General features: G+C 39.9%; 2 protein-coding genes across 3 annotated transcripts; both read left to right on the top strand.

Annotated features, from left to right (window-relative positions):
* The first annotated feature begins 15,624 nt into the window (after positions 1-15,624).
* On the top strand, positions 15,625-84,872 carry TIPRL (TOR signaling pathway regulator). 2 transcript variants are annotated; one of them, XM_052637755.1, is made up of 7 exons: positions 15,625-15,809; positions 24,363-24,542; positions 25,350-25,449; positions 37,150-37,281; positions 80,148-80,243; positions 83,647-83,709; positions 84,649-84,872. In XM_052637755.1, exons 1-7 carry the CDS (start codon positions 15,706-15,708, stop codon positions 84,790-84,792), a joined length of 819 nt encoding a protein of 272 aa, XP_052493715.1. In that variant the 5' UTR covers positions 15,625-15,705; the 3' UTR covers positions 84,793-84,872. The 2 variants fall into 2 exon arrangements, with proteins under 2 accessions (XP_052493715.1, XP_052493716.1); XM_052637756.1 differs by lacking the exons at positions 80,148-80,243; positions 83,647-83,709; positions 84,649-84,872 and adding exons at positions 37,620-37,636; positions 79,480-79,558.
* Positions 84,873-114,577: 29,705 nt separating this feature from the next.
* On the top strand, positions 114,578-121,567 carry LOC128044776 (H/ACA ribonucleoprotein complex subunit 2-like). The gene is given in 3 exon segments (XM_052637196.1): positions 114,578-114,618; positions 120,853-120,890; positions 120,893-121,567. Coding segments are annotated over 3 exon segments (504 nt in total). The 3' UTR covers positions 121,318-121,567.
* The last annotated feature ends 3,689 nt before the right edge of the window (positions 121,568-125,256 follow it).

The raw sequence follows: 125,256 nt of genomic DNA, 5'->3' as shown, positions 1-125,256 counted from the left end.
AGGTGGTTTGATATTCCCATCTCTTTAAGAATTTTCCACAGTTTGTTGTGATCCACACAGTGAAAGGCTTTAGGGTAGTCAATGAAGCAGAAGTTGATGTTTTTCTGAAATTTCCTTGTTTTTTTCTATGATCCAATGAATGTTGGCAATTTGATCTCTGGTTCCTCTTCCTTTTCTAAATCCAGCTTATACACTGAAATTTCTTGGTTCATATACTGTTGAATCCTAGCATGGAAGATTTTGAGCATTACCTTGCTAGCATGTGACATGGAACAACAGACTGGTTCCAGATAGGAAAAGGAGTACGTCAAGGCTGTATATTGTCACCCTGCTTATTTAACTTCTATGCAGAGTACGTCATGAGAAACTCTGGGCTGGAAGAAGCACAAGCTGGAATCAAGATTGCCTGGAGAAATATCAATAACCTCAGATATGCAGATGACACCACCCTTATGGCAGAAAGTGAAGAGGAACTAAAAAGCCTCTTGATGAAAGTGAAAGAGGAGAGTGAAAAAGTTGGCTTAAAGCTCAACATTCAGAAAACGAAGATCATGGCATCTGGTCCTATCAATTCATGGGAAATAGATGGGGAAACAGTGGAAATAGTGGCTGACTTTATTTCTCTGGGCTCCAAAATCACTGCAGATGGTGATTGCAGCCAGGAAATTAAAAGATGCTTACTCCTTGGAAGAAAAGTTATGACCAACCTAGATAGCGTCTTCAAAAGCAGAGACATTACTTTGCCGACTAAGGTCCGTCTACTCAAGGCTATGGTTTTTCCTGTGGTCATGTATGGATTTGAGAGTTGGACTGTGAAGAAGTCTGAGCACCGAAGAATTGATGCTTTTGAACTGTGGTGTTGGAGAAGACTCTTGAGAATCCCTTGGACTGCAAGGAGATCCAACCAGTCCATGCTGAAGGAGATCAACCCTGGGATTTCTTTGGAAGGAATGATGCTAAAGCTGAAACTCCAGTACTTTGGCCACCTCATGCGAAGAGTTGACTCATTGGAAAAGACTCTGATGCTGGGAGGGATAGGGGGCATGAGGAGAAGGGGATGACAGAGGATGAGATGGCTGGATGGTATCACGGACTCGATGGACGTGAGTCTGAGTGAACTCCGGGAGATGGTGATGGACAGGGAGGCCTGGCGTGCTGCGATTCATGGGGTCGCAAAGAGTCGGACATGACTGAGCGACTGAACTGAACTGAACTGAACTGAAATGAGTGCAACTGTGCAGTGGTTTGAATATTCTTTGGCATTGCCTTCCTTTGGGATTGGAATGAAAACTGACCTTCTCCAGTCCTGTGGCCACTGCTAAGTTTCCCAAATTTGCTGACATACTGAGTGCAGCATAGAATCATCTTTTAGAATTTGAAATAGCTCAGCTGGAATTCCATCACATCGACTAGCTTTCTTTTCAGTGATGCTCTAAGGCCCACTTGACTTCGCACTCCAGGATGTCTGGCTGTAGGTGTAAGACCTCCTCAGACAACCGTTTTGCCTCTTTGCATTTCTTTTTCTTGGGGATGGTTTTGATCACCACCTCCCATACAACGTTACGAATCTCGTCCATAGTTCTTCAGGCTGTCTTTTCTATCAGATCTAATCCCTTGAATCTATTTGTCACTTCCACTGTATAATCATAAGGGATTTGATCTAAGATACAATTAGAATAATATCAACTGAGCTGGAAAAACTTTCACAATGTACAGCATTAAAAAAATAAAACAACATGTAAAAATACATATTTCACAGAAGTATAAGAGTATAAAGGGGCTTCCTTGGTAGCTCAGCTGGTAAAGAATCTGCCTGCAATGCAGGAGTCCTCGGTTCAATTCCTGGGTTGGAGAGATCCCCTATAGAAGGGATAGGCTACCCACTTCAGTATCCTTGGGCTTCTCTGGTGGCTTAGACGGTAAATAATCCGCCGGCAATGTGGGAGACCTGGGTTTGATCCCTGGGTTGGGAAGATTCCCTGGAGGAGGGCATGGCAACCCACTCCAGTATTCTTGCCTGGAGAATCCCCATGGACAGAGGAGCCTGGTGGGCTGCAGTTCATGGGGTCACAAAGAGTCGGACACAACCGAGCGACTAAGCACAGCACAGCACAGAAGAGTATAAAACTATGTATTGTAAGATGTCTATAGAATAATCAATGGCCAGTCCCCCAATCCAGGAGGACACAAAAGAGCCAGACATGACAACTAAACAAGACAGTTCCCCAACACTTGCATTATGATGTGATGGTATGACGATGGGGAAATGTATCGGCAATACACTCTAAACTGCAATAGTTTTTGTTTGTGGAGAGAGGTGAGCATAGGAAGAAGCTAAGGGTATTGTAAGAGAAAGAAATAACAAGATTATATTATTTAAAAATAACAAAATATAACAAGAAATATTTTATGCTTATATATACTAAATAAAATAAAGTTGATGTATTTATATATAATATATAAAGTATATAGAATATATTAATACAATGAGACTGGAGCAGTATAACGGCAATTGAAAATGTAGACTATAAAATTCTATTTATGATATTATGGCAAATATGTAAAAATTAAGTATGCAAATGCAAAGTTCTAGAAGGTGATTAACATGAAATTTGATTTGATTTTTTTGTGAGACTGAGAATAAGTTTCTTCTCAGATTAGTTATTTAATAGAGTCTGTAATTATGCATGTTTTCTTTTTTTAAAGAGGAAGGAAGAAAAAAACCCTCTGCTCTGGACTCTGGAGGGGAATGATTGCTTCCCTTTTATGGTGTGGTGAAGAGAACTTAGGTTTTCCAGCTAGACGTTCTTGAAGTTGAGTTTTGATTCTACCACTTAGGAGCCTTGTGATCTTAAGTAAGATATTTGATTTCTCTAAGCTCTGGCTTCTTCAACAATGAGATGGGAATAATAATTGTACCCACCTCCTTCACAGAGGCCTTGGTATACTCCATGCCATGCAGCAAATGTTAAAAATGTTAGCTATTTGTGATAGATCAATTTATTGAGACATTACTTTGCATTTCCTTTTTCTTTTGACTACTATGGATTTGTTCAAAAGAAAAAGCTATCTGTGCTGAGCTCTCAGCATTTTCCTTTCTCTGTTTGAAAAGGGCAGCCAAGGTTTTGAGCTGCTAGTTTCAAGGGAGATTTGCAGCATTTGGTGGGAGAGGGTAGGTGGAGACAGGCATTGGGATCCAGGGAAAGGATACTGAAAATTGGGGCTTCCCTGATGGTTCAGTGGTAAAGAATATGCCTGCAATGCAGGAGACCCAGATTCAATCCCTGGGTTGGGAATACCCCCTGGAGAAAGGAATGGCTACCCACTCCAGTATTCTTGCCTGGAGAACACTATGGACTGAGGAGCTTGGTGGGCTAGACTCCACAGGGTCACAAAGGGTGTCAGTATCAGTTAGGGGCAGAAACCCCCCACCCCCATCCTGCCCCCTGCCCCACTTCATCTTGCCTCTTCTGAAGCCCGAGGAGGAAGCCAATTCTTAAAGGGATAGAACACCTGGGAGGCCGAATACAGACAGCAGAGATTCTGGAAACCTGCAGACTGGGGCTGTGGGCATATCAGGGTGAGCATGTGGGACAAGATCTGAGGCCTCCTCAAGCATTTTCTCCTTTCTAAAGTCTAGAACCTTACATCTCTGTATTATCCTATGGATAGTAGTGAATGGGACTGGGGTGAGGAGTCCTTTCCTTTTTGGTAACGGTCTGAGTTGAATTTAATTTGATTTAAAGAAAATACATAGGCTATATCAAATACCTGTCATATTTTTATTCTGTACTTGCCTATCCTTGACACTGAAGAAAAAGCCTGGAGTCAGTGACAGAGACATCAGGGGTGTAATAGATGGGGGATCTTACATGTCTGAAGCAAGGTTCTGGAGTGATGTCTTATGTTGTGTGGCAGATGGAAGGTGGAACATGGTGGCAGTCTTCACTTCCTGGCAGGATTAGGGTGAATTGGTGTCAGGTTGGCTTATTGACTTGGAGAAGGCAATGGCAACCCACTCCAGTATTCTTGCCTGGAGAATCCCATGGATGGAGGAGCCTGGTGGGCTGTAGTCCATGGCGTCACAATGAGTTGGACATGACTGAGCGACTTCACTTTCACTGGCTTATTGATTACCAGGAAAACTAGCTGAGGGGCATGCCTCTCTTTGATAAGCTATCATGGTAGAGATGTTCTGATCTAAAGATTAGAACAGTCACTAGCTAGGGCCAGGGGCAAGTATGTAGGAACATCATTCAGGTGAGTAGCATGTAGGTGAAGTAGTTGCTGGTCGAGCAAGGGATGAACAGAAAGCAAAAGAATCGTCATTTTGGGTGACCGGATCATACAGGCATGGACCTGAACAAAGTGGTCATCAAATATTCTGAGAAGATGCTTCCACCAGGGACCTAGTCTTTACCTGATTTGTCATCTGAACTGGCTTTGGATTCTTAGACTTGTAGAAGAAAAAAGAGCTAAAATCATTGGAAATTTCTAGAACTCTAGATTAGGGGTCAAGTAATAGTCCTCTGTAACTTTCCACATTTGCTTCACAGTCAAAAATATGGAGCTGTATGCTTGATCATTTTAACCATTATAATAACTGATATTTGCATAGGAATGAATGGTCTATGAACGGCCATAATATTCATGAACAAGCTAAGGGAAGTTATATACTATCATTCTTACTGTTAATGCTATTACATTACAGAAAAAAAGATTCAAAAACATGATTTAAAGCTGTCAAACAGCAAGGACACAGCAGATCCAGAAAACTAACAGGTCTATAGATTCTAAATCCTGTGTTCTTTACATTATACCACACAGTTTTTAACATAACTTTCTCAGAACTCCACCTCATTTGGCCCAAATATTTTATTATTGTTAAAAAGCAAAAAGGCTTACTTCTTGACAAATGTAGTTCATAGTCAAAAGTTAAACTAGTTTATAGCCTAGCTTAAGTAAACACCCTTGGTTTCAAACACCCTGCCATCTATTTAGGGGGCAACCACTGGAATTTCCAGAAGTTCTCATACCAGATGTGCTTTTCAGGAAAAAAAGAGAAAGACAGTTCTAAGCAGGGAAGTTAATAGGAAAGAGACTGGGAGACTTAATGTGATATTGTAATCAAGTTGATTTGTTAATTGAGCTTTTGTTAGAAAACATTTATTAAACTGAGTTATGGTTATGCAGAAATCAATTAGCTCCAGCTCTATTAGTAAAAACTAATCATTTCTTTGTTGATGTAATAAGAGAGCCCAGTATAATCTGGATGTCTTTATTTGCTCTGCAGTTTAAGTTAGCTAATGTAGTTCTCTGAAACCCTCTGAGCACTTGCGACGGCTGGCCTTTATCTCTCCTTTACTAATGAATTCATTTTATTTCTATGTCATGCCATGATGAGAACAGGCAAAATTTCTTTTTCAAAAAAATATTTGGATGCAATTGCTTCTGCTCTTCTCTCAGCTCTTCAGATCTCATAGGTCTTCTACATCCTCTCTCATTATCCCTAACTCTGATGAAATATTATCCCTAGTATGTCCTTCCCTCCTTTTTGAGCTCCCCAAAGTCTGGATGCTCTCATTCTATTCCTTCTTTTCTGCAGAACAGAACTTGGCATCCCTTATATATATATCTTATATGAATATTTTCACGTGACTAGTTGTGGACAGGAGAACTCCAGGGAATGTTGAAAGTAACACTGTTTCAATTGAGCTCTTTGGAACAGAGATTCACCTGAGTTTTTTCAAGCTCCAAGGAACCTGATGTAATGATACACATGAGACCAAGGAAAGAGCACTTGCAGCTCAGGAACTAAGTACTTCCTTTGTTTTTCCATGACTTAGTCTCTGCCTTGAGTAATGGAGACCCTCTTTCTCCCTCTATGCCAGATACTTGGATGTAATTCCCTGCTGGCAAAATACTTTTTGGCGTATGTGGTTCTGCCTTCCTCTCTTACTGCTAAGGAACTCGAGTCCTGCTCTCGGTCCTCAGATCGTGCCTGGATCTTCTGCCTGAACTGCACCTTCCTTCTCTTTGTGGTATGAGGTCCCCCGCCCCCCACCCCTACCCTTTCGGCCCCTGAACAAGAGTATCTCTGCTTGCTTATGTCGGACTTCTGAGGGGGCCTATTTGTCCTCCTCTGCTTTCTCACACCAACTCTCTCTGGAATTCATCCCAATCCTTGTGTTGACTCTGTAGGTCCATTTAATCCCATCTGCCCTTCCTACCGCTTACCAAGCCCTGGATTATCTGTCTATTTCCTTGAGTGGTCTGTTGAAATGACTGTCTCAGACAGGCTCTGAGGACATAAATATGAGTAAGACAGTGGTCCCTGCCCTTGAAGAGGTCACTCTTGAGGACTTTTGACAATATCTTCAACTTAGTGGATAGATTAATGGGAATTTGGGAGTTTGGAACTGGGAAAAAGAGAACTAGGAAAGCAACAGATGGACTTAAGGAAGTATAAAGGAGAGTTTGTGACATCAAGGTCACAAAAGTTGTGTAAAAACAGCCCTATATATCTATGGTTTATTTCAGTGTAGTTCATTTGGAAGGTAGAATTATACCACTAAGATACAAAAGCAATTATTTTATTGTTCATCCTTCTGATTGTGACTCACAGGATATTGGACAGAATAGAACATTTTTCACTCTATTATCTTATTTATTTAGATCCAGCCTAGTTCTCCCATATGTGTTACAGATTCTCTTTATGTGCACATAGGTGATTTACCATAGAGATTCTGGAAGAAAAATTCAGTTCTAAGCTGGCTTTTCCTGACACTTTGAAGGTTCCTGGGTCCCATTCCTCTTATCAGAGTTTGCTCTGGGAAAGCAAAACCAATTTTAAAAGGCCTTCCAAATTATTTTGTCTTACTAGAAATATGGTTTCAATGTTGAGATCTTAGAATAATTGGGTTGTCAGAAATATTTTAAAAAATGTTATAAAATTACTTTTCATAATGAGATTAAACTTTCATTAATTGCTTATTGATAGCACAGTCAAAACAAGCAACAAAAATATCCAATTGGTTTTTGAATAAGAATAAAGTATGTTGGTTACTAATTTTTAGAGAAGTGGAAATTGAAATTATGAGGGGAGGACTTCCCTGGGGATCCAGTGGTTAAGAATCCACCCTGCAATGTAGGAGATGTGGCTTTGATCCCTGGTCAGGAAACTAAAATCCCACATGCCACAGAGCAACTAAACCTGCGCTGCAACTACTGAGCATGTGTGCTCCAGAGCTCTGCACCACAGCTAGAGTGTGCTGCAGTGAAGGATGCCCCATGCTGCAACTAAGACCCAATGCAGCCAAATACATTGATTTAAAAAACTATAATGAGGTACTACCTCAGACTGGTCAGAATGAACATCATAAAAAGTCTACAAATAACAGATGCTGAGGAGGCTGTGTAGAAAAGGGAATGCTTCTACCCTGTTGGGAATGTAAACCGGTACAGCCACAATTGAAAAGAATATGGAGGTTCCTTAAAAAACTAAAAATAGAGTTGCCATATGATCCAGCAATTCCACTCTTGGGCATAAGTGTGGAGAAAACTATAATTCGAAAAGATACATGCACCTGTGTGTCCACAGTAACACTAGTCACAATAGCCAAGACATGGAAGCAACTAAATGTCCATTGACAGAGGAATGGATAAAAAAGACGTGGTAAAAATGTACAATGAATACTGCTGCTGCTACTGCTGCTATGTCACTTCAGTCGTGTCCGACTCTGTGCGACCCCGTAGACGGCAGCCCACCAGGCTCCCCCATCCCTGGAATTCTCTAGGCAAGAATACTGGAGTGGTACTCAATCATAAAAAGAATGAAATAATGCCATTTGCAAGAACACAGATGGACCTAGAGATTAGCATACTAAGTGAAGTAAGTCAGAAAGAGAAAGACAGATGCCATTTGCTATCACTTCTATGTGGACTTTGTGGGGGAAGGCGAGGGTGGGATGATTTGAAGGAATAGCACTGAAACATGTATATTACCATATATGAAACAGATCACCAGTCCAGGTTTGATGCATGAAACTGCGCCCTCAAAGCCAGTGCACTGGGACAACCTGGAGGGATGGGATGGGGAGGGAAGGGGGAGGGGGTTCAGGATCGGGGACACTTGTACAACCATGGCTGACTCATGTCAGTGTATGGCAAAACCACCACAATATTGTAAAGTAATTAGCCTCCTGCTCATTTGTTCAGTAGGGTGACTAAAACCTGAACTCAGCCATGACTGAGGATGACAGAACTAGAGATAGAGATTTTTTGTGGTTTAATGTGGAAGTAAACCAAAGGTAAAGAGTGATAAGAATGTTGGAGTGAGTTTCTCACATCACCTGCTCACCCACCTCCTAATTATGTCCCCTGAGAAGACTAGCAGACGTGTTTTCTACCAAGAGCTGCAATGATGAAGAGAATCCCCATCCTTGGAAAGTGCTCTGATGGTTGACCTCTGTACTTAGAGATGGATGTGGAAGATGTTTCATTGAAATAGACTCCCTGATTTCTATAGGGGTGTAGGGATGTCCAAGATAGGAAAAGCCAAATAGGTGCACTTAATTGACAGAGGCAATGTGAATATGATAAGTACAATAGGCAATGAAGACATCACCTCTTTTGTATCCGTCATTGCCTATTGTACTTATCAAGTCATCAGAATGAACTGGTCCACAGATCTTGGGCAGGGACAGATGATGATGGGTCCCTAGGTCAGGTGGTCCACTGGAGAAGGGAATGGCAAACCACTTCAGCATTCTTGCCTTGAGAACCCCATGAACAGTATGAAAAGGCAAAAACATATGATACTGAAAGATGAAGCTCTCAGGTTGGTAGGTGTCCAATAAGCTACTCAAGAAGAGCAGAGAAGTAGCTCCACAAGAAATAAAGAGGCTGAGCTACAGAAAGAGCAAAGAGGCTGAGTCAGAGTTGAAGCAACTCCCAGTTGTTTCTGGTGGTGGAAGTAAAGTCCGATGCTGTAAAAAGTAATACTGCACAGGAAATTGGAAGTTAGGTCCATGAGTCAAGGTATCTTGGAAATGGTCAAACAGGGGATGGCAAGAGTGGACATTGACATTTTAGGAATTAGTGAACTAAAATGGAGAGAAATGGGCAAATTTAATTCAGATGACCATCATATCTACTACTATGGGCAAGAATCCCTTAGAAGAAATGGAGTAACCCTCAGAGTCAATGAAAGAGTCTGAAATGCAGTACTTGGGTGCATTCTCAAAAAAGAGAATGATCTCTGTTCATTTCTAAGGCAAACCATTCAATATCACAGTAATCCAAGTCAATGCCCCAGCCAGTAAGGCCAAAGAAACTGAAGTTGAATGTTTCTATGAAGATCTACAAGATCTTCTAGAATTAACACCAAAAAAGATGTTCTTTTCATCATAGGAGATTAGGGTGCAAAAGTAGGAAGTCAAGAGATACCTGGAGTAACAGGCAAGATTTACATTCAGTACAAAATGAAGCAGGACAAAGGCTAATAGAGGTTTGCCAAGAGAATGCACTGGTCATAGCAAACACCCAACAACACAAGAGAAGACTCTACACATGGACATCACCACGTGGTCAATACTGAAAGCAGATTGACTATATCCTTTGTAGTTGAAGATGGAAAAGTGCTATACAGTCAGCAAAAACAAGACCTGGAGCTGACTGTGGCTCAGATCATGAACACCTTATTGCAATTTTAGACTTAAATTGAAGAAAGTAGGGAAAACCACAAGGCCATTCATATATAACCTAAACCAAATCTCTTATACAGTGGAAGAGACAAGTAGATTCAAGGGATTAGATCTGACAGAGTACTTGAAGAACTATGGACACTGTATAGGAGGCAGTGATCAAAACCATCCCCAAGAAGAAGAAAGGCAATATGGTTATCAGAGGAGGCCTTACAAACAGCTAAAAAAGAAGACAGATAAAAGGTAAAGAAGAGGAAAGATATACCCATCTAAATGCAGAGTTCCAGAGAATAGCAAGGAGAGATAAGAGAGCCTTTTTAAGTGAACAATGCAAATAAATAGAAGAAAATAACAGAATAGGAAAGACTAGAGATCTTCTTAAGAAAATCAGAGATACCAAGGGAACATTTTAAGCAAAGGGGGGCACAATAAAGGACAGAAACAGTATGGACCTCATAGAAGCAGAAGATATTAAGAAGAGGTGGCAAGAATACACAGAACTGTACAAAAAAGATATTAATGACCTGAATAGCCATGATGGTGTGATCACTCACCTAGAGCCACATATCCAGGAGTGTGAAGTCAAGTGGGCTTTAGGAACCATCACTATGAACAAAGCTAGTGGAGGTGATGGAATTCCAGCTGAGCTATTTCAAAACCTAAAAGATGATGCTGTTAAAGTGCTGCACTCAATATGCCAGCAAATTTGGAAAACTCAGCAGTGGCCACAGGACTGGAAAAGGTCAATTTTCACTCCAATCACAAAGATGGGCAATGCCAAAGAATATTCAAACTACTGCACAATTGCACTCATCTCACACACTAGTGAAGTAATGCTCAAAATTCTCCAAGCCAGGCTTCAACAGTACTTGAACTGTGAACTTCCAGATGTTCAAGCTGGATTTAGAAAAGGCACTGGAGTCAAAGGAACTGGAGTCAAATTGCCAACATCACCTGGATCATTGAAAAAGCAAGAGAGTTCCAGAAAAACATCTATTTCTGCTTTATTGACTACACCAAAGCCTTTGATAGTGTGGATCATAACAAACTTTGGAAAAATTTTTCAAGAGATGGGAATACCAGACCACCTTACCTGCCTCCTGAGAAATCTGTATGCAGCAACAGTTAGAACTGGACATGGAACAACAGACTAGTTCCAAATCAGGAAAGGAGTACATCAAAGCTGCATATTGTCACCCTGCTTACTTAACTTATATGCAGAGTACATCACGCGAAATGCTGGGCTGGATTAAGCACAAGCTGGAATTAAGATCGCCAGGAGAAATATCAATAACCTCAGATTTGGAGATGACACCACCCTTATGGAAGAAAGCAAGGGAGAACTAAAGAGCCTCTTGATGAAAGTGAAAGAGGAGGGTAAAAATGTTGGCTTAAAATGCAACATTTAGAAAACTAAGATGGCACCAAGTCTCATCACTTCATGGCAAATAGATGGGGAAACATTGGAGACAGTGACAGACTTTATTATTTTGGGCTCCAAAATTGCTGCAGATGGTGACTGCAGTCATGAAATTAAGACGCTTGCTCCTTGGAAGAAAAGTATGACCAACCTAGACAGCATGTTAAAAAGCAGAGACATTACTTTGTCAACAAAGGGCCTTCTAGTCAAAGCTATGGTTTGTCCAGTAGTTAAGTATGAATGTGAGAGTTGGACTATAAAGAAAGCTGAGTGCCGAAAAATAGATGCTGTTGAACTGTGGTGCTGGAGAAGAATCTTGAGAGTCCTTTGGAGTGCAAGGAGATCAAATCGGTCAATCCTAAAGGAAATCAGTCCTGAATATTCATTGGAAGGACTGATGCGGAAGCTGAAACTCCAATACTTTGGCCACCTGAAGTGAAGAAGTGACTCAGGGTCTCTCAAAAGACCCTGATGCTGGGAAAGTTTGAAGGTGGGAGGAGAAGGGGATGACAGAGGATGAGATGGTTGGATGGCATCACCAACTCGAAGGATAGGAGTTTGAGTAAGCTCTGGGAGTTGGTGATAGACAGGGAGGCCTGGTATGCTGCAGTCCTTGGGGTTGCCAAGAGTCAGACATGACTGAGTGACTGAACTGACTGATAAACATTGCCTTAGCATGTGTCACAGAGAACAAAGTTCCTTGAGGCTGGGGAATGCCATAGCTTACTCATATTTTTCATTGTAATATCTTTCTCCCAGTACTGTGCTTCAGATCCAAGAAATATAAATATTCACTGAATAAATAAGCAGATAGGTGAATGAATGGAAAGGTAGACAATATAAGTAAATGGATGAATGAAAGACAGGAAAGCTGTTTTGAAATAAGAGCAGTCATGAGGAAGAGAGAATATGCTTGTTCCATGGTGATCCATAGGGCAAGACCAACTTCAAATAATATAAGTAACAAGGAAGTAGATTTTACTTCAAACAAATGACTCAGTGGTTAAGAAGCCACCTGCAACGCAGGAGACATGAGCTTGATTGATTTTTGGGTAGGGAAGATCCCTTGGAGAAAGAAATGGCAATCTACCCCAATATTCTTGCCTGGGAAATCCCATGGACAGAGGAGCCTGGCAGGCTACAGTCCATGGAGTCACAAAAGAGATGGATACCACTTAGCTACTGAACAACAGCAACAAACTCTAAACAATAGAGCTTCATAAATGGTACAGGCTATTTAGAGACAGTGAGCCTCTGCTTAACAAAGCTTTTTGTTTTTGTTTTTTAAAGACATATACATTAATTTGATAAGCTTGCCAAGAGAGAACATGATGTAGCTTACAATTTATCTATGTGGTGGAGAATTTACTTGCCTCCCTGGACTCTTCCCAGTTTCCTTTTACTCCAGTCACACTGGCCTTCTTGCTCTTAAAATGTGACAAGTCCATTGCCTCCTCTAGACCTGATGCTTGGAATGCTCTGTCAGATTTTCTCATGGATCTTCTTTATTACTAGCAGGTCTATGCTTGAATGTTACGTCCATTGATAGGGTTCTTCTGATCATTTCATCTACACAGTCTTCCGACCTCCCGAACACACACAAACACAAACACACACATACATGCACATTTTCCACTTAATTCACTCAACATTCTGCACAGAATTTATCCATATCTGAAATTATAAATTTTTTATTTACTTATTACCTGTCTTTTCTTTTTCCATTAGAGCTCCAAGATGAAAGAGATGTTGCCTTTTTTAATCCACTGCTGTGTCCTTGTACCTAAAACTTTCTGGCATCATAATAGGTGCCCCAGAACGTTTGTGGAATGAGTTAATTTCTATAATAACCAGTTGATTGTTCTCAGAACTGAATCTTGACAAACTTGTAGACGATTTGATTTGGTGACTCTAACATACTTCGTTAATTTGGTTGAAAACATCCACCCTCCCCATCATCTCCATCAAGTCCCAGGAATTATTCCATCCTAAGAACCAGCTTTATAAAGTAGACAGTGATTGCATGATGGCTCTGAATCTCTTTGGTTTTGGGCCTAGCCATTTGGCATGTGGGATTTTAGTTCCTCAACCAGGGATCAAATCCATGCACACTGTATTGGGAGAATGGAGTGTTAACCACTGGACCACCAGGGAAGTCTTGCATGATGGTTCTTAAATAGACACTGAAAAATACCCTGTTAATGCCTAAATATCTCTTTTTCTAACGTGTGAGTGCTTGATGTTGTACTTTTAAAGATTCATTTTCTTATATCCTCAAAGAATTTTAGAGTCCCCTAACACATTTCTGAATTGGAGGCCATCAAGATAATTGGTTTAGTTTTTAGATTTTAGATTTAAATTAACATACCCTTCTAATAAGAAGTTTTCATCATGTCTTTTCTAGGAAAATTTTGGAAGGGAACAAATGTTTTAGGACAACAGGTGGAAAAGCATGGACTCAGCTCTGGATATGGTGGCCTGGCACTTCTCTATCAAGGCTACCTCAAAGTCAGGTCACAGAAAATGATATAAAAATCATTTATACTAAGATGTAAATGACCAATTAAGCCAATCAATGGCCTGTTGCCATATTGAAAAGCAATTAAAATTTTAGATAAAATGTGACAGATGGATAACATTTTGAGGGGCAAAGAGTCTTTCCTTGAAATACTGAAATCATATCTTAGAATTCCATTGTCAATCTCTGTTGTAAGTAAGGGGGTGAGTGCTCTTTTGTAATAAAATAAACCCTTGGCAAATAGCAGGTGCTCAAATTTTGACATTTGGGTTAATGAATTAACCGTGGTAACTGAAGTGAGAGAAGTTGACAAATCAACATGTTGGCTCAAAGCAAGAAGTGATTAAACCCAGCTCCAGGGTTCAGGAAAATCCTTTCGAAGGAGATGTATCATTCCAAGGATGATCATTCCAATCTAGTGAAAAGCACAGATGTTGCAGCTGCTGGGAGGAGAGCAAGATGGATTCCATCTTGAAGACTGTCAGCCATCTTAAGGCAGGATGTGAATCCTGGGCTTGAATCCTGTTTACCATCATTGAAGAAAAAACAGGAAACCCCTTCCTCACCGACAGCAAACAAAGATTGGAAGGAATGATCAGGTTGTCTCAGTTAGATTAATGATAGTGCCTGCCCCTGCATCTTGTAAGTGTTAATTCTTCCACACCTGCATGTTGTAAAACTAATTACTAACATGTTTCCAGTCATGCGGGGGGGGGGGGGGGAGGGGAGGGGGAGGGGGGAGGGGGGGGTCGGTATAAAACCAAGTCCTTCAAAATCATTTGGGTTCTTGTTGTGAACCGATTCCCCTTGGACATGCTGGTGTAATAAACTGTACTCCATTGTTTTGAGTGTCCTCTGAGGTGTGTTTGTGACTTTGGCTTCTACAGTACAGGGACTGGGGAATCTATAATTTTAGAAAAGTTCCAAGTTGACTCTGAGGTGGGACAGGTTTGAGTATGACAGTTTCAAGCATATAGAACAGTAAGAGTAAGGTCGCAGTAGTAGGGAGGAGTGCAGGTGAGTAGACCTGAGAGGAGTTGCTGGAAATGAAGCCGGAAAGAAAAATTTGGGAGATCCTCTAACATAAAAGTGTATCATTTTGAGGCAGCTGAAACCAAATCATTAGTTAAGTCGTTTGCCAAGGATTGGGCTTCCCTGGCGGCTCAGGGGTAAAGAATCCACCTGCAAAGCAGCAGACGAGGGTTCAATCCCTGGGTCAGGAAGATCCCCTGAAGGAAATGGCAACCCACTCCAGTATTCTTGCCTGGGAAATCTCATGGACAGAGGAGCCAGGCAGGCTACATACACTCCATAGGGTCCTAAAAGAGTGGGACTTAGCGACTAAACAATTGCCAAGCATGCAAAGAACAGCATTGCAACGGTGGCTGTGGCACCAGATCTCCAGTGTTATTTCCACTATAACAGAGGCTTAGGTAATAGCTAGACCAGGACAGTCTTGAAATGTCTGAAGGATGAAATTTTTGAAAGACGTCTAAGTCAATAGTAGGTAGAGGTCCACTTGTCTTACCACACTTGATGCTGAACCTCCTAAACTCTAAGTGATTTTAAAACTTTGTCCTCAACGGAAAAATACTGGGCATTTCCGCTACACCAATTCAGTAACACGCAAGGTAGTTCACTGCTTTGCGAGGTCTACCAGAATCACGTCGGATTCTCCAAACTGGGCTTCCCCTGAACGGGCCAAGATGATGTCATCCAATGATGTGCGCGCCCCTAACCACTTCCCCTGCTGCCGAAGCCTCGCCCCTCAGCATTTTCCCCCAACCTTTTTCAGGTGCGTCGTGACGTAAGACGTGGGTCACATAACCTCGGCAACTGGTCCCGGAAGCAAAAAGTCGAGGGAAGGAGAAGGAGGCGGGAAGGAGGGCCTGCGTCCGTGTCGCCGGCTGGGGGCGGGGTGGGGCGGAGCCGGGCATGGTAACCGCTCGGAAGTCTAGGCTGCTGGGTTGGAGGGAGGAGGAGGGACCGGTATCTGCCGCCGCTGCCGCTGCCGCCGGTGCTCCAACCTGTTCCGTGTGGCCCACGCTGGCCTTGCCGCGGCCATGATGATCCACGGCTTCCAGAGCAGCCACCAGGACTTCTCCTTCGGGCCGTGGAAGCTAACGGCGTCCAAGACCCACATCATGAAGTCGGCGGATGTGGAGAAGTGAGGCTCTAGGGCTGGGATCAGGGTGCGGGCCTTGGAGCTCGGCCTGGGCGGGAGGCAGAGCGAGGCCCGCGAAGCCCCAGCCCTCCTCTAGGGCGGAGGCTCGTGTCCCTCCGGACGGGACCTTTGCATTGACAACACCAGGAAATATTCCTGTCACCACTTCCTGTCCTTCGGTTCGGGTTCGCCAGGCTCTGGGTTCGTGAAACAGTCACCCCGCCGGGGTTTGAGTAGAGCATGACTGTTCTGGTGGACTGCCCCCTCCCGGAGGTCTCTACCTGCCAAAGCCGGTTCCACCTTTAGACTATTTCTGGGTGGCTGTGACCTGTTTTCTTGAGGGTTAATAACGGGGATGGTATATATACTTGGTTTTTAATATGTCAGGTGCCATGCCAGGCGCTTGAGATATAGAAGATGAAAGCCTCTTCCTCGAGGAATTCACAGTCTTGTGAGAGAGACAGACAGTTGTACAGTGTGAATGATAGAGGTATACCTGCAGGGTTATTTGGGATTTTTTTTTTTTTTCCTGATGGGGAGGAACAAGGCATCCGGGAAATTGAGATGCCTGAAATGGATCTTAATAAAGTCGGTGGGATGGGGTGGGGCTGGGCTCGTGTGTAGCGCCGCAGGGCCAGTGAAAGTGACAACTGTGATGCGTTTTGTGATGTCCGAGCTGAATCTTGACAAGGTTTGGGGAGGTCCAGGGGGACGTGGAAAGCCAGGGGAGTCAGAGAGAGTGGGAGGCATGAAGAACAGTTCCTGTGTGATTAGGGCATGAGCTATCAGAAGGGAAGAACTGCAGTGAGAAGCCAGTGGCAGATAGAGTCCTGAGCAGCGAAGATACCACTGACAGAACTTTTATGCCAGGTTAAGGAGTTTTGTTTGATTTCATCTGACTACCACCAGGTGTTATTTTTTGCTAAGGGACGACATTATCAGATGTACACTTTGAAGGATCTGAACATGATGTGGCGGTTGGATTGGAGGGCTGCAGGACCGGGTAAAGAGACCAGTTAGAAGGGTGGAGAGGAGAGGAGAGGTTTTAGAGATTAAGTGATTTGATGGTCACTTGATAGGAGGAGTAAGGGTAAAAGGAAGAATCTATACCCTTGGCAAGATTTCTGGCTTGGGTTATGCATGGAAAGTTTTGCCATTGGATATGGTGAGAAATACAGGAGGAAGAGCAGTTGGGGGCAGGTGTTGGATGGAGGATGAGTTTAGTTTGTTGAAATATGAATTGAGTGTAGTTTATAAAGTGGAGATGTCTTAGGCACTTATCTTGGAGCTTAAAAAAGATGACTTATTTATGGTTTTAGGTTTGGGAATCATCAATTGGTACCTGGAGGCTTGAGAGTGAATTAAGATTGTCTAGAAATCATCCAGAAGAAAAGGAAAAGGTCATGAGGTGAAAATCTAGGGAGCAATGACAGATTTAGGCAGAGGAGAGTGACCAGAAGAGAGTTTGAAAGGATGTTTAGTATCATAATTAGTGATACTTCTTGCAGAGTCACTAAGAAAAATTTTGTTTCATCCCACCCCAGGTTGAGTTATTCTCTGAGTTTTCCTCTGTGTATAACTTTCTGCTACATATTGCACCATATATATAATTGTGCTGTATATTAGGCTGGTGCAAACCTAATTGTGATTTCGGATTGTGAATTTTAAATCATTGTAACTAGGCTCAAGCACATCTTTATTAATCAGAATAGGAACCATTACAATCATCACATTTTTACCTATGAGAAATGTTTGTTTATTTCTGTAGTTTAAAAATCTGTGCTTTGGGATTCAGCGATGAACTTTTGGTAGCATTTTCTGCCTCCTGCTGGTTGTGGAAGCATTTTCCCTGCAAAAAGTTGAGATGCTTGGAGAAGTGGTAGTCAGTTGGTGAGAGGTTAGGTGAATATGGTGGATGAGGCAAAACTTGGTAGCCCAATTCATTCAACTTTTGAAGCATTGGTTGTGCAACCTGCAGTCAGGTGTTGTGGAGAAGAATTGGGTCTTTCGTGTTGACCAGTGCTGGCTGCACCCTTTGCACTTTTCAGTGCACCTCATCAATTTGCTGAGCATACATCTCAGATGTAATGGTTTCCCCCGGATTTAGAAAGCTGCAGTGGATTGGACTGGCAGCAGACCACCAAACAGTGACTGTAACCTTTTTTTTCTGATGCAAGTTTGGCTTTGGGAAGTGCTCTGGACAATCACTGAGCTGATTGTTGCTGGTTGTTGTGTATTAATATTTAAGTGAATTAGGAAACTTTTGAATTAATAATGGCTCAGACGGTAAAGAATCTGCCTGCAGTAAGAGACCTGGGTTCGATCTCTGGGTTGGGAAGATCCCCTGGAGAAGGAAATGGTAACCCACTCCAGTATTTTTGCCTGGAGAATTCTATGGACAGAGGAACCTGGTGGGTTACAGTCCATGAGGTCATAAAGAGTTGGACACAACGGAGCAACTAACGCTTTCACTTTTCTTTGAATTAGTGAAATTCCCTTTAATGAATTAAGGCATGTTAATCCTGTAAAGGCTTCCTGTCTTCTTGGCCTTATAAATTTGTTGTTGTTCAGTTGCTCAGTCGAATTGGACTCTTTGTGACCCCCATGGACTGCAGCACACCAGGCTTCCCTGTCCTTCACTAACTCCCAGAGTTTGCTCAAACTTGTCTCCATTGAGTTGGTGATGCCATCCAACCATCTTGTTCTATGTCGTCCTCTTCTCCTCCTGCCTTCAATCTTTCCCAGCATCAGGGTCTTTTCCAAAGAGTAGGCTCTTTGCATCAGGTGGCCAAAGTATTGGAGCTTCAGCTTCAGCATCAGTCCTTCCAGTGAATATTCAGGATTGATTTCCTTTAGGATTGACTGGTAAATCAATCTCCTTGCAGTCCAAGGGTCTCTCAAGAGTCTTCTCCAGCACCATAGCTCAAAAGCATTAATTCTTTGGCGCTCAGCCTTCTTTATGGTCCAGCTCTCACATCCAGACATGACTACTGGAAAAACCATAGCTTTGACTAGACAGACATTTGTCGGCAAAGTGATGTCTCTGCTTTTTAATATGCTGTCTAGACTTGTTATAGCTTTTCTTCGAAGGAGCAAGTGTCTTTTAATTCCCGGCTTCAGTCATCATTTGCAGTGATTTTGGAGTCCAGGAAAATAAAGTCTGTCATTATTTCCATTGTTTCCCCATCTATTTGCCATGAAGTGATGGGATTGGGTGCCATTATCCTAGTTTTTTGAATGCTGAGTTTTAAGCAGCTTTTTCACTCTCCTTTTTCACCTTCATCAAGAGGCTCTTTAGTTCCTCTTTGCTTTCTGCCATCAGGGTGGTGTCATCTGCCTATATGAGGTTATTGATATTTCTCCTGGCAATCTTGATTCAGGCATGAGCTTCATCCAGCATTTTGCATGATGTACTCTACATACAAATTTAGAAGCAGGGGCTTCCCTGGTGGCTCAGCTGGTAAAGAATCCACCTGCGATGTGGGAGACCCTGGTTCGATCCCTCTGTTGGGAACTCCAGTATTCTGACCTGGAAAATTCCATGGACTGTATAGTCTGTGGGGTTGCAAAAAGTCAGACACAACTGAGCGACTTTCACTAGCACTAACTAGCACTAAGCAGGGTGACAATATACAGCCTTGACGTACTCCTTTCCCTATTTTGAACCAGTCTGTTGTTCCATGTTGGGTTCTAACTGCTGCTTCTTGACCTGCATACAGGTTTCTCAGGAGGCAGGTAGGGTGGTCTGGTATTCCCAGCTCTTCAAGAGTTTTCCAGTTTGTTGTGATCCACACAGTCAAAGGCTTTAGCGTAGACAATGAAGCAGATGTTTTTCTGGAATTCCCTTGCTTTCTCTATGATCCAGTGGATGTTGGCAATTTGATCTCTGGTTCCTCTGCCTTTTCTAAATCCAACTTGTACATCTGGAAGTTCTTGGTTCATGTACTATTGAAGCCTAGCTTGGAGGACTTTGAGCATTTGCTAGCGTGTGAAATGAGTACAGTTGTATGGCAGTGTGAGCATTCCTTGGCATTGCCCTTCTTTGGGATTGGAATGAAAACTGACCTTTTCCAGTCCTGTGGCCACTGCTGACTTTTCTTTGACCTTATAAATAGGCATGCTGCGGCTGCTGCTGCTGCTAAGTCACTTCAGTCGTGTCTGACTCTGTGTGACCCCATAGATGGCAGCCCACTAGGCTCTGCCGTCCCTGGGATTACCTGTTTGTTACAAAGAGTAAAAGTTGTCATTAAAAATGGGGTAAGATAAGATATTCTGTTTGGCCTGTGTTCAAGATATTCTGAATTTAGGACGTTTGAAGAAATGTAAGTTATTGGCAGGTATTCTTTTGACATGTATATAACTGGAGTATTTCAGAGGACTACCAGATTTTTTGATATGTTGGGAAAATCCACAGAATCACATCTTATATCAGGTTATATTTCATATGTACTTTGCAGTGGTTGCCGCTTATTTATATCTAATCTTTTTATGAAATGTTTATTCTGATTATAATCCATCCTATTTAGTCTTTTAAGTATTTAATATTCTTTTTTAAAAAATTTTGTTTTATTGTGGTAAAAACACTTAATATGAATTCTACCCTCCTGACAAATTCATAAATGTAGAATGCATTACTATTGGCTGTAGGGACAGTGTTGTACAGCAGATCTCTAGAAGTTATTCATCTTGCTTGCCTGAAATTTACACCTATTGATTAGCAACCTGTTTCTCCCTTCCTCCAGCCCTAGGCAACTACCATTTCACTCTTTGATTCTGTGAATAAGTGGACTCACGTAGTGTCTGTCTTTCTAGGACTGGTTTGTTTTACTTAGCATAATGTTCTTAGGTTCATACATGCTGTCACAGATTGCAGAATTTCCTGCTTTTAAAAGGCTGCATAATATTCCATTGTATATATAAACCATATTTTCTTTTCTCTTTTTTTTAAAAATAATACTTTCGCTGTCTGTCATGTCTATGGCATTTGCATGGGCTATTGATCTCTCTAGTATTTGTTATTTTCTATTTCCTAATAACAAAATAATAAATTTTACTTAAATTTATGATGAAAATTAATGGTATCAGGTATCACCCTAAAGATGTGCAACTTAAAATGTTAGATCACTGATATGTGCTTATATACATAAACACAGAGATCTGATGAATATACAGTGTGCCTGATTTTTTTTCTTACTGTTGTAGCATAAGCATTTTTCAACATTATTATATTCTCCTTTTAAATATTTTTAATGATTCCATAATGTTTTATCATTTGGATAGACAGTTGTTTGTGTGCTCAGTTGCTCAGTCATGTCTGTCTTGTGACTCCCTGGACTGTAGCCTGCCAGGCTCCTCTGTTCAAGGAATTTTCCAGGCAAGAATATTGGAGTGGGTTACCATTTCTACCTCAGTGGAATCTTCCTGACCCAGGGATCGAACCCGTTTCTCTTACATCTCCTGCATTGGCAGGTAGATTCTTTACCACTGCACCATCTGGGAAGCCCAGACAACAGTTTACATAACTGCTTATTTCCTTATCATTAGATTATTTCTTTACTATTATAAGTGAGATGATTATGTGTATTAATGTATGTAGTTTTTTTCTTCCCTGCACTGGGGATTATTTCTTTATTACAGATTTCCCCAAGCTGATGTTTTGAGTCAAAGAATATAAATTTGATTAAATTTTGGTACTTTTTTCTTAATTTTTGCCCCAGGGTGGAATGTAAATTGACATAGTTCTTCTGAAAATCTAAGCGAGCAAGTGCTGGTTTCCCTCAGTGGGTGTATTTGCTTTTTTCATTATCACCTTTTAAAGCTTGCAACAAGTTGAGAATTTTCCTGGCAAAGGTGTTTTCCTATAAGAAACAGCAGCTTTAATTTTTTAGTTTTTAAAAATTTTTTAGTGTTTTTTTCTTTGCTTCATAGCCAAAATTAATATAATTGTTATGTGAGAACAGAAAATTCACCAGAGATAGGAAGCTTATGGAAACATGGGCCTGTGGTACATTAACTTCTCTTCTGGGCAGTCATGGTAAAATTAGAACCCATCTTCATTCTTAAAAGTGGTGAGGCTTTGATGATCCAGGAATGAAGTAGATGTTTCTACTATCAATATTTTTTACATTTAAAGTTTAAATAATTTGTTTATGCATGTTTTTTACAATACTTGATTGGTATGTCTAGTTGGGAATAGATTTAAAGCAACTGGAAAGAGGATAATTGTGGTCTTGGGATATGCATAGATCTTTTGTTAGCTTTATGTAAAAATACATTCTGTAATATATTGTTTCACCTTACCTAACCTGTATAGCTATATAGCTTTCAAAAATCTGGAAGTCTTGGGAAAAAAAAAAGAAAACCTAATCTGCTGAAGTAGCTGTCATAGACCACTTGCACTAAAATCCTGTGTTTTGTTCAGGATCCATTAGAACTTCATTCAAAGCATTTTTAAACTTTGGACTCTATTGCATACTTTATAACTGTATTAGAAATGTAAGGGAGGAGAAAAGATCCCTACAGTCTCTTTGCCCTAATAAATGAATTATTACTATTTTTCCTGTTCTCTTTTTTCTCATTATGCAGTTTAAAGATGTGTGATTGTTTGCTTTTTCCAGCCTTTGATAGGTTAAAACAATATAAAAAGGGATGAGGGTGTTTCAGGGGAGATACCTACATTTCTAGAGCAGCTAGAGGTATAAACCCTCAGTTGAACTTGAGGACCTTGTCTTAACAACTTTGTTAAATATGATGATCTTTGATCAGTAGGAAAAGGTGAAATAACATTTTAAAGGTTTTATTTGTGAACAAAGTATATAATAGTTTTTGAAAATTTTCTGAAAGCAAGAAAATTGAAAAATTGATATAAAAGCTAATTAGAAAATTGCTTCCATGGAGCCTCTGTGTTAGTTATGCTTTCAGGTTGCAAGGAAAAGAGAATCTCTGCCCCACCTCTCAGCCCCCTTCCCATCCCTGTCCACCTTGGTTGCCTTGAGTGCTGAGAATTTAATAGTACATGAAGAAATAATTAAACACAGGATTTAGCTCAGAAAATGAACAGTTCTTATGACCAAAACAACTATAGATGTCTCTAATCTCCTTATTATCCTTATTTTTTAGTTTCTCCTTTGCTCTGTCTGCTTCTCTGGCTGTTACTTAAAATGTTCACTCTCCCCTAACTACCTCATGGTTCTGTGTCATGCCGTATCTCTTGGTTTGTGCTTTATTTAACTGTCATCCAAACTTATGAAAATAGGGATCAGAATAAATTTAATTGGCCATTATTCAATTCAGCATGACTGTATTGGGCAGAGTTCTCAGGCTAAAATTCAGGGATTCCTGCCAGCCCGTAGATAATTGCCCTTGTTTGAGAAGCTGAACTTTCATCCCTAAACTGCAAGTCCTGTTTGTAACTGAGGTGATAGGGTTGTAAGGCATGGTAACCTACACATAAGGGGCTTCCCTGGTGGCTCAATGGTAAAGGATCCACCTACCAATGCAAGAGACACAGGTTCAATCCCTGGGTCAGAAAGATCCCCTGGAGAAGGAAATGGCAACCCACTTCAGTATTCTTGTCTGGGAAATGCCAGAGACAGAGGACTCTGGTAGGCAAAAGAGTTGGACATAACAACTAAACAACAACAACAAAAAACCTATCCATAGAGTTACTTTTTTCAGAAGTAACTAGTAGCCACTTAAAAATCTTTAAAACAGGGGTTACAAACTCAGCTTTCTAAAGAGTCAAGGGGACTGGTGAACCAGCAAGCTCATACCCCACGTAAAGAGAGAAGCCTCTGCTCTGTTCCAGCCAGTTGGTGTCATGTGGAAATACAGGTGCAGTATTGGCCAAATCTTCCTTTTTATTTTCCAAAGAGAAACCAAAAGTCCAGATTTCTCAAAAATCTCTCAATTTTTATTGGCAACTCAATAATTTTGCCAGTTATTTCAAATATTAAAAAAGTATTCTGTGTAGGCTAGTCGTAACATATCTGTGAGTTAATAATTTGTGATCTTGGCCTCATAGTAGGTCTAATATAACTTTTCTTGTGTAATAAGACTAGCCAGTTGAGGTCCAAATTTTTATAAAGCAGGCCAGTATAATGGAAAGAGGCCTAGTTTTACCACTTACTACCTCTGTGATTACAGTTAGCTGCTTAAGTTCTCTGAGCCTTTCTTAGCTTGCAGGGTAGTTTTGAGGCTCAGATTCAATTCTCTCAGACTTGTCTTTGATCATCCTACCTTAAATGGTACCCCTGCATTGCTTTGCTTCAATTTTCTTGTATCACCTATTACTAGCTGACATTATATTATGTATTTTTTGTATGTTTGTTTATTACTTATCTTATTATTTAGCCCACTACCTAGTACAGGGCCAAAAAGGTATATACAAAGACAATGGATGATGAAAGCATTTCTAGACTTCACAACTATATCATCTTATTGAATCATATATTATTTAACTCACTTAGGAGTAGAAGGTATTCTATCGAGATCAAAAGGAAACAAAAGTGCCAACAGTGATATAAAATAATCCTTCTGACTTTTGATTATGCATAGGTTAGCTGATGAATTGCATATGCCATCTCTCCCTGAAATGATGTTTGGAGACAATGTTTTAAGAATCCAGCATGGCTCTGGCTTTGGAATTGAGTTCAATGCTACAGATGCATTAAGATGTGTGAACAACTACCAAGGAATGCTTAAAGTAGCCTGTGCTGAAGAGTGGCAGGAAAGCAGGTGAGAACCTGGGCAGCTATGGGTTGAAATAGAAAAGAGTTGAAAAAGTATTCAGTTGTGATATTTTATTAGAATGAAGGACTAGTATTATTATTAAATTTGATAGTTGAATCATTCTGCTGCTGCTGCTGCTGCTAAGTCGTGTCAGTCATGTCCGACTCTGTGCGACCCCAGAGACCAGAGTTCATTTTTCTCATTGATAAAAGAGATTAATTACTACCCCCTTTTTAGTACTTCTTGAGTTAAATTGAATGATAGTTGAGGTGAGCTATGGAAGGTTTAGTTTTTTGAGCTTTCAGTGTTCTTTAGTGAAGACACATTACACTGTGTACTTCCCGTTTTTGAAGAAAAATGTTTGCTTATGATTTGCATTGAAAATCTAAGGAGCATTGAAATCAAGAAAAATGAAAAATGTATTTTATTTCATAATCAAATCGAGAGTTATTTATTTTTTTCCTGTTATGTATTAGGTTCTTTGAAAAGAGTATAAACCTTTAAACCATGTCCTTAGGCAGTGTACGGATTAATTGGGGAGACTACGTTATCAATTCATGACAGGTTAAATAACAATACATGTACAGAAAAGCTAAGAAAGATCTTATATTAGTGAATTTTGACAACTATATTTGTTTATTAATAGGATATTTTATATTATGTATAGAATGTAATTTGGTGTGATGCATGAATACTACAGTCCATGGGGTCACAAAAGAGTTGGACACGACTTAGCAGCTGGACAACAAAATGAATACAGATGTTCTATATTCTACCTCACTGAATCTGATCCTTCTCATTTTGGTATTTGAGGACGGAGGGTGAACACTCTAAAGAGGTTATTAAACCATATGATTGGACCTATACAACGGATTATAAGGGAACATTACTTGGAGAATCACTTAAGTTAAAGGTAAATCTTATTTTTTGCTTTTATGAATCATTGATTGCTTTGGATAGTCTCAATGTTAAAGCTTTCTAGTAATGGGTTATTTTATGCTGCTACTTTCATCCTACTTACTTTGTATTGTGGGAGGCTTTAGAACCTAATGTGAGGGAATTTTGCTCATTGATTATCAGCACAAAATAAAAGAAGGCCATAGTGGAACAATTTTTATTAAAAATATGGTTGTAGTAGCTGGCGAATTGCCTTAATGTTATTATGTAATATCAAGAAGCATTAAAATGTATTGTCCTTGGTGTACTGTATTAGGTGATTTAGACAAACCCTGCTAGCTAGTAGCTTGCAGTTTTACAGATAAACGGATATGTGGGCAGGTAGGAATTTTGGTCAGACAACTGGGATTATTTTCCTGTCTGTACTATGTGTGAATCAGGTATGACTTTAGGCAAGTTATTTAGTCTGTCTGATTCTATGTTACTAGTAAATTGGATAAAACAGAAATATCTACCTTATAGCAGAATTTTGATGTAAAATTATCTGTGGGAGTTTTCAGTGAATTCTAAAACTCTGTATTGATGTTAAGCTGCATCTGTATAAGACCTGCTTAACAAGAAATTCACTTCATGGTAAATGACACTAGGAATGTGGAACCGGCAGGCCTCGTATTGGGAGCTTAGCTACATAGAGTCATGGATACAGCAGAGTACAGACAAATAATCTCTCCACTACAGTCTATTGGGGGAGGAAGGTTATTCTAGTCTGTTAATACTTCATAGATTAATATTCCCTCTTTTCATTTCTGATTGAAAAACTTTTCACAATGTGTAGACCATTTGCTATTTCATTGCAGAAAGTGAGGAAATGAGAATTTGTTTTACCTTATGCAATAATAATGATGACTTTCTTTGTGGGAGACAAGGAGTGTGAGAGCAGTAGGAGGTGAAAGGCATATACTCAGTACTCTTCATTGGCACTTCAGCCTGTCATCTGATTTGTTCTAAGGTGTTGCTGACAAATGTCAGTATGATCAACCACTCATTAGTGGTAAGGAGCTGAGGCTTTGGCAGACCTTAGTTCAAATCTCAGCACCAGTACTTAATAGCTTGGAAAAGCAATTTAATCTTTGCTAAGCCTTTGGGCTTCCCTGATAGCTCAGTTGGTAAAGAATCTGCCTGCAATGCAGGAGACCCGAGTTCAGTTTTTGAGTCAGGAAGATCCGCTGGAGAAGGGATGGGCTACCCACTCCAGTATTCTTGGGCTTCCCTTGTGGCTTTCAGCTGGTAAAGAATCTGCCTGCAATGTGGGAGACCTGGGCTCCCTCCCTGGGTTGGGAATATCCAGTATTCTGGCATGGAGAATTCCATGGACTGTATAGTTCTTGAGATCACAAAGAGTCGGACACGACTGAGTGCCTTTCACTTTCACTTTCAAGCCTTGGGTAAACTAAGGATAATATCAGTTGTGATGTAGTAAAGAATATATGTATTAAGTGTTTATAGCACAGTGTCTGTTAACACAATAAGATCTTAATAGCAGCTGCTATTATTATAGTAACATATTTCAAATGTCAAGTAAATATTATTGAAATACCAAAAATAAAAGTAGATATATTGTCTAAATAGTATTTACCTCTTGCTTTATGATCTAAATAGAGTTGATGAATGTGTTCCTTTGTTGCCTTAAAAAATAGTGACTGTTTTCCAGGTAAAATTGTTAGGTCTTTGTTGTTTAATTCTCAAAATAAACTTGTTAGATAGGCATTATTATCCTCATTTTGTAGATGAAAAAATGGGTTTAAGATCTTCAAGTATGTATCTCTTAGTAAGGTAACACTGATGCTAGAACTTATTGTTAAGCACATTTGTTATATGTGGAAGATCACTTTCATAGGAACATATTTTACATTTAACTTTGTTTTAATACCTAAGGATTTTTTGACCTATAATATATATATTTTTTGACCTGTAATATTATTTGAGATTTTTAATTAATTAATCCTTCAGCTGTTCCTCAGAACACTTATTCAGAAGCCCTAGTATATATAGGAAGTGTATGCCAGTGTAGGAGAAGGTATTTTATATGTACAGTAAGAGTATCAGAGAATGAGGCATTAGAATGAAGCCTTTCCTTTGCCCTTAAATTTTTGCTTTTTAGTTGCTGGTGGCTTCTGGTGTGTGTGTATATTTAATGTTTTCTCACTCTTCAGATTGTTTAACCCATTACCCTGAGTTGTATCATGGTGTAAGAGGAGAGAGAGCCAGTCACGCAGTAATACTGACCTTGCTGTATTCATACCCAGCCTTGTCATTTGTTGTCTGGGCTACAATGGGCGCTTCTCTCAGATTATGGTATGAGAATATTATGAGAAAACAGGTCAAATGCATAATGTGTACCTGGCCCATAGTAACCTATCAACATTTGGCCATTTTTTTTTTCTTTCCTATAAAATAAATGGGCTTCCTTGATAGCTCAGTTGGTAAAGAATCTGCCTGCAATGCAGGAGACCCCAGTTTGATTCCTGAGTCAGGAAGATCTGCTGGAGAAGGGATGGGCTACCCACTCCAGTATTCTTCGGGTTCCCTTGTGGCTCAGCTGGTAAAGAATCTGCCTGCAATGCGGGAGACCTGGGTTTGATCCCTAGGTTGGAAAGATCCCCTGGAGAAGGGAAAGGCTACCCACTCCTGTATTCTGGCCTGGAGAAATCCATGAACTACATAGTCATGGGGTTGCAAGGAGTTGGACATGACTGAGCAACTTTCACTTATTAAATAAATAAATTGGATATACAGGAAGATAGAAGTACAAGGCTGCCTCTTCTATTGATACTGTGTTTTAGGAATAAAACATGCTTAGTGTGCATGCATTTTAAAAAGTTTTTTTTTTTTTTTAAAGCACATTGGAACATTTGCCCAGTTATTTTAGTATGATTCAGTATCTTAAATTTTCTTTTTCTTTTTTCCTTTCGATAAAAATACATATAACATAAAACTACTATCTTAGTTATTTTCAAACATATTAATTAGTGTTAAAGTATATTTATGCTGTTGTGCCACCAATCTCCAGAACTTCTTCCTCTTTAAAAACAGAAAATCTATACCTATTAAACATCAACTTCTCCATTTCTTCCTTCTTCAGCACCTGGCAACTGCCATTCTCCTTTCTGTTTTTTGTGAATTTGACTGCTTTAGATACCTCATGTAAGTGGAACCATACATTGCCTTTTTATGACTGGCTTATGTTGCTTAGCACAATGTCCTCAAGGTTTATCCTTGTTGTGGCATGTGTCAGACTTCCCATCCTTTTTAGGGCTGGGTAATATTCCATTGCATGTATATACATTTTGTTCTTCCATTCACTTGCCAGTGAGCATTTGGGTTGCTTTTACCTCTTGGCTATGGTGAATAGTGCTGCTATGAACATAGGTATGCAAATATCTCTTCAGAATTCTGCTTTCGTTTGTTTGAGTGTATACCCAGAAGTGGAATTGCTGGATCACATGGTAATAATTCTATTTTTAATTTTTTGAGGAACCTCTGTACTGTTTTCCATAGTAGCTGTACCATTTCACATTCCACCAGCAGTGTGTGCCTTTGACTGTGTGGATCACAATAAACTGTGGAAAATTCTGAAAGAGATGGGAATACCAGACCACCTAACCTGCCTCTTGAGAAATCTGTATGCAGGTCAGGAAGCAACAGTTAGAACTGGACATGGAACAACAGACTGGTTCCAAATAGGAAAAGGAGTACATCAAGGCTGTATATTGTCACCCTGCTGATTTAACTTATATGCAGAGTACATCATGAGAAACGCTGGACTGGAAGAAACACAAGCTGGAATCAAGATTGCCGGGAGAAATATCAATAACCTCAGATATGCAGATGACACCACCCTTATGGCAGAAAGTGAAGAGGAGCTAAAAAGCCTCTTGATGAAAGTGAAAGAGGAGAGCGAAAAAGTTGGCTTAAAGCTCAACATTCAGAAAACGAAGATTTTGGCATCTGGTCCCATCACTTCATGGGAAATAGATGGGGAAACAGTAGAAACAGTGTCAGACTTTATTTTTGGGGGCTCCAAAATCACTGCAGATGGTGACTGCAACCATGAAATTAAAAGACGCTTACTCCTTGGAAGAAAAGTTATGACCAACCTAGATAGTATATTCAAAAGCAGAGACATTACTTTGTCGACTAAGGTCCATCTAGTCAAGGCTATGGTTTTTCCTGTGGTCATGTATGGATGTGAGTGTTGGACTGTGAAGAAGTCTGAGCACCGAAGAATTGATGCTTTTGAACTGTGGTGTTGCAGAAGACTCTTGCGAGTCCCTTGGACTGCAAGGAGATCCAACCAATCCCTTCTGAAGGAGATCAACCCTGGGATTTCTTTGGAAGGAATGATGCTAAAGCTGAAGCTCCAGTACTTTGGACACCGCATGAGAAGAGTTGACTCATTGGAAAAGACTCTGATGCTGGGAGGGATTGGGGGCAGGAGGAGAAGGGGACGACCGAGGATGAGATGGCTGGGTGGCATCACGGACTCGATGGACGTGAGTCTGAGTGAACTCCGGGAGTTGGTGATGGACAGGGAGGCCTGGCGTGCTGCGATTCATGGGGTCGCAAAGAGTCGGACACGACTGAGCGACTGAACTGAACTGAACTGAACTGAGCAGTGTGTGAGAGGTTTTGATTTTCATTTCCCTAATGACTTGTGATGCTGAGCATCTTTTCATATGCTTGTTGGCCATTTGTATATAATCTTTAATATTTTGAGCTTTAAAAGTAAATTAAGTGGGAGAGGCGGGGGTAATGTGTTGACACAAACATTGGAAATGAGTGGAGTTTGTAAGATAAAAGGCAAGAAGAACACATATGAATACTGTATGCTTTTTGATAGTTGTTTACCACAGAAGCGTAAGTTAACAATTCTGATACTGTTTTAGTTTTGCAAGATGAAAAAGTTTTAGAGATCTGTCTGACAACAGTGTGAATATAATTAGCTATTGAACTGTACACTTATAAATGGTTTACATGGTAGATTTCTTGTTACTCATTTTTTCTTGCCAGCAATTAAAAAAAAGTTAGACACAATTATCATGTAACCCAGCAATTCCACTCCTAGGTATACACTCAAGAGAGAAAACTATATATCCACATGAAAACCTGTATGCAAATATTCATAGTTGCATTACTCATAATAGCTAAAATGTGAAAACTACCCAGATGTTCATCATTGGATAAGCAAAACTGGTATATCTAGACAGTGAAATATTATTTAGTCTTGAAAAGAAACAAAACAGTGATGCATACCTTGGAAATGTTATGCCAAGTGAAAGAAGCCAGATACAAAGTTACATGTATATGATTCCAGAAGGATTTGCAAAACAAATCTATAGAAAAAAACTAGATTAGTGGCTTCCAGGAAATGCAGGAAGTGGGGAATGGAGAGAGACTGCTAGTGGGTATGACAGTTTCTTTTTTGGGGTGATGATGTGTTCTGGAATTAGGTAATAGTGATGTCTACACAGTCTTGTGAACATACTAAAAACCAGTGAATTATAGTGTGGGAGTTGTATCTATTTTTCTTTTAAAAGAAAGAAATCACCGTAAAACATAGCAATTTCATGGTGTTTCCTAATGGGATGTACATATCCACACACACTATTTTCAGTAATTTTTGAAAAGGGAATTTAACACTGGGTTATTAACATTTGCTATTAATTAACTTTATATGATAAATATAAAAGTATTTGTATCAAGTAATTTCCCTATTATAAACCTTCATCTGATGTGAGAGAGTGAGAGACGTTCACTTGAAGGATGTGACCAAGACTTACTTTTCTTGCAAGGTATCAAGAATATTTTTAGCTTGAATATTTGTACATTTTTTAAGCCTTTTAAAAATTGTGAAATAACTTAGAAAAGTTCATGAAATATGAAAATACAGTTTAATGTAACCACAGAGTAAAAGAAATAGAACATTGTCATCACCTCCCCCCCACCCCCAGCAGGATTTGCCTAATCATAATCCTGTTTAAAAAGTTTTTCCTAGTATCTTTTTTTTTTAATTTTTAATTTTACTTTATTTTACTTTACAATACTGTATTAGTTTTGCCATACATTGATATGAATCCACCATGGGTGTACATGCCTTCCCAAACATGAACCCCCCCTCCCACCTCCCTCCTCATAACATCTCTCTGGGTCATCCCCGTGCACCAGCCCCAAGCATGCTGTATCCTGCATCGGACATAGCCTGGCGATTCGTTTCTTACATGATAGTATACATGTTTCAATGCCATTCTCCCAAATCATCCCACTCTCTCCCTCTCCCTCTGGGTCCAAAAGTCTGCTCTACACATCTGTGTCTCTCTTGCTGTCTTGCATACAGGGTCATCATTGCCATCTTTCTAAATTCCACAGTATCTTTTGATATGTTCAACCTTAATTTTATTTCCTTGAAATAAAACTAGTGTGCATTGCTTATAGCTTGGGCCTCGTTATCTTCAGCATTTAGAGTTCCTAGTGTCTATGGGGTCGCACAGAGTCGGACATGACTGAAGCGACTTAGCAGCAGCAGCAGCAGCAGCAGCAGCAGCAGCAGCAGCAGCAGTGTCTTTTATTGTCTTATTTCTGTTGGTTCTGATTTGTGGTGTCTAGACTCCTAATATACCTTATTTTCTTTGAATCCTAGGATGATGATATCTTCCTCCACAGAGTATTTTTATTTATTTCTCATAGGCATTCATAGTCAAGGTCTGCAGTCTGTTTATGTAAAGGATCAGATAGTAAATATTACAGGCTGTGAGGACCATAGAGTTATGTTGCAGTTACTCAGCTGTGCTGTGGCAGATGAAAGCAGCCATGGACAATATGCAAACAAGTAGGCACAGCTGTGTTTCAAAAATTTTAATTATGGACATGGAAATTTGAATTTCATATAGTTTTTTATTCATGAAATATTAAAAAAAATTTTCCCCACAGTCATTTGAAAAAATGTGAAAATGATTCTTAGCTTGCATTCATACAAAACTAGGTGGCAAACCGCATTGGCCTGGAAGTCTTAGTTTGCTAAGCTCTTATATGGGATCAGAGCTTGAGGTTTCAGTTCAGTTCAGTTGCTGAGTTGTGTCCGACTCGTTGCGACCCTATGGACTGCAACACACCAGCCCTCCCTGTCCTTCGCCAACTACTGGAGCTTGCTCAAACTCATGTCCTTTGAGTCAGTGATGCCATCCAGCCATCTCATCCTCTGTTGTCCCTTTCTCCTCCTACCCCCAATCCCTCCCAGCATCAAGGTCTTTTCCAATGAGTCAACTCTTTGCATCAGGTGGCCAAAGTATTGGAGTTTCAGCTTTAGCATCTGTCCTTTCAATGAAAACACAGGACTGATCTCCTTTAGAATGGACTGGTTGGATCTCCTTGCAGTCCAAGGGACTCTCAAGAGTCTTCTCCAACACGACAGTTCAAAAGCATCAGTTTTTTGGTGCTCAGCTTCCTTTATAGCCCAACTCTCACATCCGTACATGACTACTGGAAAAACCATACCTTTGAGTATATGGACCTTTGTTGGCAAAGTGATGTCTCTGCTTTTTAATGTTCTGTCTAGGTTGGTCATAGCTTTTCTTTCAAGGAGTAAGCATCTTTTAATTTCATGGCTGCAATCACCATCTGAAGTGATTTTGGAGCTCCCCAAAATAAAGTCTCTCATCTCCCCACTGTTTCCCTATCTACTTGCCACGAAGTGATAGGGCTGGATGCTGTGACCTTAGTTTTCTGAATGTTGTTTTAAGCAACATTTCACTCTCTTCTTTCACTTTCATCAAGAGGCTCTTTAGTTCTTCACTTTCTGCTGTAAGGGTGGTGTCATCTGCATATCTGAGGTTATTGATATTTCTCCCAGCAACCTTGATCCAGCTTTTGCTTCATTTAACCTGGCATTTCACATGATGTACTCTGCATATAAGTTAAATAAGCAGGGTGACAATATACAGCCTTGATGTACTCCTTTCCTGATTTGGAACCAGTTTGTTTTCCATGTCCAGTTCAAACTGTTGCTTCTTGACCTGCATACAGATTTCTCAGGAGGCAGGTAAGGTGGTTTGGTATTCCCATCGCTTTAAGAATTTTCCACAGTTCGTTGTGATCCACACAGTCAAAGGTTTTGGTTTAGTCAATAAAGCAGAAGTAGATGTTCTTCTGGAATTCTCTTGCTTTTTCTATGATCCAGTGGATATTGCCCATTTGATTTCTGATTCCTCTGCCTTTTCTAAATCAGCTTGAACATCTGGAAGTTCATGGTTCATGTACTGTGAAAGCCTGGCTTGGAAAATTTTGAGCATTACTTTGCTAACATGTGAGATCAGTGCAACTGTGCTATAGTTTGAACATTCTTTGTCATTGCCTTTCTTTCGGATTGGAATGAAAACTGACCTTTTCCAGTCCTGTGGCCACTGCTGAGTTTTCCAAATTTGCTGGCATATTGAGTGCAGCACCTTAACAGCATCATCTTTTAGGATTTGAAATAGCTCAACTGGAATTCCATCACCTCTGCTAGCTTTGTTAGTAGTGATGCTTCCTAAGGCCCACTTGACTTCACATTCCAGGATGTCTGGCTCTAGGTGAGTGATCACACCATCCTGGCTATTTGGGTCATGAAGATCTTTTTTGTATAGTTCTTCAGTGTATTCTGAAGAAGGAAATGGCAACCCATTCCAGTATTCTTGCCTGGAAAATCTCATGGCTGGAGGAGCCTGGTAGGCTACAGTCCATAGATTCACAAAGAGTCGGACACGACTGAGTGACTTCACTTCACTTCACTTCACTTCAGTGTATTATTGCCACCTTTTCTTAGTATCTTCAGTTTCTGTTGGGTCCGTGCCGTTTCTTTTATTGTGCCCATCTTTGCATGAAATGTTCCCTTGGTGTCTCTAATTTTCTTGAAGAGATCTTTAGTCTTTCCCATTCTCTTGTTTTCCTCTGTTTCTTTGCATTGATCATTGAGGAAGGCTTTCTTATCTCTCCTTGCTATTCTTTGGAATTCTGCATTCAAATGGGTATATCTTTCCTTTTCTCCTTTGCCTGTAGCTTAGTGGGCCTGTAATAGAAGACGTTGTGGATCCACTGTAGCGCTTTGAGATGTCTTTGCAAAATTGGGAACAGGGCAAGGAATTCTCCAAGGCCTCTGCACCTGGTGAATACTGAACAGTGTCACTTTTCTGGGCTCCAGTCCTCTTCCAGATCTCAGTCCAGTCCTTCTTCACTTCATTGGCTGTATAATGCTTTTAAGAAGTTTTTTTTTTTTTTTTTTTTTATCCAGCTTTTTAAATTGCCTTTAGCTTACTTGGGCTTCCCTGACAGCTTAGTTGGTAAAGGATCTGCCTGCAACGCAGGAGACCCCAGTTTGATTCCTGGGTCAGGAAGATCTGCTGGAGAAGGGATAGGCTACCCACTCCAGTATTCTTGGGCTTCCCTTGTGGCTCAGCTGGTAAAGAATCCGCCTGCAATGTGGGAGACGTGGGTTTGATCCCTAGGTTGGGAAGATCTCCTGGAGAAGGGAAAGGCTACCCACTCCAGTATTCTGGCCTGGAGAATTCCGTGGACTGTATAGTTGATAGGCTCACAAAGAGTCCGACACAAGTGAGCAACTTTCACTTTTACCTTTCACTTTCTGCAAGAAAGTTTGTCTAGATGATTTATTTTGACAATGCCAGAAGCCAGAAATGTTCAGTATCTCTTAAGTTTAGCTGTTTTACCTTTTCAGATGCTTGAATTCAGAGAGGAGATAAGTGGAGCTGAGGAAGAAAAAAGGCTGAGATATATAAAGTTTTAAACATATTTGTCTTTGTGAATGAAGAAGGTAGTATGAAGAAGATAGTATATAGCTAAGCTAAATACTAAGAAGATAGTATATAGCTAAGTTAAATACTCTTACCTGGTGGCTCAGACAGTAAAGCATCTGTCTACAGTGTGGGAGACCCGGGTTCAATCCCTGGGTTGGGAAGATCTCCTGGAGAAGGAAATGGCAATCCACTCCAGTACTATTGCCTGGAAAATCCCATGGATAGAGGAGCCTGGTAGGCTACAGTCCGTGGGGTTGCAAAGAGTTGGACACGACTGAGTGACTTCACTTTCACTTTGACTTTCAAGCTAAATATAATGAATTTCCCTAATCCATGTGTTATCTAATTATTTTTTGTCTTTCTTTTTCAAACATTTTATGAGAACTTACTTGGCAAAATGGATGGATTCATGTTCACCAATCACTTACTGAAGGCATATTTGAAATATTAGTGAAACGGCCATTTACTAATGAGATGTAATGGTTAATTTTTGGAAATCAGATGTATCTATAAGGAGGATCTTTCAAATGTGTTCCTTTGAACTAAAACTAAATAAAAAGTAAGGAATTAAAAGTTGTATTTATTTAATACTAACTAAAGTTTTATGCTCTTAGGCAGTCCTGGGGCACCGAGCTTTGTCTTAAATAGATCACAAACATGCAGGTGATGCAAGGCACTGGTCATATGCTGCCCTAAATCCCTATCCCTACCCCTCACCTTCCTTTCGCTCCCTTTAATTTCACCTCCATGTATGATCTCATGTCTGCTGGATGTTGAAACAAAATTGTAGAGAGCTAAAATATCATCTGTAAGTAAATATGGAAGAACTATGGACCTTTTTTTCACCTCTTGGGAATCAAACTGCCAGATTCTTTCATAGCACCCTTTCCTCCTCTGCATTACTTAATAGGGAGCTAAAACCATTTTCCCACAAAGTCTATGTAATCACTTAGCCATCCATTATCATATTTTTCTAATTCTTATCCAGTTTTCTGAAACTATAAATTTCTTAATTCTATCCTTGAGTGAAAAGAAAAAAAAGACCTATTCACAGCTTCTAAATAAAGTACAATAATAGCTACCATATACTGAATACTTATAGTTTGACAGGCATTGCTTTGTTGTGTTTATTCATGATACAACTTTTTTAAAGAGTTGGAAAGCTGAACATTTTATAGTAAAAATGATCATATTTGAATAGTATCACAAAACACACTTTCATGTTACTGTTAAGAGATACTTGGATTTAGTGAATTACTGATGTGACCCATCTTGAGATTGTTGGTGCTTTTGTTGGGTTATATATGTTTGTGTCTGGTAGCTGTAAAATAATACTTAAAAAAAAATAGCCAGTATCCTCTAAAGCTCTTTGGAATGCTAGGAGTTTTCCTTAAAATTTCTCTAAAGTTCTTATTTATCTCAATATTTAAAACACTTTTGTTTGTAGACTTGGAGATAGATCTAAACTATGTAACATCATTCTGATAGGAAAGATTTTTTTTAAGTTCCAAAAAATGTCTTGTAAGTAGACTTTTATAGCACCAAACTGCTTTGAACTTCTATGATAGTAGTGGTTTATACATCACATTGACTAATTTTCAGATAGTTAATTTTCTCATAGTCACAATAGAGCAGTTGATTTTACTGTGTTCTATTTCATGATTTGAATGAGATGATGAATTTTGACTGTATTTGTTATGAAGCTATAATATTGGACATTTTCTGTTCTTTGGGGACAAGGTATATATCTCATTTTGTGTGTCTACCTATAACATCAAAATTTAGAACCATGCTCTGGCTATGCAGAAAATATTGGTAGGAAAACTGTTTAAATTTTTTTTACGAGCCCATTCTTAAATTTTTTCTTTCAGGTTGTACCTACAACAGATCATATAGATACAGAGAAACTGAAAGCCAGAGAACAGATTAAGTTTTTCGAAGAAGTTCTCCTATTTGAGGATGAACTTCATGATCATGGAGTTTCAAGCCTGAGTGTGAAAATTGTGAGTACTGTGAATTTGTTTAAAATTAACTTCTTTCATTTTTGCTATTGGTTAGAAATATGACTCACTTCAAAACACAGTCTTAACATGATGTCATATAGAGTTTCACTTGAATCTAGGATACATCTTATTAACATCCATTATAAAATTCACAAAATAGCATATTGCTAAGACTTTAGCAAAGCATTTTTTTTTTTGTAGGCCCATCTGGTTACTTTGTGGTTTGTTTATTGTTTAATTTGAATGGAAATTAAAGCTTAATTTCCTTTTGTTACTGAAGTTTCTTTTCTATCATCTGTTTGTTTTTGGCTGTGCTGCGTTTCCGTCGCTCCACGCAGGCTTTTCTGTGGCTGTGGTGAGTGAGGGCTCCTCTCTGCTGTGGCGCACGGTGGCTTCTCTTGCTGCAGAGTGCAGGCCCCAGGCGTACGGGCTTCAGTGGTCACAGCTTGTGGGCTCTAGAGTGCAGGCTTAGTAGTTGTGGCACAAGGGCTTTTTTAAAAAACAAAACTAATGTATTTATTTTAATTGGAGGATAATTACTTTACAGCATTTTGATGATTTTTGCCATACATCAGCATGAGTCGGCCGCATGTGTCCCCCCCCACCCCCATACTGAATCCTGCTTCCACTTCCCTCCCCACCCTATCCCTCTAGGTTGTCCCAGGGCACTGGTTTTGGGTGCCCTGCTTCATGCATCAAACTTGCATTGTTTATCTGTTTTATATATGGCACTATATATGTTTTAATGCTATTCTCTCAAATCATCCTACCCACTCCTTTTCTCACTGAGGCCAAAAGTCGGTTCTTTACGTCTCTGTTTCCTTTGCTGCCCTGCATGTAGGATCGTTGGTACCATCTTTCTAAATTCCATATATATGCGTTAATATACAGTATTTGTCTTTCTCCTTCTGACTTACTTCACTCTATATAATAGGCTCTAGGTTCATCCACCTCATTAGAACTGACTCAAATGTGTTCCTTTTTATAGCTGAGTAATATTCCATTGTGTCTATGTACTACAACTTCCTTATCCATTCATCTGCTGATGGATGTCTAGGTTGTTTCCATGTCCTAGCTATTGTAAATAGTGCTGCAGTGAACACTGGGGTACATGTGTCTCTTTCACTTCTGGTTTCCTTGGGGTATATGCCCAGCAGTGGGGTTGCTGGGTCGTATGGCAGTTTCATTCTCAGTTTTTTAAGGAATCTCCACACTGTTCTCCATAGTGGATGTACCAGTTTGCATTCCCACCAACAGTGTAAGAGGATTCCCTTTTCTCTACACCCTCTCCAGCATTTATTGTTTGTAGACTTTTTGATGATGGCCAGAACATAAAATTAACTGGACCAAAAAAAATGCTGAGTGCCAAAGAAGTAACATTTTTGAACTGTGGTGCTGGAGAAGACTCTTGAGAGTTCTTGGATAGCAGGGAGATTAAGCCAGTCAATCCTAAAGGAAATCAACCCTGAATATTCATTGGAAAGGCTGATGCTGAAGCTCCAATACTTTGGCCACCTGATGCAAATAGCTGATTCATTGGAAAGGACCCTAATGCTGGAAAAGATTGAGGGCAAGAGGAGAAGGAGGTGACAGAGGATAAGATGGTTGGATGGCATCACTGACTCAGTGGACATGAGTTTGAGCAAATTCAGGGAAATAGTGAAGGATAGAAGAGCCTGTCATGCTGCAGTCAATGGGATCACAAAGAGTTGGATATGACTTAGTGACTGAAAAACAGCAATAATAATTCTGACTGGTGTGAGATGATACCTTATTGTGGTTTTGATTTGCATTTCTTTAATAATGAGTGATGTTGAGCATGAGTGATGTTTATTAGCTATCTGTCTGTCTTCTTTGGAGAAATGTCTATTTAGGTCTTTTGCCCACTTTTTGATTGAGTCGTTTGTTTTTCTGGTATTGAGCTGCATGAGCTGTTTGTATATTTTGGAGATTAATTCTTTGTCAGTTGTTTCATTTGCTATTGTTTTCTCCCATTATGAGGGCTATCTTTTCACCTTGCTTATAGTTTTCTTTGTTATGCAAAAGCTTTTATGTTAGGTCCCATTTGTTAATTTTTGTTATTATTTTCATTACTCTGGGAGGTGGGTCAAGAGGATCTTGCTGTGATTTATGTTGGAGAGTGTTCTATGTCTTCCTCTAAGAGTTTTATAGTCTCTGGTCCACATTTAGGTCTTTAATCCATTTCAAGTATGCTTTTGTGTGTGGTGTTAGAAAGTGTTCTACTTTTATTTTTTCACATGTAGTTGACCAGTTTTCCCAGCACCTTTGTTGAAGAGACTGTCTTTTCTCCATTGTATATTTTTTCATTTTTTATCAAAGATTAGGTGTCCATAGATGCATGGATTTATCTCCAACCTTTCTATTTTGATTTATATTTCTGTCTTTGTGTCAGTACTGTACTGTCTTGATGACTGTAGCTTTGTAGTATAGTCTGAAGTCAGAAAGGTTGATTTCCATTCTTTCTCAAGATTGCTCTGGCCATTTGAGGCCTTTGGGCACATGGGCTTTAGTTTCTCCATGGCATGTGAAATCTTCTCAGACTAGGGATCAACCCCATGTCCTCTGCATTGACAGGTGGATTCCTATCCACTGTACCAGCAGGGAAGTCATATATCTTAAATTTCACATTTCTGAATTAAAATGACTTTGAAAGGATTTGCAGACATTCAGTGGATGTCATTTTAAGAAGTCACCTATGTGTCAGAATTTCAGTGCACCATTAAGTTACAGTTTAGTCTCTCTTTCTCTCTTTTTTGTATTCTCTTCTATCAGTAGAGGACAGACTACTTCCATTAACAGTGTTATTGGTGGAATGTGCTTAAAAAGAAAACAGACTCTTAGCAGTTATTCATATCGGTTTACTATTAGGTTGTAATTGGATTTCTAACACTTTCCAGAGACACTTCAACTGAAGCTTGTCTTATCTTTAAGACCCAGATAAATTGTCACCTCCTCTGAAAAGCCTTCCATAGCTCCCTTCAGTTCAGTTCAGTCGCTCAGTCGTGTCCGACTCTTTGCGACCCCATGAATTGCAGCACGCCAGGCCTCCCTGTCCATCACCAACTCCCGGAGTTCACTCAGACTCGCGTCCATTGAGTCCTTGATGCCATCCAGCCATCTCATCCTCTGTCGTCCCCTTCTCCTCCTGCCCCCAGTCCCTCCCAGCATCAAAGTCTTTTCCAATGAGTCAACTCTTTGCATGAGGTGGCCAAAGTACTGGAGTTTCAGCTTTAGCATCATTCTTTCCAAAGAAATCCCAGGGCTGATCTCCTTCAGAATGGACTGGTTGGATCTCCTTGCAGTCCAAGGGACTCTCAAGAGTCTTCTCCAACACCGCAGTTCAAAAGCGTCAGTTCTTTAGTGCTCAGCCTTCTTCACAGTCCAACTCTCACATCCATACATGACTACTGGAAAAACCATAGTCTTGACTAGACAGACTTTAGTTGGCAAAGTAGTGTCTCTGCTTTTGAATATGCTATCTAGGTTCCCTTAGGCAGAGTCAAATATTCTATCACCATACTTCATTTTTTTATTTTAAATTATTTATTTATTTATTTTTACTTTACAATCTTGTATTGATTTTGCCATACATTGACATGAATCCACCATGGGTGTACATGTGTTCCCCATCCTGAACCCTACTCCCACCTCCTTCCTCATCTCATCCCTCTGGGTCATCCCAGTGCACCAGCCCTGAGCACCCTGTATCATGCATCGAACCTGGACTGGCGATTGGTTTCACATATGATAATTTATGTTTCAGTGCCATTCTCCCATATCATCCCACCCTCACCCTCTCCCACACAGTCCAAAAGACTGCTCTATACATCTGTGTCTTTTTTGCTGTCTCACATACGGGGTTATCGTTACCATCTTTCTAAACTTCATATATATGTGTCAGTATACTGTATTGGTGTTTTTCTTTCTGGCTTACTCCACTCTGTATAATATGCTCCAGTTTCATACACCTTATTAGAACTGATTCAAATGTATTCTTTTTAATGGCTGAGTAATATTCCCTTGTGTATATGTACCACAGCTTTCTTATCCATTCATCTGCCGATGGACATCTAGCTTCCATGTCCTGGTTATTATAAACAGTGCTGCAATGAACATTGGGGTACATGTGTCTCTTTCAGTTCTGGTGTCCTCAGTGTGTATGCCCAGCAGTGGGATTGCTGGATTGTATGGCAGTTCTGTTTCCAGTTTTTTAAGGAATCTCCACACTATTCTCCATAGTGGCTGTACTAGTTTGCATTCCCACCAAAAGTGTAAGAAGGTTCGTTTTTCTCCACACCCTCTCCAGCATTTATTGCTTATAGACTTTTGGATAGCAGCCATTCTGACCGGCATGAAGTGGTACCACATTGTGGTTTCGATTTGTATTTCTCTGATAATGAGTGATGTTGAGCATCTTTTCATGTGTTTGTTAGCCATCTGTATGTCTTCTTTGGAGAAATGTCTGTTTAGTTCTTTGGCCCATTTTTTGATTGGGTCATTTATTTTTCTGGAATTGAGCTGCAGGAGTTGCTTGTATACTTTTGAGATTAATTGTTTGTCCGTTGCTTTGTTTGCTATTATTTTCTCCCATTCTGAAGGCTGTCTTGTCACCTTGTTTATAGTGTCCCTTGTTGTGCAGAAGCTTTTAATTTTAATTAAGTCCCTTTTGTTTATTTTTGCTTTTATCTCCAATATTCTGGGAGGTGAGTCATAGAGGATCCTGCTGTGATTTATGTCAGAGAGTGTTTTGCCTATGTTTTCCTCTAGGAGTTTTATAGTTTCTGGTCTTATGTTTAAACCTTTAATCCATTTTGAGTTTATTTTTGTGTATGATGTTAGAAAGTGTTCTAGTTTCATTCCTTTACAAGTGGTTGACCAGTTTTCCCAGCATCACTTGTTAAAGAGATTATCTTTTCTCCATTGTATATTCTTGCCACCTTTGTCAAAGATAAGGTGTCCATAGGTGCATGGATTTATCTCTGGGCTTTCTATTTTGTTCCATTGATCTATATTTCTGTCTTTGTGCCAGTACCGTACTGTCTTGATGACTGTGGCTTTGTAGTATAGCCTGAAGTCAGGAAGGTTGATTCCTCCAGTTCCATTCTTCTTTCTCAAGATTGCTTTGGCTATTCGAGGTTTTTTGTATTTCCATACAAATTGTGAAATTATTTGTTCTAGTTCTGTGAAAAATACCATTGGTAGCTTGATAGGGATTGCATTGAATCTATAGATTGCTTTGGGTAGTATACTCATTTTCACTATATCGATTCTTTCGATCCATGAACACAGTATATTTCTCCATCTATCAGTGTCCTCTTTGATTTCTTTCACAAATGTTTTATAGTTTTTTATATATAGGTAGATATATTCCTAAGTATTTTCTTCTTTTTGTTGCAATGGTGAATGGAATTGTTTCCTTAATTTCTCTTTCTGTTTTCTCATTGTTAGTGTATAGGAATGCAAGGGATTTCTGTTTGTTGATTTATGTCCTGCAACTTTACTGTATTCATTGATTAGCTTTAGTAATTTTCTGGTGGCGTGTTTAAGGTGTTGTATGTAGAGGATCATGTCATTTGCAAACAGTAAGAGTTTTACTTCTTCTTTTCCAATCTGGATTCCTTTTATTTCTTTTAATGCTCTGATTACTGTGGCCCAAACTTCCAGAACTATGTTGAATAGTAGTGGTGAGAGTGGGAACCCTTGTCTTGTTCCTGACTTTAGGGGAAGTGCATTCAATTTTTCACCACAGAGGATAATGTTTGCTGTGGGTTTGTCATATATAGCTTTTATTATGTTGAGGTATGTTCCTTCTGTTCCTGCTTTCTGGAGGGTTTTTATCATCAATGGATGTTGAATTTTGTCAAAGGCCTTCTCTGCATCTATTGAGATAATCATGTAGTTTTTATTTTTCAATTTGTTAATGTGGTGTATTTCATTGATTGATTTGCAGATATTGAAGAATCCTTGCATCTCTGGGATAAAGCCCACTTGGTCATGATCTATGATCTTTTTAATATGTTGTTGGATTCTGTTTGCTAGAATTTTGTTGAGGATTTTTGTATCTATGTTCACCAGTGATATTGGCCTGTAGCTTTCTTTTTTTTTTTGTGGCATCTTTGTCTGGTTTTGGTATTAGGGTGAGGGTGGCCTCATAGAATGAGTTTGGAAGTTTACCTTCCTCTGCAATTTTCTGAAAGAGTTTGAGTAGGATAGGTGTTAGCTCTTCTCTAAATTTTTGGCAGAATTCAGCTGTGAAGTCGTCTGGTCCTTGACTTTTATTTGCTGGAAGATTTCTGATTATAGGTTTGATTTCTGTGCTTGTGATGGTTTGTTAAGATTTTCTATTTCTTCCTGGTTCTGTTTTGAAAAGTTGTACTTTTCTAAGAATTTGTCCCATTTCTTCCACATTGTCCATTTTATTGGCATATAATTGGTGTTAATAGTCTCTTATGATCCTTCTTATTTCTGTGTTGTCTGTTGTGATCTCTCCATTTTCATTTCTAATTTTGTTGATTTGATTTTTCTACCTTTGTTTCTTGATGAGTCTAGCTAAGGGTTTGCCAGTTTTATTTATCTTCTCAAAGAACCAGCTTTTGGCTTTGTTGATTTTTGCTGTGGTCTCTTTGGTTCCTTTTGCATTTCTTGCTACCCTAATTTTTAAGATTTCTTTCCTTCTGCTAACCCTGGGGTTCTTCATTTCTTCCTTTTCCAGTTGCTTTAGGTGTAGAGTTAGGGTGTTTATTTTACTTTTTTCTTATTTCTTGAGGTAAGCCTGTATTGCTGTGAACCTTCCCCTTAGCACTGCTTTTACAGTGTCCCATAGGTTTTGGGTTGTTGTGTCTTCATTTCCTTTCATTTCTATGCATATTTTGATTTCTTTTTTGATTTCTTCTGTGATTTGTTGGTTATTCAGCAGTGTGTTGTTCAGCCTCCATATGTTGGAATTTTTAATAGTTTTTCTTCTGTAATTGAGATCTAATCTTACTGCATTGTGGTCAGAAAAGATGCTTGGAATGATTTCAATTTTTTTGAATTTACCAAGGCTAGATTTATGGCCCAGGATGTGATCTATCCTGAAGAAGGTTTCATGTGCGCTTGAGAAAAAGGTGAAATTCATTGTTTTGGGGTGAAATGTCCTATAGATATCAGTTAGGTCTAACTGGTCTATTGTATCATTTAAAGTTTGTGTTTCCTTGTTAATTTTCTGTTTAGTTGATCTATCCATAGGTGTCAGTGGGATATTAAAGTCTCCCACTTTTATTGTGTTATTGTTAATTTCCCCTTTCATACTTGTTAGCATTAGTCTTACATATTGCAGTGCTCCTATGTTGGGTGCATATATATTTATAATTGTTCTATCTTCTTGGATTGACCATTTGATCATTATGTAGTATCCATCTTTGTGTCTTTTCACAGCCTTTGTTTTATCTGATATGAGTATTGCTACTCCTGCTTTCTTTTGGTCTCTATTTGTGTGGAATATCTTTTTCCAGCCCTTCACTTTCAGTCTGTATGTGTCCCTTGTTTCAAGGTGGGTCTCTTGTAGACAACATATATAGGGGTCTTGTTTTTGTATCCATTCAGCCAGTCTTTGTCTTTTGTCTTTTGGTTGGGGCATTCAACCCATTTACATTTAAGATAATTATTGATAAGTATGATCCCCTTGCCATTTACTTTATTGTTTTTGGTTCGAGTTATACATTGTTTCTGTGTTTCCTGTCTAGAGAAGATCCTTTAGCATTTGTTGGGGAGCTGGTTTGGTGGTGCTGAATTCTCTCAGCTTTTGCTTGTTTGTAAAGCTTTTGATTTCTCCTTCATATCTGAATGAGATTCTTGCTGGTTACAGTAATCTGGGCTGTAGGTTATTTTCTTTCATCACTTTAAGTATGTCCTGCCATTCCCTCCTGGCCTGAAGAGTTTCTATTGAAACATCAGCTGTTATCCTTATGGGAATCCCCTTATGTGTTATTTGTTGTTTTTCCTTTGCTGCTTTTAATATTTGTTCTTTGTGTTTGACCTGTGTTAATTTGATTAATATGTGTCTTAGGGTGTTTTGCCTTGGGTTTATCTTGTTTGGGACTCTCTGGGTTTCTTGGACTTGGGTGATTATTTCCTTCCCCATTTTAGGGAAGTTTTCAACTATTACCTCCTCAAGTATTTTCTCATGGTCTTTCTTTTTGTCATCTTCTTCTGGGACTCCTATGATTAGAATGTTGGAGCGTTTAGCATTGTCCCAGAGGTCTCTGAGGTTGTCCTTATTTCTTTAAAATCTTTTTTCTTCTCTGTTTAATTTATTTCTGCCATTCTATCTTCTACCTCACTTATACTATCTTCTGCCTCTGTTATTCTACTGTTGGTTCCCTCCAGAGTGTTTTTTATCTCATTTATTGCATTATTCATTATATATTGACTCTTTTATTTCTTCTAGTGAATCAGTGAAGTTGCTCAGTCGTGTCTGACTCTTTGCCATCCCATGGACTGTAGCCTACCAGGCTCCTTCATCCATGGAATTTTCCAGACAAGAGTATTGGAGTGGGTTTCCATTTTCTTCTCCAGGGAATCTTCTTGACCCAGGGATTGAATCCAGGTCTCCTGCATTGCAGGCAGATGCCTTACTGTCTGAGCCACCAGGGAAGCCCTAGGTCCCTGTTAAACCTTTCTTGCATCTTCTCAGTCCTTTTCTCCAGGCTATTTATGTGTAACTCCAATTTGTTTTCAAGACTTTTGATCGTTTTCACTATCATTATTTGGAATTCTTGATCAGGTAGATTCCCTATCTCTTCCTCTTTTGTTTAGTTTGGTGGGCATTTATCCTGTTCCTTTACCTGCTGGGTATTCCTCTCTCTCTTCATCTTGTTTATATTGCTGTGTTTGGGGTGGCCTTTCTGTATTCTGGCAGTTTGTGGTTCCTTTTTGTTGTGGAGTTTCCTTGCTGTGGGTCAGGTTGGATGGGTGGCTTGTGAAGGTTTCCTGGTTAAGGAAGCTTGTGTCAGTGTTCTGGTGGTTGGAGCTGGATTTCTTCTCTCTGGAGTTCAGTGAAGTGTCCAGTAATGAGTTACGAGATGTCAATGGGTTTGGTGTGACTTTGGGCAGCCTGTGTATCAAAGCTCAGGGCTATGTTCCTGTATTGCTGGAGAATTTGCATGGTATGTCTTGTTCTGGAGCTTGTTGGCCCTTGGGTGGTGCTTGGTTTCAGTGTAGGTATGGAGACGTTTGATGAGCTCCTATCAATTAATGTTCCTGGGATTCAAGAGTTCTCTGGTGTTCTCAGGATTTGGACTTAAGCCTCCTGCCTCTGGTTTTCAGTCTTATTCTTACAGTAGCCTCAAGACTTCTCCCTCTATATGGCACTGATGGTAAAACATATAGGTTAATGATGAAAAGTTTCTCCACAGTAAGGGATACCTGGAGAGGTTCACAGAGGTACATGGGGAAGAGAAGAGGGAGGAGGGAGATAGAGATGACCAGGAGGAGAAGAGGGGGAATCAAAAGGGGCGAGAACAAGCTCAGCAGCAATCACTTACCTGTGTGCTCTCTGCAGTCTGGATCCCTCAGAGATGTTCATTGTGTTACACAGAGAAGAGAAGAGGGAGGAAGGAGACAGAGGTGACCAGAGAGATAAAGGGGGAATCAAAAGGAGAGAGACAGATCCAGCCAGTAATCAGTTCCCTAACTGTTCTCCACAGCCCAGAACATACAAAGAGATTCACAGGTAGAGAAGAGAAGGGGAAGGGAGGAGATAGAGGCGACCTGGTGGAGAAAAAGGAGAGTCAAAAGGCGGAGAGAGCCATCAGGCCAGTGATCTCGCTCCCAAGTAAAAATGGGTACTGAAGATTGGGTTCTTAAAGGTACAAAATTTATAACAAATATCAAAAAGCAAAAATTAAATATCTAGAGTAGAGGTTAGATTCTCAAAAATACAATATTAAAAAAAACACAACAAAGTCACAAAAATTATAAAATATATATATATGAAGTTTGCTTTAAAAATAGGGTCTTTTTTTTTTTTGCAAGGTAATAGGTTATAAAAATGAAAACTAAAGGAGTAATAAGGGACTTAAAATAAAAATTTTCTCTTTTTTTTAAGTAAAAAAATGGTAATAGTAAAAATATATTTAGGACTTTCTCTGGAGCTGTTGTGGACAGTGTGGGGTCAGTTCATTTTCAGATAGTTCCTTATCTGGCTTATACTTCGTAAGATCTATAGGCCCCTTCCTATGTAGTTAGTGCTAACTACAGGGTTTTAATCTATTGCACTGGTCACTTCCAAAGCCGTTCCCTCTGTTTATTTTAGCTTCTTCTGTTTGCTGGTCTCTTCAGTGTCTAATTTCCACCCTGACACAAGTGTGGGGGGGGGTGGTCACTTTTTTTAGGCTCACTTGTTCAGTCGTGCTGTGGGGAGGGAGGAACACTGCAAACAAATATCACTGGGGTGTGTGGGGAGTGCTTGCAGTATCTTGTTTGCACTGGGTTTGCGCCGGCTCACGGCATGTGTGCTTTCCCAGTCTGCACTGTTCAGGCTCTAGGTTGCTCTGCTGGGGAACTGTCTGAGGCAGGCCCAGGGTTGCATGCAGTCCCCAGGTCTAAGCCGCTCAGGTTCAGGTTCTCGGGTACTCCACAAAGGTGCAGACTTGGTTGGGCCTGCATTTTGTGCCCATCCCAGGTCTCAGCAGCTCAGGTGACCAGGTGCTTGGTGAGTGCAGTCACCCCCAGTTGAAGGCTGCGACTTATCGCCTCCTCTGTCCCTGCCGCTTGGTTTTCTGGGTGTACAACGGGCGCGCCTTCTCAGGTGTGCCGTGTGTCTCTTCTGGGGAGCTGATCTCTGGCTGCTATCCTCCTGGTGGATGTCGATCATCCAGAATCCCAAGAAGTCTTGGTTAGCAATGAAGTCTGCTTGCAGTTTGGTAGGTGATACCTCTCAGGGGCTGCGATTGCCCCCTTCCAGCTCTGGCTGCCCTCGCCTGCCTGTCTCTGGTGGGGGAAGGGCTGGTCCAGAGCTGGCTAGCTCTGCTCAGTCTTCTGTTCTGTGAGTGGGCCTGGCGGTGTCTTCAGTTCAGTTCAGTAACTCAGTAGTGTCCAACTCTGCAACCCCATGAATCGCAGCATGCCAGGTCTCTCTGTCCATCATCAACTTCCAGAGTACACTCAAACTCTTGTCCATCGAGTTGGTAATGCCATCCAGCCATCTCATCCTCTGTCGTCCCCTTCTCCTCCTGCCCCCAATCCCTCCCAGCATCAGAGTCTTTTCCAATGAATCAACTCTTTGCATGAGGTGGCCAAAGTATTGGAGTTTCAGCTACAGCGTCAGTCCTTCCAATGAACACCCAAATAATCTCCTTCAGAATGGACTGGTTGGATCTCCTTGCAGTCCAAGGGACTCTCAAGAGTCTTCTCCAGCACCACAGTTCAAAAGCATCATTCTTTGGTGCTTAGCTTTCTTCACAGTCCAACTCTCACATCCATACATGACCACAGGAAAAACCATAGCCTTGACTAGATGGACCTTTGTTGGCAAAGTAATGTCTCTGATTTTGAATATGTGATCTAGGTTGGTCATAACTTTCCTTCCAAGAAGTAAGCGTCTTTTAATTTCATGGCTGCAGTCACCATCTGCAGTGATAAGCAGGGTGACAATATACAGCCCTGATGTACTCCCTTTCCTATTTGGAACCAGTCTGTTGTTCCATGTCCAGTTCTAACTTGCTTCCTGACCTGCATATAGGTTTCTCAAGAGGCAGGTCAGTTCAGTTCAGTCGCTCAGTCGTGTCTGACTCTTTGTGACCCCATGAATCGCAGCACGCCAGGCCTCCCTGTCCATCACCATCTCCCGGAGTTCACTCAGACTCACGTCCATCGAGTCCGTGATGCCATCCAGCCATCTCATCCTCGGTCATCCCCTTCTTCTCCTGCCCCCAATCCCTCCCAGCATCAGAGTCTTTTCCAATGAGTCAACTCTTCTCATGAGGCGTCCAAAGTACTGGAGCTTCAGCTTTAGCATCATTCCTTCCAAAGAAATCCCAGGGCTGATCTCCTTCAGAATGGACTGGTTGGATCTCCTTGCAGTCCAAGGGACTCTCAAGAGTCTTCTGCAACACCACAGTTCAAAAGCATCAATTCGGCGCTCAGCCTTCTTCACAGTCCGACTCTCACATCCATACATGACCACAGGAAAAACCATAGCCTTGACTAGATGGACCTTAGTCAGCAAAGTAATGTCTCTGCTTTTGAATATACTATCTAGGTTGGTCATAACTTTTCTTCCAAGGAGTAAGCGTCTTTTAATTTCATGGCTGCAGTCACCATCTGCAGTGATTTTGGAGCCCAAAAAAATAAAGTCTGACGCTGTTTCCACTGTTTCCCCATCTATTTCCCATGAAATGATGGGACCGGATGCCATGATCTTCGTTTTCTGAGTGTTGAGCTTGAAGCCAACTTTTTTGCTCTCCTCTTTCACTTTCATCAAAAGGCTTTTTAGTTCCTCTTCACTTTCTGCCATAAGGGTGGTGTCATCTGCATATCTGAGGTTATTGATATTTCTCCCGGCAGTCTTGATTCCAGCTTGTGCTTCTTCCAGTCCAGCATTTCTCATGATGTACTCTGCATATAAGTTAAATCAGCAGGGTGACAATATACAGCCTTGACGTACTCCTTTTCCTATTTGGAACCAGTCTGTTGTTCCATGTCCAGTTCTAACTGTTGCTTCCTGACCTGCATACAGATTTCTCAAGAGGCAGGTCAGGTGGTCTGATATTCCCATCCTTTTCAGAATTTTCCACATTTTATTGTGATCCACACAGGCAAAGGCTTTGGCATAGTCAATAAAGCAGAAATAGATGTTTTTCTGGAACTCTCTTGCTTTTTCCATGATCCAGCAGATGTTGGCAATTTGATCTCTGGTTCCTCTGCCTTTTCTAAAACCAGCTTGAACATCAGGGAGTTCATGGTTCATGTGTTGCTGAAGCCTGGCTTGGAGAATTTTGAGCATTACTTTACTAGCATGTGAGATGAGTGCAATTGTGTGGTAATTCAAGCATTCTTTGGCATTGCCTTTCTTTGGAAGTGGAATGAAAACTGACCTTTTCCAGTCCTGTGGCCACTGCTGAGTTTTCCAGATTTGCTGGCATATTGAGTGCAGCACTTTCACAGCATCATCTTTCAGGATTTGAAACAGCTCAACTGGAATTCCATCACCTCCACTAGTTTTGTTCATAGTGATGCTTTCTAAGGCCCACTTGACTTCACATTCCAGGATGTCTGGCTCTAGATTAGTGATCACATCATCATGATTATCTGGGTCATGAAGATGTTTTTTGTACAGTTCTTCCATGTATTCTTGCCACCTCTTCTTAATATCTTCTGCTTCTGTTAGGTCCCTACCATTTCTGTCCTTTATTGAGCCCATCTTTGCATGAAATGTTCCCTTGGTATCTCTGATTTTCTTCAAGAGATCTCTAGTCTTTCCCATTCTGTTGTTTTCCTCTATTTCTTTGCATTGATTGCTGAACGAGGCTTTCTTATCTCTTCTTGCTATTCTTTGAACGTGTGCATTCAGATGCTTATATCTTTCCTTTTCTCCTTTGCTTTTCGCCTCTCTTCTTTTCACAGCTATTTGTAAGCCCTCCCCAGACAGCCACTTACCTTTTTTACATTTCTTTTCCATGGGGATGGTCTTGATCCCTGTCTCCTGTACAGTGTCTCGAACCTCATTCCTTAGTTCATCAGGCACTCTATCTATCAGATCTAGTCCCTTAAATCTATTTCTCACTTCCACTGTATAATCATAAGGGATTTGATTTAGGTTATACCTGAATGGTCTAGTGGTTTTCCCTATTTTCTTCAATTTGAGTCTGAATTTGGTAATAAGGAGTTCATGATCTGAGCCACAGTCAGTTCTGGTCTTGTTTTTGTTGACTGTATAGAGCTTCTCCATCTTTGGCGAGACAGGTCAGGTGGTCTGGTATTCCCATCCCTTTCAGAATTTTCCACAGTGTATTGTGATCCACACAGTCAAAGGCTTTGCCATAGTCAATAAAGCAGAAGTAGATTTTTTCCTGGAACTGCTTTTTAGTGATCCAGCGGATGTTGGCAATTTGATCTCTGGTTCCTCTGCCTTTTCTGAAACTAGCTCATACATCTGGAAGTTCATGGTTCACGTGTTGCTGAAGCCTGCCTTGGACAATTTTGAGGATTACTTTACTAGCATGTGAGATGAGTGCAATTGTGCGGTAGTTCGAGCATTCTTTGGCATTGCCTTTCTTTGGGATTGGAATGAAAACTGACCTTTTCCAGTCCTGTGGCCAGTTCTGAGTTTTCCAAATTTGCTGGCATATTGAGTGCAGCACTTTAACAGCATCATCTTTCAGGATTTGAAATAGCTCAACTGGAATTTCATCACCTCCACTAGCTTTGTTAGTAGTGATGCTTCCTAAGGCCCAGTTGACTTCACATTCCAGGATGTCTGGCTCTAGGTGAGTGATCGATCACACCTTCATAATTATCTGGGTGGTGAAGATCTTTTTTGTACATTTCCTTGTATTCTTGCCACCTCTTCTGATATCTTCTGCTTCTGTTTGGTCCATACCAGTTCTGTCCTTTATTGAGCCCATCTTTGTATGAATGTTCCCTTGGTATCTCTCATTTTCTTGAAGAGATCTCTAGTCTTACCCATTCTGTTGTTTTCCTCTATTTCTTTGCACTGATCACTGAGGAGGCTTTGTTATCTCTCCTTGTTATTCTTTGGAACTCTGCATTCAAATGGGAACAACTTTCCTTTTCTCCTTTGTGTTTCACTTCTCTTCTTTCACCGCTATTTGTAAGCCCCCCTCAGGCAGCCATCTTGCTTTTTTCCTTTTTTTTCTTGGGGATGATCTTGATCCCTGTCTCCTGTACAATGTCATGAACCTCCATTTATAGTTCATCAGGCACTCTGTCTATGAGATCTAGTCCCTTATATCTATTTCTCACTTCCACTGTATAATTGTAGGGGATTTGATTTAGGTCATACCTGAATGATCTAGTGGTTTTCCCCACTTTCTTCAGTTTAAGTCTGAATTTGGGAATAAGGAGTTCATGATCTCAGCCACAGTCAGCTCCCGGTCTTGATTTTGCTGACTGTGTAGAGCTTCTTCTCCATCTTAGGCTGTAAAGAATACAATCAATCTGATTTCAGTGTCGACCATCTGGTGATGTCCATGTGTAGAGTCTTCTCTTGTCTTGTTGGTAAAGGGTGTTTGCTATGACTAGTGCATTCTCTTGGCCAAACTCTGTTAGCCTCTGCCCTGCTTCATTCTGTACTCCAAGGCCAAATTTGCCTGTTGCTCCAGGTGTTTCTTGACTTCCTACTTTTGCATTCCAGTCCCCTGTAATGAAAAGGACATCTTTTTAAGGTGTTAGTTCTAGAAGGTCTTGAAGGTCTTCATAGAACCGTTCAACTTCAGCTTCTTCAGCATTAGTGGTTGGGGCATAGACTTGGATTACTGTGATATTCAATGGTTTGTCAAGGAAGTGAACAGAGATCGTTCTGTTGTTTTTGAGATTGCATCTAAGTACCAGTTTATTAAGGGTATGTTAAAGAATACAAATAAAGAGATACATAGGGTGAAGTCTGGGAGGATCCTAAGCCTGAATCCATGATCCTCTTTGAATCCCATGCTATTGGGATTTTATGGAGACTTGTTCTCATAGGCATAATCAATTATTAATTCCGTTTTCAGCCTCTCTCTCCTTCTCTGGAGAATGAAGGGGTTCTGAAAACTCCAAGCTTACAATCATGGCTTGGCCTTTTTCGGACCAGCTTCCATCGAGGAGCCTTTCCAGAGTCACCTCACTAGAACAAAAGTATTTGCTTGTACTTCTCTTATCAGTTGGGAATTTACAGGGGTTTCGAAGTCCTGTTTTGGGAACCAGGGGTAGAGACTAATGTATGATTCTGTATTATCTCACAGATAGCACGCTAGATAATTATCAGTATTACCTCATTTAATCCTCATGAAAATTCTATGCAGTGAATACTTATCCTTGTTTTTGCAGATGTTAAGTCACTTGCCCTACGTAAGTCATACAATGGTTGAGTTTGTCTCTCTGACTTTGTTCATAATCTTCTAGAATCTAGATCATCAGTATAAGGACTAGCTTTAGGAAAGAGAGATGCTTCTTCCCTAGTGATCAGAGAAAAGGGGAACAGCATTAGATAAGTCTGCCTCCATGCCAGTGATTCCTAAACCTGGAATTTAATCAGAATGCCTAGTTATGTTGGAAATTTAGTTGTTTTTTAAACTGTAGGACAAAGGATATTTCTTGTTTGACAGCACATCGAGCACTTGCCACATGTCTGTTGACGGAAAGCTGGACAGACAGATGCAGAAACGGAGGGGACAGGCCAGGAAAGGCTCTTCAGAGGAAATGGCCCTTGATCTGAGCTTGAGGTGTGTAAGTTTCTCCAGCTAGACTAGAGAGGCATCTAGCAGTTGAACACAGTGACACTGATGTATTTTCTGAGTTAATATCTTCAGGCTGTCATGTTCAGGCTAATATCAGAAAATTATGATGATCATTTCCAAAGTCCTTGCTAGGTTCTTTCCACTTAGAGCTCACTTAAGAAGGTTGTTTAATTGGCCTTTTTCCATAGAGTTTTTCCTGACTTAAAATCTACATTTTCCCCAATAAAATGTGAAATAAAATGTGAACCATCAAAGATTATTTTCAGTTTCTCAAAGTTTTCCAAAGAGCTTCTAAAAAAAAAAAAGCATATATATTTTAAGGACTATCTTAGGTCTTTTCTTATTGCTAGACATTTGATTGGGGGTGTGGAACATATAGATATCTCACTTTCAAAATGTTCTTAACATCATTGGTAATAGAGTTCATTGCTTTTCTTTAGTGTTTTAACCTTGGCTGAAAAACTACTAAATAGTTATTGTTTTAGAATCACAAATCTAGTTGGTTATGTTTGTTTTTTAGTTTCAATAATAACTATAAAACATTCTGAAAAGAAATGTGGAAGATACTTATATAAACAAAGTAACATACTTTAGAATCTTGATGTTGTTGGATTGAGCGTTTTAGGTTGCTTTTAGTTTATTAAACCGTTTCAGGTTTTAAAGTGTTTTCACTTAAATTTTCAGTTCTAAACGTGGACAATTTTTATTTAAAAAGAAATCATAATTTCTTTGTGGTGCATTTCCCCAGTGGCAAAGAGTAGATTTAGAGCTCTGTGCACCATGAGTCCTGGAATGTTTGGATTTATTTCATTGAGTTTATTATGAGTTTTGATAGCTTTGTGTGGCTGGCATTACCTATACATAATTAGATGTTGCAGAAATTAATCTTCTTTTGTGTTTCTAAATTAGTTTCTCTCAGCAGTGTTTGTTTTTAGTTTAGAATTTTGTGTCTTAACCTACTGTTCTTGTTAGGGCTTTCAGCTTGTGGGACTGGGCTGTCACAGAGATCTTTTTTGTCAAGAGAAGTTCTTTTTTTGTGCTGTTAGTTTTTAGCTTTCAAAGAAAATTAGTTTCCTATCTGCCAAAGAGCTGACTCATTGGAAAAGATCCTGATGCTGGGAAAGATTGAAGGCAAAAGGAGAGGGGGCAGCAGACGATGAGGTGATTAGATAGCATCATCAACTCAGTGGACATAAATTTAAGCAAGCCCTCGGAGATAGTGGAGGTCAGAGGAGCCTGGTGTGCCTGAGGACCCCATGGGTCGCAAAGAGTTGGATACAACTTAGTGACTGAGCAGCAACAACAACAATCTGCCAAATACTGGCAGTGCTGTCATGTTATGTACGCATGTCATGTTGGCTTTTACAGCTAATGGTTAATTCCATTCTGAGTCAGGAGTGAACATTGTCTACCTTCTGCTTCCCTGTTTTGTTTTTGTTTGTTTTTTTTTTTGGCTGCACCATGCAGCATGTAGGATCTTAGTTCCCTGCACTGTATGTGTGTGCACTGTCATGTTCCATTCTTTACAACTCCATGGACTATAGCCTGCCAGGCTGCTCTGTCCATGGAAATTTCCAGGCAAGAATGCTCGAGTGGGTTGCCATTTCCTTCTCCAAGGGGTATTCCCCACCCAGGAATTGATCCTGTGTCTCTTGCATCTCCTGCATTGGCAGGTCGATTCTTTACCACTGAGCCATTTGTTAGTTCCATCACCAGGGATCAAACCCACACCCCCTGCATCCCTGCACTGGAAGTGTGGAGTCTTCACCACTGGACTGCTAGGGAAGCCCATCCTTCCATGTTTTATTTAGAGTCCAAGTATAATGGGCAGAGACATAGCTTTCACCTTTGTGTACAAAGAATTCTACGGTGCCTGTGCAGAGGTAACTTTTGTTGGACATGTCGTCCCATAGAATTGTTATATTTTACAGACACAGGGACCAAGAGACTGTTTCTTTACATCCCTTGTTTTTGTAGGTGAAAGAGAAGACTTTGGGTGGTTTGGTAACTGGGTGGTTCTCAACCTTATCAGACCCATTGCTTCATTTTTTTTTTTAAACCAAGTACTTTAACCTTTTACTATCCTGAAAGAAATTCATAGATAATATAAGCTACCTTCTTTCTAAGAAATCAACATTATGCCCCATTTATAAGATAAAAAGGAAACTTTGAAATTGATTTAGAATAAAATGATGAGTATTTCTCTTTGTAAGTGCACAGTATAACTGCATAAGTAGTCAGATACTTACATTGCATATGAGTCACTGTGAATATGGCAGCTGCAAGTGTAGACTGACAGATATGCCAAATGTCAGTCAGTGACTCAGATAACTCCCATCAGTGATGTAATTTTTCAAAATGGTGAACAACTCTTAGTGAAGTGTCAGATCCAAGTATAATATTCTCTTGATTTACAAGGTAATTGTCTGCCTTGGAAATTGAGTGATTTTATGTTTAAAAAATATAAAATGGAATAAGGTTCAAAGGTCAGATAATTAATTATAAGTTGATTTTTTTTCACCTACATGAATGCCAGGTGAGATATTTGGCAGTTTTGTGGGAAGCAGAATTGGACTTTGTTGTAAAGGATTGACCTGGGCACTATCAAACATTAATGTGTCTGGTCTTTAACTGCTAAATGTTAGTATTGGCTGCTCATTTTTGTGATAGTGAAAAATACCCTCAAATTTTCAGATGTCCCTTTGGAGAGAACTACTGTCTTAAAATATACAGTTGAATTGTAGAATTGGAGATAGAACTTGAATCCCTTAGATTCTCCATGGTACCATGCTGAAGTGATACTTCAACTTGCTTCATGTGTTGTGCCTGGATGATTGTTAATAATTTTGAAATTTAAAAAATGTTGCAAATGAGTCCAGCTGCACTCTGCCAGGTAATGATATGCTTCTCAACCAATTGAAATATCACATTATCATAGGTCAGGGTCTTTCTTCAGCTCTTCATTCCTGTAAGCCTTGCTTTTTAAAGTCTGTTGTTAATCTGCAGAATACAGTTTGACTCAGAGCTTTTTCTCCACCAAATAGCTTCTGGCCTGCATTTCATTCAGTCAGTAGTTAACAACTTTTTTAGGCAGTAGAGACATTGTGATGAATGAAGCAGTTATTCCCACTGTCTTAGAACCTACAGTCAAGTGGAGAAGAGATAGACTTTAAGCAAGTAAGCACATAAATGAATATAGTTAAAGATCTGCTCATTTATGATGGAGAACTATGAGAAACAATAACAAGAAAAATCTCTGTGATTATGGGACAGTGGGAGAGGCATTGACATTTATTCTGAGATTTGAAGGATAAGTAAGTGTTTACTAGGAGAACAACTCCAGCACAGGGAACAGGATGTTGAAAGGTCCTAGGGCAGGAGAGCTTGGCCTGCCACTGGTGACTCTCCAGGCAGTAAAGCTACTTTTGTTTCTTGGGTTATCTTGTTTCTTTCATTAGCATTACCCTGTGCTTATCTGGAACTATTTCATGCTTCAGTACTTTTGTTTTTATTGTACATGCTATTTCCTTTTTCTAGAATTCTCCTTCCCACTCCAGCTTTTCATTTCATGATCAGCTCTTCTCTGACTTTCTCCAGCAGACTTATCTACTTCTTTATTTGAGCACTTATTGAACGTTGTATGTGCCTCTGTTACAGCAGCTACCACATCATTTTGTCTGTTTTTCTCTTTGATAAACTTCTTAAGAATTGAGATTGTACCTCATTTATATACCTCCAAGGCCTACTAACTCCGGGAGATGGTGATGGACAGGGAGGCCTGGCGTGCTGCAGTTCATGGGGTTGCAAAGAGTCGGACACGACTGAGCAACTGAACTGAACTGAAGGCCTACTATAATAAGAACATGACACTTAGTAGACAATAGAATTTGTTTAGTAAATGGTCAAATATATTTACTCTTTTAAAAATAATCCTTTATTATAAAACTTCCATATTCAAAAGTAGATGCAGTTCTCTTTTTTATTTAAAAAAATTTTATTGGAAGTTTAGTTGATGTACAGTATGCTGCTGCTAAGTCACTTCAGTCATGTCGGACTCTGGGCGACCCCATAGACGGCAGCCCACCAGGCTCCCCCGTCCCTGGGATACAGGTATACAATATAATGATTCACAGTTTTTAAAGAGTATGCATCATTTATAGTCATTATAAAATATTTTTTATAATCCCCATGTTATATGACATATCCTTGTTGCTTACTTTATACCTAATAGTTTGCATCTCTTGATACCTTAGCCCTGTGTTGCCCCTTCTCCATTGCTTCTCCGCACTGCTAACCAGTTGTTTGTTCTCTGTGCCAGCGAGTCTGCTTCCTGTTTGTTATATTCACTACTTTGTTGTGTTTTTAAAATTCCACGTGTAAGTGATATCATGTAGTATTTGCGTTTTCTCTGTCTGATACATTTCACTTAGCATAATGCCCTGCAAGTCTATCCTTGTTACTTCAAATGGCAAAATTTCATTCTTTTTTATGGCTGAGTAGCATTCCATCATATCCATATCTTCTTTATCCACTCATCTTAGGACACTTTAGATTGTATCCATATTCTTGGCAATTTTAAATAATGCTGCTATGAACATTGGAGTGCACGTATCTTTTCAAATTAGTGTTTGTTTTTTTTAGGTATATACCCAGGAGTAGAATTTTTTGGTCATATGGTAGTTCTATTTTTAATTTTTTGAGAAATCTCCATACTCTTTTTAACAATAGCTGTACCAGTTTACATTCCCAGCAACAGTGCATGAGGGTTCTCTTTTCTCCACATCCTTGCCAGCATTTGTTATTTGTGTTCTTTTTTAATGATAGTTACTCTGACAGATTTGAAGTGGTATCTCACTGTGGTTTTGATTTGCATTTCTTTGATGATTAGACAAAATTCTATAATGAATCAGTATATATTTGTCATGTACCAATTCTTGTCAGTCTTTAAAAATTTTTAAAATTTTTTATTGCAGTAACATGGATTTACAGCATTATACAAGATTAGTTATTTTGTAGAAATATTACATTTCTACTTCTGCATACCCTACAATGTGCTCACCACCAAAAATTTACTTTTCATTTGTCACCATATGGTTGACCTCCTTTAACCATTTTGCCCTCTCCCCCACCATTACCCCTCTAATAACTACTACTCTGTTCTCTGTATCTGTGTGTTTCTTTGTTTGGTTTATTCACTTATTTTGTGTTGTGTTTTTATTAGTTTTTTATATTATACATATAAGTGAAATCCTACAGTTTTTGTCTTTTTCCATCTGACTTATTTTGTTTAGGCTTCCCTGGTAGCTCAGATGGTAAAGAATCTGCCTGCAAAACAGGAGACATGGGTTTGATCCCTGGTTCGGGAAGATCCCCTGGAGAAGGGAATGGCAATCCACTCCAGTATTCTTGCCTAGAGAATTCCATGGACAGAGAACCCTGACTGGCTACACTCTATGGGGTCACAAAGAGTAGGACAGGACTGAGCAGCTAACACTTTCACTTTTTTTACTTAGCATAATGCTCAGCAGTAAGGAATTTACCTGCCAATGCAGGAGATACATGTTTGATCCCTGGGTCAAGAAGATCTCCTCAAGAAGAAAATGGAAACTTATTACAGTATTCTTGCTTGTGAAATCCCGTGGACAGAGGAGTCTGGCGGGCAATAGTCTATAGGGTCGCAAAGAGTCCGACAAAACTTAGTAACTGAACAACAACAGCAACATGACTATTGATAGATAAGGGTTTAGTCTTGCCCTGTTTATTTTATGTTCTGGTGATTTCCTATGATATTTTTCTTAGTTTCCTCTTTCCTTGTTCTGTATCTCTGTTGTGTGTGGTTACCCTAAAGTTTGTATGAAATAAAGATAATAGTGCTTTTCCTACTGATAACATCTTACCTTCTTTAATCTGTGGAAGTTTTGTCCTTTTCCTCTTCCCTTTTTATGTTTTTGTCTCTAATTATCTACCTTTTTAAAAAAATTATTTATTTTACTTGGAGGCTAATTACTTTACAATATTGTGGTGGTTTTTGCCATACATTCACGTGAATCAGCCATGGGTGTACATGTGTCCCCCATCCTGAACCCCCTGGCCACTTCCCTCCGCATCCCATCCCTCAGGGTCATCCCAGTGTACTAGCCCTGAGCATCCTGTCTCATGCATCGAAACTGGACTGGCGATGTATTTCACATATGATAATATTCATGTTTCAGTGCTATTCTCTCAAATCATCCCATCCTCACCCTCTCCCACAGAGTCCAAAAGTCTGTTCTTTACATCTGTGTCTCTTTTGCTGTCTCACATATAGGGTCATTGTTACCATTTTTAAAATTCCATATATATGTGTTAATATATTGTATTGGTGTTTTCCTTTCTGACTTAGTTCGCTCTATATAATAGGCTCCTGTTTCATCCACCTCATTAGAACTGATTCAAATGCATTCTTTTTAACAGCTGAGTAATATTCCATTGTGTATATGTACCACAACTTTCTTATCCATTCATCTGCCAGTGGATATCTAGGTTGCTTCAATTTTCTGGCTATTGTAAACAGTACTGCAATGAACATTGGGGTACATGTGTCTCTTTCAGTTCTGGTTTCCTTGGTGTGTATGCCCAGCAGTGGGATTGCTAGGCTGTATGGCAGTTCTATTTCCAGTTTTTAAAGGAATCTCCACACTGTTCTCCATAGTGGCTGTACTAGTTTGCATTCTCACCAATAGTGTAAGAGGGTTCCTTTTTCTCCATACCCTCTCCAGCATTTATTGTTTGTACACTTTTGGATAGCAGCCATTCTGATTGGTGTGAGATGGTACCTCACTGTGGTTTTGATTTGCATTTCTCTGATAATGAGTGATGTTCAGCATCTTTCATGTGTGTGTTAGCCATCTGTATGTCTTCTTTGGAGAAATGTCTGTTTAGTTCTTTGGCCCATTTTTTGTTTAGGTCACTTATTTTTCTGGAATTGAGCTGCAGGTGTTGCTTGGTATATTTTTCAGATTAATTCTTTGTCAGTTACACATTTGCTATTAATTTCTCCCATTCTGAAGGCTTTCTTTTCACCTTGCTTATAGTTTCCTTTGTTGTGCAAAACTTTTTAAGTTTAATTCGGTCCCATTTGTTTATTTTTGCTTTCATTTTCATTACTCTGGGAGGTGGGTTATAGAGGATCCTGCTGTGATTTATGTCAGAGAGTGTTTTGCCTATGTTTTCCTCTAGGAGTTTTATAGTTTCTGGCCTTACGTTTAGATCTTTAATCCATTTTGAGTTTATTTTTGTGTATGGTGTTAGAAAGTGTTCTAGTTTCATTCTTTTGCAAGTGGTTGACCAGTTTTCCCAGCACCACTTGTTAAAGAGATTGTCTTTTCTCCATTGTATATTCTTGCCTCCTTTGTCAAAGATAAGTTGTCCGTATGTGTGTGGATTTATCTCTGGTCTTTTCTTTTTTAAAAATATAAACTTATTTATTTTAACTGGAGGCTAATTACTTTACAGTATTGTCTTGGTTTTGACATACATCAACATGCATCCACCACGGGTGTACACATGTTCCCCATCCTGACCCCACCTCCCACCTCCCTCCCCATACCATCCCTCTGGGTCATCCCAGTGCACCAGCCCTGAACATTCTGTATCATGCATCGAACCTGGACTGGCGATTCGTTTCACATATGGTATTATACATGTTTCAATGCCATTCGGCCATATCATCCCACCCTTGCCCTCTCCCACAGAGTCCAAAAGACTGTTCTATACATCTGCGTCTCTTTTGCTGTCTCACATACAGGGTTATTGTTACCATCTTTCTAAATTCCACGTATATGCGTTAGTATACTGTATTGGTGTTTTTCTTTCTGGCTTACTTCACTCTGTATAATAGGCTCCAGTTTCATCCACCTCACTAGAACTGATTCAAATGTATTCTTTTTAATGGCTGAGTAGTACTCCATTGTGTATATGTACAACAGCTTTCTTAACCATTCGTCTGCCAATGGACATCTAGGTTGCTTCCATGTCCTGGTTATTATAAACAGTGCTGCAATGAACATTGGGGTATATGTGTCTCTTTCAATTCTGGTTTCCTCAGTGTGTGTGCCCAGCAGTGGGATGCTGGGTTGTATGGCAGTTCTGTTTCCAGGTTTTAAGGAATCTCCACACTATTCTCCATAGTGGCTGTACTAGTTTGCATTCCCACCAACAGTGTAAGAGGGTTCCCTTTTCTCTACACCCTCTCCAGCATTTATTGTTTGTAGACTTTTGGATCGCAGCCATTCTGACAGGTGTGAAATGGTACGTCATTGTGGTTTTGATCTGCATTTCTCTGATCATGAGTGATGTTGAGCATCTTTTCATGTGTTTGTTAGCCATCTGTATGTCTTCTTTGGAGAAATGTCTATTTAGTTCTTTGGCCCATTTTTTGATTGGGTCATTTATTTTTCTGGAATTGAGCTGCAGGAGTTGCTTGTATACTTTTGAGATTAATTGTTTGTCCGTTGCTTCATTTGCTATTATTTTCTCCCATTCTGAAGGCTGTCTTTTCACCTTGCTTGTAGTTTCCTTTGTTGTGCAGAAGCTTTTAATTTTAATTAGGTCCCATTAGTTTATTTTTACTTTCATCTCCAATATTCTGGGAGGTGATTCATAGAGGATCCTGCTGTGATTTATGTCAGAGAGTGTTTTGCCTATGTTCTCCTCTAGGAGTTTTATAGTTTCTGGTCTTATGTTTAGATCTTTAATCCATTTTGAGTTTATTTTTGTGTATAGAAAGTGATCTAGTTTCATTCTTTTACAAGTGGTTGACCAGTTTTCCCAGCACCACTTGTTAAAGAGATTGTCTTTAATCCATTGTATATTCTTGCCTCCTTTGTCAAAGAGAAGGTGTCCATAGGTGCGTGGATTTATCTCTGGGCTTTCTATTGATCTATATTTCTGTCTTTCTGCCAGTACCATACTGTCTTGATGACTGTGGCTTTGTAGTATAGCCTGAAGTCAGGAAGGTTGATTCCTCCAGTTCCATTCTTCTTTCTCAAGATTGCTTTGGCTATTCGAGGTTTTTTGTATTTCCATACAAATTGTGAAATTATTTGTTCTAGTTCTGTGAAAAATACCATTGGTAGCTTGATAGGGATTGCATTGAATCTATAGATTGCTTTGGGTAGTGTACTCATTTTCACTATATTGATTCTTGTGATCCATGAACATGGTATATTTCTCCTTCTATTAATGTCCTCTTTGATTTCTTTCCCAGTGTTTTATAGTTTTCTATATATAGGTCTTTTGTTTCTTTAGGTAGATATATTCCTAAGTATTTTCTTCTTTTTGTTGCAATGGTGAATGGAATTGTTTCCTTAATTTCTCTGTTTTCTCATTTTTAGTGTATAGGAATGCAAAGGTTTCTGTGTGTTAATTTTATGTCCTGCAACTTTACTATATTCATTGATTAGTCTAGTAATTTTCTGGTGGAGTGTTTAAGGTGTTGTATGTAGAGGATCATGTCATTTGCAAACAGTAAGAGTTTTACTTCTTCTTTTCCAATCTGGATTCCTTTTATTTCTTTTTTTTTTTTGATTGCTGTGGCCAAAACTTCCAAAACTATGTTGAATAGTAGTGATGAGAGTGGGCACCCTTGTCTTGTTCCTGACTTTAGGGGAAATGCTTTCAGTTTTTCACCATAGAGGATAATGTTTGCTGTGGGTTTGTCATATATGGCTTTCATTATGTTGAAGTATGTTCCTTCTATTCCTGCTTTCTGGAGGGTTGTTATCATAAATGGATGTTGAATTTTGTCAAAGGCTTTCTCTGCATCTATTAAGATAATCATATGGTTTTTATCTTTCAATTTGTTAATGTGGTGTATCACATTGATTGACTTGTGAATATTGAAGAATCCTTGCATCCTTGGGATAATGCCCACTTGGTCATAATGTATGATCTTTTTAATATGTTGTTGAAGTCTGTTTGCTAGAATTTTGTTAAGGATTTTTGCATCTATGTTCACCAGTGATATTGGCCTGTAGTTTTCTTTTTTTGTGGCATCTTTGTCAGGTTTTGGGATTAGGGTGATGGTGGCTTCAGAGAATGAGTTTGGAAGTTTACCTTCCTCTGCAATTTTCTGAAAGAGTTTGAGTAGGATAGGTGTTAGCTCTTCTCTAAATTTTTGGTAGAATTCAGCTGTGAAGTCATCTGATCCTGGGCTTGGGTTTGCTGGAAGATTTCTAATTACTGTTTTGATTTCTCTGCTTGTGATGGTCTGTTAAGATTTTCTATTTCTTCCTGGTTCAGTTTTGGAAAGTTACACTCTTCTAAGAATTTGTCCATTTCTTCCAAGTTGTCCATTTTATTGGCAGTCTCTTATGATCCTCTGTGTTTCTGTTGTGATTTCTCCATTTTCATTTCTAATTTTGTTCCTTTGATTCTTCTCTCTTTTTTTCCTGATAAGTCTGGCTAATGGTTTGTCTATCTTATTTATCTTCTCAAAGATCCAGCTTTTAGCCCTGTTGATTTTTTCTGTGGTCTCCTTTGTTTCTTTTTCATTTATTTATACCCTAATTTTTATGATTTTTTTCCTTCTACTAACCCTGGGGTTCTTCATTTCTTCTTTTTCTAGTTGCTTTAGGTGTAGAGTTAGGTTATTTATATGATTTTTCTCCTATTTCTTTTGGTAGGCTTATATTGCTATGAGCCTCCCCCTTGGCACTGCTTTTACTGAATCCCATAGGTTTTGGGTTGTGTTTTCAGTTTCATTTGTTTTTATGCATATTTTGATTTCTTTTTTTATTTCTTCTGTGATTTGTTGGTTATTCAGAAGTGTGTTTTTTAGCCTCCATATGTTTGTATTTTTAATAGCTTTTTCCCTGTAGTTGACATCTAATCTTTCTGCATTGTGAGGAAAAAAACTATTAAAAAAAATAATTATCCACTCTAAGTTTTTAACTTTGTTACTAAATTGAGATAACTATAGTTATTTTCCTGCTTTTTTTTTTTACTTTTTCTAGCCTTTATATTAGAATAAAATATTTAAAAACCTATTCTGATAAAGAATTTCAATGTTATGATTCTATCTGTTTATCACCTTGCTCAAAGTTTTGTGTATTTTTGCCATTTTGTTTGTAGTGAAAGAGCTCCTTTTAACAACTCTTATAAGACAAGTCTGATATTGATGACCTCCCTCATCATTTGTTTGTCTGAGGAAGTATTTCTTCTTCATATCTAAATGATAACTTTGCAGGATAGAGTATTTTTGGGTGGCAGTTTTTATCTTTCAGTATTTTGAGAACGTCCTTTTGCCCACTCCTGGCTTTTGGGGTTTCAGCTTGAAGAGCTACTAACAACCTGATGGGGGATCCTTTGTAGTTACTGTCCTTTCTTTCCATGGTATCTTTAAAAGTTTTTCTCTGTCATTGACTTTTGACAGTTTTAATATTGTATCTTGGGGAAGGTCTTTTGTGTTGAAGTGATTAGGTGTTTTCTGAGCTTCATGGGCTTGTATGGCAGTTCCTTCTCCAGGTTTGAAAAGTTCTCTGCTGTCATTTCTTTAAATAATCTCTGTTCCCTTCTGCCTGTTTTTTTCTTTTATGATTCCCATCACGCTAATGTTGCCCTTCCCCCAAAAGTTGCATAGCTCTTGTAGAATATTCTTATTTTTTAAGTGTCTTATTTTTCTTTGCTCTTCTACTTGTGTTATTTCTAGCTATCTGCCATCGAGCTCACTAATTCTCTTTCGCATATGCTCTGCTCTATTTCCAGTGTCTTCTAATGCATTCTTCATCTTGTTTATTGAGTGCTTCTGCTCTGGAATTTTTTTTTTTTTTAAGTTTCAGTTTCTTTGGTAAAGTATTCCTTCTCATTTTTAAAAATTTCTGAGCGCATTAAATTGTCTTTCTGAGTTTTCTTTTTTTTAAGTTTTCTTTTATTTTTATTTGGAGGATAATTACTTTACAGTATAGTGATGGTTTCTGCTATCCATCAAGATGTATGCCACAGGGATACACATATCCCCTTCCCTCTTAAACCTCCTTCCTACCTACCCCTCCATCCCATCTTTATAGATTGTCACAGAGCACCAACTTTGGATTCTCTGCATCATACAGCAAATTTCCACTGGCTGTCTATTTTACATAATATATATGTTTCAGAACTACCCAGTCAAGTCTTTTCACCCTCTCCCTCCCTCCTACCCTCTCCCTAATGGTTACATTTCCTTTGCTGCCCTGCAGATAGAATCATCAGTACTGTCTTTCTAGATTCCATATAGATACATTAATACTGATATTTGTCTTTTTCTTTCTGAGTTAACTTCACTCAGTATAATAAGCTCTGGATTCATCCACCTCATTAGAACTGACTCAAATGTGTTCCTTTTATGGCTGAGTAATATGCTATTGTGTATATATACCACAGCTTCTTTATCCAGTCATCTGTTGATGGACATCTAAAGTGCTTCCATGTCCTGGCTATTGTAAATTGTGCTGCGTTGAACATTGGGGTATATGTGTCTTTTTAAATTATGGTTTTCTCAGGGTATATGTCTAGTAGTGGGATTGTTGGGTCATATGGTAGTTTTATTCCTAGTTTTTAAAAATTAAATTTATTTATTTTTAATGAAGGATAATTGCTTTACAGTTTTGTGTTTGTTTCTGCCAAACATCAACATGAATCAGCCATAGGTATACCTAAATCCCCTCCCTCTTGAACCTCTTTTCCACCTCCTTCCCCATTACATCCCTCTAGGTTGTTATAAGCTTCACTTTGAGTTCCCTGAGTCATACAGAAAATCCCCTTTTGCTATCTATTTTATATATGGTAATGTATGTTTCCATGTTACTCTTTCCATACATCCACCCTCTCCTTCCTCCTCACTCCCCATGTTTATAAGTCTCTTCTCTATGTCTGTGTCTCCGTTGCTGCCCTGCAAATAATTTCCTCAGTACCATCTTTCTGTGTAGTGACTGACTTCCCTGGTGGCTCAGATGGTAAAAGTGTCTGCCTGCAATGCAGGAGACCTGGGTTCAATCCCTGGGTCACGAAGATCCCCTGGAAAGAAAGATCCATCTTTCTATAGATTCCATATATATGTGTTAGTATGCAATATTTGTGTTTCTCTTTCTGACTTACTTCACTCTGTATGTATAATAGGCTCTAGGTTCATTGACCTCATTAGAACTGATTCAGATGGATTCCTTTTTATGACTTGGTAATATTTGATTGTATATATATACCACAACTTCTTTATCCATTCATCTGTCAATGAACATCTAGGTTTCTTCCATATCCTAGCTATTGTAAATTGTGCACTGCAATGAACTTTAGGGCGCATGTGTCTTTATCAATTCCAGTTTCCTCAGGGAATATTCCTAGTAGTGGGATTCCTGGTTCATATGGCGGTTTTCGTCCTAGTTTTTAAAGAAATCTCCATGCTGTCTTCCATAGTGACATATTAGTTTACATTCCCACCAATAATGCAAGAGGGTTCCCTTTTCTCCATATCCTCTCCAGTATTTATTATTGGTAGATTTTTTGATGATGACCATTCTGACTGGTGTGAGGTGATATACCTCTGGGTAGTTTTGATATGCATTTCTCTAAGAATGAGTGATTTTGAACATTTTTTCATCTCTTTATTATCCATCTTTATGTCTTCTTTGGAGAAATGTCTGTTTAGGTTTTCTGCCCACTTTTTGATTGGGTTGTTTGTTTTTCTGATATTGAGCTGCATGAACTGCTTGAACTTTTTGGAGATTAATCCTTTGTCAGTTGTTTCAGTTGCTATTGTTTTCTCCCATTCTGGGGGTTGTGTTTTCACTTTGCTTATAGTTTTCCTTCATTGTGCAAAAGCTTTTAAGTTTAATCAGGTCCCATTTGTTTATCTTTGTTTTTATTTCATTACGCTGAGAGGTGGGTCATATAGGTTCATTCTGTGATTTATGTTTTAAGAGTGTTCTGCCTGGTTTCCTCTAAGAGTTCTATAGTTCTTGGTCTACATTTAGGTCTTTAATCCATTTCTAGTTTATTTTTGTTTTTGGTATTAGGAAGTGTTCTAATTTCATTCTTTTAAACATAGCTTCCCAGTTTTCCTAGCACCATTTATTGAAGAAACTGTCTTTTCTCTATTGTATGTTTTTGCCTCCTTTGTCAAAGATAAGGTGTTCATAGGTATGTGGATTTATCGCTGGGCTTTCTATCTTGTTCCATTGGTCTATATTTCTATTTTTGTGCCACTTCCATCCTGTCTTGATGTGTGTAGCTTTGTAGTATAGTCTAAAGTCAGGAAGGTTGATTCCTCCAGCTTTCATTCTTCTTTCTCAAGATTACTCTGGCTGTTTGAGGCCTTTTGTCTCTCCATACAAATTGTGAAATTGTTTGTTCTAATTCTGTGAAAAAGATCATTGGTGGTTTGATAGGGATTGTGTTGAATCTATAGATTGCATTTGGTAGTATAGTCATTTTCACATTATTAATTATTCCAGTCCAAGAACGTGGTATAGTATTCCATCTGTTTGTGTCATCTTCAGTTTCTTTCATCAGTGTCCCATAGTTTTCTGAATATAGGTCTTTTGTCTCTTTAGGTAAATTTATCCCTAAGTATTTTATTTTTTGTTACAGTGGTAAATGGGATTGTTTCCTTAATTTCTCTTCCTGATTTTCCATTGTTAGTATATTGGAGTGCAAGAGATTTCTGTGTCTTTAATTTTGATCCTCTGACTACTATATTCATTGATTTTTATTGTTGTGCAGTTGCTCAGTCATGTCTGACTCTTTGCAACCCCATGGACTGCAGCATGCCAGGCTTCCTTGTCCTTCACTATCTCCTGGAGTTTGCTAAAACTCATGTCCCTTGAGTCAGTGATGACATTCAACCATCTCATCCTCTGTCACCTGCTTCTCCTCTTGCCCTCAATCTTTCCCAGCATCAGGATCTTTTGTAGTGAGTTCACTCTTTGCATCAGGTGGCCAAAGTATTGGAGCTTCAGCATCAGTCCTTCCAGTGAGGATTCAGGATTGATTTCCTTTAGAATTGACTGGTTTGATCTCCTTGCAGTCCAAGGAACTCTCAAGACTTCTCCAGCACCACTGTTGGAAAGTGTCAGTTCTTTGGCTCTTAGTCTTCTTTATGGTCCAGAGCTCACATCTGTACATGAATACTGCAAAAGCTATAGCTTTGACTAGACGGACCTTTGTAGGCAAAGTAATGTATCTGCTTTTTAATATACTGTCTAGGTTTGTCATGTTTTTTGTTTTTTTTTTCCCAAGGAGCTAGTATCTTTTAATTTCATGGCTGCAGTCACTGTCTAGTCATTTTGGAGCTGAAGATGATAAAGTCTGCCACTGTTTCCATTTTTTGCCCCTCTATTTGCCATGATGTGATGGGATCAGATGTCATGATTTTAGTATTTTGAATGTTGACTCTTAAGCCAGCTTTTTCACTCTCCTTTTTCACCTTCACTAGAGGTTCTTTAGTTCCTCTTTGATTTCTGCCATTAGGGTGGTATTATCTGCATGTCTGAGATTATTGATATTTCTCCCAGTAATCTTGATCCAGCTTGAGCTTCATCCAGCCTGGCATTTAGCATGATGTACTCTGCATATAAGCTAAATAAGCATGATGACAGTATACAGCCTTGACATACTCCTTTCCCAGTTTTGAACCAGTCTCCATGTCCAGTTCTAACTGTTGCTTCTTGACCTGCATATAGGTTTCTCATGAGGCAGTTAAGGTGGTCTGGTATTCCCATCTCTTTTAGCATTTTCCAGTTTGTTGTGATCCACATAGTCAATGTCTTTAGTGTAGTCAATGAAGCAGAAGTAGATGTTTTTCTGGATTTTTTGGTGGCATCTTTAGGGTTTTCTATGTAGAAAATCATGACATATGTAAACAGCGAGAGTTTTGCTTCTTTTCCAATCTCGATTCCTTTTACTTCTTTTTTCTTCTCTGATTGCTCTGGTTAGGACTTCCAAAATTCTGTTGAATAATGGTGGCAACAGTGGGAAACCTTGTTTTGTTCCTCACTTAGAGGAAATGATTTCAGTTTTTCACCATTGTGAACAATATTTGCTGTGGACTTGTCTTATATGGCTGTTATTATGTTGACTTATGTTCCTCCTGTGCATACTTTCTGGAGAGTTTTCATCATAAATGAGTGTTGAATTTTGTCAAAGAATTTATCTGCATCTGTTGAACTAATTATATGGTTTTTATTTTTCAGTTTGTTAATATGATGTATCATATTGGTTGATTTGTGAATACTGAAGAATCCTTCCATCCCTGGGATAAAGCCCTCTTGATTATGATGTATGTTCTTTTTATTATGTTGTTGGATTGTGTTTGCTAGAATTTTGTTAAGGATTTTTGCATTTATGTTCATCAGTGATACTGGCCGATAGTTTTCTCTTTTTTGGAGCATCTTTGTCTAGTTTGCTATCAGAGTGATGGTGGCCTCTTAGAATGAGTGTGGGAGTTTTCCTTTCTCTGTAGTTTTCTGGAAGAGTTTGAGTAGAATAGGTGTTACGCTCTTCTCTAAACTTTTGGTAAAATTAGTCTGTCAAGCCATCTGGCCCTGAGCTTCTGTTTGTTGGAAAATTTTTGATCAGAATTTCAATTTCCATGTTTGTGATTGGTTTGTTCCTATTTTGTATTTCTTTCTGGTTCTGTTTTGAAGGGTTATATATACTTCTGTAAGAGTTTGTACTATCCGAAATGCAGTACTTGGATGCAACCTCAAGAATGCCAGAATGAGCTCTGTTCATTTCCAAGGCAAACCATTCAGTATCACAGTAATATAAGTCTGTGCCCCAACCACTAAGGCCAAAGAAGCTGAAGTTGAATGGTTCTTTGAAGACCTTCTAGAAGTAACACCAAAAAAAGATGTCCTTTTTGTCATAGGGGACTAGAATGAAAAAGTAGGAAACCAAGAGATACCTCGAGTAACTGGCAAGTTTGGCCTTGGAGTACAAAATGAAGCAGGGCAAAGGCTAACAGAAGTTTGCCAAGTGAATGCACTGGTTATAGCTAAGACCCTCTTCCAACAACACACGAGACAACTCTCCACATGGACATCACCAGATGGTCAGTACCAAAATCAGATTGATTATATTCTTTGGTTCCAAATTGGGAAAGGAGTACATCAAGGCTGTATATTGTCACCCTGCTTATTTAACTTATATGCAGAGTACATCATGTGAAATGCCAGGCTGAATGAAGCACAAGCTGGAATCAAGATTGCTGGGAGAAATGTCAGTAACTTCAGATTTGCAGATGACACCATCCTTATGGCAGAAAGTGAAGAATTAAAGAGCCTCTTGATGAGACTGAAAGAGGAGAGTGAACAAGCTGGCTTAAAACTCAGCATTAAAAAAAATAATAAGATCATGGCATCCAGTCCCATCACTTCATGGGAAATAGATGGGGAGACAATGGAAACAGTGACAAACTTAATTTTGGGGGGCTCCAAAATTGGTGCAGATGGTGACTGCAACCATGAAATTAAAAGACGCTTGCTCCTTGGAAGAAAAGTTACAACCCACATAGACAGCATATTAAAAATCAGACGCATTTCTTTGCCAACAGAGGTCCATCTAGTCAAAGCTATGGTTTTTCCAGGAGTCATGTTTGAATATGAGAATTGGACTGTAAAGAAAGCTGAGTGCCAAAAAACTGATACTTTTGAACTGTGGTGTTGGAGAAGACTCTTGAGAGTCCCTTGGACTGCTAGGAGATCAAACCAGTCGATCCTGAACAAAATCAGTCCTGAATATTCATTGGAAGGACTGATGCTGAATCTGAAACTCTAATACGTGGCCACCTGATGCAAAGAACTGAGTCACTGAAAAGACCCTAATGCTGGGAAAGATTGAAGGCAGGAGGAGAAGGGTACAACAGAAGATGAAATGGTTGGATGGCATCACCGACTCGATGGACATGAATTTGAGCAAGCTCCAGGAGTTGGTGATGGACATGGAAGCCTGGTGTACTACAGTCTGTGTGGTTGCAAAGAGTTGGACCAGATTGAGCAAAAGAACTGAACTTGAAAAATTTGTCCATTTCTTCCAGGTTGCCCATTATATTAACATATAGATTTTGGTAGTAGTCTTTTATGATCCTTTTGTATTTCTGTGTTGTAATTTTACCTTTTTCATTTCTAATTTTAATGATTTGAGTCTTCTTTCTGTTTTTCTTGATGAGTCCAGCTAACCATTTGTCAGTTTCAATTATCTTCTCAAAGAGCCAGCTTTTAGTCTTACTGATCTTTGCTATCGTCTCCTTCATTTCTTTTTTATTTATTTCTCCTCTGATCTTTATGATTTCTTTCCTTCTAACTGGATTTTTTTCATTCTTCTTTTTTTAGTTGCTTTAGGTGTAAGGTTAGGTTGTTTGTATGATGTCTCTCTTGTTTCTTGAAGTAGGCTTGTATTGCTATAAACTTCCCTCTAACTGCTTTTGCTCCATCCCATATGTTTTGAGTTGTTGTGTTTTCAATATCATTTGTTTCTAGGCCTATTATGATTTTCTTCATTTCTTCAGTGATCTGTTGGTTATTCAAAAGCGTGTTATTTAGCCTCCAAATGTTTATGCTTTTCCTAGTTTGTTTTTTTTTTCTGTAGTTGATATCTAGTCTTACAATGTTGTGGCCAGAAAAAAATGCTTGAGATGATTTTGATAACTTACGGTGAATGATGTTGGATCCATGATCTCTGAAGAAGATTTAGCTTTAGAACCAAGGACCAAGCTTGATCACTCAGAGCTGTTGTTCGCAGAAGTTTTATTACAGTGAGAAAGGACAGAGAAAGCTTCTGAGACAGACATCAGGAAGGGGATGGAGAGTGCCCCACTCACTAGGCTTGTCAAGGCTTTACACACTTTTACCAGACTCACTTTCACAACATAAACCTTAAATTAACAAGCTTAGAGGTAACAATAGAAAAATCTTGCCAGACCGGCTCCCACAGCTAGGTTTTAAGATGACAAGATTAGTCAGAGGGTTCTTGATAAGAAGGAGAAAGTGTGTCCTGGAGCAAGATATATTGTTGTTATATAATCATTAGTACAGAGTTTAAGGAAAAACATACCCTTGAGCAAGATGAGTTGTTTTGTTTAGATCTGGGCTTAAACAAAGTTAGTGTTAAAGATTGTTATTGTAGTAACAGCTCAGAGTTTAAGATAAAAAGTCTTATGTGACTAAGACAAAGCAGTATAGAAAAGACAAACTTTCTCCTCCTTGAGGGCCCTGGACCCTTTCCTTCTTCTCAGGAGCCCCAGACTCCTTCTTATCAACCTACCAAAGAATTAACTCTCTCAATTCGTTTTTTTGTTTTTCTTTTTTACCAAGGTTTGATTTATGGCCCAAGACATGTTCTATCTTGGAAATTGTTCCATGTGCACTTGAGGAAAAAGTGAAATTGTTCTATTGTTTTTGGATGAAATGTCCTGTAAATACCAGTTAGGTCCAACTGGTCCAATGTATTGTTTAAAGCTTGTTTTTCCTTATTTTGTGCTTATGATCTGTCCACTGGTGTGAGAGGGGTATTAAAGCCCCCCACGATTACTGTGTTACTGTTGATTTCCCCTTTAATAATTAGTTGTTAGCATCTGCCTTATATATTTAGGTGCTCCTTTTCTTGGGTTGATCCCTCGATTATTATGTAGTGTCCTTTGTCTGTTGTAACAGTCTTTATTGTAAAGTCTGTTTTATCTGAGTATTGCTACTCCTGCTATCTTTTGATTTCCTATTTCATGGAATATCTTTTTCCAGCCCTTCGCTTTCAGTCTGTGTTTATCCTTAGGTCTGAGGTGGGTCTCTTGTAGATAGCATATATAGTGGTCTAATTTTTGTATCCATGCAGCCATCTGTTGTCTTTTGGCTAGAACACTTAGCTCATTTACTTTTAAGGTAATTATTAATATGTATGATCCTATTACTATTTACTTATTGTTTTGGGTTTGTTTTTTAGGCCTTTTCTTTTTGTGTTTCCTATCTAGAGAAGTTCCTTTAGCATTTGTTGAAAAGCTGGTTTGGTGATGCTGAATTCTCTTAACTTTAGCTTGTCTATAAAGCTTTTGATTTCTTCTTTGACTCTGAATGAGATCCTTGCTGAATAGAGTAATCTTGGTTGTAGGTTATTCCCTTCCATCACTTTAAGTATACCCTGCTATTCCCTTCTGGCCTGCAGAGTTTCTGTTGAAAAATCAGCTGTTGGCCTTATGGATATCCCCATATGTTATTTGTTGCTTTTCCCTTGCTGTCTTTAATATATGTACTTTGTGTTTAATTTTTGTTGGTTCGATTAATATGGGTCTTGGCATGTTTCTCCTTGGGTTTGACCTGTATGGTGGAGAAGGAAATGGCAACCCACTCCAGTACTCTTGCTTGGAAAATTCCATGGATGGAGGAGCCTGATAGGCTACAGTTCATGGAGTTGCAAAGAGTCAGACACAGCTTCACTTTCACTTTCACTTATCCTTTGTGGAACTCTCTAGGCTTCCCGGACTTGGGTGGCTATATCCTTTCCCATTTTAGGGATGTTTTCAACTAAAATATCCTTAAATATTTTCTCTTGCCCTTTCCTTTTGTCTTCTTCTGGGACCCCTATGATTCGAATGCTGCTGCTAAGTCACTTCAGTCATGTCCAGCTCTGTGCAACCCCATAGACAGCAGCCCACCAGGCTCTGCCATCCCTGGGATTCTCCAGGCAAGAACACTGGAGTGGGTTGCCATTTCCTCCTCCAATGCATGAAAGTGAAAAGTGAGAGTGAAGTCACTCAGTTGTGTCCAACTCTTAGCGACCCCATGGACTACAGCCCACCAGGCTCTTCCATCCTTGGGCTTTTCCAGGGAAAAGTACTGGAGTGGGGTGCCATTACTGGGGTGCTAAATGTTGTCCCAGAAGTCTCAGAGATTATTCTCATTTCTTTTTTATTATTTTTTCTTTAATGCAGTGTTCAGTGGTGTGTTTTGGCGTGTCTGTGGGATCAGTGGAGAAGGCAGTGGCACCCCCTTCCAGTACTCTTGCCTGGAAAATCCCATGGATGGAGGAGCCTGGTAGGCTGCAGTCCATGGGGTTGCAAAGAGTCGGACATGACTGAGCAACTTCACTTTCACTTTTCACTTTCATGCATTGGGAAGGAAATGGCACCCCACTCCAGTGTTCTTGCCTGGAGAATCCCAGGGACAGGGGAGCCCGGTGGGCTGCCGTCTATGGGGTTGCACAGAGTCAGACACGACTGAAGCGACTTAGCAGAAGCATGGGATCAGTATGGCTTTGGGGAGCCTGTCTGCTAATGTGCCAGGGTTGTGCCCCTCTTTTGCTGAAGGATTGGCATGAGGTGTCCAGTACTGGAACTTGCTGGGTTTTAGGTGGGGCTTGGTCTTAGTGCTGAGATGGAGGCCTTTGGGAGGGCTCTCACCTATTCATGTCCATGGGGTCAGGAGTTTTGGTGATCCAAAGTCCCAGGAGTCAAGTCTCCTGAATCTGGGGTTCAGGTCCAGTCCCTTACAATACCATCAAGATTTCACAGTCCACATAGCACAGAAGACAAATGCCTAGACTAATTGTAAAACAGCTCTTAACAGCCAAGAACACCCAAAGAGATTCACACGCTGACATAGGAAAAAGGAGAAGGAAGACGAAGAAAAGGGGGTGAAGAAAGGCTATGAAGAGGAGTCAAAAGACAGCAATCAAGCTAATAATCAACCCCCTAAGTGAAAATTGATACTAAAAATTAGTCTCTTAAAGATACAAAATTAAAAACAAAAAATAAAAAAACAAAAGTCAGAAACATGGAATTTATTTTAAAAATAGAGTGTTTTTTATGGAAAAAGTAGGTTATAAAAATAAAAATTAAAGAATTAATAAATAACCATATTAGGACAACATGAGAAAATAATTTTTTAAAAGGGGGAAAAAAAACAAATATATATAGAAAGAGTGGTGGTGAGAGGAATGTCCAAATGATTCTTCCATTTTCCTGCTCCAGTCAGTTTGCCTACCCAGAAAGTCCTCCAGTATTTCTAGAAAGGTCTTGACCTGTTGTGGGCATCTTCCCTTGCTCCAGTTTGTATTTGTTCTCAAAATCTGCAGTTGCCTTTAAAGCTTACAGTCTCAGGCTTAGAGTGGAAATGTAAACCATTGCACCTGCCACTGCCGGGGAAGTTTCTCCCTCTTCCCTTTGCTTATACAGCCACTGGGGTTTTGCTTTGGTTTGGAGCCCACCTCTCCTTATAAGGTGCCTTACCTCTGGAAAAGGTCAGTTTTCATTCTGATCCTAAAGAAGGGCAATGCCAAAGAATGTTCCAGCTAGTGTACTATTGAGCTCATTTCACATACTAGCAAGGTAATGCTCAAAATCCTTCAAGCTAGGCTTCAACAGTATGTGAACTGAGAATTTCCATATATAAAAGTTGGATTTAGAAAAGGCAGAGGGACCAGAGATCAAATTACCAACATCCACTGGATCAGAGAAAGCAAGAGAATCCCAGGAAAACATCTACTTCTGTTTCATTGACTATGCAAAAAACCTTTGACCTTGTGGATCATAACAAACTGTGGAAAATTCTGAAAGAGATGGGAGTGCTGGACCACCTTACCTATCTCTTGAGAAACCTTTATGCAAGAAAAGAAGCAACAGTTAGAACTGGAACATGGAACAGTGGACTGGTTCAAAATTGGGAAAGTAGTATGTCAAGGCTATGTATTGTCACCCTGCTTATTTAACTTATATACAGAGTATATCATGTGAAATGCTGGGCTAGATGAATCACAAATTGGAATCAAGGTTGCTGGGAGAAATATCAACAACCTTAGATATGCAGATGATACTATCCCAATGGCAGAAAATGAAGAGGAACTAAAGAACCTCTTGATGAAGGTGAAAAAGGAGAGTGGAAAAGCTGGCTTAACACTCAACATTAAAAAAACAGATCATGGCATTTAGTCTCATCACTTCATGGGAAATAGATGGACAAAAAATGGAAATAGTGACAGACTTTATTTCCTTGGCTCCAAAATCTCTGTGGACGGTGACTGCAGCCATGAAATTAAAAGACACTTGCTCCTTGGAAGAAAAAGCTATGACAAACCTAGATAGCATATTAAGTATAGTCAAAGGTATGGTTTTTCCAGCAGCCATGTAAAGATGTGAGAATTGGACCATAAAGAAAGCTGAATGCCAAAGAATTGATGCTTTCAAACTGTGGTACTGGAGAACACTCTTGAGAATCCCTTGGACAGCAAGGAGATCAAACCAGCCAATCCTAAAGAAAATCAACCCTGAATATCCCTTGGACGGACTCATGCTGAAGCTGAAGCTCTAAGACTTTGGCCACCTGATGTGAAGCGCTGACTCATTGGAAAAGACCCTGATGCTGGGAAGAATTGAGGACAGGGGGAGAAGGGGGCCACAGAGAATGAAATGGTTGGATGACATTACTGAATCAATGGATGTGAGTTGGAGCAGATTCCGGGAGACAATAAAGGACAGGGAAGCCTGGCATGCTGCAGACCATGGGGCTGCAAAGAGTAGGACACGACTTAGCGACTAAACAAAAACTGCTTGTAAGTCTCTCTCCATTGTCTGTCATTCGCCTAGACACAAAGGGGTGAAAATAGGAGCTTATTAGGGCTCACTTGCTCAGTTGTGCTGGGATGGGGGAGGGGTACAGCAGATGTTGTTAGGGTGTGTGAGGAGTGCTCACCACAGCTGGTTCTTGCTTGGTCCCTGCAGGAGGTCCCCAGCCTGAGGCAAGTTGTGCGCTTCCCCAGGGGAGTTGGTCTTGGTCCTTGGCGGAGTCGTGCTGCTCAGGCTCCCAGGAAGACGTGGGTGGCAACCCTTAGCCGCTCACACCTTGGCGGTAGTTGCAGTCTCTGGGGTCGGGACCTTATTGGCCCTCTACCTTCCACCTCTGGCATTTGCACCTGCCTCTCTGCCTCTGGGGCCATAGACCACTGCCATCTTGCCCCCATTTGGCATTCACCTGGATTGTGTCCTTTTTTCTGTGAGCATGCAGAGCTAAAGTGAAGCATTATAGTTTTCCCACGGGAATGATCTTTTGCTTCTCTGGCATTTTCCCAGATCTGTCTCTGCCGTTTCATGTTAACGCCCCCAGAGTATCTTCATGGCAGTCAACCCTGATCCTTTCCCTGAGGACCAATCCTCAGGGAAAGCCTCTGCACCCAGCCCCTACTCAACTGCGGGGAGATGCGAGTGTGAGCTGCTTCTTGGCTGGAAAGTGCCAACCAGTGCAATCTCTGTGGTGAATTTTCTCCAGTTTGCCTTCAGAGCACTTGGCTTGCTGTGTTCCCCTCTGAGGTTCTGAAGCTTCCCCCTGACCCCGCCTATGAGGGGGTTTCCTAGTGTGCAGAAACTTTTCCTCTTTCATAACTCCCTTCCGGGGGCTCAGATCCCCTCCCGCCCAGAACTCCTTTGTCTCCATTTTTATCTTTTGCCCTACCTTATTCTGAGGAGATTGGTTTGCCTTTCTGAAAGTCTGGGGCCCTCTGTCTGCGTTCAGAAGATGTTCTGTGGGAATTATTACACGTGCAGATGAGTTTTTTGATATATTTGTGGGGGAGAAGGTCATCTCCCCGTCCTGTTCCTCTGCCATGTTAAAGGTTCCTCCTCTGAGTTTTCTTAAATCTCATTAAGTTTCTTCACAATAGCTACTTTGAATTCTCTGTCAGTTAGATTGAAATATTCTGTGACTTTAAGTTTGGTTTCTGGAGATTTGTCATTTTCTTTTTGTGGTGTAGTATTACTATGGTTTTTCATGGTGCTTGATGAAGTGCTTCTCTGCTGGTGTGTTTAAATAACAGGTGAAAAGTGAGAGTGCTTTCTTTTGTTGTCTGTTAGGTGGCACTATTGACTTCTGTCCCTCTTGACTTCCCTGGTGGCTCAGATGGTAAAGTGTCTGCCTATAATGCAGTAGACCCGGCTTCAGCCCCTGGGTCGGGAAGATCTTCTGGAGAAGGAAATGGCACCCCACTCCAGTATTCTTGCCTGGAGAATCCCATGGACAGAGGAGCCTGGTGGGCTGCAGTCCACGGGGCTGCAGAGAGTCGGACACGACTGAGCACCTTCACTTTCACTTTCAGGTGACACTGTAACACAGGTTTCGGTTTCTCTTGGCTGTGCTTCTTCTGTTATATTTGAGAACTGGTGCTTTCTGTGCTTTGTGAGAGGTATGGCTCTGTGCCTTCTTTGGCTCTTCTTGTGCCTCTGGATTAGCTACTGCTTTGCTTCTATTGGAGCTGCTGTGTCATGGGGATGGTGGGCTTTCCCTTGTGTCTGGGATCCCCTGAGACATAGGCTCTGCTCTGGGAGGAGGATGGGGAAGCAGGAGGGGAGCAGGGTTGTGCAGTCACCTCCACCATGTTGGGTGTTGTAAGTGTCTTGGGCTCTGCCACTGCAGACTGGGGGGCAGGTCTTTGGGTATGTCAGCTGCTGGAGGGACAGAGTCCCAGGCGCCACTGCTATTGCTTCCCTGTCGCCTGTGCCCACAGGAGCTCCCACACTCAGGACACCAAAGTCATGTGTGCTGCTTCCCTGGCTGCTGGGGTTTCTGAAGCTGTGGGCTCAGCTGTCACAGACCTAAGGCTGGGATTGCAGGCACGGACTCTGCTGTTGCTTTGGTTCTGCTTCTTCCATATGTTTCAGTACACCCACCAATAGATGTATAGATATGTGGAATTCTCCAATGACCTAATGAGTTGGGCACAGGTATACTTTTGCTGAGTTGTGGATGTTTTGCAGGTTGTAGATTGAAGGGGAGAAACAAAGGTAACCTTGTTTCTGACAGCATTCCTATGAGGTTTAAAGACCTGAAGACAACACACCCTATCCATCCCCTCCCTTCCTGACACCAGGACCCACACTCCACTTATTCTGACTTTCTCCAGTGGTAATACTGGAAAACGGAAACGTGCAGATGTGACACAGGTCAGAGATGTTAAGAACATGCTATAATAATCTCGTAAACCAGACCTTGGCAGTCTAAGATAGTAAATACTCAATCGGTTGCGTTGAATTAGACCATACCATTAAAGGCCTCTTGTCTTTATGTAAAGTTAATGAAAGATGAGTAGCAACAAAGAACTAGGTTGTTTTCTCATTTTTATATTACTGATATTGTCATTTACAAAAGTGTCTTCTTTTTATGGTGTACATTATAATTTTCATATTATTTAGGTGCATTTTAAGTGTTTAACCTCATTATCTTTTGACCTGGAAAAACTATTTTTCTATTATAGGAAGCTGTTTATGTTATGTTACATAATATAAACAGGTTTTCAGCTTTGGTTGGAACTAGGGCAAAGAACTTCTAGTTGAGAGAGTTTGTGCCTTAAAATTTTTTTTCTTTTAGCAAATTAATACAATTTTAATTTTCATTAAAATGTTGATATACTTTTTTTCTTTTCCAGAGAGTAATGCCTTCTAGCTTTTTCTTGCTGTTGCGATTTTTCTTGAGAATTGATGGGGTGCTTATTAGAATGAATGACACAAGACTTTACCATGAGGTATCTCTTCTTATTTAGTGAATATACTAGTTAATATTGGGCTTGTTCATGTTGTTATGTTGTCAGTCTGAGAGTTTGAAATTCAACAGTACTTTATACTATATGGTCATCCATCTAACCTTTAAGATTGAGTGTTTCGCATTCACTGTTGACTGCACAGTTATCAAAACATTACATCTTCTTTTCCAAAAGTTCTAGTAGCTGAAAATGTTTTTCTAAAAGACATTTCCATTAAGGGGAGCCTAATGCTTTTTTAAAAGAATTGTGTTTACTCTGTTTAATCTGTTTAAGAAAACTATCCCTTAACTCTTACTTTTTTAATAGTATGTGTGGTTTATGTGCTCTCTTGATATTAGAAATATCAATCACATAGCCTCCAGAAATTTGTGTCATCCCATCATTTTAATAGTTGTTTTAATGCTTGGAAATTCTGTGTTCTATTTCAAGGAATTGTTAACTTATAAGATTCTTAAAAAATAAGAAAGTATAGGGAGGCTTAATTGAGTAATGAAAATTAATTGAGTAATAAAAATTCTTCTAGTAGCTTATAGCAGCCTATCCTTTTTTAATGAATTTTTGACATCAGATTTGTGATCATACAGAATGATAAATAAAAGAAGAGACCACCAGAATGACAAATGAGAGAAGAGACCACCAGTATCAGTCATGGTAGTTGTAGTAATAGTTAACTTTTCTAACAATCCTATAAAATAAATATTATTATTATCTCTGCTTTATAGTTGAGGCAACTAAGGGAAAGGAAAATTAATTAAATTGCCTAAGTTATACAATTAATAGGGCTTCTCTGATAGCTCAGTTGGTAAAGAATCCACGTCCAATGCAGAGACCCGAGTTCAGTTCGTGGATTGAGAAGATCCACTGGAGAAGGGATAGGCTACCCACTCCAGTATACTTGGGCTTCGCTTGTGGATCAGCTGGTAAAGAATCTGCCTGCAATGCAGGAGACCTGGGTTCCATCCCTGGGTTGGGAAGATCCCCTGGAGAAGGGAAAGGCTACCCACTCCAGTATTCTGACCTGGAGAACTCCATGGACTGTACAGTCCACGGGGTTGCAAAGAGTCGAATGTGACTTTCACTTTTTTTCATACAATTGACAGGTGGCAGAACTGGGATTTGAACCCAGTAAGATAGAATTGGATTGGTATTTTCCGTTTTTTTTTTACGGCCACACTGTGTGGCCTCTGGGATAGCTCCCCAACCAAGGATTGAAACCCCCACCCTGGTTACCTTCAGTGGTAGAAGCTTGGAGTCTTAACCACTAGATCACCAGGAAAGTTCCTGGATCTTTTTCTTTTCAAAAGTGATAGCAAAGTACTAAAAATAAGCTACATTTTCAGTTCAGTTCAGTTCAGTCGCTCAGTCGTGTGCGACTCTTTGCAACCCCATGAATCGCAGCACGCCAGGCCTCCCTGTTCATCACCATCTCCCGGAGTTCACTCAGACTCACGTCCATCGAGTCCGTGATGCCATCCAGCCATCTCATCCTCGGTCGTCCCCTTCTCCTGCTACCCCCAATCCCTCCCAGCACCAGAGTCTTTTCCAACGAGTCAACTCTTCTCATGAGGTGGCCAAAGTACTGGAGTTTCAGCTTCAGCATCAGTCCTTCCAAAGAAATCCCAGGGTTGATCTCCTTCAGAATGGACTGGTTGGATCTCCTTGCAGTCCAAGGGACTCTCAAGAGTCTTCTCCAACACCACAGTTCAAAAGCATCAGTTCTTCGGTGCTCAGCCTTCTTCACAGTCCAACTCTCACATCCATACATGACCACAGGAAAAACCATAGCCTTGACTAGACAGGCCTTAGTCGGCAAAACTCCCTCAGATAAAAATGAAGTTTGCATTTTTAGAAATGTTTGCACTTTAGCTCAGAAATGTTTATTTCTTTTCAGGGTTTATCCTCAAAAAGATTCTTATATACAGTAACCCACAAATTTTAATTAGGCAGATGTATAGAGGTGTGTGTGTGTGTGTGTGTGTGTGTATTCATGGAAATGCTATTGTTTGTAACAGTTCAAGGATCTGGAGTGGGTTGCCATTTCCTTCTCCAGGGGATCTTCCTGACCCAGGAATTGAAACCCGGGCTTCCCACATCTAGTCAGACGCTTTACCGTCTGAGCTACCAGGGGAGCCCCAAAGGAAAGAAGGAAAGTGCTTTAATAACCATTGAATGAATATTGATTAAATGGCCATTTATATCCTGTTAACCTGCAACAAATAGACTGCCAGATATTTCTCCAGCAAAATTCGATTTATTCAGGATCAGTAGAAATTGCAGTTTGGGATCTGTAACCATGGTGAGCCATGTGCAAGTCCCTGCATGGCAAGGGAAGGAGAATACTTTTATAGACTAGAAAAGGAAGGTGGGAGGACTATAGGAAACAGAGTCCATGGCTTTCCATTGGCTGATTCCTTCCCAGAAACTAAGAGGAGTCTTGCTTTTTTTTGTTGGGCTTTTGCTATGGTTGCAGGATGTGAGAGCTTCCTGTTTTAGTCTCCAAACTGTATTTAATTGAGGTTTCTATCTTTAATTTTTTGCAATTCATATAGTAGAAAATATACAACCATTAAAATTAGTGGTTGATTTGAAGAGATGGACAAATTAATATTGACTTTTAAGGTGCAGGTATGAATATAAGATTTTCTGTAGAGATTTCTAAATGTTGAGGATAGTGTTATCTATAGAAGTTGTGATTGTTGATGATTTATACTCTTATGTTTATATTATTTGATTTTTTTTACAATGAGCATCAATCTTTTTGTTGATATAGAAGATTGAAACTTAAAGGGAATGTAATCTTGTGATTATTTTCTCTTATTAAATAATGTTTTACCAAAAAACAAATTGTAATAAATTGTTTTCTAAAACCTCCCTTTAAAATGTCTTAAATGGGAAAATTAAAGTATAGAAAAAGTGACTATAAATAAGCAATTTAACAAATTTTTAGAAATAGGAAAGAATAAAACTTGTTTAAGCTTTTTTTCATTTTTGAATATAAGGGTAGCCACAGTTATGTAGGTAGATGCTAGTATAACTTAAGGAAAAGGTGTGGGTCCAGACTTGAAATGATATTTAAATCTCTTAGATATTTCGTTACAAATATATACATTTTCTTTCAGAGTAAAACCTTTGCTTGTGTTTCTCTTACATGACAATTATTAAATATGTTTACATATGTATATCTGATATTACTGTAATTTATACAGGTTGGAATTAATAATTCAGAATTCTTGAATTAGTTATCTCACTGTAGAATAGATGGTCTCATCAGACTTAATGCTACTTTTACAACCTGTTCTAAAATGTAGGCAATTCTATTTAATAGGAAGGATTTTGTAAATCAATATACATAAATTTATCGCGATTTTTTTATTTTTAAATATAGGCTGACAAGACCTACATGTTACGAGAATATACATCACGAGAGAGCAAAATTGCTAATTTAATGGTACAGTATTTAAATATCAATTTTTAAAAGTTAAGTTTTAATGTTTTATTTTAGGTATGGTATCCTCCCATGTCCCACCCATCCACCAAACCTGTATCCCTAAATCCATTCATTTACCTAATAGGTAGGTAAATCCTGCTGAAGTGTATTTTTTCTGGTACTCACCTCAATTACAGTTAGAGTTGTTAGGTATATTAGTCATCATCCAACCCAATTTCCACTTGTATTCTGGAAAAACTGAGAGCCAAAGGTGTGACTTACTCTAGCTCTTAGAACTGGTGGTAGAGCTGCAATAGGATGTTCTTTCTATGACTTATTTTGGGGGGCATAATACCCCCCTCCTTTTTTTGCTCCCCTGGAGTTTGTAAAGGGCTTCTGCAAGTCTATAGGAGTTAATAATGGCTTGTTTAAAAAGTGATAGCTTCCTGCTAAGTTGATATTTTTTAAATTCACCCTTAGTGCTTATTTCTATCTGTATGCACTGGGTTGGCCAAAAGGTTTGTTTGAGTTTTGATGTTAAGATGTTATGGAAAAATCTGAATGAACCTTTTGGCCAACCAAGTCGAATATATATGAGTTAGAAAAGTTACTTAGAGTCTATTGGAGACTACATATTGGCATCTAACTGAAGACTGGTGCTTTCAGGATACAAAAATAACTGGAAAAGGGAATTGGAATAAGATGTATTAAATTCTTAGAATATTTAATGGTGCATTATAAGTGACATCTCCCTGTGATTTTTGAGGAAACCCTCTAGTAACAGACTAAATGAGTCAGTAACAAGAGATATTATTAGGAGTACCTAATGATGTTCCTTATATACATATATTGTACCTCATTTTAAAATTGTCATGCTTTAGGAATGCTTGAACCAAAGCATTTCCAAAATTATCATTGTAGTAACTTCATATATGCTAATATGATTTATGTATTTCCTAGCATGTTTCACCTTCCCTCTTCACGGAACCTAATGAAATATCACAGTATTTACCAATAAAGGAGGCAGTTTGTGAGAAGCTAATATTTCCAGAAAGAATTGATCCTAACCCTGCAGGCTCAAAAGAATGTACACCTGTGGAATAGAATGTGTTATGACATATATTCACTGTGGAATCTGACTGGCTATTTGGAGGGGGGTATTTTTATTTTGAGAATTAATTGCCTTGTCTATGTGTAGATTTTCTGTAACCTTAAAGGAAAAAAAAAAAAATAAAGGATTGTTGCAGGCAGATTCCACTCAACTGCTGTTTGTACCCTGTCTTCAAATCATATTCCAGGAATTTATATTCTCTGAAATTAAGTTCAGATTTCTAAATTGTAACAAAGCAGAGTCTCACTAAGAAGAAGGTGATGTGTGTATGTCTCTGAAGGACTGAGCACAACCTGCATCTATCATGAAACGCTATCTTCTACCATGAGGAGAGGTTATTTTAAATCACTCAATCATAGCACCTTGTTGCTTTCATTGGATTCCTCATCACCTACATTGATATAGTTTAGTAGCTCTTTACCTAGGAAATTGATCTGTGCCCAGGAATTAAAAAAAAAATTATCCCTTAAATTTTAAATTGGCTTTTGAAGTTTAAAGAAAGTCAAACATAGAACCAAATAAACTATATTTTTGGATAGCGTAAGGTGTTATGTCGATGGAAACACACGAACGTGGTTTGCCACTAACAGCTAGGGTGTCAGAGCTGTCTCCTTCCATCTTTAGGTGCTTTTTCTGTATTTGGTACTATTTGTACTGACATGTATTCTACTTCCATCTTCCATTGGATATTGAATTTGATATTAGTCCTAAAAAGTTTGAATTAAAGTGGATTATTTTAAGTAAACATTGCATCAACCCCTAAAGCAATCAGATTAATTTTCTGCTTAAAATATTTGAAGGGTAGCTGTGGAAGAGGAGGAGGAGGCTTATTTTAAAGTCTAAAAGCCAGTTTTTCATTTTTTTAAGATTCATGTTTTTAATGTTACAGGGGATCCAGGAAAGTGTAATTAATTAGGACAATGCCTCAGTAGTACGGAAAGTACACAGAGGTAAATTAAAAATCCATTTGGTTATTTTGATGATGACCTTTAAATATTTTATATTCTTTTCTGCCTTTCTAAATGATCTCCATAAAGTAGAAAGTAGTTATAGAGCACCAAGTAAGAAATTATTTTAAATGGATTTTTAAAAATATTTTATTTACAGAGCAGGGGAAAAGAATTACCCTCCCCCGCCAACTGTTTCTAGTTTGAAATAACTATTGTACATATTTCCACTTGATGCATAGTCATTAAAGAAGAATATTTAAGTATTAGAAAGACTCTTCAGGTATTAGCCTGAAGATAAATTTTAGGGAAACAAATACAATTGGATATTCATCATTGCTCAGACTCTGGTGTATTGTGTGTATTTTTTTTTGCTGATTTTATTAGCTAAATTTAGTCACAGATAATTTGTGTATTTGTGTTCTGCTTCATCAACCTGCAAGGTATAAAAGAATCAGGATTTTTTTGGCTATGAGAAAACACATGACATACTCACTGTATATTAAATATATCTGTACTTAGTGTTTCCTCCTAGGACAGAAAAGTGTATATTTTGTACTCTGCTTTCTGTTTATTTGCCATGCAGATTTGAACAGAACAGACTCTTCAGTTATACGAATTATAAAAAATGGAAAGCTTAAGAATATTCACGAGTTGAATTAGTTGAGGTTTCTTGGTAACAACATATTATACATATATTTTTAACTTAATTCAGATATCTTAGTCACAAAATAAGTTTTAGATTACTTATTTTGAGAATCCATTATTAAAAATTAGAATTGATCTTTTTTAGAGGGTGGGAGGTGAGTAGGATGAGGTGAATGGATAAACTTATAAAAACTTCATTAGCTTATTCCTGTGGAGAATACCAAGAAAACTTGTATTTGCCCATTGCTAAACAAGATCTATACCATTTTATATTTATTGTTCCAAGTGTCTTTTTGTAAGAGTAGAATAAATAATAAGTAATTACTGATCTGTGTTTTGCTATTTCATTTGATTCAATTTTTCTTGAAACTTAATTAAAAATGGTTTGGTGTACCTTTCTTGTTTGTGCTTTGTATATATATTTAAATATTTATTTATTTGACTACATTGGGTCTTAGTTCTGTGGCACTTGGGCTCCAGAGTGTGTGGGCTTTAGTAGCTGTGGCATGCAGCCTTAATTGCTCCAAGACATGTGAGGTCTCAGTTTCCCGACCAGGGATCAAACCTGTCTGTGTCTTCCGCACTGCAAGGCAGAGTCTTAACCACTAGATCACCAGGGAAGTACCACGCTATAAATGTTTGTGGTAATGTATCATTCCATTTCATTTTAAGTACTATACATCCTATATGGTATTAGATACAGGGATCACAATATTGAAGAAGATTCTCAGTCAGCCCTCTGCTGGTTCGACATCTGCAGATACAGCCAACCATGGATCAAAAATACTGAAAAAGAATTTCCAAAAAGCAAACCTTGAATTTGTTGTGTACCTGCCAGCTATTTACGTAGCATTTACTTTGTACTTAAAACTATCTACATAGCCTTTACGTATTATAAGTATTTAGAGATGACTTAAAGTGTATGGGAAGATACGTGTTAAGTGAAGTCGCTCAGTCATGTTCAACTCTTTGCGACCTCATGGACTGTAGCCTGCCAGGCTCCTCTATCCATGGGATTTTCCAGGCAAGAGTACTGCAGTGGGTTGCCATTTCCTTCTCTAGGGGATCTTCCCAACCCAGGGATCAAACCCAGGTCTCCCGCATTGTAGACAGACGCTTTACCATGTAAATACACCATTTTGGAGTGTGAAGTCAAGTGGGCCTTAGGAAGCATCACTACAAACAAAGCTAGTGGAGGTGATAGAATTCCAGTTGAGCTACTTCAAACCCTAAAAGTTGATGCTGTGAAAGTGCTGCACTCAATATGTCAGCAAATTTGGAAAACTCAGCACTGGCCACAGGACTGGAAAAGGTCCGTTTTCATTCCAATCCCAAAGAAAGGCAATGCCAAAGAATGCTCAGACTACCACACAATTGCACTCATCTCACACTCTAGTAAAGTAATGCTCAAAATTCTCCAAGCCAGGCTTCAGCAATACATGAACCCTGAACTTCCAGATGTTCAATCTGGCTTTAGAAAATGCAGAGGAACCAGAGGTCAAATTGCCAATATCCACTGTATCATCGAAAAAGCAAGAGAGTTCCAGAAAAACATCTATTTCTTTATTGACTATGGCAAAGGCTTTGACTGTGTGCATCACAGTAAACTGGAAAATTCTGAAAGAGATGGGAATACAAGACCACCTGACCTGCCTCTTGAGAAATCTGTATGCAGGTCAGGAAGCAACAGTTAGAAATGGACATGAAACAACAGACTGGTTCCAAATAGGAAAAGGAGTGCGTCAAGGCTGTATATTGTCACCCTGCTTATTTAACTTCTATGCAGAGTACATCATGAGAAATACTGGGCTGGATGAAGCACAAGCTGGAATCAAGATTGCCAGGAGAAATATCAATAGCCTCAGGTAGCAGGTGACACCACTCTTATGGCAGAAAGTGAAGAAGAACTAAAGAGCCTCTTGATGAAAGTGAAAGAGGAGAGTGAAAAAGCTGGCTTAAAGCTCAACATTCAGAAAACTAAGATCATGGCATCCGGTCTCATCACTTCATGGCAAATAGGTGGGAAAACAGTGTCAGACTTTATTTTGGGGGGCTCCAAAATCACTGCAGATGGTGACTGCAGCCATGAAAGACACTTACTCCTTGGAACGAAAGTTTTGACCAACCTAGACAGCATATTAAAAAGCAGAAAAAAAAAAAAAAAGAGACATTACTTTGCCAACAAAGGTCCATCTAGTCAAGGCTATGGTTTTTCCAGCAGTTATGTATGGATGTGAGAGTTGGACTATAAAGAAAGCTGAGCGCCGAAGAATTGATGCTTTTCAACTGTGGCATTGGAGAAGACTCTCGAGAGTCCCTTGGACTACAAGGAGATCCAACCAGTCCATTCTAAAGGAGATCAGTCCTGGGTGTTCGTTGGAAGGGCTGATGCTGAAGTTCCAATACTTTGGCCACCTGATGCGAAGAGCTGACTCATTGGAAAAGGCCATGATGCTGGGAAAGATTGAAGGCAGGCAGGGAGGGGGACAACAGAGGATGAGATGGTTGGATGGTATCACTGACCCAATGGACAGTTTGGGTAAACTCTGGGAGTTGGTGATGGACAGGGAGGCCTGGTGTGCTCAGGTTCATGGGGTCACAAAGAGTTGCATACAACTAAGCAACTGAACTAAACTGAACTGAGCACCATTTTGTATAAGGGACTTGAACCATCCTCTGATGTTGGTAGGGGGAGGGAGGCCTGGAATCAAATCTTCTGGATACCAAGGGATGACTGTGCTGCTTATGTCTTCAAGGAGTTAAAGATTAATGGAGGAGACGAAGTAAAAATAATTATAAATTTTTGTAATTTCAATGATGGAAATAATACCGTTTTAAGAGATTAACAAAATCACCTTTGGTAGAGGGAGGTAGAGTTCTACCTGGAAGAGGATGTAGAAAGCCTCAAGAGAATGCCACTCCTATCTTAACCAGGAGAAAAAACTAGATAATTTATGTACTAAGATTCAAGATGCTAGGAAGAATTGAAGGCAGGAGGAGAAGGGGACAACAGAGTCTGAGATGGTTGGATGGCATCACTGACTCAATGGAAATGAGTTTGAGCAAACTCTGGGAGATAGTGAAGGACAGGGAGGCCTGTGTGCTGCAGTCCGTAGAGTCACAAAGAGTCAGACATGAGTGAGTGACTGAACAACAACAATCTATATAATTACAATTTTTCATGAGCACATCAGACAGGTAAGGTTGCAAAGAAAAGGCAACTGAATCACAAAGTGATAAGCCCTTAAGAGGTGGACCATACCAATTGTTCATCTTAGAGCATGAGAGAAAGAGGTGGCCACTGTACAAACAGGTAAGAAATCAACTAAGATTTTAACAGATTCTGAAAGGCTAATTATGGGCTAGTGTCTGTGTTTGGAAGAGCTAAGAGTCTCAAAAAAGAGACATCATACACTTAAGGGCCTACCCCAGTGCTTACAGCAAATGGGAAGGACAAGGGACCAGAAAGTCCCTGTCAGTAGTTCAGGCATGCAGGAGACTACTGCTGAGGGATACATATGAAACCCTGCCCATTTACCCAAGACCCTTCTTTTGAAGGATGCAAAAGACTTAAGCTGCTGGGGGAACAGCAACAAATATCACCCCCAAGGCCCCAGCAAAATCCAGTATTTTGGGGAGAGGAATAAAAGCAAAACCCATCTGCTTCTGGGAGAAGAAATAGGAAATGCTCTGCCTTCAGGACCCAACCATTATTGCTGGAGAAGGAGTATAAGCAAGTAACCTCTGACCTCAGAGGAGGAACAGAAAAACCTGGCCCCAGGACGCCACATGGATAACAAAAAAAAGGTCTACTACCACTGGGAGATGGGCATGAAATTTACACAACAGTAGAATTCACATCATTTTCAAGTGTATCCAGAACAGTCACCAAGATAAAGAATATTCTAGGCCATAAAACAAACCTCAACCAATACATAAAACACTGCATATCATGTGGATTATGTTTTCTGACCATACCAAACTAGCAAAAACCAGTAACAAAAATCTGGGAAATACCCAAATAACCTCTGATGAAAGAAGTAAAGGGAGCAAATACCATGATCATAGAATGAAAGATTTAAGATATTAATATGGCCTATGGAATATTCCCCAGATTGGCTTACAGAATCAATGCAATCCCATTCAAATTCCTAGTGCTTTTTTTCATTAGACATTTATAAGATAGGATTCTAAAATATGTGAAATTCCGAAGAATCTAAAATAGCCAAAACAATTTGGAAAAAGAATAAAGTTGGAGGACTCAAAATACCTGACTTCAAAACTTAGCCTAGAGGTACAGTAGTCAAGACTATATGACAATTTTTTAGAATAGACATGTCAGAGTCCAAGCTTGCTCTGCTCACCACACGACAGACCAATAAGTATAGATGAGATGTTGAGGCAAGGAATAAGACTTGGGAAAGCTCGCAAACTGAGAAGATGTCAGTGTCTCAAAATAGCTATCTTATCTGGGTCTAGGTGCCAGGTTCTATTACAGAACAGAGAGTGGGAAGGTGAAGAAGTAAAGTAAAAAGGCCATTTACTCTTGCAAATATTTCCTGGAATGGCCACCTCTGGGGAAGAGATGTGTTAATTTCTTCCTTCTTGCTTCCATCCATCCACAGGTAGACAAGTTCCTGAACAAAGGCATTTTGGCTTAACATTTAGGCAGAAGAGCAGGGTTCCCTGAGGCAGGCCACTATGAACAGTATCCTTTTATTGAGGAAAAAAAAAAAAAAAAAGCTTAAAGAAACAGATCCAACATAAAGTCAAAATTGGCTCTTCCCTGTAACAGACATACAGATTAATGGAACATAATAGTAAATCAAGAAAGAGACCTACAGATCTACCTTGAACAAAGATGCAAGCATAATTAAATGGAGAAATGATAGTCTTTTTTGTGATATTTAAAAAATTTTTTATTGACATGCAGTTGATTTACTATGCTGTGTTGTACAATAAAGTGACCAGAAAGTTGGTATATATATCAACTTTAAAAAGTAGTCACAGCCTAGAAGTTGAGGGTTATGTTATATTTGGTGGGAATTTTTATATCTTCAAGCCCAGGAGACAGCATCTCAAATAACCTTGAGAGAACTGTTCTAAAGAGGTGAGGGGAGGAGTCAGTTTATATAGAAGCTTGCAACAAGGGGCAGATAGTCTGAACATCAAAAGATTATTGTTAATTAAGGAAAAACATATCTCAAGGAGTTTAGTGCTTTTCTACATATGGGGAGATGCAAGCGTCTGGACCTACTGAAATCCTTCCTTTCATATGCACCTCAGGTATCTGGGGCCAGCATCCTGTGATTTGATTTTTCAGCTGCCATCTGTGGGGTCACAGAGAGTCGGACACGACTGAAGTGACTTAGCAGCAGCAGCAGTTCCTTGCTCACAGTAGGGAGTGGCAGCAGCTCGTAGCAGCTGCCAGAAAGCAGGCATTGTTCTTCCTGGGTTCAAAAATTCACATTTGGAGGGCCAATATCCTTGATGGCTGTGGTATTCTTGTTTGTCCTTACTGCAGGAAACACTCCGTTTTGCAGTCCCTCTCCGTAGTCAGAAATTTGATCAGTATTTGGGAGACATTTCATGACCACTTTTTGTCCCACAGCACTGGGAGGCTCATATCAGATCAGGTGAAAGTTCTTGTTAATATGTCACTCCAGATGTTAATTTCCAGATTAAGCCCATTGATAGGTAACAAAAGATTCTCTGGATCTTCTATCTTCTTACCTGTTAGGATCCAGGAGATATTTTGCTTGTTGCTTTCCCCATACCTAGAATCACACTATTACAATTATTGATGTCATACAGAACTATATCTCTGTTAGTTGTTTCAAGTTGCCTAGTCATCATTACATTTATTGGTGATGTGATTACACACTGTAAGAGACAATGATCTTATAAAATAGATATAAGTAATGTAGCTAGTAATGTTGACAAAGTGTAGCAGAGAGACAATGGTATACACAATTTGGAAACAACGATTAGTATAACTGCTGCTGCTGCTGCTAAGTCGCTTCAGTCGTGTCCGACTCTGTGCAACCCCATAGATGGCACCCCACCAGGCTCCTCCGTCCCTGGGATTCTCCAGGCAAGAACACTGGAGTGGGTTGCCATTTCCTTCTCCAATGCATGAAAGTGAAAAGTGAAGTCACACAGTTATGTCTGACTCTTAGCGACCCCATGGACTGAAGCCCACCAGGCTCCTCCATCCATGAGATTTTCCAGGCAAGAGTACTGGAGTGGGGTGCCATCGCTTTCTCCATTGGTATAACTAGTTGTAGTCTAGTTTCAGTAAGCCATCAAGTTCAAAGGAGAGCCAGCTGGAGAAACCAAATTTTGGCAAGATCAGGTAGAGAGAAAGATAAATGTTTTATCTTTGTTTAAAAAGGCATGCTTTATCAACTTGTTGCAGTCATAGTGTTGCAGGAAGGGGGACCCCTTCGAGGGCCCAAAACTAGGCTCTTGTTTAACCCTCGGAAATGAATTGTCTGAGGAGACACATGTGCTGACAAAGCAAGAGATTTTATTGGGAAAGGGCACTGGCATGGAGAGCAGGAGGGTAAGGGAATCCATAGAACTGCTCTGTCACATAATTTGCAGATGGGATTAGTTTCCAGGTTGTCTTTAGCCAGTCATTCTGACTCAGAGTCCTTCCTGGTGAGGCACACCTTGTTCAGCCAAGATGGATACCACAGAGAAGGATTCTGAGAGGTGATCCGACATGTGGTGTCTCCTTTTGACCTTTCCCGAACTCTTCCAGTTGGTGAAGGCTTGTTAGTTCTGTGTTCCATACCAGGACCTCCTGTCATAAAACAACTCATGCAAAGTTACTAGGGTGCCTGGCTAGGGTGGGTGGTTTCAATCAGTGTACTTCCCCTAACAATAGCATAAGAGAAGAACTGTTAAGTGGAGAACAGATTCATGTACTATGTTTTCCAAAGTCAAAGTTATATTTATCAGTTCATTCAGTCCCATGTAATTGATTCCTTTGATCCACATGAAGTAATCAGGTTTTCCAGTAGAGTTTGTCATTTGTTACTTTAGGCATTACCTAAAGGCTATCAGAAACTTAGGTCTGTTTAAATAGGTTCTTTTTATGAGTCTTCTTGAAAATCTTCATTTTGTAAAAGCAGTGTAAATTATAATAGTCTACAGAGGACAAAACTTAAAATAGCATGATTAAAGATTGGAGCACAATGTAATTGGGAAACTTAGATATTTCTGCACATATAACATTTTAGGATGATCATTAGAATTGTGACTGATAATACTATATCAGGACATATCAGATGTTAGGCATTTCATATAAAGTTTGGGGATATCTATATTAATAACATTTATCCATACATTATAACCTAAAGTTTACCTCCAATCACTCAACAATATTTCTGAATTAAAGATACCAAATAAACTTAGTTTAACATTTTTCTCTGAGATGTCTCAGAGAGGTTTCTTTGAAGCATCCCCGAGTTTCTGGAGCCTGGCTATAAGAGCTTTAGTTAGATTTTAATATTTTGGAAATTTGTTAGGAATATAAAAAATATTTTTAAAAAACAACAGGATCACTGAAACAATACTTTATTTAACCAAAATCACAAAACAGTGAAAAGAAAAACAAATATAGATCACTTAAGGGAACAGAAACTCACACGATTTGTTATCAGAAATAAACACTTCTAACAGCAGTTCTAACAAATTCCAGTTCTACACTAGCTCACTTAACAAAGTCCATTTAGTTAACTTTATTATTATTATTTTTTCCTCAGTATATATCTGCAAGTTTTATTTTTTTATTTTATTGTTTTATTGAAGAATAGTTGATTTACAATATTGTATTAGTTTCTGATTGATGGCATAGTGGTTCAGTTTTATATTTTTCTTTTTTTTATTTTACTTTAGTTAATCTTGACTATGTAAAAAACCTTTTCCTCAGGGTTCCTTTCCACAATTGTCTAGACTGTCTCTCATTTTCTATCCAAGTAAAATCAAGCAGCTCATTCTTTTTCCTCAATAAAATGTAATGCCATTTCTCATACCTGCTTTAGTGAAAACACACATTCTACTTTTTACTGTATATTACAAAGTTACTGTATTATTCCTAATAGCTGTAATTACATGTTTAAGTTAGACTTCACAATTCTTAAACCCTAAATTTTTAGTGAAGCTAAAAAGTAAGCAATTATGTAGGTTGGTGAGCACAAACACCAGTGATAGTTTCTAAAAACATTTGTTTTCTTGTAGAGAACATCTCAGGATGACACCAAATATTTTCATTAATAATCCTAAGTACCTTAAAGTTTCTCAGTTTGGTAACTGATATCAGTATCTTTTAAACTATTTAATAAACATTCATCACATAACACAATTTTAGAACTTTAAGTCAGCAAATATCTGGAAAGATCGTTTTAAGTAGACATTTCTAAAATATAATTATTTTAAAGAGTTTATACCAAAGTTCTTATCTCATTTACATTTGAAATTTCATCATGTTATTTTTTCTTCTAAGATATCTAGTAAGGTCTTATTAAACTTACAATAATCTTAACAACATTTCTTATATTAATTAGGTCAACAGACTTAAATATTAATGTCAGATATCAACTCAGTATTGAATATTTCCCAGTAAACATGAACTTGAAAGCCATTTTGGCCAGTTTCTTTAAATTTATTAAATATAATAAATAAAGTTATTAAAATTTAATAGAGCTTTTTATAAATCCAAGTCTAATACTTTGTAGAGGTAGGAATATCTCACGTGTATAATGTGTACACAGACATAAACAGGCAAACTAGAGATCACATTGCTTCATTTAAAAGCTTAGCTAAGAATCAGGTATTACAATATAAACTTGCTAGTTTACAAACAGTTGGAATACATTAAAGTTGCTTGCTCTGATAACTAAGGCTTACTATTTGTAAGGTTTGACTGAGGGGGGATTCCCAGCGGTTTGAATTTTAAAACCACCAGTTTTTTCCCCTTGGATTTAGGTTTTGCCTGCTTGAGTTAATTCAGGTCCTTGTGGCCTGTATTTATATTTCTGATTTTTAGACATTTACAAGAGAAAGACAGTTGCTTTCAGTTCCTCAAAGAATTCTGTTACCTAAAGATATTAAAATCAGTGGCAAGGTTTTTAACTAAACTGAAATGTATTTTATGAATTTTAAAATGCATCTAGATTTTTACAGCTTAATTTATCATGTCTTCACAGGTTTGTATGAGGCATTCAGCAAACACCTTTGTAAGTTTATAAATTAAACCCAAAGCAAAATCACTATTTTTTTTAGCCTTTGTATGTTAGTTTCCGGTTTTTATTTATTTTGTACGGTTCAGGTAACTCTATTTATTTCCTCAGTATGTTCAGTTAATATTTCTTTAGTGACAATCTATATGCCTTGTCTTATAATAATGGTAGGTAGTTAGAATAGGAAAAAGGAGTCCCAAATGGCAGAGGCTAAAAGACAAAGGGAAAAGCCCGCGAAAAGGGAACAAAGTAAAAATCTATGGACTGGGATGAGACCCTTAGTGAAACAGACACGCCTCCTTCCTTAAGCAACCTGGCGGTCCCCCGCTCCTGGGAGGTCACCATATTGATGCCGAACTTAGTGCAGACAGCCAATCTGCCTACTGCGCTGCAGCCCAGAACTCCAGAGCTCAAACGATCACCAGGCATACATGCTGGGGAACTAGTGCCCCGTGAAACATGTCTATCCCGCAGTGTAGTTACTAAGCCCATTTAAATATACCCATTTATATACTTTTATCAAAATTCTGTTAACTTTTACACCTTTAACTTTAGTTTTATTAGGATCCCATCAACAAGCTTTGGTCTCAAAGAGAAGTTTTAGTTTTGTTCCCTGTCCATTTTACTTTACATAAAAAGCTCTGGAATCCCCAGAGTGAGGTTGAGCCAAGAAGTTCAGGCCCTTTGGCCTAACTGTCTCAAATAGTTAAATAGTGTAAAATTTTCGAGCCCCTTAAACATATAACTTAAAATTGGGACTTGGGCTTTTAATGTTGGGGAACAGTAGCTTGTCCTTTTTGGCCCATTTAACCTTAGGTAGGGGGCACAAGTGGTCTCTGCTGGTGTCAAGGCTCCAGATCCTTGTAGAGTTCAGGTAGAGGAGGGGAATCTGCTCTGGGTCCCTTCATGAGTCAACAAACTGTTGACTTTAAAAAGTAGTCACAACCTAGAAGTTGAGAATATGTTTTATCTGGTGGGAATTTTTAGGACTTCAAGCCCAGGAGACAGCATCTCATGTAACTTTGAGAGAACAGTTCGGAAGAGGTAGGGGGAGGAGTCAGGTTATATAGAAGCTTGCAACAAGGGGCAGGTAGTCTGAAGATAAAAAGATCATTGTTAATTAAGGAAAAACAGATATCTCAAGTTAACAAATTTAGTGTTTTTCTGTGTATGGGAAGATGCAAGAGTCTGGGTCTACTGAAATCCTTCCTTTGAGTTATCTGGGGCAAGCACCCTGCGGTTTGATTTTTCATGTCCTAGGGAACGGCAGCAGCTTGTGGTGGCAGCTCCGTGGGGCTGGGTAGCAGGCATTGTCCTTCCTGAGCTCAGAAATTCACACGTGGGGGCTAGAATCCATGATGTCCCTGACATCCTTGTTTATTGATACGACAGAAAATTCTCCATTTTTCACACTCACACACACACACACACACACACTGTCTTTCAGATTCTTCCCTGTGCTATACAGTAGGTCTTTGTTATTTATCTGTCTTATATGAAATGAAGTCTTTTCAACAAATGGCTCTGGAACAATAAGACATACACAGGCAAAAAAAAAAAAGCAACAAAAACTTAACCTTATCTCACACCATGTACAGAAATTAAATCACAGACATCAATGTAAATCTAAAATTGTGAAAGTAAACAAAAATCTTTGTGACTTTACGTAGGCAAAGACTTCTTCAATAAAACACAAAAAGCACTGAACATAAACAGAAAAAAATGATAAAATGACCTTCATTAAAATGAAAAACTACTCTTTGAAAGACATTGTTGAGGATATCAATAGATAACCCACATAACTGGAGAAAATATCTGTAAGACAATTATCTGACCAAAGGACTTATATCCAGAATATATAAAGAACTCAACTCAATAATAAGATAAATGCTCCAACCAAAAAGTATGGGTGGTAAATAAGTATATGAAATGATGCTAAAAAACATAGTTATGGGACTTCCTAATGGTCTAGTGGTTAAGAATCCACCTTCCAATGCAGGGGATGCGGGGGATGTGGGTACTAAGCTCCCACATGCTGTGGGGCAACTAAGCTCTTGTGTTGCAACTAGAAAAGCCTGAGCACCACAACAAGAAGCCCCCGTGCCTCACAACTAGAGAAAGCCCACACAGCACAACAAAGACCCAGGGCAGCCAAAATTTCTTAAAAAATCATCAGTTATTAGGCAAATACAAATGAAAATTTCAATGAGATATCATTATGCTTATTATAATAGAGTCTGGAAACTATTCTGAGGACTTGGCATTTAAGCTAAAACCTGAAGGATGAAGATAATTTAGCTATGTTATTTGTTTGGGGGTGGGAAGAGCATTTTAAGAGAGGAACAGTATGAGAAGAGTCCTCCAGGTAAGAAAGACTGCAAATTTATGGAAGTGGAGAGACCTGGGTTGTTTGAACACAAAGTAAGGTTAAAGAAATTGATTAAGTCCAGATCATTTAGGAGTTTACAGTTCATGTTTAAGGAGGACAGATTTCAATGCAGTGAGAAACAATGAAAAGTATAGATGCTAGTGATCTGATTTATATTTTACATTTACTTTAGCTGTGACATGGGGATTGGTTGAAGGTGTGAAGAGGCAAAGCAGAGAATCAATTAAGGAGGCTGTAGCAGTAAGACAGGTGAGGGGTTGATGCCATTTGAACTAGGGTTACACTGTGGAGGGGCCTATAAAAATAAAAATGAAGTCTAATATACACCTTCTATTTCTGTAACTCAGCTTGCTCCTTGCATTATCATGTTGATCATTTAGTTTCAGGGAAATGGAAACTTACAATGTTAAGAACTGAAGCTTATCTTCCCCCTGCTTTGCAACTGCTCAGCCCCTGTAATCTTGCTTAGCCACACTTGTCTGTGAAGGTCAGGCAGTTCCCCGACGCCTCCCCAACCTGCATGTCTAAAGTATCCAATAGAAGATATAGACTGCAAACCTGGAATTGGAACAGCTAAGAGTCAGAAATCACTGAGAGACTTCACTTTCACTTTTCACTTTCATGCATTGGAGAAGGAAATGGCAACCCACTCCAGTGCTCTTGCCTGGAGAATCCCAGGGACAGCAGAGCCTGGTGAGCTGCCGTCTATGGGGTCGGACAGAGTCGGACACGACTGAAGTGACTTAGCAACAGCAACAGTAACAAAAAGGAGCTGTATACCCAACAGTCTGGGCTCAGAACTTGGAATGTTAACTCCTTTGGGCCCGCTGGCTTAATAAACTTGAGTTCTCCAACTCTCTTGAGTGTTGCTTGGTTTCTCCACAGCCAGTTTCTGCAATACCACCAGTGCATATTAGGAAAAATGGACTCAAAGTTGAATTTATTGGGTTTTCTAAAGAACAAAATGGAGGAATTAAGGAGGATGTTTAAGTTTTTGTCTTGACTTAGTAGGGAGATATTAGTGCTACTACATGTGATGGGGACAGAAAGGAGGGACAAGTTTAGAGGAATGAAATTTCTGTTTGAACACTTGAGATATGGAATGCCTAAGAGAAGTCCAAATGGAAATGCTTAATGCGTAGTTTAATGAGTAATGAAATCTGTACCTCAGAAGTTCCTTTGAGAATTTTTAAAGGAAATTAAGAAGGCCTTCAGGGAGGGGGAAAGAACAGCCAGTATGTAGGTAGAAATCTGGGGAGAGTGGTGGAAGTCAAGGGAAGAGCAGAATGTTGAAAGGAAGGAGAGATCATCTGTGTGGAATGCTGTCAAGGGAACTATTGATAGTAAGACGACAACGGTTTCTGATGGAAGCATGGCGGTATAGCTGGTTTTGATAGTTTCGTGGGAGTGATGATGGCACAAGCCAGCATGTACTGTGAAGATCAAATATGGCGATGATAGAGCTTTCAGCAAAACTGCTTTTACAGAAATGGGTTGGTAGCTGTGGTGTTGTGGAGACAGTCATGTTTGTGTCTATGAGAATAGTCCAGTAATCAGACTGGTGATTCAGGAGAGGATACAGCCAGTGGAGCGATCAGTGTTATGGTGAATGAAGCAGTTGAAAGAAAGCCTCATGCTTTATACTTACTCACTTAGCCATGACTCACAGTAATTTTGTAAAGAATGGTTAGGTCTACCAAAATAAGTTTCCAGATAACACTGGCTCCAGAAACCAGGAATTATCTAGTTTCTTTCCTTACATGCTTAACTACATAGCTTCCCTCAGGCATTTAGAGACCATCAAAGGCTTTCCCTAATCTTTCCTAGGAGTGTGAATGTAGCTGTCCCTAGAATGTGATACTCCTATAGATGTGAGGCCTGTTATTGCTTTGGGGCTTTGCTGAGTTGCACTGTAACTATTAGATCAGGTGATGCATATGGGAAACCTGCCTGTGCTGGTATCATCTCAGTGCACATCTTTAGGGGTGTGGATTTTCCTATTCAGGATGTATTTAGGGCACTGGCAGAAAAACACCTGTTTGACTGTAAGGGCTGGACTAGTGCTACAGTGACAGTTCTCTGTGTGGGTATGGGATTTGACTTTGTCAGAGATAGAAATAAAAGTCCATTACAGCAAATACCACCCCGTCTTGGTTTGGGTTTTCTCCAAAGCATAGCCTGAAATCAGTGCTAAGATGTGGGTAGTTGGGAGGTGATCTCAGGAAGAACAAATAAGTGGGAAGATGGAAAAAGGGAGATAAGGGAGGCCAGGCAAAATGAGATGTAATGAATGAGCAGGTTTCCTCTTGCTGGAGACTTCTGAGATGCTTTGTGGGACATGTCTTAGATTGTCCTAGCACAGGAGAAGGGCCTGGGGCATTTATCATCCCAACTTCCTGGGTCTGGTTCCAGTTAATAGATCCCCCCTTAAGTGCCACACCTTAGCACATACGCGCACACATACACAACCACACACACACAAGCAAGCAAGAAGGGCTTAGGTAGAGATGCTGTCTGCGTGCCAGGATGTCTGCCACTGGCATAGGTGGATTCACGTGGGCCAAAGAATATGAGATGGGGCATCAACTGCTGCTGCTGCTGCTGCTAAGTCGCTTCAGTCGTGTCCTACTCTGTGCGACCCCATAGACGGCAGGCTCCTCTGTCCCTGGGATTCTCCAAGCAAGAACACTGGAGTGGGTTGCCATTTCCTTCTCCAAGGCATGAAAGTGAAAAGTGAAAGTGAAGTCGCTCAGTCATGTCCGACTCTTAGCAACCCCATGGACTGCAGCCTACCAGGCTCCTCCATTCATGGTGTCTTTCCAGGCAAGAGTACTGGAGTGGGGTGCCATTGCCTTCTCTGGGGCATCAACAGCCCTTGTTGCTGCTGCTGCTGCTAAGTCACTTCAGTCATGTCCGACTCCGTGTGACCCCATAGATGGCAGCTCACCAGGCTCTGCTGTCCCTGGGATTCTCCAGACAAGAACACTGGAGTGGGTTGCCATTTCCTTCTCCAACCCTCCACATTCACGTATTGCAAACTTACTGCCCCGAAGACATGCAAGAAGAGTCTTGTTTTTATTTGGCCCAATTCTGTGCACTCCTGAACTGAAATTGCTTCTTTGTCCTGTCCATATAACTGTTCCTTTATCAGCCAGCAGTGTTGTAATTGATCAAGGGATTACTGGATAGTAAGTATCCCTGAAGAGGGTTGATAAGATGGCAAACAATTACTCTTTAGTTCTTTATCCTCCTTTAAATGATCATATGTCTCCCCAAAGGGACTTTGAAAAATGTGAACACCACCACTAAAATCAAAGCAAAGCAATCTAGGGCTTGTGAAAAAGAAAACTGATGCCCATTTCCCTGATGAGCCTGGGTTCTCAATGATGCACCCACAATCAGTTGCTGAACTTCTGCTCTACATAACTCCCCTGGAATTGAAGGCAACTTTTCTGCATGTGGGCCTATGGAGAGAGGCTCTATGACAATTATAGTCTCAAAATAAAATAAGAATCGCTATACTCATTGGCTTGCCAAGGCACCGTTCCTACTTCACTTATTTATTTCACGTGAAGGATTCAAGAAAGGCAAGAATACCCATCAGATGGAGAGAAGAAGGCTGGCTGCCCAGACAAATCCCCACAGGGAGATGTAACCCTGAGGATGTAACCCTCTCTTGCCCAGTCCAGCCTTTCAGTTTTACAGTTTCAAGGTCTGACTTCTGTCCAGTCAGAGGGTGGACAGCTCCCTGGGCACAGCAGATTATAATGGAGAAGGCTGCTTGGTAAGCAAGAAACCAGAGCAAAAGAATAAAGTTCAGGATTTGCATAATCAGTGGCCCATGTTCTTACAAGTACGATGGGGATGTAGCTGGTTTAGGCAGAATTCATGCACCCAAACCACATCTTACTTGCTTTATAATTAAATAGGCTTTACCAACTTTGCCTCAGATTTTTTTTTTTTTGGCCTTTAGGATGAATCAGTCTGAGGAACTGGTTTTCCTTCCCTCTCCCCCTTTCTCTTTTCCCAATATATTAAAGCATTCAATCTCGGTATCTTAACATCTTTTAGGTCTTTCTCTTTGAAATCACCAGGAATGCATATCTCAGGTCTGATAGTTTCTGTCTTAATATCATGCATTATCACTCAGAGGTCTGTCTCGTTCTTCATTCTCTCAAGGCTACCTTTGTAGAGCACCCTGAATACAGTTTTCTTAGAGACCCTCTAAAGGCTGTTTTTCTTTTAGCTCTTGCTAAGGGGAGGATGAAATTCAACAAGGCACACATGAAATTTCATTTGGAAGATGCCTGCTGGAGCAGCAGTGGAGACATGGACATTGAGAACAGACATGGGCATGGCTGGGGTGGTGGGGGAAAAGAAGACGGTGGGGTGTGTGAAGAGAGCACCATGGAAACATACATCACCAAGTGTAAAATAGATAGCCAATGGGAATTGCTGTATGACTCAGGGAACTCAAACTGGGGCTCAGTAACAACCTAGAGGGTGGGATGAGGAGGGAGGTGGGAGGGATGTTCAAGTGGGAGGGAACATGGGTAAACCTATGGCAGATTCATGTTGATGTTTGGTAGAAACCAATACAATACTGTAAAGCAATTATCCTTCAATTAAAAGTAAATATATATTTTTTAAAATGATAAAAAGAACAAAAAATTTAATATAGGAAAAGCGGTATGCTAAGAGCTAATTTGCAATTATTTTATTACACAAGACTGCATACAGAAGTGCAGTTGTCAACCACTTAGTTTCTTAGTCAAAAATTGCCAGTGAGAGTCCTCTGTTTTTATGTAGTGTGTTGGAGTGTTTTCATTACTCTCTTCCATCACATTCCTTCAAAATGAATTGGATTTTTTTTTCCAGAAAAATTCTGAAACAGCTGAAAAGCTGCTCTGGTTTGCACACTTAGAACTTATATTCTATCCACCTTATATTCATTGTCTCGATTTTCTGCTGAAACCCTCCCTATATCTCTTGGGCCTCTACATTGTTATATGTTTCTGACAGTTTCTAGGATCTCTCTAGTTCAGCCCTGATGGAAAACAAAGGCTTTTTGCCACTTTCCCTCAAGGGAAAATGAGCAGAAATATATTTACTCTCTCCATTATATTTTCCACCTTTACAGGTGAGGATAGGGATTGATGTTATACAAAGGAAAACAAAGAAAAAATCACATGCTTTTTATAGATTAAGGTAATTTAAAAAATTAAACTATTAATTAGAGAGATCTACAAAAGGATTCTGATTTCTAGAACTGATGTCACTTGAAGGATAAATTTGGGGGATAAGCATATAAAAAAGTGAATGCAACCACTTTAAAACATTTTACAACTTGATTACACTTTAGGTCTAATTTTATTCTGAGTATCAATTACAAGAAAAGTATTTTAAGCCACAGAATTTTTCATAAATAGGTAAGCTCCATAAAAGTTCAATAGCTGCTTTATAGATGTATTACAAAGCAAATACAGTGAGGAGCTGGATTCACAACTGAAGAAAATTATACACATTACAGTGACTAGAATTACCATTATAAAGGCCGGAGGACGAATGGAATTACTTCTTCTTTGATGGTATTTCTAAAATGCATTATTCATAGTGATGGTAGTAACTATCCACAGGTTTTCAAAAACTATAGAGGGAGAGATACTTTCTTTCATTTATTTTATTCTTTTTTTTTTTTTTAAACACAGAGCTTATATCTGGGCAAAAATTACTACGAAAATTGTACGAATATAGAACCAGATATTTGATTATTTTATATTTATTTGTATACCCTAAAGAGAAATCTAAATTACTTGGTATGATATAGATAAAGAGTAAAATTTTTCTCTATAAATAGCCGTAAATATTAGGACAAATTAAAAGAAGAAAAAAATATTAAACTTAATGAAAGGGAGATGAGATATAGAAAAAGCTAGAAGGAAACAACTAGGAGATATTTAGTGTACTTAGGGAGAATTTGGGGGGCAGGAGGAGAAGGGGACGCCAGAGGATGAGATGGCTGGAGGGCATCACCAACTCGATGGACATGAGTTTGAGTGAACTCCAGGAGTTGGTGATGGACAAGGAGGCCTGGTGTGCTGAGATTCATGGGGTCGCAAAGAGTTGGACACGACTGAACGACTGAACTGAACTGAAAACAATATAAGTATCTATGGATTTCTTTTTAGGAAGCTTACAAAGGACTACCCAGAAAAAGATGCATTTTTTTCTGCTCCCCAAGTCTCCTCTAAAATATAGCCAAGATATTTTCAATTTTGCTATAATATCTAATGTATTGATGATGTGCAATATACATGAAAGAACTACTCAGTTTTACAAAAAGGCTGCTTCTGTTCAAGTTGACTTTATTTTCTGCTGGGATTTTACAATCACTGGTTCATTTTTATATTTTCCATTCATATTTGAAATTTGTGTTTTATGTATATGTGTGATATTTAAACATTTTATGATTAAAGTGCCATATATTATGTAAGTATATAATACACTTAAAATTTGCAACAGTTTCATATCACTATATTGTTTCATTGTTTTAGTACATTATAAGACTAACTGTAACTAATAAACAGTTTTGAAGTTTCCAAAAAGAAAAGCTGCCTGCTGGACTTCCTCATGGTTCAGTTCAGTCGCTCAGTCATGTCCGACTGTGATCCCATGAACCACAGCACACCAAGGCCTCCCTGTCCATCACCAACTCCCAGAGTTCACTCAAACTCATGTCCATTGGGTCGGTGATGCCATCTAGCCATCTCATACTCTGTCATCCCCTTCTGCCTCCTTCAATCTTTCCCAGCCTTAGGGTCTTTTCAAATGAGTCAGCGCTTCATATCAGGTGGCCAAAGTATTGGAGTTTCAGCTTCAACATCAGTCCTTCCAATGAATACCCAGGAGTGATCTCCTTTAGGATGGACTGGTTGGATCTCCTTGCAGTCCAAGGGACTCTCAAGAGTCTTCTCCAACGCCACAGTTCAAAAGCAGCAATTCTTCGGCGCTCAGCTTTCTTTATAGTCCAGCTTTCACATCCATACATGACTACTGGAAAAACCATAGCCTTGACTAGATGGACCTTTGTTGGCAAAGTAATGTCTCTGCTTTTTAATATGCTGTCTAGGTTGGTCAAAATTTTCTTCCAAGGAGTAAGCTAATTTCACAGCTGCAGTCACCATCTGCAGTGATTTTGGAAACCCCAATAATAAAGTCAGCCACTGTTTCCACTGTTTCCCCATCTATTTCCCATGAAGTGATGGAACTGGATGCCATGATCTTCATTTTCTGAATGTTGAGCTTTAAGCCAACTTTTCCACTCTCCTCTTTCATTTTCAACAAGAGGCTCTTTAGTTCCTCTTCACTTTCTGCCATAAAGGTGGTGTCATCTGCATATCTGAGGTTATTGATATTTCTCCTGGCAGCCTTGATTCCCGCTTGTGCTTCTTCCAGCCCAGCATTTCTCACGATATACTCTGCATACAAGTTAACTAAGCAAGGTGACAATATACATCCTTGACGTACTCCTTTTCCTATTTGTAACCAGTCTGTTTTTCCATGTTCAGTTCTTACTGTTGCTTCCTGACCCGCATACAGGTTTCTCAAGAGGCAGGTCAGGTGGTCTGATATTTCCATCTCTTTCGGAATTTTCCAGTTTATTATGATCCACACAGTCAAAGCCTTTGGCATAGTCAATAAGGCAGAAATAGTTGGTTTTCTGGAACTCTCTTGATTTTTCACGATCCAGCAGATGTTGGCAATTTGATCTCTGGTTCCTCTGCCTTTTCTAAAGCCAGCTTGAACATCTGGAAGTTTACAGTTCGCATATTACTGAAGCCTGGCTTGGAGAATTTTGAGCATTACTTTACTAGTGTGTGAGATGAGTGCAATTGTGCGGTAGTTTGAGCATTCTTTGGCATTGCCTTCCTTTGGGATTGGAATGAAAACTGACCTTTTCCAGTCCTGTGGCCACTGCTGAGTTTTCTGAATTTGCTGGCATATTGAGTGCAGCACTTTCACAGCATCATCTTTTAGGGTTTGAAATAGCTCAACTTGAATTCCATCACTTCCACTAGCTTTGTTCATAGTGATGCTTCCTAAGGCCCACCTGACTTCACATTCCAGGATGTCTGGCTCTAGGTGAGTGATCATACCATCGTGATTATCTGGGTCGTGAAGATCTTTTTTGTACAGTTCTTCTGTGTGTTCTTGCCACCTCTTCTTAATATCTTCTGCTTCTGTTAGGTCCATACCATTTCTGTCCTTTATCGAGCCCATCTTTGCATGAAATGTTCCCTTGGCATCTCTTATTTTCTTTAAGAGATCTCTAGTCTTTCCCATTCTATTGTCTTCCCTCATGGTATATTGGATAAGAATCCGCCTGCCAGTGCAGAAGACACAGATTGGATCTCTGGTTTGGGAAGATTCCACATGCCACAGGGCACCTAAGCCCCTGTGCCACGACTACTGAGCCCACAGTAACTGAAGCCTGTGCTCTGCAACAAGAGAAGCCCACGCACCACAATGAAGAGTAGCTCTCTCATGCCACAAGTAGAGGAAGTCTGAGCACAGCAAAGAAGAGCCAGTGCAACCTAAATTAATTAATTGATGATAATTAAAAAGTGCTACCTGATTGTCAACCCTAACAGGACAGGTGTACAGAGAGGCTGTGCAGGAGTGCATCATGCAGCCTTAGGAGCTGGTAGCCTCTGCCTTGTGCAATGGAGAATCAGGAGAATTGGCTGTCCATCCAAGCAAAATGGACAATGATGCAATAGTGCTTTGATATTACATTTATTCATTCATTTAGCACTTTCTTTGTGTCCTGGCACTGTGCTTGGTGCTGGAGATGTGAAGGCAAATAACATAGGTTCCATGCCCTATAGGGACTCTTATGTAGATGGGAGGAACAGCAAATTAGAGCATATTATGCCAAGTGTTAAAATAGAGGTAAGAATCAGGTGACTTGGGAGTACTGTGTGTTGGGAGAGAGAAGGGGAAAAGGATGAGCAGGGAGCAGGAGTTTTTCAGGAAGACAAGGTGGCAAATGCAATGAGTTCAGGAACTATTGTCTCTTAAGCTTGGGGCCTGGGCACGTCAGAGAAAGGAAAGAAATGAGACCATGAAGGAAGGGTGTAGGTGGTGAGGACCCACGTGCATTTGTTTCCTGGGGTTGCTATGACAAATTATTACAAATTTGATGGCTTAAAACAGTAGAAATTTATTCTTTCACATGTAGAAGGGAATCCTCTTACACCATTGGTGGGAATTTAAATTCGCAGAGCCGCTATGGAGAATAGTATGGAGGTTCCTTAAAAAAAACTAAAAATAGAGCTACCATATGACCCTGCACTCCCACCCCTGGGCATATGTCTGGAGAAAAACATAATCTGAAAGGATACATGCACCACAATGTTCATTGCAGCACTGTTTACAATAGCCAAGACATGAAAACAACCTAAATGTCCATTGACAGAGGAATGGATGAGGAAGATTTGGTTCATATACACAATGGAATATTATTCAGACATTAAAAAGAATGAAATAATGCCATGTGCAGCAACATGGCTGGACCTAGAGATTGTCATCTGAGTGAATTAAGTTAGTCAGAGGAGAAATATTGTATGAAATCCCTTATATGTGAAATGATACAAATGAACTTACAAAATAGCAAGAGACTCACAGACTTAAAGAATGAATTTATGGTTGCCAGTGGGGAAGGGATAGTTAGGGAGTTTAGGATGGAGAAGTACACCCTGCTGTATTGAAAATGGATAAGCAACAAGAGCCTATTGCATAGCACATGGAACCCTGCTCAATGTTATGTGGCAGCTTGGATGGGAGAGGAGTTTTGGGGAGAATGGATACATGTATATGTATGGCTGAGTCCCTTTGCTGTTCACCTGAAAGTATCCCAACATTGCTAACTGGATATACCCAATGCAAAATAAAAAGTTTTTTTAAAATGAAAGCAATTTATTTCTTCACATGTCTGGAGGCTAGAAATGTACCAGTCAAGGTGTTGGCTGGGCTATGATCCCTCTGGAGGTTCTAGGGAGAATCCTTTCTTTGCCTCTAATAGCTTCTAGTAGCCTCCAGCATTCCTTGGCTTGTGGCTATGTCCTCCAATGCCTGGTCACATTGCCTTCTCCTCTTTCATTTGTCAAATCTTCTGCCTCCTTCTTCTGGGGATGTGACTGCACTTAGGACCCAGCTAGATAAACCAGAAGCTGAAGCTCCAACACTTTGACCACTTGATGCGAAGAACTGACTCATTGAAAAAGACCCTGATGCTGGGAAAGATTGAAGGCAGGAGGAGAATGGATGACAGAGGATGAGATGGTTGGATGGCATCACCAACTCGATGGACATGAGTTTGAGCAAGCTCCAGGAATTGGTGATGGACAGGGAAGCCTGGTGTGCTGCAGTCCATGGGGCTTCTAAGAGTCGGACCCAACTGAGCCACTGAACTGAACTGAACTGAACTGAACTGAGATACACCAGAATAATCTCAAGATTCTTTCTTTTTAAAAATGGAATCATATAATATGTGACCTTTTTTGCCTGTATTTATTTTTGAATAGTAGACATATTCAAAAGTTTCATAATTGAAAAGCCAATGAAAGATATACAGAGATATGTTCTCTGCCCATGGCAGGATGTGAACTAGCTCAACTGAAATTCCATCACCTCCACTAGTTTTGTTCGTAGTGATGCTTCCTAAGGCCCACTTGACTTCACATTTCAGGATGTCTGGATGTAGGTGAGTGATCACACCTTCATAATTATCTGGGTCGTGAAGATCTTTTTTGTACAGTTCTGTGTATTCTTGCCACCTCTTCTTAATATCTTCTGCTTCTGTTAGGTCCATACCATTTCTGTCCTTTATTGAGCCCATCTTTGCATGACATGTTCCCTTGATATCTCTAATTGTCTTGAAGAGATCTCTAGTCTTTCCCATTCTCTTGTTTTTCTCTATTTCTTTGCATTGATCACTGAGGAAGGCTTTCTTATCTCTCCTTGCTATTCTTTGGAACTCTGCATTCAAATGGGTATATCTTTCCTTTTCTCTTTTGCCAGGATATTTCATGTACAAAAAAGCAAGTATATTACTATATATACATAGTCTATCTATGTTTACATCTATCTATATTCACACATATATATGCTTAGTCATTCAGTTGTGTCAGACTCTTATGACCCCATAGACTGTAGCCTGCCAGGCTCCTTTGTCCATGGGATTGTTCAGGCAAGAATACTGGAGTGGGTTGCCATTTCCTTCTCCAATAAACATATATGGGCTTCCCTTATGGCTCAGTGGTAAAGAATCTGCCTGCCAATGAAGGAGGCTTAAGAGATTCAGGTTTGATTCCTGGGTTGGGAAGATCCCCTGGAGAAAGAAATGGCAACCCACTCCAGTATTCTTAGTATTCTTGCCTGGGAAATCCCATGGAGAGCAGGAACCAGGTAGGTTACAGTCCATGGGGTTGCAGAAGAGTCAGACACAGCTAAACAAACAAACAAACAAACAAACAATATATATATTATATAGGTTTCCCAGGTGGATCTAGCGGTAGAGAACCTGCCTGGCAATGCAGGAGAAGTAACAGACAAGATTTTGATCCCTGGTTTGGAAAGATTCCTTAGAGGAGGGCATGGCCACCCACTCCAATATTCTTGCCTGGAGAACCCCATGGACAGAGAAGCCTGGTGTGCTATGGTCCATAGGGTCACAAACAGTTACACACGACTGAAGTGACAGCACACACGCATGCATATAGATACATATATATCTATTTATGTATTCATCATCTATTTATCTTCTCCAGCACTCTTTGAATGGCTTTCTCAGGTAATGCTAATGGTAAAGAACCCACTATCCAGTGCAGGAGATGTAAGAACCATGAGTTCAATCCCTGGGTTGGAAAGATCTTCTGGAGGAGGGCATGGCAAACCACACCAGTATTCTTGCCTGGAGAATCCCATGAATAGAGGAACCTGGAGGATTATAGTACATAGGGTCGCAAAGAGTCAGAAAGGCTAAAGCAACTTAATACACACACACACACACACACACACACACTGTTGGACCTGATTTTTTTTTCTCCTAACAGTATATCTTGGAAATAGTTTAATATCAAAATATTAAGAATGCCCTCATTCTTCTTTTAATAGTCATTTTCTCTTCTTTTTTGTATAGTTCTTCTGTGTATTATCTTGCCACATCTTATTATCTTTTTTTTGGTTTGTTTGTTTGTTTTTAATATAAATTTGTTTATTTTAATTATCTTTTATTTCTGTAGGTCCATACTGTTTCTCAGAAAAGGCAATGGCACCCCACTCCAATACTCCTGCCTGGAAAATCCCATGGATGGAGGAGCCTGGTAGGCAGCAGTCCATGAGGTCGCTAAGAGTCAGACACGACTGAATGACTTCACTTTCACTTTTCACTTTCATGCATTGGAGAAGGAAATGGCAACCCACTCCAGTGCTCTTGCCTGGAGAATTCCAGGGACGGGGGAGCCTGGTGGGCTGCCGTCTCTGGGGTCGCACAGAGTCGGACACGACTGAAGCGACTTAGCAGCAGCAGCACACTCTTTCTGTCCTTTATTGTGCCCATCTTTGTACGAAATGTTCCCTTGATATCTCCAATTTTCTTGAAGAGATCTCTAATCTTTCCCAACCTATTGTTTTCCTCTATTTCTTTGCATTGATAGCTTAGGAAAGCTTTCTGATCTCTCCTTGATATTCTTTGGAACTCTGCATTCAGGTAGATAATCTTTCCTTTTCTCCTTTGTCTTTCACTTGTCTTCTTTTCTCAGGTATTTGTAAGGCCTCCTCAGACAACCATTTTGCCTTTTTACATTTCTTCTTCTTGGGGATGATTTTATCATTGCTTTCTGTACAATGTTTTCTTTTTTTCAGTTCAGTTCAGTCTGTCAGTTGTGTCCAACTGTTTGTGACCCCATGGACTGCAACACGCCAGGCCTCCCTGTCCATGACAACTCCCAGTGTTTACTTGAACTTATGTCCACTGAGTTGGTGATGCCATCCAGCCATCTCATCCTCTGTCATCCCCTTCTCCTCCTGCCGTCAATCTTTCCCAGCATCAAGGTCTTTTCAAATGAGTCAGCTCTTCACATCAGTTGGCCAAAGTATTGGAATTTCAGCTTCAGCATCAGTCCTTCCAATGAATACTCAGGACTGATCTCTTTAGGATGGACTGGTTGGATTTCCTTGCAGTCCAAGGGACTCTCAAGGGTCTTCTCCAACACCACAGTTCAAAAGCATCAATTCTTCAGTGCTCAGCTTTCTTTATAGTCCAACTCTCACATCCATACATGACTACTGGAAAAACCATAGCCTTGACAGACCTTTGTTGACAAAGTAATGTCTCTGCCCTTCACATGCTATTAAAGCTTTGCTTTGAGAATTTTGAGCATTACTTTTCTAGCATGTGATATGACTGCAATTGTGAGGTAGTTTGAGCATTCCTTGGCATTGCCTTTTTTGGGATTGGAATGAAAACAGACCTTTTCCAGTCCTGTGGACACTGCTGAGTTTTCCAAATTTGCTGACATATTGAGTGCAGCACTTTCACAGCATTATCTTTTAGGATTTGAAATAGCTCAGCTCGAACTCCATCACCTCTACTAGCTTTGTTCATAATGATGTCTCTGAGGCTGTCTTAATTTCTCATTCCAGAATGCCTGGCTCTAGGTGAGTGATCACACCATCGTGGCTATTTGCGTCTTGAAGTGGTTTGCCATTCCCTTCTCCAGTGGACCACTCTTTGTCAGAACCTTCCATCATACCTGTCCATCTCAGGTGATCCTACAAGGCTCATATTTTCATTGAGTTAGACAAGGCTGTTATTAGTTTGATTAGTTTTCTGTGATTGTGGTTTTCATTTTGTCTGCCCTCTGATGTATAAGGATAAGAGGCTTACGGAAGCTTCCTGATGGGAGAGCCTGACTGAGGGGGAAACTGGGTCTTATAATGATGAGCGGGGCATGCTCAATCAGTTCAGTTCAGTTGCTCAGTCGTGTCCAACTCTTTGTGACCCCACGGACTGTCGCACATCTGGCTTCCCTGTCCATCACCTACTCCCAGAGCATACTCAAACTCATGTCCATTGAGTTGGTGATGCCATCCAACAATCTTGTTCTCTGTTGTCCCCTTCTCTTCCCACTTTCAATCTTTCCCAGGATTGGGATCTTTTTTAATGAGTCAGTTCATCACATCAGGTGATGTGATGGGAGTTTCAGCTTCAGCATCAGTCCTTCCAATGAATATTCAGGACTGATTTCATTTAAGATTGACTGGTTGGATTTCCTTGCTGTCCAAGAGACTCTCAAGAGTCTTCTCAAACACCACAGTTCAAACGCAGCAATTCTTTGGCACTCAACTTTCTTTATAGTTCAATTCTCACATCCATACATGACTACTGGAAAAACCATAGCCTTGACTAGATGGACCTTTGTTAGCAAAGTAATGTCTCTGCTTTGCAATATGCTGTCTAGTGCCGGGGTCCAGCCCCAGTGGATCTAGGGAAATTCAAAGGGTGAACGGCGTAGGAGAGGAAAGCTTATTTATTTAACTAGAAATATAAAATAAATTAAGAGGAAATAGTATAGTAGGAAATTTAGTGGAGAAAAGAGGCTGAATAACGTGGTTTATGTGGAAAGCCAATAAAGTTCCATACAAGGAACTTGCACCATCTATGTTAGGCTGCTGGCATTCTCTTGAATAGCAGGGGGTGCCCCACCTTGGGCTCCCTCTCTCATGGATCTTAGAAGCTGGGGCAAGTAAGTAGACATGGCGAGCCTCCACGCCCCAGATGGGAATTCAGCCAGAAAATAGAGTAAAGACATGGGGGAAACCAGTCCAGCGGCTGGCCCATCCCCTATTGTCCAGAAAGGCTTTTTATACCTTTTTTTGTACATAGACATCAAGGGATAATATAAAATTATGCAGTGTCAGCAGCCCTGGCTCTTATCGAGACCAGGCTTTTTCTTTGCATACTTAGTTGTATACACAAGTCTTAGGTGATTTACATCATCTTCTGGCCCGAAGGCCAATTAACATTTTACGGCTCTTTTCTGATAAGGATTTGTCAACCAGAAGACTTATTTGTGTTAAAAGTGTTGTTTTTCCCAAAGTCTGGTGCCACTCTCAGAAAGCACTAAATAAAGTTACATTCTTACATAGCAAGAATGCAAGAGGAGTGCAGTGATATATAACAAAGAAAAGTAATTAAATCAAAAGTCTAGTGTTGCTAACATCAAAACTACTATATTCCAATTTCTATATCCCAATTATATTGATTAATATCCTTCAGGTGCCTAAAAGATAAAGAATATGGAGGCCTGGCAGCAGTCATTGACTCAACAGTGAAAACCCATCACCAATATGATTTTTAGCTCTTTAGAAAAGGCTCTGTATCTTTAAGATGCTTTAAGCTTTGTGCCTCTCGTGGTTGGGGGGCTGTAAACAATTCACAAGTTGTAAAAAGTCCAGGGGAACCTGTTAGGCAAGTTAGAGAGCCATCAGAGGGGGTTTGAGCTGAAACATTCCTTTCAAATGCAGAAGACTGAAGCCCTAAGTTAATTTTTTCCAGACAGTGTCAGAAGAGTGGAAAGCACAGTACAATAAAATCAGGCCGACTCTGGTTTTTGGGGGTAGATGTTCAGGAAAACTCAGGGGGAACCCCTGAAGCCAGATCATGCCTTTGCGCTTTGTCGGGCTTTCTTCCTCATGACCTTTGCCATGGGCGGGATTCCTCATGCTGGCTCCCAGCAGTCTAGGTTTGTCATAACTTTTCTTCCAAGAGGCAAGCGTTTCTTAATTTCATGGCTGCAGTCACCATGTTCAAAGACTTTGGAGCCCAAGAAAATAAAGTCTGTCACTGTTTCTATTGTTTCCCCATCTATTTGCCACGAAGTGATGGGACTGGATGCCATGATCCTAGTTTTCTGAGTGTTGAGTTTTAAGCCAACTTTTTCACTTACCTCTTTCACTTCCATCAAGAGGCTCTTTAGTTCTTCTTCACTTTTGGCCATAAGGATGCTGTCATCTGCATATCTGAGGTTATTGATATTTCTCCCAGCAATCTTGATTCCAGCTTGTGCTTCATCCATCCTGGCATTTCTCATGATGTACTCTGCATATAAGTTAAATAAGCAGGGTGACAATATACAGCTTTGACATACTCATTTCCCAATTTGGAACCAGTCTATTGTTCCCTGTCCAGTTCTTCTTCTTTTTTTTTTTTTAAATTAATTTAATTGGAGGCTAATTACTTTACAATATTACAGTGTTTTTTGCCATATATTGACCCATGTCCAGTTCTAACTGTTATTTCTTGACATGCATATAGCTTTCTTAGGAGGCAGGTCAGGTGGTTTGGTATTCCTTTGACTGTGTTGATCACAACAAACTGGAAAATTCTTAAAGAGATGGTAAATCTTTAATCCAATTTTCTGTTGATGGGCTGGGCTGTATTTCCTTCCTATTATTTGGCCCAAGGCCAAACTGTCCACGCATGCCTCCACCGTCTCCAGACTTCTGGACACTAACAGGAAAGTATGTGTGTTCAAACAGGAGATGACAACAGTGAATATTGGTATTTAAGAAATCATTGAACTGAAATGGATGGAAAAGGATGAATTTAATTCACCTTTTTAGATATAAAGATGACCTTTATATCTACTACTGTGGGCAAGAATCCCTTAGAAGAAATGAAGTAGCCCTCATGGTCAAGGAAAGTGTCCAAAAATGCAGTACTTTGCTGCAATCTTAAAAATGATGGAATGATCTTGGTTCGTTTCTAAGCCAAACTATTCAGTATCACAGTAATCCAAATCTGTGCCCCAACCACTAATGCTAAAGAAGCTGAAGTTGAACTGTTCTATGATACCTACAAGACCTTCTAGAACTAACACCAGAAAAGATGTCCTTTAAATCATAGGGGACTGTATGCAAAAATAGGAAGTCAGGAGGTACCTGGAGTAACAGCAAGTTTGGCCTTGGAGTACAAAATGAAGCAAGGCAAGGCTAACAGAGTTTTACCAAGAGAAAGCACTGGTCATAGCAAATATCCTCTTCAAACAACACAAAAGACTCTACACATGGTCATTACCAGATGGTCAATACTGAAATCAGATTGATTATATTCTTTGCAGTGGAAGATGGAGACGCTCTATACAGTCAGCAAAAACAAGACCAGGTGCTGACTGTGGCTCGGATCAAGAACTACTTATTGCCAAATTCAGACTTAAATTGAAAGAAGTAGGGAAAACCACTAGAACATTCAGATATGACCTAAATTGAACCCCTTTTGACTACACAGTGGAAGTGATAAATAGATTCAAAGGACTGGATGGAGGTTCATGACTTTTACAGGAGGTGGTGATCAACACCATTCCTGAGAGAAAGAAATGCAAAAAGTCAAAATGGTTATCTGAGGAGGTCTTACAAACAGCTGAGAAAAGAAGAGAAGCAAAAGGCACAGGATAAAAGGAAAGATACACATTTGAATGCAGAGTTCCAAAGAATAGTAAGGAGAGATAAGAAAGCCTTCCTCAGTGATCAATGCAAAGAAACACAGGAAAACAAGAGAATGGGAAAGACCTGAGACCTCTTCAGGAAAATTAGATACCAAGGGAACATTTCATGAAAAGTTAGACACAATAAACTACAGAAATGGTATGGACTTAACAGAAGCACAAGATACTAAGAAGAGGTGGGAAGAATACACAGAACTATACAAAAAAGATCATCATGATCTAAATAAACACGATGGTGTGATCACTCACTTAGAGCCAGATATCCTGGAATGAGAAGTCAAGTGGGCCTCAGGAAGCATCATTATGAACAAAGTTAGTGGAGAAAATGGAGTTCCAGCTGAGCTATTTCAAATCCTAAAAGATGATGCTGTAAAAGTGTTGCACTCAAGATGTCAGCAAATTTGGAAAACTCAGCAGTGTCCACAGGACTGGAAAAGGTTAGTTTTCATTCCAATTCCAAAGGAGGGGAGTGCCAATGAATGTTCAAAGTACCACACATTCGTGCTCATTTTATGTGCTAGCAAGATAATGCTCAACATCCTTCAAGCTAGGCATCAACAGTACTTGAACTGAGAACTTACAGATGTACAACCTGGGTTTAGAAAAGGCAGAGGAACCTGACGTGTCCAACATCCATTGGATCATAGAAAAGATAGGAGAATTCCAGAAAAACAACTACTTCTTTTTCATTGACTAAACAAAAGCCTTTGACTGTGTGGATCACAACAAACTATGGAAAATTCTTAAAGAGATGGGACTACCAGGCCACCTAAACTGCCTCCTGAGAAATTTGTATGCAGATCAAGAAGCAACCATTATAAACAGACATGGAACAGGAGACTGGTTCATAATTGGGAAAGAAGAATATCAAGGCTGTACATTGTCACCTTGCTTATTTAACTAATATGCAGAGTACATCATGTGAACCGCCAGGCTAGATGAATCACAAACTGGAATCAAGATTTCTGGGAGAAATATAAACAACCTCAGATATGCAGATGATACCACCCTTATGGTAGAAAGTGAAGAGGAACCAGAGAGCTTCTTAATGAAAGTGAAAAAGCTTTCTTAAAACTCAACCTTCAGAAAACTAAGATCATGGCATCCAGTCTCATCACTTTATGGCAAATAGATGGGGAAACAATGGAAACAGTGAAGGACTTTATTTTCTTTGACTCCAAAATCACTGCAGACAGTGACTACAGCCATGAAAATAAGACACTTGCTTCTTGGTAAAAAAAAAAAAAAAAAAAAAAAAAAGCTATGACAAACAGCCTATTAAAAAGAGACATCACTTTTCTGACAGAGGTCATAAAGTCAAAACTATCATTTTCCCAGTAGTCATGTATGGATGTGAGGGTTGGGCCATAAAGAAGGCTGAGCATGGAAGCATTGATGCTTTCAAATTGTGGGGCTATAGAAAACTCTTGAGAGTCCCTTAAGACAGTAAGGAGATTAAACCAGTCCATCCTAAAGGAGATCAACTCTGAATTTGGAGTTGGAAGGACTGATGCTGAAGCTGAAGCTCCAGTACTTTGCCCACCTGTTGTGAAGAACCGACTCCTTGGGAAAGACCCTGATGCTGGGAAAGATTGAGGGCAGCAGAAGAAGAGGACAGAGGATGAGATGATTGGATGGCATCACTGACTCATGGAGATGAGTTTGCGCAAACTCCAGGGGATAGTGAAGGGTAGGAAAGGCTGGTATCCTGCAGTCCATGGGGTCTCAGAGTCAGACATGACTTAGGTGCTAAACAACAACAGACTGACCAGGCTTTTTATGGGGTAAGGTCCCCTGCTCCAGTCCTGTTGGAGATGGGTACCTAGCCTGTCTGCCTCAGGATGAGATCCTGTTAAGAGCTTTGCTCTAGATGAGGCTGTCTGGATCATAAGAGTTATAGTATCCTGCTTCAGGTAATTTTATCACTGCTTGAACATAAAGCTTGTACACTGATGCCTTAATAGCAGGCTTCCCCACACTCCCCATTTTAAAACAGAAATATCTTAGATATAATGGCTACCATCAAAAAATCCACAAACAAGAAATGCTGGAGTGGGTGTAAATTGGTATAGCCACTATGGAGAACAGTATGGAGGTTCCTTAAAAAGTGAAAAATAGAGCTACCATATGACTCTGCAATCCAACTCCTGGGCATATATCTGGAGAAAGCATGATTGAAAACACATGCATGCCAATGTTCATTGCCTCACTATTTTCAATAACCAGGACATGGAAGCAATCTAAATGGCCATCAACAGAGGAATGGATAAAGAAGATGTGGTTCATATATACAATGGAATATTACTCAGTCATTAAAGAATGAATGATGCCATCTGAAGCAACATGGATGGACATAGAGAGTGTCATACTGAGCCAAGTAAGTTTGACAGAGAAGGAGAAATGTCATGTGACATCCCTTATACATGAAATCTAAGAAAAAATGACACATATGAACTTACTTCCAAAACAGAGAGACTTGCAGACTTAGAAAATGAACTTTTATCGTTGCTAGGAAAGGATAGTTAGGGACTTTGGGAGGTTCATGTATACACTACTATATTTAAAATGGGAACCAAAAGGACTTATTATATAGCACATGGAACTCTGCTCAGTGTTGTGTGCCAACCTGGGTGGGAGGGGTGTTTGAGAGAGAATGAATACATGTATGCGGATGGTGAATCTCTTCCCCATTCACTTGATGCTACCACAACATTGTTAATCAGCTATATCCCAATACAAAATAAAAAAAGTTTTGGGGAAAAAAAAGATAACCATCAAGGATACTGTATAGCACTGATAACAAAGTGGTGAATGGTGAACGATGCAGCCGGATTCGTGGTCTCCAAAGGAGAAGCTTTAACTCTGGGACCAAAGACAGTCTCAGTCACTCATAACTTTGTGTAGATTTTTATTTAAAGTGCAAGTGACAGAAAAAGCTTCTGACATAGACATCAGAAGGGGTTAGGTGAGTATCCACCTCACTAGTTTAAGTGGGGCCTTACATATTTCTTAACTGGCTGCTGAGAATAGATAAAAAGAACACCTCAAGGTTGTAAGAGTTCCACCAGACCCTTTCCCAAGGCATACATCCTGGGATAACTTTTGCCACAAGATTAGCCAGGGAGGAAGTGTTCTGGGCAACGTCTCTGGGCAAGGTATACTGTTGCTATGTAATCAGGGGTACAAGTCTTGAGAAACAGGTTCCCAGGTAATATTTGTTACAGTTATAATCATTAACATAGAGCCTAAGAAAAAGAAGGCAAGGTAGGAATACCAGACCACCTTACCTGCCTCCTGAGAAATATGTATGCAGCTCAGGAAGCAACAGTTAGAACTGGACATGGAACAACAGACTGGTTCCAAATTGGGAAAAGAGTACATCAAGGCTGTATATTGTCACCCTGCTTATTTAACTTATACACAGAGTACATCATGTGAAGTGCCGGTTTGGATGAAGCACAAGCTGGAATCAAGGCTGCCAGGAGAAATATCAATAACCTCAGATATGTAGATGGCACCACCCTTATGGAAGAAAGGGAAGAAGAACTAAAGAGCCTCTTGATGAAAGTGAAAGAGGTGAGTGAAAAAGCTGGCTTAATGCTCAACATTCAGAAAACTAAGATCATGGCATCCGGTCCCATCACTCCATGGGAAATAGATGGAGAAACAGTAGAAACAGTGTCAGACTTTATTTTTTTGGGCTCCAAAATCACTGCAGATGGTGACTGCAGCCATGAAATTAGGAGGAGAAGGGGACGACCGAGGATGAGATGGTTGGATGGCATCACTGACTCGATGGACGTGAGTCTGAGTGGACTCTGGGAGTTGGTGATGGACAGGGAGGCCTGGCATGCTGCAATTCATGGGGTGGCAAAGAGTCGGACACGACTGAGCAACTGAACTGAAGTGAACTTAACTGAACTGAGATGGGGAAACAGTGGAAACAGTGACAGACTATTTTCTTGGACTCCAAAATCACTGTGGCTGGTGACTGCAGCCATGAAATTAAAAGATGCTTACTCCTTGGAAGAAAAGTTATGACCAACCTAGATAGCATATTCAAAAGCAGAGACATTACTTTGCCAACTAAGGTCCATCTAGTCAAGGCTATGGTTTTTCCAGTAGTCATGTATGGATGTGAGAGTTGGACTGTGAAGAAGGCTGAGCACCGAAGAATTGATGCTTTTGAACTGTGGTGTTGGAGAAGACTCTTGAGAGTGCCTTGGACTGCAAGGAGATCCAACCAGTCCATTCTGAAGGAGATCAACCCTGGGATTTCTTTGGAAGGAATGATGCTAAAGCTGAAACTCCAGTACTTTGGCCACCTCATGTGAAGAGCTGACTCATTGGAAAAGACTGTGATGCTGGGAGGGATTGGGGGCAGGAGGAGAAGGGGACGACCGAGGATGAGATGGTTGGATGGCATCACTGACTCGATGGACGTGAGTCTGAGTGGACTCTGGGAGTTGGTGATGGACAGGGAGGCCTGGCATGCTGCAATTCATGGGGTGGCAAAGAGTCGGACACGACTGAGCGACTGAACTGAAGTGAACTTAACTGAACTGAGATGGGGAAACAGTGGAAACAGTGACAGACTATTTTCTTGGACTCCAAAATCACTGTGGCTGGTGACTGCAGCCATGAAATTAAAAGATGCTTGCCCCTTGGAAGAAAAGCTATGATCGACCTAGACAGCATATTAAAAAGCAGAGACATTATTTTGCCATTATTTGTCCATCTAGTCAAAGCTATGTTTTTTCCAGTAGTCATGCATGGATATGAGAGTTGGATAATAAAGAAACTTCAGCACCGAAGAATTGATGCTTTTGATGTGTTGGAGAAGACTCATGAGAGTCCCTTGGACTGCAAGGGGGTCAAACCAGTCAATCCTAAAAGAAATCAGTCCTGAATATTCATTTGAAGGACTGATGTTGAAAGTCCAATATTTTCGCCACCTGATGGGAAGAAATGACTCATGGGAAAAGACCCTGATGCTGGGAAAGATTGAAGGCAGGAGGAGAAGGGGATGACAGAGGATGAGATGGTTGTATGGCAACACCGACTCGATGGACATGAGTTTGAGCAAGCTCTGGGAGTTGGTGATGGACAGGGAAGCCTGGCCTGCTGTATGTAGCCCATGGAATCACAAACAGTCGGACATGACTGAGTGACTGAACTGAACTGAAGAAAAGCATTTCCATGAATAATATACTGTGCTGTGTGTGTGTGTGATCATTTTCCGGGCCTAAAGAAAAGCCAGAAAAATAAAGGCAGATCCGGACGGGCCGGAGGCCAGGCGGACGCGTGCTGCGGGGAGCGCACTTACCATGAACTGTTGGTGAATCTGAACCCCATCGCGCAGCCTCTGGCTTCTGGCCGCCTCACGCGGAAGCTCTACAAATGCATCAAGAAAGCCGTGAAGCAGAAGCAGATTCGGCGCGGGGTGAAGGAGGTTCAGAAATTTATCAACAAAGGCGAGAAAGGGATTATGGTTTTAGCAGGAGACACGTTACCCATTGAGGTATACTGCCATCTCCCAGTTATGTGTGAAGACCGGAATTTACCGTATGTCTATATCCCCTCTAAGACGGACCTGGGTGCAGCCGCTGGCTCTAAGCGCCCCACCTGCGTGATAATGGTCAAGCCCCACGAGGAATACCCGGAGGCCTATGACGAGTGCCTAGAGGAGGTGCAAGCCCTGCCCCGACCCATGTGAAGGAACTTAGGCACAACCTGGGCACCTGCTCCAAAAACAGTTGGCTTGGTGGCGGGCCAGTTGGCTGCCCTCCTGCCGCCCACATTCAGACATCTCCGTGGTCCCGAGGCACGTATTCTTCCTAAGCAGCTCCAACAGCTACTTCACAACAGCAAAGCCAGCATCTTCTCCGACAGTGCTGTTTCCTGTTGAGCTTCAGTGAAGATAGTTTCAAGAATGTGATGTGGGGGAAGTAAATCCTAAAACTAAAAAAAAAAATAAATAAAAAAATAAAGAAAGGCCAGTTCTTGGGCAAGCTACATTGTTGCACAAGGCTTAAGGGAAGCATGAGCAAGAATGTTCACCTCCTTCTTAAAGGGCCCTAAGCTTTAACTCTCTCATTCCCTCCTATTTCTTTTACGAGAATATGGTTGCCAGGGAAAGGGGTGGAGAAATCATCTGTAATTTCCTCCTGCTGGTAAGTGGTGCAGACCCTAAATTGTTAAGGCAACATATTCTCCTTACCCAAATATTCAGGGTCTCTGATCTAGAGGCCCCAAGTAACAGTTGGAGGTGGCTGTGGCGACTGCAGGAGCTTGAACCATTGTAACTTAAAAGTCTCAAGCTGCTTAGGTACAAAATTCATTATACAATTACAGATACAAGGAGCAAACAGCATGAATAAGATGATTACAATTATCAAACTTATCCCAGTTTTTTCAAGATGCAATTTAGTGGGTAACACTGGCACTTTGTGAGGCTCCCATCTGTAAGACAAAGAAAGAGATGATATTCAGTGACTGTTCTTTCTCACTGTGGAAGCATCCCTCCCCCAGGTCGCAGCTGGGTGATGGGTAGAATATCTAGCCTTTCCCTTGCACTGGCCGGTCAGAGTCTGCCCATTCATCTGGTGCAGGTGCCCATCTTTCTCTCAGCTTGCTCCGAGGGAACAGTGAGGACTGGTTGGGAAAGTCCCTGGCCATGTCCCAAACCCGTTGCCAGTCCCTGTCAAAGATGGTCGCCCCACGGCTTCCCTTTTGTCTCATATCACATGCTGGGTGGAGCAGTGTAGCTTGCTTCAAGGCGCCTATGGCCAAATCCTGAAGAGTGGGTACCCCTCTCATTATTGTTTTCATTTGTGCTCTTATGATATGAGACAGTGTTCTGAGTGACTTTACTATACACCAATGGGTCAGAGTTGAAACCCAAAGTGGCTTCCCCTGGTGACTTTACACCACTTCCTTAGTTACCTCCCAGGCTTTCCAAGATACAGTCTAAAGGGATGGGACTGAAATGGTGTGAAGCTCCCATCTGTAAGACAGAAAAAGTGGCATCTGACGCCCTTGTTTTTCTACCAGAGGTGTATCTCTTTGTTCTAGATGGGGGTGGAGACAAGTTTTTCACTAAGTGTCCCTTCCCTGATTGGATTTAACTTGTCTCCTATTGACACAGGTGTACTATCTGTTCTCTTTGACCCTACTCGTTCCACCATCAGGGAGGGGTGGAGATGCACCAGGAGTGGACCTGGTAGCATCCCACGTTGACGTCCAGTCCCTTACCATCAAAGCCTTCATTTTGTTTCCCCCTTTTCTCTGACGCCACCCAGGGTACCACAGGATGGTCTTCTGGAATGTGCCCCATGCCAAAGTCACAAGGGGACCATGAGTACTGTATGTGTTTGTGCCCTGTTGCAGGAAAAGTGATAATTCCAAAAGGACAAATGTGAAACCCAAACGTCTCTTCTGAGAAAAGCCATGCCAATCTATGGAACTGCAAAGGAGGTGATGAAGAGTTGGCCAGCAGTGAAAAGATAGTCTATCCTGTTCATGGAGTGTCAAGGTCAGCCTTTCTATTCCTGTCCCGCAGATTGTACAGAAAGAATATCTAAGGAGCTGAGACCAGAACCACCAGGCATTCTCTGGTCTGCTAAGAGCTAACATTACCAAGGGAAGAAGTGTGCTGCTTTTCCAATTTGTCCAAAACTGAGGTGCCCCAATCTGTATCCTCAGGAATCTCATGCTCATCAGCAATGTCTCTGTCCATATAGTCCAGAGGCATAGTGGTGACAAGAACTCACCTCTGGGTCTCTGGAGTCAGGAGGATGATTTCCAGTCTGAGAGATGTCCCTGGAGCTAGAGCTCTAGCTAACTCCCTAAGGTGTCCCTGCCTGCAGTGTCTGTAAAACTCAAAATGGGGGTCTGGCTAGAAAAACACAATAGGAGCATGGATTGAAGGTCCCCTGAAAGTCTATAATCTGGCACACTAGGTTCAGTTCAGTCAGTTCAGTTGCTCAGTAGTGTCCAACTCCTTGCGACCATGTCCATCGACTCGGTGATGCCATCCAACCATCTCACCCTCTGTTGATCCCTTCTCCTGCCTTCAATCTTTCCCAGCATCAGGGTCTTTTCCAATAAGTCGCTTCTTCCTATCAGGTGGCCATAGTATTGGAGCTTCAGATTCACCATCAGTCCTTCCAATGAGTATTCAGGACTTATATCGTGTAGGATGGACCGGTGTGATCTCCACAGTTCAAAAGCATCAATTCTTTGGTGCTTAGCTTTCTTTATGATCCAACTCTCACAGCCATAGATGACTACTGGAAAAACCATCGCTTTGACTAGACTAACCATTGTCGGCAAAGTGATGTCTCTGCTTTTTAATACGCTGCCTAGGTTGATCATAGCTTTTCTTCCAAGGGGCAAGTGTCATTTAATTTCATGGCTGCAGTTACCATCTGCAAGGATTTTGGAGTCCAAGAGAATCAAGTCTGTCACTGTTTCCATTGTTTCCCCATCTATTTGCCATGAAGTGATGGGACTGGATGCTATGATCTTCATCTTTTGAATGTTGAGTTTTAAGCCAGCTTTTTCACTCTCCTCTTTCACTTTCATCAAGAGGCTCTTTTGTTCCTCTTCACTTTCTGCCGTAAGGGTGGTGTCATCTGCATATCTGAGGTTATTGATATTTCTCCTGACAATCTTGATTCCAGCTTGTGCTTCATCCAGCCCGGCATTTCTCATGATGTACTCTGTATAGAAGTTAAATAAGCAGGGTGACAATATACAGCCTTGATGTACTCCTTTCCCAATTTGAAACCAGTCCATTGTTCCACATCCAGTTCTAGCTGTTGCTACTTGACCTGCATACGGGCTTCTCAGGAGGCAGGTAAGGTGGTCTGGTATTCCCATCTCTTTAAGAATTTTCCACAGTTCGTTGTTATCCACACAGTCAAAGGCTTTGGCATAGTCAATAAAGCAGAAGTAGATGTTTTTCTGGAACTCTCTCGCTTTCTCTATGATCCAGTGGATATTGGCAATTTGATCTCTCTGGTTCCTCTGCCTTTTCTAAATCCAACTTGGACATCTGCAAGTTCTTAGTTCAGGTACTGTTGAAGCCTGGCTTGGAAATTTTGCACAGTATTTTGTTATCTTGCGAGATAATCGACATTTTCCAGTCTTGCGGCCACTGCTGAGTTTTCCAAATTTGCTGGCATATTGATTGCAGCACTTTCATTGCAACATCTTTTAGGATTTGAAATAGCTCAACTGGAATCCCAACACCTTCACTAGCTTTGTTTGTAGTGATGCTTCCTGAGGCCCACTTGACTTCACGTTCCAGGATGTCTGATTCTACTTGAGTGATGACACCACTCTGGTTATCTGGGTTATTAAGACCTTTTTTGTATAGTTCTTCTGTGTATTCTTGCCACCTCTTCTTAACATCTTCAGCTTCTGTTAGGCCCATACCATTTCCATCCGTTACTGTGACCATCTTTGTATGAAATGTTCCCTTAGTATCTCTAATTTTCTGGAAGAGATCTCTAGTCTTTCCCAAAAAATAGAAATTGTTTTCCTGTAGTTCTTTGCATTGATCATTGAGGAAGGCCTTCTTATCTCTCCATGCTATTCTTTGGAACTCTGCATTCAGATGGGTTTATCTTTCCTTTTCTCCTGTGCCTTT

The sequence above is a fragment of the Budorcas taxicolor genome, chromosome 3, assembly GCF_023091745.1.
Source record: "Budorcas taxicolor isolate Tak-1 chromosome 3, Takin1.1, whole genome shotgun sequence".
NCBI classification, from domain to species: Eukaryota; Metazoa; Chordata; class Mammalia; order Artiodactyla; family Bovidae; genus Budorcas; species Budorcas taxicolor.
The sequence above is the reverse complement of the archived record's forward strand: the minus strand, read 5'-3'. Positions and strand labels throughout refer to the sequence as shown.

Excerpts from the sequence above, each read along its gene's own strand:
- TIPRL (XM_052637755.1), top strand. The coding sequence starts at position 15,706 with ATGATGATCCACGGCTTCCAGAGCAGCCACCAGGACTTCTCCTTCGGG. Across the intron at positions 24,543-25,349 it reads GAAGAGTGGCAGGAAAGCAG|GACGGAGGGTGAACACTCTA; the intron begins GTGAGAACCTGG and ends TTGGTATTTGAG. Across the intron at positions 25,450-37,149 it reads GAGAATCACTTAAGTTAAAG|GTTGTACCTACAACAGATCA; the intron begins GTAAATCTTATT and ends TTTTTCTTTCAG.